Source organism: Periplaneta americana, chromosome 16 (assembly GCF_040183065.1).
Source record: "Periplaneta americana isolate PAMFEO1 chromosome 16, P.americana_PAMFEO1_priV1, whole genome shotgun sequence".
In the NCBI taxonomy this organism is placed as follows: Eukaryota; Metazoa; Arthropoda; class Insecta; order Blattodea; family Blattidae; genus Periplaneta; species Periplaneta americana.
Window position 1 is genome coordinate 154502837 of NC_091132.1, and position 117055 is coordinate 154619891.

Sequence of the window (117055 nt, forward strand, 5' to 3'; positions counted from 1 at the left end):
CCACTAGTAGCATTTGGTATAAAGTAAAATGTTGAGATTTACATATTATTACGGCGATCATCCTGGTGGTGACAGGCATCATGGCTCGGACTTCTTACGTCCTTTGCACCAACTGTCATGTCTGTTGACGTCCTCATTTTCTAATAAGAGTTGTAGCACCATAACGCTATCCACGTTAGGGGCGAACACATGAATATCAGTAAGATATATCACATATCAGTCTTGCTCTGGATATGCTTTATTTGCACTTTTTACCACACGGATAAATGATGGATTTTCGATTGTCAGCACGAAGTTTCTTGAAGCAAGAGAGGACTATGAGACGTTCCAATCACGCACGTGCTACTTTCTTCGTGAGAGATAAGTAGACAGAAAAATTCCTCGCAAGTCGCGACGCTGCATCAGGCGGGACTGTCGACAAAAATTCTGCTCCCGGTCGGACGTAACATCGTCTTGTTGGCGAATTACAATCTGTCGCGCATCTTTATTACTTGAATTTGAATGATGTTGCTACAGAGAGTTCGTGCTTTTCCACTCCGTCACTGGAATCTATAAGAGAAAATAGTGTACGGATCTCTGGGAATTATTTCTTCACCCATAATTAGCGAACTTTATATTGCACCAGCGGCCATCATTCATAGCTCGCGAAGTTTATGTTGCACCAGCGGCCTCATTCATAGCTGGCGAACTTTATGTTGCACCAGCGGCCATAATTCATAACTCGCGAAATTTTCTTTACGCCAGCGGCCATCATTCATAACTCGCGAAATTTACGTTACGCCAGCGGCTATCATTCATAGCTCGCCAACTTTACGTTGCGCTAGCGGTCATCATTCATTGCTCGCGAACTTCACGTTGCGCCAGCGGCCATAATTCATACCTCGCGAAATTTACGTTACGCCAGCGGCCATCATTCATAGCTCGCGAACTCTATGTTGCACCAGCGGCCATCATTCATAGCTCGCGATTTTTACGTTGCACCAGCGGCCATCATTCATAACTCGGGTAATTTACGTTACGCCAGCGGCCATAATTCATAACTCGCGAACTCTACGTTTCACCAGCGCCATCATTCATAACTCGGGAAATTTATGTTACGCCAGCGGCCATCATTCATAGCTCGCGAACTTCACCTTACACCAGCTGCTATCAGTCATTCAATATAGTTGTACGGTGTGGTTCCGCTGTTCGATCCCAGGTGGTGGAGTTCGCAAGTGATTTTCTTTTTGTATAATGAACTACAAAGACTGGATTGCTATCTAATTACAATGTTACATGAAGATTTGTAACATTCAGTAGTAGTTATTGTTTGTGTAGGGAGTTCGTAAATATACTTTAAATTTGTCTCTTGCACTTGGTACTAGGCCATTTGGATGTAGTTATCCTATTATTAGGCTGCTCGATATCAGAACTACAAAAAGAGGAGTCTACATCAAACTCTTCCATTGCTACGAATTAAGCAAAATTGTTTTCTTGGCCTTCTTGAGTGCTACAATACTGAGAAGTGGGTTGAGTGGGATGGTCGTCAGAGCTAGTCTTGCTGAGGCTCTCTATCAACGTAGTCGTCAAGATCAGGCTGCCGGCCATCCACAGGCTCTCGGCGTCGCACAGTATGTAAAAACACAAATCTAGATGAACAAAATTATAACTTCCCAGCTAAACAGAATTTTGTGGAACTTAGTAAAGGGGTTACTGGTAGCATATATTTTTACGTGCAATCTCTTATTACCTTTGTGTAAGAGGATGTGCATTTATAGAGGTGCATTTAGATATAATTAATAACCCTTCTCCACTCTCACAGATTTTTATGAAACAGAAGTCGACCTGGTTGGCGAGTTGGTATAGCGCTGGCCTTCTATGCCCAAGGTTGCGGGTTCTGTCCCGGGCCAGGTCGATGGCATTTGTGCTTAAATGCGACAGGCTCATGTCAGTAGATTTACTGGCATGTAAAAGAACTCCTGCAGGAAAAAATTCCGGTACATCCGGCTACGCTGCTATAACCTCTGCAGTTGCGAGCGTCGTTAAATAAAACTTAACATTTAACATGAAACAGAAGTTTTTATCTATAGGAGTTACGGGTAGGATATATTTTATGTCTACAAACTGATTGCTTTTGTGCAGGTGAAACGTTCCCTTTATGGAGTGGTGCATGTAAACAAAATAACTTGTCCTATATAACAGAGTTTTTACGTAACTTTGTATAGGATTTATTAAATATAAAGTAATTTTTTGTGAAGAAACTCTGACTACATTTGTATAACAGGATGGCGGTTAAAAAGATTAATAACGTTTCTCCCATATAACAAATGTGTGTTTATGAAACTTTAAACAGAAGTTACAGGTAGCATACATTTTTGTGTGGAATCTGTAATTTCGTTTGTGTACGAGGAACAACCCCTTTATAAGGAGTGTATTTAAACAAAATTGCTCATTTCTCTTCTTTATATGGAACTTTGTACAGGATTTCCAGGTATATAATTATGTTATTTCTGTACAAACTCCAATTACATTTGTTGACCAACTGTAACTTCTGTATAAAGCATTATAAAAGCTATTGGAACTTTTATCTGACAATGTGACTTTTATTTCTAACTTTAACCACACTGATAGAGATTGAATCATGACGCGTCTGTTTCCAATCTTTGATGATTGTGTTTATACAGAATGTTTAAAAAATACGGGGCATAATTTCAGGTATGTATTTCCCACATGTAGACAAAATAGTTCATTACATCATGTGTCCGGAAATGCTTTATTTCCGAGTTATGGCCTTCACAACATTGAAATTCACCAGAACGCTTTTCTTTCCGCAGGTCGTTGCCGTCAAAGGAGACATTAAGAGGGCACTCTGACAGTTCATTCCGAGGCGAAGGTTACATTCAGTGTTGTGTAGGCGTTAGACTGTGCGACATGTATTCAAATCAAGAGCTGGCAGAGATACACTTCATGTACGGTAAGGCGGACTGCAATGATGCGCTGGCTCGTCGTTTGTACCAGGAGAGGTACCCACAGCGACAATGTCCAGTTCGGAAGACATTTGTACGTCTCCATTACCGTCTGTGCGAATATGGAAAATTTAACTCTCCTGGTTTGGGAAGGGGACGACCAAGATCTACAACTCCAGAAGTACAGGAGGAGATTCTGGAGGCTGTGAACATGACTCCTTCTATCAGCACACGAAGGGTAGCGTTGCAAGTCAATGTACATCACACGACTGTCTGGAGACTGTTGAAAGAGTATCAATTGTGTCCTTATTATTTGCAACGTGTACAGGCCCTGTCACCAGCAGATTACCCTGCACGAGTTAGGTTCTGTCAGTAGTTCTTGCAGCAGTGTGGTGTAAATCCGAACTTTTCTGCCTTAGTATTATTTACAGATGAAGCACAGTTCACACGAGATGGCATAACAAATTTCCACAATCAGCATGTATGGGCGTATGAAAACCCACTTGCAACTGTTCCATCTCATCACCAGGTGCGGTTCTCCCTCAACATGTGGGCCGGTATCATTGGTGATCGATTAGTTGGACCCCATGTACTTGTAAACAGACTTACGGGGCAGGCGTACACAAACTTCCTGGAAAACACCATACCTCATGTTTTAGAAGACACTCCACTGATCAATCGTCAACACATTCACTTCTTGCATGATGGCACTCCTGCACACTTCAGTCGTACGGCTCGCCGGTACTTGGATCGAAGGTTTCCTGATCGATGGATAGGTAGAGGTGGCCCAATTGCTTGGCCTCCACGCTCACCTGATCTAAACTCTCTCGATTTCTACTTGTGGGGCCATTTAAAATCATTGGTTTATTCGTCTCCGGTGCCTGATTTGGAATCCCTTCGGAATCGAATTGTGGTATGTTCTGAGTACATACGCAATAGACCTGGAGTTTGGGATCGTGTTCGCAGGTCAATGAGACAATGATGAGAGGTCTGTATTCAAGCAGGAGGTGGACATTTTGAACATCTGTGATGACAACGACCTGCGGAAAGAGAAACGTTCCGGTGAATATCAATGTTGTGAAGGCCATAAGTCGGAAATGAAGCATTTCCGGACACATGTTGTAATGAACTATTTTGATTGTCTACATGTGGGAAATACATACCTGAAATTATGCCCCGTATTTTTTAAACACCCTGTATATATGATGGAAAGTAATGGAGATAGGCCGCAGCCTATTATTGCAGTCTAGTATATACAATCACGAAGCTCAATGCGTAGGGAATATGCATCCATAGATAGTTGCTGACCACTACTATCGCCTCATCACAGACAATGGGAAATAGTACCGGCTCATTCTATTATTCCTAGTAATGTAATGAATTTAACCTTATTACTGTTATTTTTTTTTAGATTACTATCACAGTCTAGTACTGTCACAAAGCTCAATACGTAGGAAATATGCATCCATAGATAGTTGCTAACCACTAGGATCGCTACTATCGCCTCGTCACAGACAATGCGACATAGTACCAGCACAGTCTATTGTTCCTAGTAACTTCAACAACTCATGCTTCGTAACTGTATATACTAGATTGTGCTATTATTATTATTATTATTATTATTATTATTATTATTATTATTATTATTTACCGAACTAGGTTACTAGGTTTTACCTTGCGTAGCGTCCTGACATAAGCATTTATGGTTAGAGTTTGAACTCTGAAAATCCAGGATACACTAACCTGTAACTTTCCTAACGTGGTTAGGAAGGAAAATGCGCTGCCTGGTGATTATGCAGTTCATTTAAATGGATATTTAGGTGGAGTCGGTCGTTTTACAAAGTCACAAATAATGGACTGGACACTGTATGCAATGCATGTTTCAATGGGATTCCTAGGGCACTTAATCTTCATCTCCATTGTTAGTTACTGCAACTACTGCTGTTGTTTACACTGGTAGTATGTATGTAAACAAACATCCCCTAAAATAGGGGTTGTCCCGAAGGATAAAGTATAAGAAATATACAAGTATTAGTAAATGCGTACAATTTTATGAAAATGTTTTCGTGAGAAATATAATTATTCTGTTATTAATGTACTTTATATATGTGATTTCTCAAAAGATAGATTGCATATTATTTTCATAGCATTGCTGCTACCGAACACCATGAAGTGTCATCCCATTACCAAGGTCTTATAGAGGATGAGCGCATAAGCAGAACACAGATACTGGTACCCAAAACTTCTCCGTCACACAAGGCTACTTCCGAGGAATCTACTGATTGTAGTACATTGTATACAATTGAAGAGAGCTCGAAAGCGCAGCTTTCTAGTTACAAGTGCTATATTTCTGGCGAGGAAATAGCGACGGCCCAGTTTCATAGTGATAATAAGCAATTCAAGTGCGACGTGTGTGGGAAAATATTGGCGCAATCGAGATATCTTGAAAGTCACAAACGTCTACATACTGGCGAGAAACCGTTCAGATGTAATGTTTGTGGGATTTGTTTTTTGTATTCGACCAATCTCCAGAGACATGCACGTAAACACACAGGCGAGAGGCCATGTATTTGCGGTGTTTGTGGAAAGAGCTTCTCACAATCGGGACATCTTAAAAGCCATGAGCGTCGTCATATTAATCAGAAAGCATTCACGTGTGATATGTGTGGAAGGTGTTATTCGCACCCCACCAGTCTTAAACGACATATACTGATGCACACAGGCGAGAGGCCATTTAAATGCGATGCGTGTGGAAAGGGCTTCTCTCATTCGGGACATCTGAAAACCCATATGCGTCAACATACTGGCGTGGCACCTTTCAAGTGCGATGTTTGTGGTGTGATGCTCGAACCCAGGTATACCTGCAATTACCCAGGTACACCTGTAATTAAGCTTACCTGTATTAGTATTGATCACCTGGCCTTAAGCGTGGGCCTCTGGCCTTGCAGTTCGTTTAAGGATTATCCTTGATGTTAACCCACCTTGAACCTGACACTTAAAATTTGTAACATTAGAAAGTAAGAGAAGATTGCAGTATTGTATAGTTAACTTGTATTCTTTTTATTTGCAATTTATTTAGTTTATTGGCATTACGTGACTTTTGTACTTTGATATTACAAAGGAAGAAGCGCACCTATATCCTGTTTGTCATAAGAAATTACTGTATTTTTGCTCTTTTATGTAAAGTCACTATACCACAACTCATCCTGTTTACAGGATATCTTGTCATGACCTTATAAGGGATCGATGATATTTCAATGGTGAACAACCAATTGTAAAGCTATCTTCTTTCTGAAGTTCCAACCCCAAGCTAGAATCTTAACCAATCAGACGTTGTTATTTCGGGCGTATCCCTTTTTATAATTACTATAAAACCCCATGAATCTGGCTCATCACTCTCAATCGGCGGTACTTGGAAGAGACTACATTACGCTACTCCAGAGCCAGGAGGAGGGTGCAGACTATAGCTCAGAAGGTTCTCCAACGCCACGAATATTCTAAGTCCGAATATTCCCTTCACCACTTAGACGAATTCAGAGCTTGGCTACAAGAACGGGAGATGGCAATTCTACAACTTATATGTAAGTGGAAATTGTCCGTACTTGCTTAGCCAGATTCAGACTTTCTTTAAGGAAGGAACTTACGAAAGAAGTTAGCAACTTTTTCACTATACTAATGTAGAATTCTTTCAAATTATGTTTTATTATATTATATTCAGCATTATGTTTATTTTATTGTGTTTACTTATTATTGCAAGCGTGAAGCTGCAATTTGTGTGTTGAATAACCAACTCCTTTAAAATCTGTTCTTTTCCCGCTCCTTGGGATCCTCAGCAGTGATTATAGGATTGATAATTCGTTCACCTGGACTACCTTATCATCCCCTACTTATCCGATTCCCGGGGGCACGACATTTGGTGGCAGCGGTGGGATATTTTAACAGGGGGTGGTTTATGTGTTTATTTTATTTATGTTTTATTTGTGTTTTTGAATTTTTATTAGTTGTTGTTTTGAATTTATTATCTAATGTGGTTGCATTGATTTAATTTTGTATGGCTTGTTTTCAATGTTGTTCGGGTGTATCCGAAGGTGATACAGAATTTACCGTCCTTTTTGTACATGTAATTGGGGTATCGCATCCTTTAGCTTTGGAAGGATCAAGCAATTACGCCCAAAGTTTAGTTGAGATATTTTTTAGAAAACATACTAATATTAATACGAATTTAATTCAAGAGCATCGTATGAAATTTGTTGCTTTGAAGGCAGGATCTCGCCTTGATATTGCCTTTGCAGGTAGACCGTTTAAAACTTTTAAGACACCAGCGTTAAAAACATACCGTTACGAACATTCGCAAGGGTTAGAGGTAATTTTCGAAGTAGACATACGACTAGTTATACGCTACGTACCACCAGAATTCGACTACCCTATTTTGGAAATCGAACGTACGGACTATCTTCCCCAGTATTGCCAGAGTGGTGAGTTTAGCGACGAATTGATAGCAGGATCGAGGGTGTCAATGCGCACATAAGCTGGTTGGGAGGAATTGAGTCAGCATAATAGCTCAAACCCCACCAACAAGCGTAGGTACACAGACCACGTAACTGTTGAACAGATGACCAGTAGACAGCAGCGTTGAATCCATACTTGACGAGTGGGAAGGTATCCATTAAATAACTAGTGTAATCAAATACCAACAAGATGCCGCAAGGAAACGATCCACCTGCATTAATTTCCAAAGACTTAAGCGTAACCAAATTAGTAGAGCCATGGAAAGGGGACTCGTATAGTATACCAGTTACCAGTTTCTTTGACCAAATTGAAAGAATTACCACCATGGGACGACTTACAGATAAAGATGCAGTTCAGATTGCCATATTGAAATTGCGAGGCACAGCGAGAACATATTATGACACCACACCTGAATTACAAGCAGTAGATATTTCTTTTAAAGACTTCAAGGAAAATTTTATTGCTAGATTTAAAGATAAGAGATCGATGCAATATCACTACTTAAAATTACAAAATGCCATGCAAGAAAAGCACGAATCACCAGAAGAATTTTGCGACAGAGTGCGAAGACTAAGCTTAAAGACAATAGTGCATGATCAGGATGCCAATACTAGAGAGATTTTGAAGCAGGAAGCAGATAGGCGATTAGTTGCCGCATTCATACATGGTTTACGTGGAACTGTTGGCCGAGAAGTTAGATTTCAGGCACCCACTACAATTGATAATGCGCTACGAATAGCGAATCAAGTGTATCAAACGGAAAAGGATGAAGGTGCATCCGTTTTGAAGGAGCAAAAAGATAAGAAATTGTTTATGGTTCAAGCCCAAGCAGGGAACAGACAACAAAATTCGGGTAATTATCAAGCATGGAGCAACAACCGCAGATATGAGCCGAATTTCAACAGGGGATTCGCTCGCGGTCGAGATGTACGACCCGGGGGAAATTATACTAGGGGACAGTATAACGGGTCAAGGGGGCGAGGGTTAGCTCCGGGACGTGGAAATTCAAATAGTAACCGATCGAGCATCCAATGTTACAACTGTGGGATTATGGGTCACTATCAACGGGACTGTAGGAAGGGATCAGAGGGGCATCCGCGACAGTACCCAAACGGGATAGGTCCTACGAAGAAAACCCCGTCGTAGGAGCCGAATTACAGTCACACTCAGTTCTGGTAGCGCCGTCTGCTTTAAACGAGGTAGTTAGCGAGCCTCGGGTAGACTTAGAAATAGAGGGGAAAATTTGGGAATTCGTTGTGGATACCGGCGCCACAGTATCATTAATTAAACCCACAGTAAGCTCAGCGCTAATTACAGAATCTGATGTAGTGATCAGGGGTGCAAACGGGCAAAAGGTAAAAACATTTGGAACCCAGACGGTCAAATTCCTTATGGGAAGTGAGCAATTTGAATTTAAATTTGTGATAAGCGACATACGAATCAGCGCCGCAGGCATCATAGGGATGGATTTTTTGCGCTATGTTGGTGCGCGTATAGACGTCCAGTCGAACTCCTTGGTAATAGGCAGGCAAACTGTGACATTGATCAACACTGATCTACAATCGTGCAATGTCGCATCAGTGTCTGGAAAATCGGGTTCTGTGTCTGCAATGGCCTCGCAGTCATCGACTCACGATCAGCTTGACTGGAGCGGACCTATCTTGCTAGCCGAGTCCGTTGTCTTACCACCACATACAGTAAAAATAGTCCGAGGTAAGGTTATGGGACGCCATAATCTTAGTTGTAACCCAAAGACCTCTCAAGTGCTATTGGTAGAACCAACCAGTGATCAGGATGGGCTACCTGGAATTCATGTAGCACGCAGCATTAGTCAACTTGGTAATTTTAGGACAATTGTCAATGATGCTCGGGGACATAGTTCCCTTGTGGATGATCACGGATCGGGATACGTTCGAAAAGTCTCCATGAATGGCCAGAAAAATTGTGATCGTAATAAAAGTAATAACTGTGTTCCTCATTGTAATGCAAGTGGCCAAGAAAATTTCCCTACCAACATAAAAGGTCTTTCCCAAAGCAAAAACCCCTCACCGGATAAATTAGTCGGTTCGGACGAACAATCCCTTATGATACTGTCTGTGAATGGTGCGGCAGAGTCGGCGTTTGCAACTGGAAAGTTGGACGACCGACCGGTGCTGAATAAGGAGACTATAATTCCCGTGAATAGTCAAGGTCAAGTTAGGCAGATAAATAATTGTGAACACCAGTTGTGTGAAAGTTCAACATTTGATGATAATGGTGAGGTTTTATTTTGCTCACGATCGTCAGAACAGGGGGTGAATGTAGGGTTGAATAGAGAACTAAAATTAGAGGAAAAATTAGTTATGGAGAACGCACCACATGAAGCTGTTAATGTATTAAAGTGTGAGAAAATTTTAGGTTACGTACCTATTCAAATTGTTAATTTTTCGCCCGAACCTGTGAGTTTAGTCAAACACCGTGTTATAGGAGAAGCTAGTGTAGCAAACCTAGGTGTTGATCAAGAATCAGAAATCGCTAATGAGATGAATAACAGTAATAGGACCGTGAATATGATTGACCGGGAAACAAAGCGAACATGGAACACAAATCGACGTAGGGCTAAAGACAATTATGTACCAGAATTATGGGAATTTGAGAAATTTTTAGATGAAAAATTAGGGCACTTACAGGGCAAAGATAGGAGACTTATGATAGCCGTCTTACGAAAGTATAAGCATTTGTTTTACGTCGAAGGAAGTCCAGAAATAGGCTGTGCTAGTGAAGTGAAGCATTCCATAAATACCGGAGATGCTTTACCAGTGAAGAAGAATCCTTATAGAATTCCCCACGCGTTAAAATCGGTGGTGGAAGAACAAATTAATGACATGTTAGATAAGAAAATTATTGAACCCAGTACTTCACCATGGGCAAGTCCTATTGTACTTGTACCCAAGAAATCTCAAGATGGAACTGTAAAGCACAGATTGTGTATTGATTATCGGGGATTAAATGCCGTTACAAAGTCAGATGCTTATCCCCTCCCTAACATTGTAGAGACGTTAGATTCTCTAGGGAAATGTAAAGTATTTTCTGTATTGGATCTGGCTTCTGGTTACTTGCAAATACCAATTGATGAAAAAGACAAAGAGAAAACTGCTTTTACGTGTCACATGGGACACTATCAGTATAATAGAATGCCTTTCGGCTTGCAGAATGCTCCCAGCACGTTTATGAGATGTATTGATTTCCTATTAATGGGCCTGAAAGGGACCATTTGTTTGGCTTATCTTGATGATATCTTGATAATGAGTGAAGATATCGCCACTCATGTGAAGAATTTAGAAAAGGTGTTTGTAAAATTGCAAGAAATTAATTTCAAAATTCAGCCATCTAAGTGTACTTTTGCAACGGATCAGGTTGAGTACCTAGGTCATATTGTATCGCGAGAAGGTGTGAAGCCCGATCCACAGAAAATCAAAGCCATTCGGGACTATCCGCAACCAAGATCAGTTAGAGATATTCGTTCTTTTGTAGGCTTAGCATCCTATTATCGACGACACATCCCTAATTTTGCCGCTATTGCTAAACCTTTAACAATGTTAACTAGGAAAGATGTTGAATTTAAATGGGGGACTAGTCAGGAAGAAGCCTTCCGAGAACTAAAGGCAAAATTAAGTACAGAACCATTGTTGAGTTATCCTGATTTTTCATTACCGTTCATTGTAACTACAGACGCATCACAGGAAGCCGTAGGCGCTGTCCTATCACAGAAAATAAATGGAGAAGAGAAACCAGTTGCTTATTGCAGCAGACAGTTGAATGCCGCTGAAAGAAATTATAGCTGCACTGAAAGGGAACTTCTTGCAGTCATTTTTGCTACGAAGCAATTTAGATGTTATCTGTACGGGAGAAAATTTACTCTCCACACAGATCACGCAGCCCTCAGATGGTTACTTAACTTAAAAGATCCGAGTTCGAGGCTCACTAGATGGAGTCTACGACTAGCGGAGTTTGATTATGAAGTGATTCACAAACCAGGCAAAAAGTTACCTCATGCAGACGCCTTAAGCCGACATGTTGGTATTGTGACCTCAGACTCAGAATTTAATTTAACCGAAGAATTGATTTTGTCAGAACAGTTAGCCGATGATCAGCTGATTAGGTTAATTGAATTTGATGACTTCCATAAAGATAATAATGGGTTATTGTGTAGGCATTCCCCTGCACACGGGATACAAGTTGTCATTCCGCGTTCGCTAATAGCAACAGTGATAAAGCATTATCACGATAATACTTTTATGGCTCATCAAGGTACCAAGAGGACTATTGCAGCCATAAAACTTAAGTATTGGTGGCCGACCATGAGTAGTGACATTCAAGAGTATATAGGCTCATGTGATAAGTGTGCTAAACGGAAAATTGGAAAATCTCAAAGAGCACCATTAGGAGATGCGGTAGCAGCCGACGATTTCATGGATACTGTATCGCTGGACATTGTCGGACCTTTACCTACTACAGAATCTGGGAATAAATACTTATTAACTTTTGTTGATCATTTCACCAGATTTTGTGAGGCTATCCCTATTCCGGACCAAAGTGCAGAGACAGTCGCAAAAGAATTTGTGACCAAAATTATAGCACAATGGGGGACACCCAATCGCTTGTTGACTGATCAGGGAACCCAATTCACTTCAAAATTATTTTCTGAAACGTGTAGATTATTGATGATTAAGAAAATTCAGACTACCTCGTACCATCCACAAAGTAATGGAGTATGCGAGAGGATGCATAAATTATTAGTTGATATGTTATCACATTATGTTCATAAAGATGGGAAGAATTGGGATAAATTTGTACCCTATGCTATTATGGCGTATAGAGCCACACCACATACAGTAACTACGTTTAGCCCATATTATTTAGTTTTTGGCCGACATATGAAGTTACCCATTGAAGATCGCTTCATTCAAGTAAAACGAAATTTGGGAAGAAAACAAAATTCTTATGATTCCTATGAGGCACATGTGAAACTATTAGCAGATAGAATTCGAGTTGCATCTCAAGTAGTGCGACAACAATCCAAAAGGGGTCATGAACAGTCCAAAGCTCACTATGACAAGCGAGCAAGGGAGCGCGAATTTAATGCAGGAGACATAGTATATCTCTATGACCCCGTAGCTTCCAGAAGTAAAGCTAAGAAATTCGCATATCATTGGACTGGACCATTTGAGATAATTGAGAAATTATCTAACCTGGTTTACACTGTCAAAATTAGTGAAGAGAAATGTATAAACGTTCACATAAATAGACTTAAGGAATGCAATAGCAGACATATGTCAAGTAATGATGCTACGGTAATAATAAGCCCGCCTAGCATAACGAGTGAAGAAAGAAATGAGGAAACCCCAGAACAAAATATGGAGCCCGCTAATGATGAATTATCAGAGACAGCCAAGAAGAAGCAAAAGGCAGTAAATAAACGTTGTGACGATAGTGATAAAGATTGGGAGCCGGGGACCTCTGTTAGACGTCAAAATAAGGATAAAGAAACTATTACTAGCCCATATAAATTACGCGATCGAGGAAATCAGCCTAGAAAGTATACTTTTGATTCAGATGAGGAAATTGATGATGTACAAGATGATAATGGTGAAACCAATGTAGCAAATAGTGAATTAAATAATGAACCGAGTCACGATCAGGTAGATATTACCGAGGAAGTTAATATAGTGCCGTTTAATAATGCAGCATTGCAATATCCCTTACGTAATAGGTTACGACGCATATGTGAGGATGTAACGGAGTAGAGCACATTTTGGAGTTGTGTATGACGTAACATTCCATGCATGATGTAGTTGGGACTATCGTGCTGGCCGGTAGAGTTCGCCTGAATAATACTCAGCCGCAGCATCGAGCCAAATTATTTTTGAAATTTAATTTTAAATTTTATATGTCCATTTCTACGATTGATATTAACCTATCGAAATTTGTTACTTTTGCTCTAACTCCATGTAATAAGAATGTTATAGGAAACGCGCTTAGGCCCCTATAACCGTAAAGAGTTCTGAATACTCGGTTAGGATTTAAATAAATATAGTATATCTATATTTTAGGTATAAGTAAGTACAGTAGCTTGTATTTTGTTTTTACAGTGCTTGCCGTTTGTTTTACAAGGACACTTACGAAGGACTCAAGACAACCAGACGCAGACTTGGCCTTAGACAAGGGGGCAGTGTTTTTGAAAGATCGAGACGTCCTTCTGACAGGCGACAAGTGGACCATAGTCGTAAACATTAACTTAGAGGTATACCGTAATCTAATTGTACGAATCCGGGAAATATTAGAAGAAGCTAGACAAGAGATTCCTAGAATAATGTTCGGACGATTGACTGTGCTATGGACCGAACTAGACAGAGTTGGGGACATAGTAGATAACCTAGCAGATGAACTACTAGATATAACAAAACTTTTACCAGAACCAGATACAAGTTTTCAATTACAGGTATCCTCAGTACAAGATCAAAATCGGACACGACGAGGACTTATAGATGTGGTAGGCTATACATTAAAGTATCTATTCGGAACTATGGATTCTCGGGACTTACATAATATTAACCATGTAATAGATCAGTTGCAGGGATTTCAACAAAAGATATTACACGTAGAAGAACACCAATTAACTTGGATTAAAACGTTAGACCAAGAAACCCATTTGAATGCTCAAAACACTATCAAATTAGCAGAAGTATTAAGAGACTCTATTTCAAACTTTTCAATAGGATTAAGTAGAGTACAGACAGATGTACGCGACGTCCAACAATTAATTAAGAAACAGACTACTTATAGTGCTATGATTCGAGAAGTAGAAATGGCAGTATTTGAAATAAAAACTTGCCTTGCACAGACATTAACCGCGTTGGATATGACATCTTTAGGCAAATTATCCACGTCATTAATCCGACCCCATAACTTATCAGATATTTTACAACAAGTTTCATTAAAATTGACCTCAGGGACATCTATGATAACTACGACTACCGTTGAGGATATGTATATTTACTACGATTTAGCCACAGTACATGCAGCAGCCACATCAGATAGTATTAGACTATTCATTGATATTCCATTAAAAGCAGCAGATCGTCATTTTGAATTATATCGATTACATCCCTTGCCTTTCTTCCATAAAACTCTCCAAAAACATATGGTTATTGACATACAAGAAACATATCTGGCTGTATCAGAGGACCGACAATTTTTCACAACCTTTTCTGATGTTATGCTAAGTAAGTGTGTAAAGAGTTATTTCACCATCTGCCCTTCCGATTATACATTGTATAGGCAAAACCAGCCCAGCTGTGCTATAGCCTTGTTTCTTGGTAAGGCAGAAGCCATAAGAGAACATTGTAGCAGGTTGATTTTGAATCACCCATTTCCAGCTGTGTGGATACGTTCACCAGATCACCGGTTCTGGGTCTATAGTCTGTATCAACCCACAGAGGTAACACTACGTTGTTATACCCCTGGCTTTGAGTATACAGCTTCCGAAAACAAAGTCATGAACTTAAAGTTGGAGAACACCGGTATAATTAGTAACAGCTCTACCTGCTACATCCATTCTGAATCATTTAAATTATTTCCACATTCTTCAGGAAGAAGCGAATTTAACCTACGCACTAATTTGCATATAGTATTGCCGGACATCAAAGACTTGCTAAATAGTGACGAAGAAAATGTACTAATTAATAAATTACCACAAGCTATGTCAGATGAGGCAATAATGACATTGAATACAGTGATAGCAAAAAGTGAAGCTGTTCAATCGAGACAAAATTTCGACGTATCAGGTCTTACTTCAGAATTAAAAAGTAAGCCTAATAGCTCCGAAAAAGCAACAGTAAATGTGTTTTTAATTACTATAGTGGCTTTAATGACATTGACGTTATTGGTTGTAGTATTTAAACGGAAGTTATTGAGTTGCTTCCAGCACGCACGCCAGCGTTACTCAGTTCTCACAGATCCAAGGCCGACACCACGTGCTCGACGTCAGGCGCAACGGAACGAGGTAGCAATGAACCTCGACGAGCTAAACGAAGAGGAAGTAACAACATCGGATCCGGACCCGAAGGAGCAACAGGCCGCTTCGAACCGGGGATCCGCCCAATTGTTTGTACGCCACTAACGTCCGTCAACAAGTACAAGATAAAGAAGTCAGATATGTAAAGCAAGTTGCCTGAAGACATTTTGTATAAGTATAATTAGTTTATTTCACAGAGGAAGTGGTGATATGACGACTACTAAAGACATTTTAATAATTAACAGTCTGACCACATCCTGTTGAAACTTGGGAACCTAATGATAATTCCCAGGCTTTTGATGTTTACTAAGATTATCATTTGAGTTTTGTATGTTTTATTGTAACCATTTTCTTAAAATGTTTGTTTGAGTATACCCAAACATTTTGAAAGGTGAGAGTAATGTGATGCTCGAACCCAGGTATACCTGCAATTACCCAGGTACACCTGTAATTAAGCTTACCTGTATTAGTATTGATCACCTGGCCTTAAGCGTGGGCCTCTGGCCTTGCAGTTCGTTTAAGGATTATCCTTGATGTTAACCCACCTTGAACCTGACACTTAAAATTTGTAACATTAGAAAGTAAGAGAAGATTGCAGTATTGTATAGTTAACTTGTATTCTTTTTATTTGCAATTTATTTAGTTTATTGGCATTACGTGACTTTTGTACTTTGATATTACAAAGGAAGAAGCGCACCTATATCCTGTTTGTCATAAGAAATTACTGTATTTTTGCTCTTTTATGTAAAGTCACTATACCACAACTCATCCTGTTTACAGGATATCTTGTCATGACCTTATAAGGGATCGATGATATTTCAATGGTGAACAACCAATTGTAAAGCTATCTTCTTTCTGAAGTTCCAACCCCAAGCTAGAATCTTAACCAATCAGACGTTGTTATTTCGGGCGTATCCCTTTTTATAATTACTATAAAACCCCATGAATCTGGCTCATCACTCTCAATCGGCGGTACTTGGAAGAGACTACATTACGCTACTCCAGAGCCAGGAGGAGGGTGCAGACTATAGCTCAGAAGGTTCTCCAACGCCACGAATATTCTAAGTCCGAATATTCCCTTCACCACTTAGACGAATTCAGAGCTTGGCTACAAGAACGGGAGATGGCAATTCTACAACTTATATGTAAGTGGAAATTGTCCGTACTTGCTTAGCCAGATTCAGACTTTCTTTAAGGAAGGAACTTACGAAAGAAGTTAGCAACTTTTTCACTATACTAATGTAGAATTCTTTCAAATTATGTTTTATTATATTATATTCAGCATTATGTTTATTTTATTGTGTTTACTTATTATTGCAAGCGTGAAGCTGCAATTTGTGTGTTGAATAACCAACTCCTTTAAAATCTGTTCTTTTCCCGCTCCTTGGGATCCTCAGCAGTGATTATAGGATTGATAATTCGTTCACCTGGACTACCTTATCATCCCCTACTTATCCGATTCCCGGGGGCACGACAGTGGAAAGAACTTCGCGGAAATGAGATCTCTTAAACGTCATAAAGCTTTGCATACTGGCGAGAAGCCGTTCAAATGTAACACTTGTGGGAAGTGTTTCTCTCATCCGACTAGTATGAAAAGACATTTATTTGTGCACACAGGTGAGGCACTGTGTAAATGCGATATTTGTGGAAAGGGATTCTCACAATCAGGACATCTCAAAACGCATAAGCGTAAACACACTGGCGAGAAACCGTTCAAATGCGAGGTGTGTGGTAAGGACTTCGCGCAATCAAGATACCTTAAAAGTCACAAACGGCAACATACTGGCGAGAAGCCGTACAAATGTGACGTGTGTGGAAAGTGTTATTTTCATCCGATCAATCTCAAAAGACACGCACTTAAACACAGGCCCAAGGCCATATAAATGCCATGCTTGTGGAAAGAGCTCGCATTCGGGACATCTGTAAAGCCATAAACTTCAACATACTTGTGACAAACCGTGTACTGTATGCCCTGGAAGTTAGGCGAAGTTGGGGTGGTAGTTTCGCACTAGTAGTGGATGGAGAGAAAGTTAGAAATACAATGAAGCATGCATTATAAAAACATTGATTTACCAATTCCGCGCCACGTTACTATAGAGTACACTACACATGAAAGTTATATTGCTACCTCTTAACTTGGAATATATATTTACACCAGCAATTCTATGAAGCAAACGTTCACCTTCGTCTTCCAAGTACAAATGAAGTGAGAGAAATGTTTCTTTGGAGAAAATAGAAAGGGGATTAAGCAGAGGGTATTCACACCAAAAGTACCGTTAGCCAGCCGCTTGCTTCAAAGTTAGCCTCACACCTCTAAACAACACCCCTAACTTCCCCAAGGTTCAGGGCAGACGAGCTGTGTCATCGACAGTAATTTCCATATATGTGAAATCAGTTTTTGTCCCCCTTCCGAACTTCTGAAACTGCACGCTATAAAGCACACAGTGTAGCAAATAATATTTAAAATGCAATATCTGGAAAGTTTTTGTTGCACCTGGACATTAGTATCCATACAGTGTTTTGCTTATTCTATAAATATAAAAAGAAATGTAAGCTGACTCACACGCGACAAAAAACAGAAAAGAAATTGTAAATTGTGTTTTATTTATCCTTTGTATTATGTTAGAAATTTGGTCAGACGTGTTGTGAATAGGTCAATTTGACCCAGGGTTTGAAAAATTGATATAACAGTAAAAAAATCTTCCTTCATTTAAGCCTTTTTACTGACGTGGACAAATTATTAGACATAAATTAATTATATGTAAAATGAAGCTGTATTTATCGGTAGAAATAATGAACAGAAATGTATTTTGCACAGATATAATGAACAAAAAATTGAGTCTTGAGGTTACTAATATTTTGTAAACATTCGCTATTCTTTATTAACTTGTCGACTTTGTCAGGGATATTGGAAACCAAAGTTTGACACTTTCCTTGAATATCAGCATCATCTAGACAGTGTTTAAATGAGTCCATGTTTTGTTGTAAGCCTCTTTTTGTTCACTTTCTTCTTCAGTATAGATCACAGATTTTCAATTTCGTTCATGTCCGGTCTTCTTGCAGGCCATGCGAGAAATCCTCTGCAGTATATAGTGTAATTAAAACATAGTAGTAAAAACATAGCCAGAAAAAATATACTTAACCATTGAAAAATTATACCAGAAGATGTAAACAATCATATTTACAACAATAGGGACTCTCTGTGAATTATACTGATAGTTGATATGACGAATTACACTATGTTTCCAAGAAAACGTTTTAGTCTAATAATTTGTCCACCTCTATAAAAAAAAGCAGATAATGTCTTATTTACCTATATATGGACACAAAACCATTACCAATTTTGTTTATGCATGTCTTGCAATAAATGAGCCGTTCTGAGCAAAAGTGGTGTAAGTAAAAATTGGGTAATAAGGTTTAAAGTAAAAATTCTGTGAAATAGAGCGCAAAGTATCAATATCTCATTCATGCTATCCACTGACTACTAATATTTTAAGTAATTTGGATAAAAATTACTACTTTGCGCTGTATTTTACAGAATGTTTACTTTAACCCTCATTATCAATTTTTGACGTACACCACTTCTGCTCTGTACGGCTCAAATGTTTGCATGATCTTGGCAGAGAAATGCTTTGCAACTCTTGTATTTTTTTGGCAGTCTTCATGTCTTTCTTTGGTCCGCATTCCTTACAGACCTCTTTTTCTTGCACATTCTCCTGAAATGACTCCTGAAACATTTTCCAAACTTAGTTTTATGTTCTGAGGCAGGCTTATTGTCATCCTTTCTTCTCGCATTGCGTGTGTTAATTGTAGCCCAATTCCTTCTCGTGACAATCCTTGTCTGTACAATTTATATGGATTCTACTCGCGATTCACATAAACATATAATACATAAGTATTTACTCCTGCAATGTCGAGTACATTATAAAACACAAACAGGCCATCTTTTAGTACTCCTTTTGCAAGAGTAGGTACTGGCAAGTTTATATGTGATACGATTTCAGAGCTTTCTATGCTCTTCTGAAGATAGACTACAGTCTTGATGCATTGTGGACAGCAGAACTATTGCTCAGGCACATATGACAACATAGTTACGTCGGGCTGAAATCCGAGGTAGTTGAATACACTGGTGTCGTATAATTTGGCTGCATTTCTTGTGGTTTGTTTTCTCTCAGAGTTCCGACTAACGTTCGATTTCTCTTGAGAAGTTCATTGGCCAAAATATGGTCGGTGAAAAAATTGTCTGTAGTGATATTTCGACCATTTTTTTTCAGTGCTACCAACAAGTCTCAGAATATTTCTACCTTTCTTTGTTTCTCGTGGTCCACTTTCTGGCTTTCCTGTGCACACTTTTACTGCACAAACATATGCCGTTTCTATATCTTACAGTAACCACAATTTTACACCATACTTCCTTCTGGGTTTTGAAGCTATGTACTGGCAAAAGGTACATTTCCAATGTCACCAACTGCCAATTTACTGTGACATCTTGGTACGGCAAGAACATTTTTGGCATTTGTTCCAAAAACATGTCGAAAAGAGATATAACAGCAGCCAGTTTATTATGACGTCGTCTAACTTGTCGGTCTCCTTTCTTTTTTTAGTAGGTTTTTACGACGCTGTATCATCATCTCAGGTTATTTAGCATCGGAATGAAATGAAGGTGATAATGCCGGTGAAATGAGTCCGGTGTCCAGCACCGATAGTTACCCAACATTTGCTCTTATTGGGTTGAGAGAAAACCCCGGCAAAACCTTAACCAGATAACTTGCCCCAACCGGGAATCGAACACGGACCACCTTAAGTTTAGAATACATTTAAAAAATCTAATCCACGCGTGAAGTGTAGATAGCACAAATTAGAGAATGTTGGAAGTTTTAATTTTTCTTTTCATCTATTCCTTCTATGTATTCATTTGTCGAGAGATTACTCTACAGCTGTAGTAGTCTGTGTTGAAAAGGTATCGCTTATAGCTCTGCAGACTTTGCCACAGATCATTGTCATAAAAAGAGTGTGTTTAATTCTTAGCTCTTGCCCTGTACTTGTGACTGAAGTGTAGTCATGTGGTTTTCTATGTAGGCCATTTCTTCAAATGATAAAGCAGTTGTTTTGTTTTTCCTCTGCATTCTGATTGGTCGGCAATAGGCTATCTGGAAGAAGGTGGGCGTGGATTTTATCATATAATTATTTTTCCTTGAGTTGCAGATGTATGTTCTTCCCCAATATGTAACTGAATCTGTACAAGACTAGTTAGAAGAACATGACTAACATTATACTGTATATCTATAAAATTTTGTTTTTATAGATACTTTCCGCTGCACACATCCCAATCCCATTTACTAATTAATGCATAGGGTGACCAGACGTCCTTTTTTGTCCGGACATACCCTACTTTTTAGGTTTTTGTCCAGGGTCCGGGCGGGTTTTAAAAAAATCAAGAAATGTCCTTTTCGTAACTTGTATACCTGATATTTTGAAATTATCTGATGTGACGCCTTTTTCCAAGTACCTTGCCTGTAGATGGCAGCAGCATCGATGGAATATACTCTTAGCCAACGATCATAACTCTCTTTGCTCCTCCTTGTTGCGATCGTTGCTCAGAGGAAACTAGTAGCCTAAATTGAGAAATCGAGTTTGATCAAAGACCTTGCATATAATACTATACAGGATGTTTGGGTTGATATGCACTGATAGAAATAAAGTTATATAAATTTGAACATCTGACTTATTATTAATTATATAATAAAGAGTTGTTTTATAATTTCAGTCAACAACAATACAGAAAAGAATGTTCTGTTTTTAAGTTTCACATCACAAGGTTATATATCGGCGCAAATAGCCATAGTAGCTGACGCGCCCTTTTTAAACTCCACTAACTAACTCACAAGGTTATATATCCACAAATATGTTCGATTTTTTAAAATTATCTTCAGGTGGAGATAGAAAATAGATCAATTGAACATAGATGAAATGCAAGAAAACATATATATATATATATATATATATATATATATATATATATATATATATATTTTATATATACACGATCACACACGCATTATTAATATAACTGTTTAAAACCAATATTACCCTCAATATGACTTTTAAATTTATTATTAATTGTTCAATTTCATTGACGTAATATAAATTTTATAGGCTGAAATTAGGTTAGGTTATCTGTGAAAGCAGGAAACATAGACGGTGGGGTCGACCTGGTTGGCGAGTTGGTATAGCGCTGGCCTTCTATGGCCAAGGTTGCGGGTTCGATTCCGGGCCATTTAAGTGTGCTTAAATGCGACAGGCTCATGTCAGTAGATTTACTGGCATGTAAAAGAACTCCTGCGGGACAAAATTCCGGCACATCCGGCGACGCTGATATAACCTCTGCAGTTGCGAGCGTCGTTAAATAAAACAATTTTAAATTAATTAGACGGTAGGGTAGCTATGTTTTGAAAAAACCGCTAGCCGACCAATGTCAGCTATGCCTTATTTCGAGCTTTACTCCGTGCTAAACGAAAGTATTTTCCATAGCGCGACAAACGCATTGCGTATTTCTCGCTGTAGTGTGTTAGGGCGTAAATCTGTACTGTAAATACTGTATTATGTAATAAAATAGTTATTGACGTAATTTAAGGTATAATATAGGCCTAACCCTAAATGTAAGTACATATTTTCTGTCCCCTTTTTCGAACAATGTCCTTTTTGAAACTTTGTGTCCTCGATGTGAATCTGGTCACCCTATTCATACACAGTTTTAAAATTTGTGTAAAGTTTAATGTTTTAATGATGGAGTTCTGCAGATTTACTATTAACTGGTAGCTGATCTAAAAAAGTTTGTAGTCTAATATATGCGCATAGTTAGTGAACGACAGGGACAAAACCTATTTTTAGTCTGTAATATTCGGAGATATGACGGATAAATATCAGCTTTTTTCCTTCTCTGGTAGAGCTCTCGCCTCTATTTACGAAACCGCAAAGTAAATGAAAACTATAAGACAAGTAACAGAGAACACAACCTACCGTCACACATATTTAACATTAATTGAGCATCCCACATTGATATTATCTTAAATACACCTCACAACTACCCATAGATAAGATGAGTGCTGCGTGAGTGACGTAAACCAGACGCGCGCACGTGCTTGAGCTGGCCGAGCTCTGGCCCTGGAATAAACAGGCATATACAAAAGTTCGTCTACACTCCACGTACTCGTATATGCAAATTTTTTGTGTGTGTTGGTTTAGAACATTTCAACGTACATCCTGTTGTAAAGAGCATAACCCTACTTTTTTTTTGATAGTTGTGCATATATACAGAGGATTACACTGAAAAACCAAAGCTAATTTATAGGAAGAAAAACATGTAAATACAGGTATATGTTGTACTTAATGAGAGAAAATAAGTTAATGACATACTCTTTGGTATAATTTTAAATTAGAAACTCTGAATCATATTTATAAACATTTGATTACGTCCGTAAAATCTCAGTAATTGCAATCTTCTGCTTTAGAATGTCATAACAGGCACCAAATTCAAACTTAGGACTGTGATATATTAAAATTTATTAGCCCCAACAATTAATAAGACATTGGTGAATAACATATTCCTCTCAGGGAAAGTCTAAGAATTGCATTTTGTCACGAAATTGTGTTTTTGATTCATCTGAGTTTTATGAGTAAGAAGTTTTTTACGTGAACGGGTAAACAGCCCGATGCACAACCCCCCTCTCTCTGAGGGGAGAGGTTCGTCCGGTAACCAGATGGAGAGATTCTCCGAGTCGGAACAGGCCATGAGACAGCCTAGCATGAAGATGATGATGATGATGATGATGAAGAATTGTGTTTTTGGATCGATCACTGTGTGTCAAATTCTACAGATAATTTTTTTTTTGTCCCACGAAAATTAACATTTATTTACTTGAGATAAGTTGGTGAGATATGTCAGTCACACCATTGTGCTAATATGCTTTACATATTCTTTGTTTCATACTATATCGAATTTTATTTCTTCCCATTCTCCATTGTGATAGTTACATTACGGTTTTAGTTTCAATTCCAGTAAATGTGAATCGTGTTTTGTTCCAGGTGCATTTATTTAATTATGTAAACATAATGTTGCGCGTTTAATGCGCTCTGAATGTTTCTTTTTGCTGCGCTCTACATTTCCACAGGCGATGTCCGTACCTCTCGCTCCCTCGGCATACATACACACGTCAAAACAGACAGTAACGCCACCACTGTTTTTCCGTAACCGCTCCTTGCGCGAGCTGTACTAATGCCGTTTTCCATGCCTTTTTAGAGTACTCGACTGCGTGAAACACCTTCCACAAACATCGCATTTGAATGGTTTCTCACCTGTATGAAGGCGCGAATGCCGTTTAAGGTCACTCGACTGCGTAAAGTACATTCCACAAATATCACATTTGAATGGTTTCTCACCACTATGCTGAAATTCGTGGATTTTTAAAGTTATTCTCTGTCGGAAGCACTTTCCACATTCATCGCATTTGAATGGTTTCTCATCTGTATGCTGACGTTCATGCTTTTTTAAGTCATTGGGCTGCGTAAAGCACTTTGCACAAACTTGACATTTGAATGGTTTCTCACCAGTATGAAGGAGTCGATGTCTTTTCAGGTTATTCGAACGTGTAAAACACTGTCCACATACACTGCATTTGTATGGCTTCCCACAAACATCGCAAGTAGATCGCTTCTCATCAGTATAAGCCCGTAAATTCTTTGCCGAGGAAACAGAATGCTTGGTAGCCTCAAAAACAGTTTTGTGTTCTTTGTGTGCAATATCTTCGTATTCAGATGATATGGTGATGTCACGACTGTCTGGAAAGCTAGGATATAAATATGCCATCAGACAATAAAAGTCAGTAAATAAGTATTTAACAGAAAAAAAAAGAGAAATCACATCCACAATAAACCACATTTAAATACTGAAACTCAATATCAGGATACTGAGTGACACACATAACATTTCTTTTGGAAGGTGTATACAGTATATTAAGGGCCGAATTCATAGTCAACACTTATCGTAAGGAAACCCTTAAGCAGTTGCTTTAATCTCCACTTCATAAATCCCACTGAAGTGAACACTTATTCAACTAAGGTAGCTTATCAGCTTACTCAAGTGTTTCCTTATATATGCATTGTAATCAGCTGATTCAGTACACAATGGATGCTGATTATGATTTTGATGAATTTATTGAGTCCTATAATGGAAATGAAAATGTGTTTCGGCAAAACAAAACATATATCAGAGATACGGAAAAACCTTTAGAGATGTATAATGGCCAACAATTTAAGAGGAGATATCGTTTCGACAAGAACACTGTTATGGATATTCTGGTGTCTCTCATTGAAATTCACAATATAATCATGAGGCTTACCGATTTCACCACTGCTGAAAATATTGGTAGCTTTGAGATTTTATGCTACAACATCATTTCAGATTGAGTGATATTTTTTTTTTTTTTTTTCGAAAAGTATTCACGTCCCAACAAAGTGTTATTTGCATTTTCGTTTGTATTCCACTCAAGGAATAAGCTGTTAAAATTTGCGTAATCTTATAACTTTCACTTTGTTTACCATAAAAATAACTGAAAAATAAATTTAAATGATTTGCTTACAGGAATATTTCCGGAGTTTGTATTAAACTCAACTGCAATTTTGTCCCATGTCAATTTCTTCTTTTGGAAAGAACAATTATCAGATTTTTTTTACTTTGGACGATATCTCTATATTTTCATAACTAGTTCTCTTAGCTCACTTCTTTCTTCTTCTGTAAAATGTCTGTCGATATTTTGTATAATTTTTAGCTCTGTAATATTTACTTCTGTATTTGTGTACGATAATAATGCCGATTTAACAATTTGTATGAGCTGGAAAACAATTGAATGTACGAAAGCGCTCACATTTAGCCATGTTATATTTAATTCGATGTTATGTTATGTTTTATTTAACGACGCTGGCAACTGCAGAGATTATATCATCGTCGTCGGATGTGCAGGAATTTTGTCCCGCAGGAGTTCTTTTACATGCCAGTAAATCTACTGACATGAGCCTGTCGCATTTAAGCACACTTAAATGCCATCGACCTGGCCCGGGATCGAACCCGCAACCTTCGGCACAGAAGGCCAGCGCTATACCAACTCTCTTCTTTCGATGTCAAGGGAATGTTCAGTGCATATGGAAGAGTAGCGTCTCTGCAATGCGATTAGGAATAAGTCCTAACTATTAACTTAAGTGTTTCCTCATTTTATAAGTGACGACTATGAATTCGATCCTAAATGTAATATCAATGACAAAGGTGTAATTATTATCAACCTATATGGGCAGCATAGATAGGAATATACATTATGCAGGCTGGGAATAAACATTGAAGTAATATATACTATTGACAATAAATGGAAACATTTAATCTTACATTAAACTAGTTATGGAATCTTATTCTCCACAATAAGTTTTTGAAGTTAATGATTTCGATTCGTGATGTTACAGCTGTTAAATCATACAATTTGGCAGAATAGAAATGGCTTCAGAATCATGCATGGACACCGCCAGGTTGACATGGTCATTTGGATCGTTTTCCACGTATAATGCAAAGTGAGATGTTTATGTACTAAATGAACGAACTCTCAAAACAGAGTCGGGTAAAAAAAAAGAAAATGGTATTCCTTGAATGTAATTTGTTTTGTTGTATGTTATACATATATATTTCTGGTGTGAATTAAATATTTTCTAGTAATAGAGGTTCCCTAGCTAGTAAAATGCATCTACAAATAAAGCCAGACAAAACGAAATATATGCCAGTTACATCAAGAGACTGTAAGCAATATCCATTCTATACAGAAATTACATCATATAAATTTAATACTGTACTGTTTTAGTTATCTGGGATCTGAAATAAATTACAAACATGACACCAGCACTGACGTAAACGAAGGGTCCTCTCTGCAAATAAATATTTCTATGGACTCGGGAAACAATTGAAATCACACTTTATTTGAAGAAATAATAAATTCTTAATTTACAAAACACTTGTAAGATCAGTGGTGGACTTTCACTAGTTCTGATGTAGGAGCACTGGGTATCTTTGAGAGAAGAATACTTAGATGTATTTTTGGGGCTGTGGTAGAAGGAGGTCAATGGATAATTTTTTTTTTGGTAGATTATTTTATGAAGCTTTTTCTACAGCTCAGGTTATTTAGCGTCTGAATGAGATGAAGGTGATAATGCTGGTGAAGTGAGCCCAGGGTCCAGCACCAAAAGTTGCCCAGCATTTGCTCATTTTGGGTTGAGGGAAAGCCCCTGAAAAAACCTTAACCAGGTAACTTGCCCCAATCGGGAAGCGAACCCGGGCAACCTGGTTTTGCGGCCAGACGCGCTAACCGTTACTCCACAGATGTGGACTGAATGGATAAGGTGATACAATTTTAAATTATATAATTTGTACAAGGACAGTATATAGTTCAGTTCATTAAACTTAATACAACTAAATGCCTAAATTGTATACAAAATTGAAAACCAGAAATATATTCCTGATATTATAATCATAATCATAAGTGTATTGCTATATCCGGATAATAATATAAATATCGTGGACTGAACGAAATATTTTGCGAGAAAATGTAATAGCAACACGTCAGCACGTCTGGCTATAAAATGAGTTGGCCCAGGTTCAAAACCTGGTTGGGACTAATTACCTAGTTGGCGTTTTCTTCCGCGGTTTTCCCTCAACCAATTGAAGCAGAATTGCTGGGTAATTTTCGGCGTTGGACCTCGGACTCATTTCGTCATCATTAATTCACATATCAGCATCCATGCAATAGCCCGGAGTTTAGTTCACGGTGCGGTGTGCTGTACTTGTACAAGAGCGCGGCCGTTCGGCTATCCAATCATTCAGAGACTAGGAGTGGTGAGCACAATAAGCCTCAGGCTGCAGTGTAAGCCTTCGGGTCCCTCCTCCGTACAAAAAAAAAAAAAATAACACAATTAGTAATGTGCAGACAGCACATTTTTGTTCCCAAATGTACAGCGGATCGAGTAGTTTCTTCTGGTACATACATTACGTCACGTCGATGCATAACGTGGCTCGTTACCCATGGCTGCATAAGCAGGGCAGAATTGCAAGCAGGTACGCATAGACTATGACTCGTAGTACAATACAGGCGCCCCATCGTCTTGTTTATGTAAAACACCAAGTTACTACTATATTGTGATCTGATTCTAATACGCAGTAAGTTGCGTTTTCATTCTGACTTTTGTGTTAATATTATTTTTATTTATTAATCTATGTTATATTGTATTTCATTTTGATGTGTATTTTGTATATTGTGTAAAATGTAAATATTGTTAATTTTTATATTGTATTTTGTTATTATAATTGTCACTGTAACGTTTTCTGACGCAAGAAGAACATTTTCTTAGCTTAAACAAATGTTTATTGACAGTTATGGTAAACGATATGAATTTCATAATCTCAGAATATATAATTTTGTTTGCCGTAACGGAGCTGATCTTGATAAATGAATTAATAATATATATTGTATTTAGGGTATTGTATTTATACAGTAAATGCCCTTAATGTGTATGTTGTTTACTATTATGTTCTATAATATATATTATATATACCAGTTCAATATTATCATCGATATACAGTAGTTATATTTCCTGTCATATGTGTTGTGCCCTAGGATTATGATAAGCAATATATTTTCACTTTATTTTAAAGTAATGAAATCGTATTATTAATACATGCATACATGCTTTACATGCGAAAGAGCTCGCTTCCTGTTTCGACAGATTACAGAGCACAGTTTAGTTAACGTCAGCAACTCAGCACAGTCCAGTCCTTGAACATGCAGAAATGCGTACGCTTCCATTTTGCATTTTTATCGCGAACTCAACTTAGCAACAGCTGACTTATAGCGAAGATATAGCGTCTCTCGCGAGACATTTTAATTGGCGATGATTCCGAAATTCTGAATTTCCATTGGTCAAGTCAAAAACAGATTCAGTCGTGAAAGGTCCTTGAATCCATATTGTTTTAAGTAACGACCGGAAACGCCGATTTGAAAGGATGGTTAAGAATCAGAAGCGTGGTGTTTAGTGAATGCAATACCGTCTTTTCAGAAGATTCGCGGGTAAAATAGCGTCACTCTGTTACGTCACAAAGGACGCGCTTCGAGAGTTTATAAAAGGACATGAAACGCCTAAAACGCGATCATTAGTTGTTGGTCAAGACAGCAGTCATGGAGTAGCACTCCCAACGTTCAGGAAGAAATCCAGAATATGGCATCAACTGGGACCAGCATTAGGGTTCGCCGTACTATTTATTGTAAGTAAAATCATCAGATCATTCTTTAAACTTTTCATTTAACTAGTTATCTTGGTACCTCAGAATAAACAGAAATTTTTATACTTTTCAAATCGTTCAATAGTCTATATTTTATTTTTAGTAAATTGATATTGTTATTAATAAACTTAGTAATAGTGAATTTCTACACTTGTGATTATTCCGAAAACCTGAGATCACATTCTAAGTAGGAATCCCTCCTATCCATAAGAAAGAACAAATTATAAAGTATAACGCAGTGTCTGATTCGTCTGTGTTATTTTGATAGAGATTATAACTCGCGATTATATCGAGATAAGCCATCCGCCCTTGTCGCGGCAAGTGCCACGACAAATTACTGGTGTCAGATATGATAGAGCTTAACAATATATTATGGTGTCAGAAATGGTATAATAAATATTGGTGTCAGAATTAATATAGTATAACAAAAAGTTGATGTCAGAAATGGGCACAACATATGTAACACTAATATATTGTAGAGTGCTAGTTTCGCTATGTGAGTGCGTTTATGTGGTTAGAAAATAGCCGGACAGGTAGTATTATTATTATTATTATTATTATTATTATTATTGTTATTGTTGTATGGACTGTTTTATTTGTATGCACTGTTTTTGTTATCTATTCATTTTGTCATTATTGTTTATTTGTATTTGTCTCTAATTGTAATAATTTTGTATGCACTGTTTTTGTTATTCCTTGTACACTGTAAATCTTGTGCTAACTTTTATCTTGTGCTGAACTGTTAGTGGCCTCAGGCTGTTGTACAGCACAATAAATATTAGTAAATAAATAAATAAAATTATTGTTATTATTATTATTATTATTATTATTATTATTATTATTATTATTATGGGTAGCTCAGTTGGTAGAGCAGCTGGCTACGGACTGGAAGGTCCGGGGTACAATCCCAGGTGGTGACAGGATTTTTTCTCATTGCCAAACTTTCAGAACGGCCCCAAGGTTCACTCAGCCTCCTATAAAATTGAGTACCAGGTCTTTCCCAGGGGTAAAAGGCGGTCAGAGCATGGTGCCGACCACACCACCTCATTCTAGTGCCGAGGTCATGGAAAGCATGGGGCTCTACCTCCATGACCAAGTGCCTTCATGGCATGTTACGGGGATACCGTACCTTTTTATTATTATTATTATTATTATTATTATTATTATTATTATTATTATTATTATTATTATTATTATTGGCCCCAGGCTGTTGTACAGCACAATAAATATTATCAAATAAACAAATTAATTAAATTTTATTATTATTATTATTATTATTATTATTATTATTATTATTATTATTATAATTATTGCCCCAGGCTGTTGTACAGCACAATAAATATTAGTAAATAAATTAATTAATTAAATTTTATTATTATTATTATTATTATTATTATTATTATTATTATTATTATTATTATTATTATTTATCGAACTAGATTTTATCTTTCATAGTGTCCTGACAAGGATTTAAGGTCAGAATTTGAACCCTGAAACTCCAGGATATATTAGTCGATAACTTTCCTAACTTGTTTGGGAACGAAAATGCGTTGCCTGGTAATGTGTTAGGCTTAGAAAAGATTCGATTTGCGAAAGAGAATGCAAAAAAACAGGAGGAAAGGAATAGAAGAAGACGTTGGAATACAAAGACCACGATGAAGGCTAAAGATGCAGCAACAACACTGCCAGAAGTATTCAGGGTGTTGATGGTACTGTAGTGATTTAGTAATAATGGTGGTAGTAATTTTAATATAGGCTAAAATACGTTGAGTCTTTCATATCAATAACAATCTGATCCCGGCATATCGATCTATTTTTACAGGAGATTGCCACTCCACCACTCCCAATCTCCTCGGTTGTCTAACTTGTCTCTCTTCTATACCTACATAACTCTCTATCCTCCTTCCATGATTTCCGTTATCTACTATTTCTATGACGCTCTTGTGCTTTCCATTCATATATGTTTTTGGCCTTCTTTCCCTACTCATTCTTTTCTTTTACTTGATTATTTAAATACGCTGTATCAATTACGAGGTTATTTAGCGTCGATGGAATTGGGGATAGCGAGTTGGTATTTTGCGAGATGAGACAGAGGATTCGCCATAGATTACCTGACATTCGCATTACGGTTCGGGAAAACCTCGGAAAAAACACAACCAGGTAATCAGCCCAAGCTGGAATCGAACCCACGCCCGAGCGCAACTCCGGATTGGCAGGCAAGCACCTCATCCGGCTGAGCTACGCCAGTGGCTTATTCATTCTTATAATATGACAAAACCATTCCATGTGGTAACACATTCAAAATTAATTTAATATTATTTAACGACACGTTAAAAGTGGTATTGAACTGTAATTGTGTATTAAGTATATGTTGTGGGTGTGTTATTGTATGTTTGTATATTTCGTATTCTAAGATGTTTAACTGTGGACTTTTTGGTGTGATGTGTAGAATTTCCATATCTGTTTCTATATTATTGTAGTCATGATTATTATTGATAATATGTTCTGGGTAATTAGATGTGATGTATGGTTTGGGTATAGCTTTAATGTGTTCTTTATATCTTGTTTGAAAGGTTCTTCCTGTCTGTCCTATGTAATAATGTGGGCAACTATTGCATTTTAGTTTGTAAACTAGAGTCTAATTATATTTATTTGAATGTTTGATGTGATTATTTAGATATTTCTGTGTTGTGTTATTTGTTTTGTATGCTATCTTGCATTTTAGTTTTCTGAATGAAGTTGCAATTTTGTGAGTATTGGTATTGTGATATGTTAATGTTATGTATTTATTCTCATGCGGTGTTTGTGTTGGTTTGTTCTGTTTTTGTTTTGCCTTTTTTATTAGTGTGTCTATCATGTTAGCGTTATATCCATTGTCTTGTGCTATATATTTTATTGTGTTGCAATAGTTGCCCACATATTTACATAGGACAGATAGGAAGAACCTTTCAAACAAGATATAAAGAACACATTAAAGCTATAACCAAATCATACATCACATCTAATTACGCAGAACATATTATCAACAATAATCATGACTACAATAATATAGAAACAGATATGGAAATTATACACATCACACCAAAAAGTCCACAGTTAAACATCTTAGAACAATACGAAATATACAAACATACAATAACACACCCACAACATATACTTAATACACAATTACAGTTCAATACCCACACATTATTCGACATCATGATACATAGCACACAAACAACCACCCCCACCACAAGAGCAACACACCCCCACTCCTACAACTGACGAATGCAAACAGCAGAATGCAAGATCAACAGGAACATCAGTTGTTCGTAAGACACTGAAGATGACGCAGAACCGGCGTCGAAACGGGCTGTCTGTCTAAGGTACATAACCTTTTTTAAAAATTGTAACACTTTTACTGTGTCGTTAAGCAATTTTAAGTTTTTTAAACAAAGTGTTAACGTGAACAAGAATCAATCAAAATTAATGTTATATGTGATTATTTTAATGAAGTAATAAAAGAAAAGTCAATGTAAAGACTCTCACAGCACACTCACCTATCCGTAAGAATCTCATTTTCCTCAGTCGTAACCTCTAGTTTCAGCTCGTCCTTGACTGTGTCCAAGTCACACAACTCTTCCTAAAATAAAGAGGGAACAGAACAGAAAGCTGGAGCTAATTTACACAAAGACTGCATCGATTTTCACGGCACAGGCTTACATTTAAATCCTACAAAGTCCAAGTAGAAATTTCAATAACAGAAGACAATTCTTTGAGATAAAACTTCATGGTGTTCTTCCGTTTCTAACGCCGTAACATTTGAAACTGTTATTGTAAGAATAATATGCCAGAAAATACTACTTCATTACCCAATAACGATCTAACTCAGCTTGACAGTGTCTAAGGATTTTTTTTAATTTCGCCAGGATATTTAACATGACATAATGCTTTCCATGATGCATTCTTTGCTTTTTAGATGGATAGTATATCTGTTCCAGTATTTCATGTTCTGGTAGGTAAAGGGGCTCTTAGGTACATAATTTAATTCTTTCCATGTACGGTAAAATATACTTAATAATAAGTAATGTACCCCAATTTATTCCTATGATTTCTGCCAGGTTACCATATGAAGAGAAAAATATTTGATATGATCCTTCATATGTTCTCTATCGTAACAGGTTATGTAAATATAGTGAGCAGGTTTCTAGTACAATTTCTCTCTAAAGAAGAGCGTATGTTGCTATAAATTCCAATTTTCTTCGTAATATAAGTTACATCTTCTTTCTCCATTGTAGGCTATGCATGATGTGCAGTCATTTATAGATACATAATATTACAAATGCAGTATTAACTCAAATTACAGGTCTAATTGGGTTCAAAATCTTGTTTTACTTATATATGTTATGGTACATATAATTTTCCATAATATCACTCGTAGCAAACATGTATAAACCACTCCTTTATATACCATCCCACAGTCTAAGTGTTGAAATTCAATTGTTTCAAATTTAAAAACTAAATTACTCGTAAAATATCGGTAGCTCTTCAATATGGAAAATATTTCTAAAGGAAATGAGTCATTAAAAATATTCTAAAAATACTCATACATCTCTTGTAATACAAAGGATACTGTGGTTGTTAAAGTTACATAGTGATCACAAAACATAGAACATTTGAAGAACTAGAATAACTTCATTGTATAGAGCACATCTAGGTCAAAAAGCATGCGTAGATATAACGGCTCGGTTAGAGAAGCCAACGTACTATGGTAGGAACGATCATAATTTTAAAATCAAATGTGGGAAACAGAAAACGGATGTAGGTAAATACTTATTTTTAAATCGAACTATAAATGATTGGAATGATCTACCTGCTGCAGTGTTTGTGGCTGTCCTTCCTTAAGGAGATTCAAGAATAACTTAAAAAGTTGTATATAAAGTGTAAATTAAAATTAAGATGATATTTATTTTTTAAGCTGACATGTATTTACATATCTTGACGAGTTACTCCCTTGGTTTGAATTGTAAATTATTTAAAAATAGCTTGTTAGAGGGTCTTAGAGTAGAGATGTTGAGTTTAAATGTATTTCTGTTTATAAGTGTCAATAAGGGTGTAATTTATTGTCTTATTTGTACTGTTGTATCAGTGAAGCGTGGTGAGTCAGTGAAGTTATGGTTTTAAAGTGCAGTGAATAGTTTAGATCAGTGATAATTTATAGTGTCAATGAAATGTGTCCAATAGTGTCAGAGAAATGTGTCATGGTGCCAGTGAGTGAGATGAGAGTAAAGTGAAATATTATTATCAATACCAATGTGAAACTTATGTAGGGCCTATACATATGTAAGTTGTTATGTAAAATTAGGTTCACTTATTAATTAGGTGATTTTATGTATTATTATTAATTGTAAGTACTGTGTATTAATTGTATTGTATATTGTAATTTTATTGTGTATTGTTTTTATTGTGTATACCACTGCCACTGGGTGCTTACCCACTCGCAGAGTAAATAAATATATACATACACTTAAATTTTTCGTAAAAGAAATGACGTCAAAATTAAAACGAAATATGAAATATGTTCCTATTACGTTAACTCCATCCACACTTACAAAGTATTGAAATGCGATTTATTTCGAAATAAAATAATAAAATTACAGCTCAAATCTAGGATATACTGGAAAAAGAAATAGGCTATATAATTGTCACGATACTGAAAATATTACTTGTCCTCTCAACTGGCGAACAGCATTGTAGGAAGGTTATATAGAGATGGTGTTTGTGAATGAAGGTAAGGTATTGGGAGAAGAAGAGCCAGCACATGGCATGAGCCGAACCCACCTAGCTTTTCTTTCTTTTTCTCTAACAATGCCATTAAATGTTTTAGATTGCTTCTTCTTAGGGTGTGGATAGGCTGACCAGACGTCCCCGTTTTTGTCCCCAGAAGCTTAAATTTTTTTCAATAACATTTTACTGGAACTGCTGCGATTCATGCACATTTCTGAATGGTTCTCAGTATCAGACAGAAAAACCTGTGAGCACAGTATGATATTCTGCACTCTTCGAGAAAAACATAGCATCTTTGTCTTTGGCTATTTTAGCATTCACATTGCGTGGAAGTATTAGGGCTGCCGCAACATTAATTTTTAAGTAGTTCAAAAAATAAATTTCGTGACAAACCAACAGGTGAAAAGTGGTATGAAGTTTTTCAACATTAAAAAAATTCCATTCCATTTCAAAATCTTCTCAAAATAGTGTTATTAATCATGTTTCTTCCAGTCAGTAATTCATCAGTTGAAAGACTTTTCTCCACAATGAACTCAATCTGGACTGATGAAAAGTAAAAAATGAAAGTTGAAACATGTATGATTTGAGGCTTTCTCGGCGTTGGTTCGCTAATATGTTTTCGCGGGATATCAGCCGAGTTAAGATTTTGGAATGCTCCAAGCTTTCGACTGCTATCTCTGCAGCCATCTTCAGGGAAGTGATGTCCGAACAGAAAGTCGAAAGGTTATATAGATGTGGCTGTCTCAGGTGAAACGGGATTGGTTGGCGGATCGGCCAATCCGGGGCCTTAGACCAACTCAGGCCCTCTTACAATCAAGGTCATGAAGATCACGGACCGAGGACGGCAACCGATTCCAACCGGCGGAACAGGGCTCGCCGCCCGCCAAACTTCACGCAGTAATCCCGGGAGGGGCGGAGCTTACGAGCGATGACAATTCCCGGCCCCGGATTGGCCGATCCGCCAACCAAACCCGTTTCACCTGAGACAGCCACATCTATATAACCTTTCGACTTTCTGTTCGGACATCACTTCCCTGAAGATGGCTGCAGAGATAGCAGTCGAAAGCTTGGAGCATTCCAAAATCTTAACTCGACTGATATCCCGCGAAAACATATTAGCGAAAGTTGAAACAGTTAAAGCTTTTTTTACAAGTGAAAACAAACTTTCATTTCTCATGTGAAGAATTTAGTGTGAAGCTGTATGGGAAGGAACAGATCCTTAAAAAGATGCATTCTTCAGATAAATATTGTAAAATGTGTGTGTTAGAGTTCAATGTGTATAATATTATGTCAAAAACTTCGATGCATGCATGAGTACTGAAGTTGAATTCTTAGTGACTATAATTATTTTTAAGAGTTATGTATGAATAACTTCGAGGGAAAAATTGTCCCGAGGCCGGGTATCGAACCCGGGACCTTTGGTTAAACGTACCAACATTCTACCAACTGAGCTACCCAGGAACTCTACCCGACACCGATCCAAAAGTTATGTATGTTTATGTATTTAATTTTAAAAAGTTAAGATACTCTACAAATTTAATGTGCAAAGGTCTATCATTGTATCTACTGTTACATGTAGTTTCTCCAACATTTTAACAGAGAGTGACTAGATACGCGTTTGTGGTTTTTCTTGAAATTGCCGATGTCCCCTGCTGGACCACAAAAAATCTGCTCAGCTTAGCTGTGGAGAATCATTGTTCATTGCCCTCCTGAAAATGAACGAGAACAAGATCTAGTTCCAGATCCCCTCGACAGAGGTTTAGAACATTGCGGCTTTATTTGAGACCCCGAGTCACTTGTCTATGACATCACAGCACAAGCCCACTTAGGTATGTAAGGTCTGATATCAAGTTGTCACCCAATTCCGCAATCTGGAGTCTGTGTTGCAACATCGACGAAAACTTGTGTTGCTATTTCAGATTCTCATCCTCATATAGTTTTGAGAAGTAGCATCTGTGTGAAACAATCATTGCCTTGTATCGCATTCTGTAACACTGGTGCAAATGACGCTTTAGATTCTTTCTTTTTCTGTGCCTTGTGACAGGAGAAGAGAGGGATTTGACTGCGAGAACATAAGAAAATTGGCCATCCCTGTGGAACCATTAGCATCAGCCTGCCACTGGGAGACTGGCAGAAAAAGAAATCTATGAGATTCTTCTGTGCTACCATGGAACTCTCCACAATGATCCAATCCCAAGCAACCCATTGCACCAAAATTACTCTTCAAGCTGATCATTATAACTTAATAGTAAGTCTTACATGAGAGGCAAGCCACTACTTCATGCCCATACCACAGGAAAAAGTGCCATTGCTCCCCACTTCCGAAAAACTGTGGTTCATTACATTGCAGCTACTATTTGTCAGTAGTAACATGTCGATGCAATATATTAGTCCCTGCAGGCAGAACTGACCACGTGGGAACCAACATCACCTCAGACCCCCATATTGCGGGATAAGTTGTTGTGGTTGATCACTGGTCCGGGCTTCGTATGTGGACTTACATATAGGGACAGTAAGAATAATCCAATATTTCTTCATTGTTGGGAACCCTATTTAGGGGGATGGATGAGAAATAACATTATATTACCAAATTACCTATAACTTTAAGATTTTTGGACCTAGGACCTTGAGATTTGAAATAGTAGTTTAAAACAGGGGTTTCTTTACCTTCAATTTCTTTTTCAGAATTTTATGAATAACAGCTTCTATTTTTCAAATTTTTCATTAAAAAAATTTAAAAATGATGTAACTTTTTCTAAAAATTTGTTAAACCAATAAACGTGAAACTTTGCATATGTGTTACCAATACCTAAAGTAACATTTTCCTGCAGCCAGATATTTTATTTAGGCTTTATATTATTTTATGCTCGACCATGCCGAAATGTAGCAATTATACACCTGGTAGCAGTCCTTTAATGCTTGTCATTAAAGTACACCTATTCATTACAGTTCAGGTTTTCGATTATTCTCGGATATGCAATCAAAAGACAACGAGGGATACGTCATGGAGGCTGGAAATCCAATACTGTCGCAGAAGGTTATGTTCTGTTACTATAATAATTAGCGTTAATTGTAGATAATATTCAAATAAATTCAATTTATCATCTCGTTTTTCAATCCTAAATCAATTTCCAGGTTATATCAAAATTAGTTCATGTTATTCTCTAAATTATATCAAGGTCAATGACATTATTGTTCCTCGGAAAAAATCAATACTTTTGCGGCTACGCACAGCTCACAATAAATAATCTATGCACAAGGTCACTTCCGATTTCAGTCAGATGCGAATAAAATGAATATTTCTGAATAATTTCAAGTTAGAAATATGGTCGAGCATAAAAAGTCGTACGAAACTTGCCTATAATGGTGATTAAGGCGCTCGTATGAAAATTATGAAACTCGCTTGCGCTCGTTTCATAAACAAACCTACTCGCGTCTTAATTACAATCATTATAGGCTCGTTGCATAAAAATATATTGGGTATGAAAATCATAATAAGCAGAACGTAGAAGCTCTGCTCACCATCCCTTCCACTTTTCTCCTACTAGCTCACCAGACAGTCTTCATGATAGGTGAGTGTTGTGTCGAAAGCACATTTCATGTGGGTGGGAATAACTTCTACTGGCGTTTTCTTTATTGCGATTTATGCCTTTTTATTTCTTTCTGAGTTTTGTAGTGTATAATAAAACTCGCAAATATTAACAAATCAAAATTTTGTTGCAGGGAATTATAGATAATACTGTTTTAAGCTTGTGTGCAAAATGTCATATTTTTACTCCTAATGGTTGCAGAAAAAAGGTACATACGCATTTAAAAATGTAAGTAGGCCTACTATTTATCTGCTATCTCACCTCAAACAGTGCACTCAATATTCTCCATATCCATAAGGAAGTAGTAAACCACAGCCTTCCTACCACTGGTCAGATAGTTTGCCTATCTAAATTCCAAGATAATTTCTATAACACAGAAACTCCAAAATGGCTGCGGGAGTAAGGGGGGAGTGGCACATTGCAACGCACTGTGGTATTTAAATTTTAAAGACCACTTAGATCCTTCAGACAAGCAACATATTGGAGTATTTAATACAGAAAAATATGTAAAGTATTTATTAAAGCAATAAAAAATTTAATTTTTGTCACAATTTCGCGTCTGTTTACCCTCATGCCACATAAGTCGGAAATCACAGTCGAAAATGTGGACAAGGACAATGGAGATAGGAAAAATCCACGTTCATCAGACGTCAGTAATAATCCTAATAACAAATATGTTACACCCATATTGACGAAATAAAATGGCACTTTCAACAACTGTATCGTAATAATTACTGTGATGAAAACACACTTTTGTATAAGTCTCACAAATGTCTTGTGTGAGCCTAAATGTAGCCTTTAATTTGTGGAAACGGCATATAGATAACATCAGTCTTTAAGAGTTATTAGGGGCCTCACTCTATATAGCAAGATGTCATACCTTGCCAAACATAACTCCAATATGATTGAAAGATTTTCCTTCAAAGCTTAAACAAAAGAGTCATATCACACTTTAAATTCAAGCTATTCTGAAACAAAGAAATAAACAATACATAGCATACAGATAGCTTTACTTTGCCCACCGTAAACTAAAATTTTCTATCACCGTAGCTGTACAGTGATAGACAGGATACAAGTTAAACACTGGAAAGAAGAGCCAGCACACCCAATGAGCTCCACTCACCTCAGCTTCGGACTTCACTATGGGAAAATTATTGGACAATATGATTTCTTCAAATTTTATCTCTGAAGTGTGATTGTAGCTATCGTCCACGCACTCCTCCTTTATCTTAGTCACGTGCAGATCCAATAAATTTCCTTCCTGCAGAACAAGAAGTCACAGTGAATGAGTTATATATTACAATGTGAAAGAAGCTGATCACAAGTATTACAGGTTGCACTCTGGGTCTGCATTCTAGTGTGCTTCAATACTACTTGCAGCATAGGAGAAAAATTATGGAAATAATTGAAGTAAAAATGGAGAACAAATTTTAGAAAAAGCATGCTCGAACGACAGAGAAAAGGTAATATTTTGCAAATCTAGTCTTTCAAGTAAAGCTCCCTGTAAAGCAGATTTGAATAATTTCAAGGGAAAAATTGTTCCGGGGCCGGGTATCGATCCCGGGACCTCTGGTTGAATGTACCAGCGCTCTTACCAACTGAGCTACCCCGGAACTCCAACCGACACCGTCTCAACTTTTCCCTTTATATCCACACGACTTGCGTGGGCTGACAAAATGCCAGAGACCCACATCTAGTGCACACAATCTCTGTGTGACTTGGAATTGTGGTTTTCTGTCAACGTACACAGTGACGTATATATTATGCAAATCTAGAATTGAGACGGTGTCGAGTGGAGATCCCAAGTAGCTCAGTTGGTAAGAGCGCTGGTATGTTCAACCGAGGTCCCGGGAACGATACCCGGCCCCAGAACAATTTTTCCCTTGAAATTATTCAAATCTGCTTTACAGGGAGCTTTACCTAAAAGACTAGATTTGCATAATATATATGTCACTGTGTACGTTAACAGAAAACCACAATTCCAAGTCACACAGAGTGTGTGTGCACTCGATGTGGGTCTCTGGCATTTCGTCAGCCCACGCAAGTCATGTGGATATAAAGGGAAAAGTTGAGACGGTGTCGGGTGGAGTTCCCAGGTAGCTCAGTTGGTAAGAGCGCTGGTACGTTCAACCAGAGGTCCCGGGATCGATACCTGGCCCCGGAACAATTTTTCCCTTGAAATTATTCAGGTAATATTTTACTTAAAAATAGAGACAAATCTGTATTGAAATCCAATTCACATTGCGGATTCCCAGCCAGACAAGTCACTCAGCTGAGTGCGCTCCTAGTATAATGGCAGTTGACATTGGATACACGTCAACATATATATGCCTAACTTGGAGTCAGGCCACAAAGGGAAACATCAAAGAAGGAAAGTTCGATGCGGTGCTATGGATTGAATTCGACGTAGCTCAGTGGTCAGAGTGCTTGGTACGTAGAACTAAGGACCCGGGTTCGATCCTCTGCGCCGGAGCGAATTTTTCTCCTAAAAATATTAACTGTCAATATTACAGATAAATTCTGGAGGACAAATTAATATATCTACAATATTATATAAGAAAATATTTTCTACATCTTGATTACACAACTTTTAACACTATATCACTTCGAAAAACGTATTATATGTCTTTCTCGTGTTAAATTTCACATTACTTCATTAACATGTTTCAGCCTGTTATCAGCCATCTTCAGGACTGGTTGTTGCTGGTCTTGGCGCCTTTTGTTTGTTTTTCCTGTGGGGGTGTGTTTGTGTAGTGTAATGTGGAGTCAAAGAGTGTGTGTTCTGAAATTGAGTTGTGTGTTGAGAATTTCATTTGGATGTGTTTTTGTGTGTCTATAATATTTCGTATTGTTCTAGTGTGTTAGTTTCTGGCTTTTTAGTTGAATGTGTAGAATTTCCATGTCTGTGTTGACATATCTCTGTACACATTACAAATGCTACCCACAACAACAGGACATCATCACAGACATGGAAATTCTACATATTCAATCAAAGAGCCAGAAACTAAACACACTAGAACAATACGAAATATATAGACACGCAAAAACACATCCAAATGAAACTTTCAACACACAACTCAATTTCAGAACACACACACACTCTTTGACTCCACATTACACTACACAAACACATCCCCACAAGAAACACAAACAAAAGGTGCCAAGACCAGCAATAACCAGTTCTGAAGATGGCCGATAACAGGCTGGAACATGTTAACGAGATAATGTAAAATTTAACACGAGAAAGATACATAATACATTTTCCGAAATATTTTCTATAGAGTGAATTAGTGTCTTCTTATTCAATTTGGATATTTTATTTTGGTATTCAGCACTGCCCCAAAAATAAATTTATGTAGTACATTTCGATTTTAAAAAATCCCAACATGTCTTGTTGGTGCTCAAGTACAATGGGAGAAACATGACACATCATCGCAATATTTAATCAAGGTGCAATGCATTTCATGATAAATTCTGGTACAGACGTCTCTGATCTGTCTTCAAATCTTCACTGTCATTCCCAATAAGGGACGTACATAATGTCTTTTTAAAATCCAATGACAAGATATTCACTAGTGACATACCAAACAGTCTTAGAGAACAATTCAGAGTGCATCTGTGTTTGTAATCTTCCACCTGTTACAACTAAATAATTTTCAGAATTCAATAAGACTGAAACCAATGAATATACAGAATAGTTTTTAGAACATCAAATAGAAAAATCTTTAAATCAGTATTTGTGTAGAAATGACTTGGAGAAAAGTTGTTCGACATTGAGTCTTTGACTTTGGATGCTATTGAAAATCTTGTGTCAATTCTTAAAGCTAAAGCTGAAGAATGGCGTTCCACGATTAATTATTATAATGACGTGAGAATCTTACTTTCTAGAATGCTTATATTAGCATTGGATCAAGCAAAACAGTGCTGAGAAATGACCTACAAAGTCTTTTGATCTCACGCAACTATAATTCATTCCACTGGATTTAAGAAGAAGAAATATGTTTAACTCTGCACTAGCAATACACGGCGTATTTCTTGGTCGTTAAGATCAAAGGCGTTAATAGTTATACTGTGACGTGGTTCTTCTCTACATATAACATACCGTACTTTATTGCTTCATGCTGCTTCTGGTTTAAATAAAGGCTTTTAAATTCGGGAAGGAATTGTTCATGATGGCAGTAACGTGTTAAGTAGGTAGTTATTCCGCATGTTGAAGTTGACGAGTTTTGTATAGTGTTGTCTTTGTGAATACTATGTGAAAAATGCCATATTACAAAATTAAAGAACGTAAATATGTTGTAAGTGATAAGATAGTGTAAAGAATTTAAATGATTGGTTGATTGGTGTTAAATTACATAAGCACGTGTGGCTTACAGCTGTTTCGGTGCTTCTTCACACCATCCTCAGAGCCTACTAGATCTCGGCGTCATCTCGAATTTCGCTGCCTGTTGTGGGGGTGCGTTTGCATGTTGAAAAGTGTTGAAAAGTGGAGTCAAATAGTGTGTGTGTTCTGAAATTGATCTGTGTGTTGAGAATTTGATCAGGGTGTGTTTTAGAGTGTGTGTATATTTCATATTGTTTTAGTATGTTGAGTTTTTGGTTTTTGGGTTGTATGTGTAGGATTTCCATGTCTGTATTTATGTTATTGTGTATGTATGGTTAGCTTTAGTTATGTGTTCGGCATATGTAGATGTACAGTATTGTGTCCTCTGGTTATTGCTTAAATGTGTTCATTGTAGCGTGTTTGGAATGATCTGCCTGTCTGTCCAATGTAGAAGAACTTGTCGCAACTATTACATGTGAGTTTGTATACACCTGTGTGGCTGTAAGCCACACGTGCTTATGTCATTTAACATGAGTAAGTTTGCCAATCAACCAATCATTTATATTTAAGTGTTAAAAGTAGTGTATGCAAGATTCAAGATGGATGTAAAGAATTTTTTTTAATTCCACCACCTGCTAATTGTGTCAAAATTCTTTTACCATTATCAGTGGCAAAAGAACTTTTGTTACTGAACAAGTCGCAACAAGCAGACAGAAAATACTGTGGTTGCTCTAAATTGCTGACTCATTTAAAAAATGTCCCATATTGTCCCATACAAGCATGACATATCAACTGCACTACAAGAAGATGCTTTAGCATTCCATGCCATAATACCATCAGAGTTTCAAGTCCATGCACTGTACATCTGGTCTAGTGAAGAAGTTATGTGAACCAAAGTTCACGTGTTCCAGAACAGAAGTGGAAGCAATAATTCATTTTATCAGCTATGAACCAGATGTAGACTTCTCAACCTTCAAGATTACGTGTAAAAACGTCCAATCCATTTTCATTGCATTAGAAGTTTTCCCATGACATGATCTAGACAAGGTATATATTACAAAAGATTTATTCAGGGGCGCCAACTTATATGGGCCTGTGGGGCCTGAGCGCACCCAATAATTTGTCGTCTTATTAATTTATATTTATTATTATTATTATTATTATTATTATTATTATTATTATTATTATTATTATTATTAGTAAATTACAATAAGTAAAATTTCAATAAGTAAGGATGCATTGTTGGTGTGCACTTTATTCATCCCTCGTACCAATAGTCAGGTGTCACATAAAGATAGTGCGAAAAGTTAGATCTAGAAGATGTTTGTGACGAATTTACAGGGAGAAACACATTTGCATCACTCCGTGCTACGTAATACTGAGTCCACTTTCGTATTATCAATTTGTAGTTAGAAATAATTCAATTCCCCAAGTTAAAATGTTTATAATTGTAACTTATATATAATTACTAAAAATCAGTGGCTGCTCCTGCATATTTCTTAAGAGGAGGAAAGAGGTTAACAGCATGAAATGACACCTTCTTGAATGAAACATGCTACAAATTAGCCTAAATGCATACCTGTAAGACCAGGTAGTGTTGGGGTTGGCCTTCCCTTCTGTATAGCAATAATCTGTTCTTGTAAACTGAGTTTCCTAAATTGTCCAAAATATATTATGTTTTCACTTCCTTTCATTGTTGATTAATTGCGAAAATTAACAATTACAAGGAAATTCACAACCTCGTAGCATTTTTCGAGCACACTACAACATCACACGTGTTGGAAGAGACTAGCTACTAACTCGTAACCGGAACTGTTTTACGGAAATGGAAATGGGAATGGGAAATAATCTGAGGAAAGCGAGAACACTGCACCCACCCACGTAGTCTCTGTTGCCACATGTACATTTTACAAGTTCAGTATCACATGCTTTTGGAAGAATGTCAGTTCTTGTAAAGTCATACTATCGTTATTGTTCAAAGCTGCCGGTGGCCGATTAATTTTTTATGTTAAAAATGATGTAGTTTGGAGTACCTACTTTCAGTTTCAAATATATTTGTACAAAACTGACAACTTGGCTGTTGCCCTGTCTAGTAAACAATGAATAGAAGTGAATTTCAGGGGCCAACTACGTAGAACTACTTCCTCTTCTTTGTTTTACATAAACCCGACTTTAACTTTCAAATATCCACGAAAGTTTCAAACCATGAATAGTAGCCTATATAAAGTGCAATGAATAATATTTTTTATTTATAATTTAAGAAAAAAGTTCATATGGTGTCTTTCATAGCGTTGCGTTAAAACTGTTTTTGTTGTGCCTCCTCCTAGATGTGTTCTAGTCTGGTTGAATGCAAGATCGTTAGATGGCAGCAGTAACGAGCTTGCTGCACGACCAGTCGGTTTCTATTTTCCGCCCATGCGCTGATTCAGAGGAGGATCTCCTCCCTCTCCGTTCATTTACTCGCTTTAAAACTCTGGTTCTTTCTCTGGCCGCTAGTGCGCTGTTGTCTATGTGTGTTAACTGCAGTAGAGGAGGAATGGAGTGCCTTTCCTCTACACAGACAATCTCGCATCTTTCTTACAGTTTTCTACAGCACATGAGCGCGCGTCGTTTAAAACTCGATCAACCGAGTTCTTCTTATAGCTGTGAACTTAAAAATTATCGAATCTTCCTCGAATTTCAAGGCACATATTTTATTTGGTATTTACTTTCAGAAGAAGAAAAATGTGAGGAGGACGTTCCTCCCTTCCCTCCCCCGAGGAACTGCCACTGCTAAAAATGGATAATTGTGCAGAAAAACTACGCACAAGATAATGCGGAGATTTATTCTTGTATAGCAATAGTTACTAGTATGAAGGAACAAATTGGTATTCAAATAAAATCCAAAAGAATGTTACCTACACGTAAATGGAACATAGTCCCTGGACCTTATACTAACTACGTACATTGCAAAATCGTTCTTAGATCTCCTTTTTGTTATTTTTAGCATTCTACAGTATATTGTATAGGCGTATACTATCCGTAGTCACATCAATATTACGAAAAATAATATCACTAAGGCGTTAGGTACAGCTTACAGCAGTAAAATGTTTGGAAATATTCAACATTTTTTTTCCTCCATTACTGTATCTTGTACAATAATGAAAATTGGTAGGTATAAAGCACTGTCCTTCTGCTATATGAAACAAATACTTTTACGATTAAAAGAATTTTTTTTTTTCTAAATGGTGGCAGTTCACTGTTCAGTGATGAAGCGATTCCCTCATAACTCATAAATTTGTTAACTTTTTTCATCTTCTCTGTCTTTTATTTTATTGTTGAAACTCATGTTCAACTACATTTCTTAATAAATAATATATATTTTTTTTCATTTTGTGTTAGAAGAAAATACTTCTATCTGACCATTTTTTAAAATTAATTTATTTTTTGTCAGATAATCTATCAAAGTAGAGAAGTGATTTTGCATCATATTGTAGATATGATATGCATAAATACACATAAAAATTATCACAGAATGTTAGATAGTTTCTAAGTTATGAGGGAAATGCTTCATCACTGCACAGTGAACTGCCACCATTTTGAATTAAAAAAAAAATAATAATAATAACTTTTTTAAGTTGTAAATATATATATACATATATATATATATATATTTATTTATTTATTTATTTATTCATATAGCAGAGGGACAGTGTTTCACACATACTAATTTCCATTAATGTACAAGATACAGTAATGGAGGAAAAAATGTTGAATATTTCCAAAATTTTACTGCTGTAATCTGTACCTAACCCATCAAAGGGAGAATTTATGAGATTCTTTTGGGAAATTATGATCAAGTGTTTGAGCCCATCAAGTGTTTATAAAAAGTTGGCGCCACTGGATACATTCATCAGAAAAATATGTCTGACTTTATATCTGAATAGTTAGAAATTTCACTTTCAATCTTGTAGTAATTTAATTTAATCAAGTAATAATATATAATGATAGGGCCTAATAATAACAGCAAAATAAGACAAGAGTGGCACAGAGAACAACGGTCACAGTAATATCACAGTCTAGTATATACAGTCACGAAGCTTGAGTTGTTGAGGGTACTAGGAACAATAGACTGTGTTGGTACTATTTCACATTGTCTGTAATGAGGCAATAATAGCGATCCTAGTGGTTAGCAACTATCTATGAATGCATATTTACTACGTATTGTGCTTTTTGACTGTTTATACTAGACTGTGGTAATATAGTGATAATACTGTCCAACTACAGGTGTCTTTAGATTTCGGGTAAAATATCTGAAAACCTTAAATTATAGTGGCAGTAACTTTATACATTCGCACAGTAATTAGTAACACAGGAGTAAGAGAAAGGACTTGGGGATAAAAACGGTCTTACATCTGGTGACGAATTTGTCTCTTCTTTAACTGCATCATCGCATGACTGTACTGTCAAAGGGTCGACCTCGGGTTCTGTCTTGATAGCATCCATTACAACTGAAAGCACAATGTGAAAAAATTACATGTTTGCTGTTTATGAGCTGTTAACATAGCTACAGATGTTGCCTATATAGTAATTGACCATAATCCGCCATTGAATCACATATGTCACTTTTGTACTCACAAATGGAATTGCATGGAAATGGGGTATTTTAGTGTTAACACTCGTATTGATGTCATGTATTGTGTCTGTTTGGCATAATATACAAGGGTTATGGTAAAAGTATAATGGGTTTACAGAAGCTTACAAATATATAAATCATCATCATCATCATCCGTCACGAATTAGGCTTGTGTAGACCTGTTTCGGCCCCATCCAGCAGTCTTCTAAAGGGTCTTCCTAGCCGTCGATGTCCTCTGGGTTGATATTGCATCATCATTTTGGGGATTCTTGAATTGTCCATTCGTTTTACATGGTGTAAACAGTTTAGTTTGTATCTGTTGATTTTTTCTTCTACTGACTACTTTTAATTGTTCCAATATATAAATAATAATATACCATTTTAATACTCCCCTTATATCTTATTCAATATTTTCACTCGTACTGTCGTTGATTAGAAGACAGTTTCTTTTCTCTCTTGTACGGAGGAGGGACCCGAAGGCTTACACTGCAGCCTGCGGCTTATTGTGCTTACCACTCCTATTCTTGTGAATGACTGGGAAGCCGAACGGCCGCGCTCTTGTACAACAAGTACAACACGCTGCACCATGAACTTAACCCGGGCTATTGTATAGATGATGATGATATGTGAATTAATGATGGCGAAATCAGTCCGAGGTCCAATGCTTACTAATAAATAAATAAGGTTTTAAAATGGTTTTGCCATAATAGGATAGTCTGTGAATGTCTTGTAGCAACAGTTTAGGGCCTATTCATGTAACTGTACTTGCGTCTAATCAATGAAATGTCAAGGCGAAGTTTCGAAATATAACAACATATACAGATATCATTCGTAAAATTTAATTTAAAATAATTTGAGTATTACCTGAAAAAATAAATTTGAAATGATAGTTCAAAGACATTATCGAAATTATGTCTTCTAAATTATTTTAGCAAAGAATTTTCAACGATATTGTTTAATCAATTGTCCTTAGACAGGTCTGGTCCCCTTAAGTGAGACCAACAAGGCAACTAGGCAGGAGATAATGGGGTAGGGTGATCAGTTCCTTTTCCCCTCCATTGTATTAATCGCTGATTAGTTACATATTATACTAATCAGACTACATATATATAGAAACACTTTGGACGCATTTAGACCTATGCAAAACTTTTATTTTTAGTTAATACAATTTTTGGTTGTGTAAGACATTAATTTATGTTCTGCAAAAAAGTTCTAAGTCTATTGATCGATAGTAATAATTATATGAAATGTTGAAGTAATTAAGTTACATTTGTTTTTGTCTGTTTACAATACCTATACAAGAAAGAACTAAAGAACTTAGTTCCTTTTTTGCAGATTCATTAACTGATAGAAACCACAATATTTCAAGCCACACAGAGTTTGTGTGCACTGGATGTGAGTTTCTGGCGTCTTCTCAGTCCACTCGAGTTATGTGGAAATAAAGGGAAAAATTGAGACGGTGTCGGGTGAAGTTCCTTGGTAGCTCAGTTGCTATGAGCATTTGTGCGTTCAGCCAAAGGACTTGGTATCGATACCCAGCCCCGGAACAATTTTTCCCTTGAAATTATTAAAGTCTACTTCACAGGGAGCTTTACCTGAAAGCTAGATTTGCTTAAACTGCCCTTATAAATTTGAATGCTTTTACATCGAAGTCTTTTACGGAACTAAAATCTCGGCCTCCTTGATCACTTAATTTTGAACCTGAACAACAATGTATTGGTATTTGGCGTGGCTAATTTAGGCAGACTAACAGCTAAAACAGGTATATAAATCTGTTACCGTTTATTCTTCCATAAAGGTAAGTTTATTGTGAAATTGTATTCTATATAAGCATAAGTTACATGACCTATTCTTCACAAACGAAGTTTGGTCCAAACAAGATAGATCTTTTCAAGTAGCCTAAACAGCAACAGAGATCTGCACAGCGGCCCAGTCCATGGGCTGCTTCCCCATTCTACAACACTGGGCTCCACAGTGTCGCACGGAACAAACTCGTGACGACACCGCACTGGCCGGGCGGGCTGCTTTGCGAATCGGTTCTGTACGGTGGGCTGATATGAAGCAGAGTCCTGTACATTAGTCTAGCCCATGGGCTGGTTTTGCACTATAGCGCACTGGACTCCACAGTGTCGCACGGAACAAACTCGTGACGTCACTGCACTGGCCTTGCGGGCTGCTTTCGAATCGGTTCTGTGCGGTGGGCTGATATGAAAGCATCGAATCCGAGTCCCCTCTATTATCAGCTTATTAATTGAGCTTTCGCGGGCTTCTGCTTGCCTATGCATATTTATGCCTACGACATACAAGTCCACACCTGTGGAGTAACGGTCAGCGCGTCTGGCTGCGAAACCAGGTGGCCCGGGTTCAAATCCCGGTCGGGGCAAGTTACCTGGTTGAGGTTTTTTCCGGGGTTTTCCCTCAACCCAATACGAGCAAATGCTGGGTAACTTTCGGTGCTGGACCCCGGACTCATTTCACCGGCATTATCATATCATTCAGACGCTAAATAACGTAGATGTTGATACAACGTCGTAAAATAACCCAATAGAAGAACGACATACAAATCTATCTGCATACTCGACCTAACTACATAAATGACGCTATAACTAAAGTTAATGATGACTTGAATTCAATATCCATATGGTCGAAAACGCATAGACTTAATTTAAATGCAAGCAAATCGCAGGCTATCTTAATAGAACATCAAAGATCGAAGCGTGTGAAACAAAATTTGCCACCGATAATTGTAAATAATACTACTATTCCATACAGCTCGACTGTGAAGAACCTTGGCATTTATATGGATTGTCACCTGGAATGGAATATACAAGTGAATCACACTTCTAAAAATTATTTTCTATTATTCACTCATTAAAGCGACTGAAGCATTTTCTTCCTGATAAATTAAAATTAGGCCTAATCCTTGCACAAACACTCGTGATGCCACACTTCGACTACTGCGATATTATATTAAGTAACCTACATGCAAATTTGAGCAGCAGGCTACAACGTGTGCATAATGCGTGCGTCCGTTATATTTGCAATATTAGTAAGTATGATCATGTTTCTCCGTCTTTCCTAACTTTGTCTTGGCTAAGGCTAAGCGATCGACGAGCCCTGCATTCTCTTATTTCAAATTCTGCGCACAGCTACCCCAATCTATTTGACTTCTTGTTTTAAAAATTTATCGTCGACCTGGTTGACGAGTTGGTATAGCGCTGACCTTCTATGACCAAGGTTGCGGGTTCGATCTCGGGCCAGGTCGATGGCATTTAAGTGTGCTTAAATGTGAAGGCTCATGTCAGTAGATTTACTGGCATGTAAAAGAACTCCTGCGGGAAAAAATTCCGGCACATCCGGCAACGCTGATGTAACCTCTGCAGTTGCGAACGTCGTTAAATAAACATAACATTAACATCAAAATTTAGCCGCATATCATCAGCTAAGTACCAGGTCTCATCATAACAATTTATTCATTATACCCTACCACAAGACATGTTTATATTCTTCATCCTATACAGTTACAGTTGCTAGAAATTGGATCTCGCTTCCAAGTGATGTAAGGGGTTGTTGGACAATAACTTCATTTAGGTCAAAATTACATAACTTCTTGACAGATTAATTTAATATTTGTTACTTATAATGAAACTAACATCTGTCCAATCTCATTATTATCATTAATTTCTCTCAATAGAATACAAAACCTCTAATGGTAAAATTTCATTACATTAATATTCTCATTATATAAATATATTTTAGATTTATACTTTTTCTCCCTGTAACATAGTTCTAGTAAACTTATATTAAATTAACTCTCATCATTTTACTAGCTATCTCAACTTAATTATAATTGATTGAATTAAATTAGCTCATAAATTAAGTTATTACTTTATCTTATCCCCTTCAGGCCTGGTGTACATTATAGTGTACATTGTTTTTTTTTTTCTTTTTTGGAATGTCTTCCACACTTTTAAATATTTTGAAAAATTCAATGTGATAGAAATGAAGAATATTATTTTTGAAACATTTCTATACCTGAATTAAAAATAAAATTTAAAATTTTGGGGCCCCTAGGGTCAAAATTGTCCCCAAATTTTGATTTTCTATGAAGATTTGATTCGGGGATTTTGGATCCCCGAATGATTGTGACCTGTTTTTTTTTTTTTTTTTTTTTTTTTTTTAATTTTTTAAAATATAAATTCAGGTCTGAAGGGGTTATAGGTTTACCTAAATTTATATAAAAATTACTAGTCGTTAAAATTTAACTGAAGAATATTGCTGGAGAATCTTTTAAGTGTAGTGTAAATATTCGTAATTTAAATATGTATTGTACTGTATTGATTAAGGCTGGTTGAGTGGAAGAGAAGGCTAAAGGCCTTAACTCTGCCAGCGAAAATAAGACATTCTATTCTATTCTATTCTATGCGGTTTGATCAACGATCATCTACTGTTTCAAACGATTTTGTTTTAGATTGTGATTTTTATTTTTCAAGATGAGCCCAAATAATAGTGCATCGCAGAGAAAATACAGTCTCTCTAGAGAAAAGTAGTAAAGGAGAAAATCGTACTAGAAAGTTTAAAACAACTGAGCAGGACGGAAATTAAAAAAGTACCACTGGGTCAGTTTTTAAATCTGTGTTTGACAGCAGTGGAAAATAATTTAATTTTTGTGTGTTGTCCGGTATGCTGCTTATGCCAGACTCCAGCCCGCGGGCTGCCTCATTACTTGATGCATTGGCTTCACAGCCTCGAACGAAACAAGCCCGTCACTGCACCGCGCGTAACGTATATGTGCCATAGACTGGTATCAAAGCATCGAACCCAAGTCTCGTCTGTAATCAGTCACTTATTTGCGTTCGAGCGGGCTTGTTTTTATGTACGCTGTTCAATCAACACCAAATTACTATTTAAAACAGTCTTGTTTAGCTTTTTATTTGTTGTTTTTATAATGAGTTCAAGTAGTGGTGTATCGAAAAGAAAAGACAGACTCTCTAGAAAAAAAGAAGTGAAAGAGAAACTCGTTGCCGGAGAGTTCAAAACAGCAGAGCCAGATGTAAATTTAAAAAGTGCCATTTGGACTGTTTTTAAACCTGTGATCGACAGTACTGGAAATACAGTCGATTTTGTTTGTTGCTCAATATGCGGGGAACTATAAGGTATTCGGCATAAGTAAAATGTCGCAAAATGTCGAGTTTTTTACATTATTTACTTTTTCTGAGAATAGAAGTTATTTTTCACATCATTATTGAAGGGCATAAAGAGTGTTAAAAATTTTATACAACTCCCATTACCACATTTTCAGTGAATATTACAATAGTCGTGAATCGGTAAAGACGATAGGAAATACAACACAAAGGTATTTAGTGGGCCTCTGATCCACTGGCCACGCACCAAACGTCACCCAGTGGACTGCTTGAGGAGCGGTTTTGTGCGGTGGGCTTGTATGATGGCTCGAGCTCAAGTTTCCGCTTCTATCAGTTACTTATGAATTTAGTTTGCGCGGGCTTGTGCGGTTCGATCAATGGTCAACTACTGTTTGAAATGTTTTCGTTTGGATTTCTGTTTTTCAAGATGAGTCAAATTATGGTAGGCCTACATGCAAAGAAAATATTATCTCTGTGAGGCTACTATTACACTATCAAAGTTCTTTGACAAAGAATATGATACAATATTTTATCTACGATCTTTGATAAAAGATAGGATTTGTTGTATAATACACTACATAAAATCTATTATAAAAAATTTTAGGAACAGAAGCTCTCCCAACACTTGTGCCACAACAGGATTTGTTGATACTAATATTTACGCGTTAAGTTTAAAATTTTAAATTATGGTTTATTTTACGACATTCGCAAGTGTATATCAACGTCGCCGGTATGCCGGAGTTTTGTCCCGCAGGAGTTCTTTTACATGCCAGTAAATCTACTGACATGAGCCTGTCGCATTTAAACACACTTAAATGCCATCGACCTAGGCTGGGATCGAGTAACCTCGAGCACTGAAGGCCAGTGCTATACCGACTACACTACCAAGGCCGACCGTTAAGTTTATAACACCATGAATGAAGAACAGTATTATGCTTGTTTAGCTACAATTAGTTCAGTTATTACAATATGCATGTTATTGAAAAAGAAACGCCTGTGAGTTAAACCCCTGATCACAATACAAATATGTGATCAGGGCTGAAACCATGGATTGCAAAACGTGATAAGAGATATATACATCAGAACTTATTGGAACAGCTACTATGCGAGGACTTGAAAAGTTATACAAATTATTACAAAATATTATTATAGAATATTAATATTATGCTATACAAATTATTTATTTACAACATTTTACTTCCTTCATACTCCGATATCAGAATTTTTGTGGTAGCAACAGTCCAGTTATATTTGCGTTCCGCCATATTTATTTCAAGGTATAGAAATCTTTTATCAAAGATAACAAGCTGCACTAACACTTTATAAAAGATCTTTTATCAAAGAAACTTTTATAAAAGAAAACCCATTACACTGTTATATATATATATATATATATATATATATATATATATATATATATATAATAAAATATCTTTATCAAAGAACTTTGATAGTGTAATAGCAGCCCGGAAAACCTTCATCACAGACACCGGCTGTGAAAGCATACATTTAAAAAACAGTCTCTCTAGAGAAATAGTAGTAAAGGAGAAAATCGCTGCTAGAGAGTTAAAACAACAGAGTCGGTTGGAAATTTTAAAAAGTACCATAGAGACAGTTTTTAAATCTCTGTTCGACAGCAGTGGATAATAATTTAATTTTATAATGTGTCCGGTATGCTGGTAACTGTATGCTCATGCAACATGCCAAGCCAAAACACAACCAATGCGCACAAGCAGGAAAGCAGTAGAATGCAATCAACTGGTGCAGGCTGAGCAGTGCGGCGGGCTACACCGCAGAGTGATGGGCTATAGTAAGCGAAGCAGTGTTGGTCTTGGATGGGCTGGGCTGCTGATGCATTAGGACTAGCAGCTGAGCTGTGGGCTAGTCTGCAGGACTGTGCTTGGAAGCCCAGTGCACTGGGCTAGGAAGCGGCCACGTCAAGCAGTGTTGGTCTTGGGTGGGCTGGGCTGCTAGTGCATTAGGACTCGCAGTGCTGAGCTGTGGGTCATTCTGCACGACTCTGAACAGCAGCCACGAATTTTCCACCTCCATTTCAATTCATCTCTCCTTTGTTGTGTATGTCTGCTCTTAGGCCTAATGGAGAAATTTATTTAATTCTTTGCACTCTCATATATAAAAATTCGAAATAGGACGACGTATTTACATTTGAAACTTTTATGCTATGCACACTTTTGTTTTGCATTGTTGTTGAATTGCTGTTATTATTTGTTATCCAATTTAATAAACCCTATTTCACCTTGAGGTATATTAGGGTTATAGTTGGCATCAAAATACATATTTTATAACCAATAAACAACAGTAAATTTATAATTTAAAATAGTGCTCACAGTTACAATTCACATGAATTACGTAGAAGAATCACCTTAATGAAAGACTGGATCCTGTTAAGGAATAATGAGATGTTTGAGGAATAATCAATGCAAAAAATATACAAGAATGTCTAACCGTTTCAGAGTAAATACACGACCTTAAAAATATAATCAATAGTAGATTAATATAACGAAGTTTGACTTTCACTTTCAAATTAATACTTAATTCATGAACAATGGAACAGTTAAGAGTAATATAGGGATATTACAAGCAATGATTTATGGTTACAAGTTACATACGTGATTCAGGAACAAGTGCAATAATTAAAATAGTAAGACAAGTAATGACTTACGACTAACGAATAACGAAATTCTTGAAGGGCAATATATAATAGTAGGGGCAATACAAAAGATTTAAAAGCAAATGTAAACAGTAAAGGAATAGTAGAAAAAATTGACTTAAAATTACAAGTTAAACACATTATTTTTAAAGCAACAGGTAACAACAAAGAGATGCTAATAACAATATACTGACTGCAGTTACAGATTAAACACATTATTTTAAAAACAAACACGCAAAGGATCATTAGCTATTTTCAGGCATTATATACATGGACCATGACTTTAATTCACTTCTTCTTGACGTTACTTCGTATATTATTTTGTATTTCAATCTATTTAAATTTGTTATTTTTCACTAAGACCAACAAAAATATGTTTCATAGAGCCTCAAGGCATTTCTTTATATTTATTGTATCATGGTACTCTTTGTCAATGGCAACCTGTAATGGTTATAGGAAGAAAAAAAAAAAATATATATATATATATATATATATATATATATATATATATATATATAATAGCTATTAAACACATTATTTTAGAAGCAATAAATAGCTATACTAAGAGCTGACTTAAAATTTACGAATTAAATACATTATTTAGTAACAACAAATGAGTTGACAATAAGGATGTATTACAAGAAATGGCTCAAAATTAGAAATCAAATACCTAATTTTTTAAAAATTAGAACTAATAGTACAATTTATAATATGCGAAATCGAAGAAGTTTCATAATAGTTGATTAGAACTAATACAATTTTTTTCCGGAATAATTTAACATTTTACAGTTTCACGAATATTCTATTGTTGAATTGCTACTATCGGCAGTTAATGTCTCTCTGACAACGTCAGTCTTCAATTCTCTGGCTTTATATGGTAAATACTTTAACAGACCTAGGATCAACATATTGATCTGTGCTCGTTTTTGTACGTGTGTGTGTGTGCGTGCGTGCGTGCGCGCACGCGAGGGAGATGTGGAATTATTATTTCACTTGCTAGTAAGTATATCAAAATCACTGACGTATTTATTGTCAATTTAAGTGTCTTCTTTTTTTTTCAGTCGTGATGGACGTGGTCAAGATGGAAGGTGAAATCGACCCTCTGGCAATAGAAGGAAGTAATGACCCAGATACAGAACAACAGAAACCATTATCAGAGGTATCCTGTATAGAGAGTAATTGCTGTAATTACTATTTATTTTATAAATGCGCCGTTTATAGTAATATAGCCTATCGTGTGACGGAAAAAAATCCTAGAATAACTCTAGGCATGACAGCCCACTCAGCTGGTCTCACGATCGCATATCTCTATGATGGTGCACAATCTTCCAAGCTGTGTGAGGGTATCTTGTGGTTATCATAATGTTCTCTCCTGCCATTATAGCTGGTCCGCTGAAACATATTTCGCCACCTGTAGTAGTTACTCAAACTCATCAGAAAGCTGGGTGGTTAAAGTTTCATGACAAAATTTCTACCCTGATGAAGACTCATCGGCTATTGCTTCTAACAAATTCAGTTCTTAAATTGGAAGAATAGATTATTTGAAATGGCTTGCTACTGTTTTAAACATGGAACTTATTTATTTCTTACCATGATCAAAGCTTTGAATTACAGATTAAATAGCCTCCATTTGAACTTGTGTAATATAATGAGAGATGTCAGAGGTCGTAGATAATTGCTGCTCTGATCAACACTTAAGAGAACAACTTTGTAATTTTGTGCCACTAATTAACCTCAGAAGGAACATCTAATGCAATAACCAATTTTAAAATATATTTCACAATTCCCGGCATACATTTTCTGTATAACTTAAATCAGCATCTACTCGGTTCAATTTTCCATGTGTGTGCACATGCAATCTGGGGAGAATATTGAAAGAATCAAGTTTGAAAGGCAAGTTGAATTAAAATGCGTCAAAGTTTTGTGTCTACATGGTGCGCCATTTTGAAAGTCATCTTCACTACGTAGGTATATATATTAATTACTATTAAATATCAATCTTGCATGCATTACTTGAATGCATAAAGTTGAAAGAAAAGTTGAATCGTGTAGATGTACCTTAGCAGTCATTCAGAAATGAAAATATTTGTATGTGGAAATATAAATGAAAGTAAGCATTTACTTGAACAAAACAATACATTATAGAGCTATTTTTTTTATATGCTATGTTACCAGGCTTTTCATATAAATTATATCACTACTAACTCTGGAGTGTGTACATGTGCTTTCGTTGCCATTAGGATTTAACACTAGAACATCCAATGAGACAATTTTGTTCCATTTCATAATTTAAACACGTCTTCCTCTTTAAATTATTTTCAAGGGAATTTGGGGTTTCTGACTTTTAATATTTCTTGGTATAGTCCATTTGGGGGGGGGGGGAAAGGTGGCCCTCTCGAACACATAGTTTCTGAAAAAATGTTAGTAATACCTAAAACCACTGATGGGACACTTTTGTGCCACATAGAAATTTAACGCTATTGATTGTTATACATTATTAGTGGTCGCCAGTTTTATCGATTACTCGTAGAAAGAACATGATTCGTAAATCGTATGTAAAGAATATGACCGTAGCATAGCAAAGCATGTCGTGTCATGGCTCTGTGTTGAGAGACAGTGGTGGGTGAAGGGGTCATTTTGGCACGTCGCGAATGTCTTACAACAATCGGTTTAGAGTAATAACCAAGCATTTACAATGAACTTCAGCAGAAGACGTCACGGTCTTCTAACAAAGAAGCAAATTCACTGTCAGCACAGAGGTTCAGGTTCCTGACGAGACAAAGTGGGAAGTAGCTTTCACTAATGTTGTAATAGAGGAACTAGCTTCTACTAATGTCGTAACAGCTTGAAGGTACAGACAGCAAAATATTTTTTTCAGGACAGTACTGGTCCTTCTCCATAAGCAAAAAGGCGTTTATCATTGTACTTGTCTCAAGTGCTTAGAAGACCTCGATGCATTTCTGGATATTCTATAATAAGCAGTGCCACTGAATTCAAAGAAATTGAAGTGAATCTACTTTGGTAATTTGAAGTCAACTCACTCGGAATAAATGAAAGAAGATATATAGGTACCTGAAAGGACTGTACTTCCATATATAAATAATAATCCGTGCCGCTACAGCCCATGGAGGGCCCAGACCGACCATCCGGATGCTGGCCTCACGCCCACATGGCGAAACAGAGGTGGACGATCATCCAACTAGAATGGAGGTATCGTGTGGTTAGGACGATGATCCCCCCAGCCGTTATAGCTGGCTTTCGCAACCGGATATCGCTACCTATCGTAGCTCCCCAAGTGCATCACCTTGCTGGGTTGGCACCAGTCCCATACAGTGGCCGAAATATTTTAGAAAATATCTTCCCCCCTGAGCCGAGCTCAACGTATCAGCGGATCAATTCACCTGCTACATCACTAACAGGGTTCGCTTTGCTGGCACACCATTGACAGCGCCATCTTTTCCTTTAAATTTTAAAATCTAAATTCCTATTGGCCGGCTAGGGTTTGAAACAATTGAGGGAGAGAGAACAGAGTTTTCCTGTTTACGTTCATTAGGCAAGGACTTTACTCAGGAACTCTGGGCCAAAATGGAAGGTTGTTTTGGTGAAGTAGTTGAACAGCAGAACTAGTTGTACTGTAAAGACTATTCGGGAACTTGTTGGCGACGTGCAAGATTGTATTGAATTTATCACTGAGTAGTTAAGTCAAAATTACGAACTTATTTTTGTATTGTTAAGATCACTCGGGTCCACACCTGTGGAGTAACGGTCAGCGCGTCTGGCCTCGAAACCAGGTGGCCCGGGTTCAATTCCCGGTCGGGGCAAGTTACCTGGTTGAGGTTTTTTCCGGGGTTTTCCCTCAACCCAATATGAGCAAATGCTGGATAACTTTCGGTGCTGGACCCCGGACTCATTTCACCGGCATTATCACCTTGATCTCATTCAGACGCTAAATAACCTGAGATGTTGATAAAGCGTCGTAAAACAACCTACTAAAAAAAAAAAAAAAGATCACTCGGGCTGTCGTCTTATGAAGAGTTAGTCTTGGAGATTCATCATTGCGTCGAGAGTTCAATATAGCAATTCATTCTTATGCAGTCAGGATGATTCAGTGAATTATTATTATCGTGTTGTGGTATTGACTTAGGAGTTTGTGTGGTTTGTCAGAAATATCCTTAAGTTTCACTCACGAATTTACCCAGTTGAAAGTAATTTTGCATAGTCGGACGATTGTTCAGCAAATAATTTATGGCCAAGATCGTGGTTTTATGTTATTTGTATTGAATAGGAATACGGGACTTAATATTTATTTGATCGCTGTAATATTTGTTACATTTCTTACGATAGCTTTGTGAAGTTCATGCTAAGGGGATTTTTATTAGATTGCGTAGTAGCTCGTGTGTGAGTAGATTGCGTGAGGCTTGAGATCACCATTTATGGCATATTGGTATATTGTACTTTTGTGAGATTAGGTAAAGTGGTTTCGGGGTTTATTGATATGGTAGTTTGTGAGATTACCCGAAGTGCCTTCGCGGTTTATTGATTTTGCGTGTGTATAGGACGCGCAGAGGTTGTATATCTACATCGTATTGGGATTTCATGATAGCTTCGAGAATAGTCGTGATCAGTGTGAGCTATTTTTATATCGTAATAAAGTATGTAACGCTACAGGAGTCAAATTGGTCTGGTTATTGTAGCATTAATACTGTATTCCAAATTGCATATTTCTTTATATACGATTCGGTTTATAACTGGGGGTAATATTGAACTCTAGCTTGTTATTTAATTCATACATGATTTCTGAGCTATCGTCGTCTCCTTCTTACATCTCCCTCTCTCTCTCTCTCTGGTACAATATTCATTGAGTCATAGTACAGAGATTTTCAGTGCATGCAGATTGTAACTAAATGTTAAGCTTAGGTTATTATGTGCACATTGAGAGAGAGAGAGAGAGAGAGGGAGAGAGAGAGAGGGAGGGAGGGAGGGAGGGAGGGAGAGGGAGAGAGAGAGAGAGAGGGGGGGTGTGTGCGTGCGTGGGTGGGTGGGTGGGTGGGTGCGTGCGTGCGTGCGTGGGTGGGTGTGTGTGCGTGCGTGCGTGCGAGTGTGTGTTTTTTTTTCTGTACGTTATCGAGTTAATATGTTTGAGCCTACTAGTCAGATTCTAGTCATAACTTTTAAAATCTAATTGGGCGTTCAGTACGAGGCCATAGAAATTGCTGTATATTGATGCCAAATTGGTATATGTTGATTTGAGATTGTGTGTGAGCATTCCAGCGTGGGAAATCTTCTCATAGATTATGAATTTAACTATCTCGGAATTTGCTAGTTAGATTGAATCGTAACTTTGAAAGTATATTGGCCGTTAACGATCGAAGTATGTATCATTGTGCTTGAGATTACTTCATTATATTATTTCTCTGTATTTAATTTCACATATTCATGTTTTCTATTCCATCAACTCATTCATGTACTTGTTATCCATTATTTGTTAATTATATTAGTTATTATAAATTCACACTGTTTTATTTTGTAAAGTCTTCCACTGCGCACATCCCAATAACCCGATGCACCAACGACATCTGGCGAGTAGCACCCCATATTAAGAGGAGGTTTTGTTAGACGCCTCAAATGAGGACTCGAACCAGCACGCATTCCGTAACTCGAGTCCTAGGCAGGATGCCTTAGACCAATGGTTGCCAAACACCACGAAATTGTGACGTAATAGAAATACAACCCCACACACCACTATCGCAGGGAGAGGGGTGGAGTGAGTATCTCCTCAGATAATGCAGTGAATGACAGTGCAGAGACGGACTGTGACCAAAAAACAAAAGCAATATAATATTCTTCTATTTATTAACTATATACACATTTTTCCGTGTTAATTTTTATCCTCCTAGTCATTATTTTTATATTATTAATAAAATAAAATAAATTAATTTTCTTATTTACCATAAAAATGAACGTGTATTTTACATCAGCAGATATTTGAAATTAGAAAAATGTACCAGGCTGGTCACGAAGTTGTAAATTACACTACATATTTAAAAAAAAACGTCGAAGCATTTTAGTCCAATTAAGACATAGAAGGCGATACTTTTTATTGTTTATTTGTTAATGAAATATTCAAATTACACTAAATACGTCTAAAAAAACGTGGAAGTATTTTACACCGATTAAGACATTGAAGCCAATACTTTTTATTGTTCGTTTATTAATGAAATATTCAAGTTACAGGTAATGGCGTGGTAATCTTCATAACAAGAAAAATAATGACAACGTACATTGTTCTTTTACACTTCATTTAAAATTTTACAACAAATTAAGTATCTCATATTTTTGCCATCTGCACAAAATAAACACTTTTCCTCCCATGCTCCTTAAAATTAAGTTTTTACTTCTCTGTTTTCGAAAAGACATCGAAACATATTATCCTAAACACTTGTAACTTTACATGCGTATGTCCTCTGCTGATAAATGTCTTTACTTATATCGAAATGATGGCTGTAAACAGAGGGTAGAGGTATGATGCCATGGTTACACTTGAGTGGAGGTAGGGGCATGTGTCGTGACACAGCTTTTGGCGATCACTGCCTTAGACCACGGCGTGGGACACTTACATATATAACTGTGTGAAAAATAATGTCATTTAGACTAAGCTATGTCATTTGTATCATCAATTTACTTTTTAGTATATGTTTATTGTCTTCGCGCTACAAGTTGGCGCGGGGAGTAGATAGGCGGGACGGGGGAACTTCACGCTACACTCTGACCTGAAAACTTCGTCCACTTACTTGGCTACACGGGAACGGAGTCAGACATGAAAGATTCCGCATCTTCGATGCTGTCACTATGACTATCATTATCACATTTTTCAAAATTTCTGGAGTATGATCTGTCCATGATAATCGTCTGTTTATGTTCCAGCCGTGTATATTAATTCGAATCTCTCAACAAAGCCATTAGCCCCACCGTCCCCATCCTGATGAACAACAATGAGTGTTCTGGACACATTTACGGTAGTCAAAACTCCAGTAACATTTTTATCGTGCCAGAACTTGGGAAACGTTAAATTGGTAGGCCTATCTATCCGCATTTCGCCCAGATACAAAATCGGTTTTTCCACTTTCCTAAGCTTTCTTATTTGCTGTAGATATCTTCACGTATTCCAATTTACAGTGTTTTCCTCAATTTTTTTTGCTGCACACTTCTTCCACCTGAAATCCTTTTTCTTCAGTATTCGTCTTAATGTTGTCTTTCATTTCAAATCAATTCTCTCTTGTAGCAGGGGTAAAAGCTTGTTACTACTTTTTTTTTAGTTGGTTATTTAACGACACTGTAATAACTATGTACTAGCTTCTTCAGTGTCGATTGAATTGATGATGGCGAGATGGTATTTGGCAAAATGAAACCAAGGATTCGCCATAGATTACCTGACATTCGCCTTCCGCTTGGGAAAACCTCGGAAAAAACTCAACCAAGTAGTCAGCGCAAACGGGAATCAAACTCACTCCCGAGCACAACTGCAGATCAGCAGGCAAACGCGCTACCTCCTGAGCTACGCCGGTGGCCCTCTTTCTTTTTCAAATAAAAATTCTCAATTATATCTTATTTGTCAATCTCCCGTCGAAGTCATCTACATTTGCGTTTCGGTAGTCTGGACGTTTACATTTTTTTTCTCCCTCAGGTGTCGACAACGCACTTTCCTCTGTGCAGTCTTTCATTTCATTCCTTATACGCTGTATTGTTCTTGTGGATAGATTAGAGTACTTTTCTACCTTTGCTATAGGTTTCGTAAGAGGAATGCAAAGGTACTGTTGTTCTTTTTCTTCATCACAGAATTATTTTGCACTTCTAATAATATTCCTTTCTTCGCTATAGATAACATAAATTCTATTAACCGTATTATTATCAACACTATTAACACGAAAAGCAAAGGATAACTAAAGCAATACATGATTTGTGGTATACTGAAAACAATTGTCTTGTTGAAACTAATAAAACACTACAGTAAAAACCCCACTATTATTTTCACAAAGTCGCAAAGACTCATAGACACGTGCAGTAGATGTTTGTGAAACAGGAATATTGCAGTGAACAGCGCGGTGCGCATGCGCGACTGTTTCCCCTCCGCCCCGTCTAAGTACTTCAGCCGCCTTCTCCTGGCGTGACAACAGTACTTGTCTTAGTAAATTTCAACATGTTATGTAAACCTTTGACTTGACTGATTGATGTAATCAAGAATCATATTTCTTGAAGACGTATACCAAGATATGCGCAAATTACCTACATAAGATACAGTGCCTACAACTTAAGATGTAACCCTGGCCACGGCAGGTGGGCGGGCGATAGACTGTTCTCTATAGCGGGAAAACAAAGCTGTATTGTGCGGTGGCAGCAGACAGGCGAATAGGCCGGTATTTCAAGCTGGAAAACCCAGCAGTGTTGTGGAACCCAGCATGCAATTGGTGTTAGTTTGTCTTCTGTAAGGTGTGAATGTGTTTGGTCAGTTTTATTTTCATTTAACGTGTTTCGTGAACTGTACTCTGTTTATATTTAAATTTATCATGGTGTTTACCACCATGTGACTTTTATCTTTGGAGTATGTTAAAACATACAGTGTATGTGAACAATCCTCATACATTAGAGGAACTTCAAGAAAATATTTGGGCCATGATCTCCAGCATTTCAAGGCAGGAATTGGATCGCATATTTCGACATCTTCTTCACCGGTGTGAGCATTGTATTGAAGCTGGTGGAGGTCATTTTGAACATCTTATGTCTTAAGGCAAGGAAATAAACACCATTAAATTAATTTTACAGAAGATAAACTAACACTAAGTACGGGTAGAAAGAATGCATGCTGGGCCACTTAGCAGTTCAATTACCGCACAGCGCCACTGGGTGTTACCACTGGCCAGTGTCTCGGTTGCATCGTAATTTGAAGGCGCTGTATTGTATACGAGATTTACGTGAAAAGATTCCTTTTACATTATATAATTTTACATGAAAATATATCGAAACAGTGACTTTCTGAGATGACTGTACTTGATGTATAAAATTTAAAATGTTATTTGATGATCATAGAGTCTCTTCCATGGAGAATACCCATTTCTTACATGAAAAATACCAGTTACCAGCCCAAGATACATTTGATTACAGATGGGACATTTTTGTCCCGGCAGTTGTATTCAGGTGTTCACGAAGACTGGCCTTCCTAGTGTTAATAATAGAGTGGTGAGACATTAAAACTAAACATTGGTTTTCCGTGAATAACTAAACAATTACATATGATATACAGTATTTCATAATTATTGTGTTCTGTGTGTTGCAGGAAGGAAATGTATTAGATCTGCAAGTGACTGGAATCAAGACAGAATGTGTGGATCACAGCTACGATGTAAAAACCGAGATGGCATTTGTTGAAACTCCTATGTCAATGGACTTTCTCGTCATGAAGAATGAAGTTGAGGTGAGTGCACTTTATGAAGTGTGTTGGTCACTACTTCATCTCTCTCTATTAATTATTGGCTGATGTGGCTGCTATATTCAGATGACCAGGGCATACGATTTTTCTCTCATGGTGTCCATTTCTTCATACTACATCATTCGTGAATCTTTTCCACTCCAATTTCATCATAGAAACTGCAATGCTGAATGTTCACCGCGTGTACATTTGATGAATTCATCTTCACTTATAATGTTTGCTGTGTCTGCTTTTAATTTAATTGACAGTCCAAGGGCCTGTTTCACAATGTTTACAATCTTTGTAAATTGTAAACTTTGTTTGTAAATTCTAAACTTCTGTTTCACAATCTTTGTTTGTAATGTTGAACTTTACAAAGGAAATCAAATCTTTACAAATTAAATTTTGCGCACTTTACAAGTATTCTCTTTCCCAATAAAGGGTAATTTTACAAACGTGTAAACTTTACTTGTAAAGTTAGCACATTTTCTACAATAGCTCTGAGATGTGTAAAGTTTGTTATTGCAACAAATTGTGAATAAATACGATAAAGGTATATTTATTAAATTAAATAACTGGACAATATTAACAATTAAACTAAAGCAGTTTTGATGTAATTAAGTAGTTCTAATGACTCAGACGAAGATATTGAATTTTAGCCTAATCAAACAAAGACGTATATGTAAAATTTTCCGGCCAAGAATTAATAACACGTTCGTATCATTGTATGAATTTAATGAAAGGTTTCAAATGAATCCCGTGCTATACTTCAGAATACCGTGTATGTATTTATATATGAAGACTCTATTTAATAAATACTTGCACTTAAAAAAGAAATTTCCTGCACCAAAAATAAATAATTAAATTATGCAATAACAACACTTCTTACACGGTATCCTGAAATCGTTTCGAGTTCTGTTTCGCTTGAATCTCTCCTACAAGATATGGGACATCACATCCAACATCCAAAAGAGAAAAATTGGTGCCCTAACCTCAAAGGGAGAACTGTATTGTTTTGCATTGGTTGTATACTAGCTGTCAGTTCCGTGCGTTGGCAGATAAGCACGGAATTTCTAAGATATCAATGTGCAAAAGTGCCCACAGGGTAGTTGATGTTGTTAAAAGAGTTAAATACGAGGCCGGTTTTTGATCACCAAAATATTATTTACTGTAGCACAGAATTTTTATGCTGCTGCTGGAATCACTAATGTTTGTGAGGTTATGGATGCAACATTAATAAATAGGCCTACTGATGGATCAACACAAAAAATGAACCTGATTTTGTGGTTAGACATTGTAATTATTTTATCAACTGCATGTTTGTACGTGGACCAAATCTATTATTTACTTATTTGACTAAATTTGGCGCTAACTTTGGTCATTTAAGTTATTCTAAATACTTTTAATTTTTTTAACAATACTTTATAATTTCTGTTGGTGAAATATGAATCAGCAAGCTTAGATTAATCTATTTTAGTACAAAATATAAATACATGTATCAATAGTGGTAAAAATACAGCAATTAACTCTGCTCCTTAGCAATTTTTGTAAACTGTCATTGGCGATATTGTATAATCAATAATGCTTATTTGTAAATTTCTTTAGCTGGTTTTGTAAAGTTCGTCAAACTGCACAAATTAGGCTAATAAGATAGCAGTGTGAAACACAGTTTACAAGCATTTGTGGTAATTTTAAAATGTATGACATCATACCTTTCCATCATATTTTTAAAATTACCGAATTTGTAATCTTTTACTTGTTACTTGTAAATTGTTAATTTGTAATTTTTTAGGATTGTGAAACGTGCCCCAGTATGGAATGGGGGTCGCTCTCAGTTAATCCAATAGTAGTTGCTTAAACTTGTGGTTTCCACCTGGTTTAGGAAATACACTTAATTGTTTCATTTTTTTTTTAACTGCTTTATTAGTCAGACCCCACATATTTGATGTTTATTTCTTGGGACCAGTTGTTGTAACTATGTTTTAAAATCACAAAACACAAACACTACTTCATAGTTCCTTTTCTATCCTCCTGAGTTCTGCAGCTAGCATCCTCACACTGTTACTTGGGCACAGTGTATTAATCATGTCTTCGCGTCCAACACCTTCAATAAACCAACGCAGAGTATTTTAACCAATAAATTCGTTCTAGACAAGGCTTTTCATACACATTATTTCACTACTGATTCTGAGTCTGTATATGTGCATTCGTTGATATGAGGATTTGATAATAGTGTGCAAAAAATATTAAAAATAGCACTGGGTAACAACGAAAATGTTTCTCTCGATATTTTAATTGTTTCTGGTTCAGTTTTTTGCGCTGATTTCAAATCTGTAATTACTTTTTCTGAAATAATAACGGTTCCAGAAATATAACGATATTCTTAATTATGTGTGTTCTATGTGAAAGCATGACTTCTAAAGGTGATTGCAGGAATTCACCGGACTCTTTCTGTTACGTTTATGGATTTTACATCAGTACAAATCAGAAGAAGCATAAAATAAGACCTGGCACCAAATATTATACAGCTCACAATGTTTACTTTGAAGTACCAATATGAGACCAAGACAATTCATGGGCACCACATGTGTGCTGTGGTTCCTGTAATACAACTTTGGAAGGATGGCTACGAGGATTTCTGAAATGTATGCCTTTCGTTGTCTCCAGAGTTTGGAGGGAACCAACCAACCACCATGACAATTGCTACTTTTGCATGGTCGATATGTCATCTTTGAAAAATTTAAAACAACGAGGGAGATTGCAGTATCTTGATATCACATCTTCTATTGCTCCTATCCCGCATGGTCAAGGTTTACCAGTTCTTGAACCATCAGCTGTTGACTCAAACGAATTTGTATCGCCATATACCCATCCCTGAAAGTGACTCAGACTACAGTGACAGTGATCGTTCCAGCCAAATATGCAGAATACGATTCCATTGTCATTATTATTTACTCCTACAATGAACCTAATGTGTATGCAATTCTTATTTAAAACAGGACGTTTGTCACAAAATGCCATATTATTTTGTCTTCCTATTTTTAAAATTTGTTTCATTTTTCACCCACTGGATTAAGTAGGCTTTAAAGTCAATCTATAAACTGTCGTGCATTTTACTAATATTGCCTTATAGCTTCATTTTACATAATCTTTTGCAGGAGGAGGCGGTCAAACTGGAACTAATAGCAGAAGAGGATGAAGCCTTTACTGAGGGGTGAGTGAAGTGTGTGAGCCTTTATTTTGTTGTTTGCTTCACTACCTTACTAAAATAATAATGACGATAAAATAAACATTTGCAATTAGTTTCAACATGATTGTTGTTCAAATGAAAGACTCATTATTCTGAATTGCTATGTCTACCTCTAAAAATGTCTCTTTATGTGTTTGTCTATCTGTATGTCTGTCTGTGTCTCTGCATCTCTCTTCATCTGTTCCTTTGTCTTTTTCTTTCTATCCATATATTCGTTTATCTGTCTTTGTGTGTGTTTTCTGTCTATATCGCGTATCCATCCATACATACGTTTCATTGATCCACACATCCGTCGATCTGAATATGCAAGTCCATGTATGAAAGTAATTTTGGAGGACATTAACTTCCTTGTAAGTGATGTGTTCTCATTTTCCCATTTGTAGTTTCCAAACCTTAGAAGTGAAAGACAATAATGTAATCCCTACATATCTTTACTTGAAGGTTTCATTATTTGTACATCGTTATATAATGATTCAATGGCTTGAACAGGTGGAACTTGTTAATTGTTTCTCATGTATTGTCATACCGGACAATGAAGAAGAAACCTCCACACCTGTGGAGTAACGGTCAGCGCGTCTGGCCGCAAAACCAGGTGGCCCGGGTTCGAATCCCGGTCGGGGCAAGTTACCTGGTTGAGGTTTTTCCCGGGGTTTTCCCTCAACCCAATACGAGCAAATGTTGGGTAACTTTCGGTGCTGGACCCCAGATACATTTCACCGGCATTATCACCTTCATTTCATTCAGACGCTAAATAACCTAACATGTTGATACAGCGTCGTAAAATAACCCAATTAAAAAAAAAAGAAGAAACTATCATGGAGAAATCCACACAATAAAGACAGATGCGAAGATTATTAATTCGAAAGATATGTTCACTAAAATAACAATTCTGTCAGATTGCAAAGCTGGTATTCAAGATGTGTCCTGATCCATACCTTAAGCAAAAGTAATGCCATAAAATGACTCATATCTGTAGTACGGGTCAGCTTACTTAATACCATAAGGGTGAAACTCGCAACACTGAATTTGTACTGAAGTATTAACTGTGGGTACTTTTTGAAAAGCTCTTAATGAGCACTATTCAAAAATAAAAATATATATTGGGTGTTCCATTTAAAATAACAGAGTTGGAGTTACTTCCGGTTAAACCGGAAGTAGAAATACTCGGTAATACCATTATTGAGTTCTTAGTATATGGTTATCCTCACATACCTAGTTTCATATCACTGAAAAGTATGCTTCAAAAGTTATTTAGGTGGTGCATTAATTATTTTAATATTCGATACACTTTTCTGTTTCCTTGATTTAGCAACACTCAATTTGTACAGAAGTATCAAGTGTGGGTAATTTTTGAAACGATCTTAATGAGTACCATTCAAAAATAAAATAATATATTGGGTGTTCCATTTAAAATAAGAGAGTTGGAGTTACTTCCGGTTAAACCGGAAGTAGAAAATCCCGGTAATACCATTATTGAGTTCTTAGTATATGGTTATCCTCACATACCAAGTTTCATGTCACTGAACCGTATGCTTCAAAAGTTATTCAGGTGGTGCGGAACTTTTAGCTAACCCTGTATAATTATTATGTTTGTTTGATTATTCTATTTTAAAATGTATCATGTATTTTGTTAGAGTCATGGACTTAATTAATAAACTCTTTTTTTTTATTTATTCGTTTATTTATGGGTAGCTGATCCAGTTTTGTTCATTATGAGATTAAATTACGTTAGAGGTATCGGTCCAATTATGAAGATTATTAATTGGCATTCAAATCTGACAGCTAGTTCTAGAGTCAGCAGTAGCTGTTATACAGTCTTAGCATGAAAATTGGTTATACAAGCTTCCAAGGAGCAATGACGATGGAAAGGCATATATGTAATTCCCATTTATTTATTAATACATCCCTCTGATGACCATATAGGTGTGGATAACAATTTAAAAAATATGCATATAGGAAATAGAGAGAAAAATCAATACAATATGTAGCAGTCATAGTACAATATGCAATTTAGGAAGTTTAAAAATTAAACATTATATAAATGGTTACGTAAAATGCCTATGGATTTCTTTAAGATATTTAAACAAATATTTTTAATATCTTGGGATGTCATATCATATTGTTTTAAGAAAATCGCGGAAAATGATAGGATGTAGATGATTAATGATTACAAAAAAGCATTTTCAAGTATAAGTAGTCCTGAATTTTACTAAAATATTAAAATCTAACTAGAAATTATAATGCTGTGTTTTTTTTTTTTTTTTTTTTTTTTTTTTTTACCATTTTAAAAGTTTTACTGTGGTTATTATTTGTTTCAATTTCATCTCCCTCGCCAATATTTGGGAGCATTTACAGGAGTGAACAGCTTTTACACAAATGAATCCCAAGAAAACTAGGTGAAGGCCACGTGTAACGCATTCTCATGTAGAGTCCATTATGAGGATAGTTTTCAGCAAGACTGGCATTAGAAGAATTATTTCTAGGAAACATCACAAATATTTAGGAAATTGAAAAATTCGTTAATATATGAAAAAAAAAATGTGGGAGGATATAGCTTTTTGCGCATTTATTCATGAATGAGTAGTGTCATTCACAATATAGTAATATTTCAAATTGTTTGTGTTATAATGTGAAATAATTGTTATAAAGAATTATTGTCAAGTATATCTCCAAAGAAATATTATTTAACATGATTGCCGAAACGTAAATTTACAAAATGAATGATCCTAGTAGGGCTATGTATAACCTAGTATTAACTTCTGGTAAATTTATATTATTGTAGTAACTTATTCTCTGTAGAACATACACTCCTTACTAATGATTTTTCCTACATGCCGCGATGCTCACTCAAACCACAGTGCTTGCAAAGTGCAATATGATAGTCAGCATTTCGTGACCTTGCACGTGTCCTTGACATGCCTGGTTTACATTAACAAGACTGTGAACCAGTAATGTGTCCTAATGTTATCTGTACTTCAGCCATGAAACAATACAACTTGCCTGCCGAGTTGTGACACCTGCTCTTGTTACAGGCATGAGGGATCCAAAAATTGCATATACAAATGTGTATGTCATGTGGCCTCTCAGAACTGTCTCGTCACAACTACAGACCTGTGCAGTTTCGTTTGATTTCTAAACGCAATTTCGGAATTACATGTTATTTCTGTTAGAAACGAATGCTAAACTTTGAGTAAACCACATTGAACAATTTTGATATGAGCTGGGATTAATATTGGAATTTCGCTTAAAGAGAAAATATATATCATGTGCTTCGTTAATTACTTTTCATATCACAGAACCATATTCTAAACAAAAATAAAAAATAGAAACAAACTGAGATATAGTAGCTATTCCTTATAACTCAAATGCGTTGGAAGTAGACTACTGTTATGATATCGATGTAAAAATTGATAGAATTTTAACACTATTTATGTCCACTGCTGTGGAGCAACGATTAGCACGTCTGACCATGAAACTAGAGGGCCCAGGTTCAAGTTCTGGTTCGAATAATTATCCTGTGGTCTCTTCATGGGTTTTCCCTCAACCCATTAAGAGGAAATGCTGGATAATTTTCGTAGCGGAACAGTGAACTTATCTCGCTAACATGATAACCTTCATGTCATTCAAACGCTCGATAACAATAACTGTTGTTAAAACGTCATTAAATAACCAACTAAAAATACTATTTATGACAATTAACGTCAGAACATTGTATACATTCAAATATTTTTCGGCATTAATTACTAATTACTTTATATATATATATATATATATATATATATATATATATATATGTTGGATTTAGTTTTATTTTTGGTGATTTATTCTCCTTTAGTTTTTATTGTCCACACCTGTGGAATAACGGTCAGCCCGTCTGGCTGCGAAAGCAGGTGACCCGGGTTCGAATCCCAGTTGGGGCAAGTTACCTGGTTGAGGTTTTTTTCCGGGGTTTTCCCTCAATCCAATACGAGCAAATGCTGGGTAACTTTCGATGCTGGACCCCGGACTCATTTCACTGGCATTATCACTTCATATCATTCAGACGCTAGATAACCTAGATGTTGATACAGCGTCGTAAAATAACCCAATAAAAAGATAGTCTTTATTGCACAAACTGAACTCATTTTCTTCACAGGATTGGAGTACCAGCTTCCTGCGACAGTATTACAGAGGATGAGTGCGTGGAGACAGGTGAGAAGACATTCAAAAGTGATGTTTGTGGAAAGTGGTTTTTCGACTCGACAAAGCTCAAAAACCATGCTTTTTTACACAAACACAAGAGATCGTTCTCTTGTGATGTTTGTGGAAAGAATTGTTTACAGTTGGATCATCTCAAAAGACACGCACGGTTGCACACAGTGCAGAAGAAATTCAGTTGTGATTTATGTGGAAAGAAATTTTCCAAATCGTATGAGCTGAAAAATCATGTACGTGTTCATACCGGCGAGAAGCCATTCGTTTGTGATATATGTGGAAAAAAATTTTCGGAATTGAGCAATCTAAAAAAGCATGAACTCGTACACACAGGCCAGAAGGCATTCAGTTGTGATATATGTGGAAAGAAATTTTCGTTATCTGGAAATTTAAGAAGACATGCACTCGTACACATAAGGAGGAAGACATTCAGTTGTGATATATGTGGAAAGAAATTTTCGGATTTTCATATTTTAAAAAAGCATGCACTCGTACACTCGGGGGATAAGGTATTCAGTTGTAATATATGTGGAAAGGAATTTCCCGTATCTGGTAGTCTTAAAAAACATGAATTGGTACACACAAAGGAGAAGGCTTTCAATTGTGATGTATGTGGAAAGAAATTTTCGGATCCTGGTAATCTAAAAAAGCATGCACTTACACATACAAGGCAGAAGGCATTCAGTTGTGATATATGTGGAAGGAAATTTTCCGAATCTCGTATTCTAAAAAAGCATGCAATTGTACACACTGGTGAGAAGACATTCAGGTGTGATATATGTGGAAAGAAATTCTCGCAATCTGGTAGTCTAAAAAGGCATGCACTCGTACACACAGGGGAGAAGGCATTCAGTTGTGATATATGTGGAAAGAAATTTTCGGAATCTAGTACTCTAAAAAAGCATGCTCTTGTACACACAGGAGAAAAAGCTTTCAGTTGTGACATATGTGGAAAGAAATTTTCAGTCTCTGGTAATCTAAAAAGGCATGCACTCGTACACACAGGGGAGAAGGCATTCAGTTGTAATATATGTGGAAAGAAATTTTCAGATTCTGGTAATCTAAAAAAGCATTCACTCGTACACACAGGGGAGAAGGCATTCAGTTGTGATATTTGTGGAAAGAAATTTTCGGAATCTAGTAATCTAAAAAAGCACATACTTCTACATACAAAGGAGAAGACATCTTTGTGATGTATGTGGAAATAAATTTTCTAAATCTGGTAGTCTAGAAGAACATGCATTTTTACATATAGTATGTGAGAAGTTCAGTGGCGATGATATTGGGATGTGTTTCCCGTTTTCGCTAGATCTGAAAAAGTGTGTAAAAACATATGCGGATGAGAATCAGTAAGACTGTTATGATTGTGGTAAATGTTTCTACTTTCTGCGAGATCTGAAAGACATGTAGAGACACTCACACATGCCACAACCCATTCAAGTGCGATTTTTGTGCGAACCTATGTGTATTCCAGTCCCCTCAGAAGCGATGCACTCTTAAGCCTGGCACAGTCATGCTTTTCAATCAATTTGCTTGTACAATCTTAAGTTGTAATGCAAGATGGAACCCGATTGAGATCTCAGACATTCAGGTCATGGGATCGTCTTACTGTGATTTATAAAAAATAAACATTGCTAATGTACAGAAATTATTGCTGCTGCATTGCTTTGTCTTATGATAAAAGGAAGCAAAAATTAAACAACATTTTTAAACAGTCGTTGTTGAAAGAAACGATGTTAGGTACATTGAAATGGTGACTCCATATATTGAAAGGTAAAACATTGGAATGAGTACGGTAATAACACCTTATACGTACCGTATCTTTGTGCTATAGTACGTTTTTTAAAAATGAAATAAGTTACAAGACTTAAAATCTTGTGTTATATCCGCTTAAACTTTGGGCAGACACTTGTGCTGCTATTTACGAAGGATTAAGAAGAGAAATATCTCTGATTGAGGTTCTGACTGATATTATCGTGCAGTATATTTCATTTGCCGATATGTGTCAGAGGAAGAACAATTGTTTGTATACTTCTGAAGTCTGATTAGTGAAATATGTTACTAGTCAGTTATGTACGCAATGGAGGGGGGGAAAGTACTGGGCATTGTGCTTATGGAAAAAAAAATATAAAAATAAAAGAGAACCATTTTTCGCGTGCGTGTATGATAAGAAGTGTTTAAAAGTAATGAAGTAAGGATGTGTTAACAACAGTAGTGAAAATAGTGGAGAATTTGTACTAGAAACTGCAAAGTTTATCCAAATACCAAGTATCTCATGTGCTGTATAAATGGTGTTTGAGAAGTCTGGTACAACAAGAGTGTAAAAGTTTAAGACATACATACTATGATACTGAAGTTTTTAATATTAGACAATTTTATGAGAAATCCTAACTGCTCTGAAGATATTTCGAAGTGAAAATACAGTCCAAACAAACATTTTAAACACATTAATTTAACTTCTAAAGTCATTCCTCAAAATAAATAAATATATAAATAAACTATTTCAACAGTCAAATATCATTATATCAGTGCGTCTTTTGAGCAGTACAGTCATTTGGGGTAACTTTGTACTAGTCAGGGTAACTCTGTACAAGTTTCCAGCATTACCACAGTCTAGTATATACAGTCACGATGCTTGAGTTGTGAGGGTGCTAGAAACAATAGACTGTGCCGGTACTATTTCGCATTGCCTGTAATGAGGCGATATTAGCGATCCTAGTGGTTACCAACTATGTATGGATGCATATTTACTACATACTGACCTTCGTGACTGTATATACTAGACTGTGGTATTACTAGAATATTTAATTTCACGTATCCATAATGTATGATCTCTATGCTTTCCTTTCTGTCTATTATGTCCGATCCCTGAAGAATATTAATTAAGAATCTACGTGATTAAATATTGTATTCTGTTTATAGTAGCTAGTTTATGAACGGTGTTCAACTTTGAATTGTAAATAGCTATATAAATTTATTTTAGCGTTACTTATTACTGTAAATGTTAATGCTTATTCTCTTTTCTTTAAAATAGAGTAATAACCTCGTGACATAGTTACATAAACCTATGTCTTATGAATTATAAAATTGTTGTTTTGGTTCGACTTACGTAGGGTTACTTTGTGCTGCTACAAAGTTTGCATGATAACATTGATTATATTATACTAAGCATTTAAATTTTATTATAAATTAATATAATGGATTTATTTTTTTAATAACATGAGACAATATTACATAAAGTAAATTATAAAATGCAACTACGGTACTAGATCTACTACAGATACACTTTAATTTTATATTAGTGGCATAGCATAGGCCTACACTTTCGCAATGGGTAACGCCAAGATATTCTGATGCTGGGGAAGAAAGCTCAGTTGTAAATTTACTGATCACGAAGTGGAAATTCATTTATATTTAAAATGAAGATGCATTTTGTATATAATTCACTCTGAACAAGATTTTTTTCAAAACAGAAATTAATTATATATAAAGTAATATTTTTTGGATAATATGCATAATGCACATACCTTAAGCGATCTTGTATGGGTGAATATCCTGAAAAGGGTAAATGTATGTCCCGGCTGATTTAAGGAGTTTCTTGAAAATGTTAACTGATTACTTTTACATTTAATTAACTAACTCTCACGTGTTTTATTTATAAACAAAGGATTGAAGGATTAATTTTAAAATTTATACTAACAAAATTAATCCAAATCCTGAAATGTAACTATGGTCCCTATGTCCCCAACTACATTTTACTCTATATGACTAAGTTTTGCTCGGAATATTTCGATTTGATTTTATTTTCCCGGCCAAGATTATAAAAGTATATACTTAAAATACTTATGAAAAACAGGAATTGTAGGTTGTTTAATTCTAAAAGGACACAACTTTAACGTAAAGTTTGTCCCCAAAAATTTCGTAACGCTGGTCCCTCGAAATAAAAGAGCTACACAAAAGACAATTTTGCTTCGTGTGGTAAATTTTAACCGTTGGTAGTGGTGAAAGGTCAACATGGTGCCAATTGGTAAGTTTTTTGTTCATTGTCGTAACTTAAATGATTGAAAAATACAAAAATCATCACTAATGACTGAATGTTACGTTTTCTATTGGAAGCACCGCTTGGCATTAAATATAATTTGTATATACAAAACTTTCGTAGTATATCCACACATTGCAATATTTGTCAACTAGAAAATCTAACCTCCATTATATTTTTAACGATTTATTTTGCCAGTACTAGCGCGGAAATTTTAATAATTTGTAACAACGGTCCCTGTAACGTCAGTCCCTTCATTTCGGGACTGTTGTTTCTTCTTTTGGGACCGGCGTTTCATTTACCGTACAATTGTTGAATACTGGTATATAAATTATATTAGAATGTTATTTCATGTGATTGTTTATAGGAAAGAAAAAAAAGTCTGATGATGGAAGGAGAAAATATGAAAGGGAGAAGAAACGTAGGCAGAGGGTAAATATGACTGAAGAGCAATTGCACAAAAAGAGGAAGTGTGACAAAGAATATAATAAAAAAGGAAGAAAATAGCAGATATGACTGATCGTGAAAAAAGAAATGCTCGAAGACATGTGAAATCTAGAGTACAGAAGTTCAGAAGAAATCTTAAACAACAGGCTGTAATGGAAAGATATTTAAAAAGTAATACCCTTGATAGTGTAGATTCCGACAGTTCACATATTCAGAATATACAACCTGAATTATCAAGGCAAAGAAATATGGGCAGAAAGATAAAGGCACTAGCCAGAACCAAAGCAGATAGAAAGGTAAAAGATTTGGAAACCAAACTAAAAGAGGCCCACAAAAAAATTGAAAAGCTGAAAAAGCGATTATCTCTTCGGAAAAAGCAGTAGTTGACAACACCAGAAAAAATTTGGAAGATGAAAAATATAACAATAGTAGGAAAGAGTTGCCAAAATCAGTTAAAAGAAAACTAATTTACAATGAAATCCTGGTTCGCCATCTGAAGACTGCAAAAGTTGATACCAAAGAGCGAAGAAAGTTTACTAGTATTGTAACTCCTCCCAAACTAAAGAAATAAGGTTTCATCATGATGCACTCACGCATTGCATCATACAAAATTTACAGAAAAATTGTAAATAATGCTATACACAAGAAAAAACGTTACCAACTACCAATAAATATCAGAGAGCTCGTGCAAAAGTTCCTCAAAGAAGACAGTAATAGTCGTCTCTGTGCGGGAAAGAAACAAAAACAGAAAATAAAATAAAAAGGCAGAAACGATACCTCCTGGACACTATGAAGAACTTGCACAAAAAATTTGTGATAGAGTATCACTGCAATTTGTCATATGGGTCATTTTCTAAACTCTGACCTTTTTATATTGTAGACCCCAAGAGAGTAGATCGCAACACTTGTGCATGCATTTTGCATTCGAATTTAAAACTTGTTGTAGAAAGGCTATATTTTCTGAAGATTCTACAATGTGTAAATCTAGTTGATGTCAAGTTAGACACATGTGACCCTGAAAATATGGATTGTATATACAACACTTGCAAACAGTGCCTCAATAAATTAGTAATCGAGTTACAAGAAGAAAAACATGAGGATGTAGTAACATATCAAAAGTGGCTGAAAAAGAAAGAGACAAAGGAGATTAAAAAAGAAACTAAAGAATTGAGAACAGTCAGCAAGGAAACCTTATCAGTTTCATTAAAAGTGTTGTGTGAAGAGTTTCTTCTACTACTACCTCAATACAAGCGTCGTATTTTTATGATTTACATGCAACACAAAACTAACAGGTATCTGAAAGAGAACATAGAAGAATATGAGATACTCTTTCACATAGATTTTTTCCGAAAATTACGGAACAAAATGCAATGAAGAAGTTCAGTCTCTTCATTTTAGTGCTTCTCGAAAGCAAATTTCAGTTCACACTGGAATTTTGTATTTTCGGGAAAATAAAAAATTAAACAAACATGCTTTTGCCACTATCTCCGCCAACCTTGACCATGGGGCACATGCCATTATGGCTCATAAGGAGCCTATATTTATTTGGGCTCGCAGCAAAGTTTCTGGAAACATAGAATCTGTACATTCTCGGTCAGATGGACCAACATCATAATATCGAAACAAATTCAATTTGCAATACATGGCAGAAAAATTACCACAACGATTTCCTAAAATTCATCGCTGGTTTTGGAAATTTTCAATTGCAGTTCATGGGAAAGGACCAGCTGACTGTGTAGAGGCAGTTTTGAAGAGATCTGCAGATACTTTCATTGCACATGGTAATGATATTTCACCAGAAAAGCTTCTTTCTGTGGTACAGGCAGCAGCCAAAGGCATTTATGTGTCTGTTGTCCCAGCATCGTCTATAGAGAATTATAAAGAGGAACTAAATAGAATTTGTGGAAGAAACATATTGCAAAATACATTTGTTGGCACTACGCATAAACATCAAGTACTATGGTACAGAGGGAAGTTCGAGACAAGAGCCTTGTCTTCATACTCACGTATCCTTTTAATCATAAAACATTTTAACATTATTCTTTCTTTGCAGTGAACTATTTCTATAACTGCATGTAATTTGTTGTTGTTGTTAGCATAACTATTCATCTTATTGTCTTGTATTTTCCTTAACCTAATTTAAAGATCCATGGTGGTGGCGGTGGTGTTGCTGAAACAAAAGATGAGCTTTTCATTAACCTTCAAATTGGAGATTATGTAGTTGTGACGTATGATAACATACTCTATCCTGGTCAAGTTTAGAAGAAAGAAGGTGATTGCATCATAGTGAAGTGCATGGAAAAGTGTATGAAGACTGAACAATGGAAGTGGCCCAAGAAACCAAGAAACAAGATGAACTGCCATATGAAAATGAATGTGTTCTAATGAAAATTGTAGAACCAATAGCAAGTAAACATAGCTATTAGAGGGTTCCAGAGCTAGATAGTTACTATTAAAATTTTTGGTTCAGGCATTCTTTCTTTGCCATAGTTCTAGTTTTTAGAGTACTTTTTCATTAGTGAGTTTTAGTATAAAATAGTTATCGGAGGTTTATCTCATTTAGAGAGTAATAATTAGGTATGTTTATTTAATTTTTGTGTACAAATTTTCACGTCTTTATATATTATGTAACTACTGTCCCCATTTTGGCTTTTTTTTTTAATTAGAAAATCTCACACAATTTTATTAAGGTCAACTGACTGATACCAGAGCCTTCAATAATAGAAGCAAATGTAACCAGTGTGAGAAAAAATACACAATTTAAATCAAATATATTTTTTCCAATTTTGTTATTCATATTTGCCCACTTCAGAATACTCACCGCTATATCAATTCCAATCGCCTATTTTTCTGTCTGCAAAAACATCTATAACCTTCTTAAGAAACAATCCACACATGCAAGCTTACCAAAATGTCTCTTTTCAGAGAATTTAAACATGATAGGCGATCGTTCAAGAAGTTTCTCACGAATCATTTCATTACTTGCTCGCAGATGTGGAATAGACCAATCTGATGTAAAATATTTTAGCAGTTACTTGAAGCTTATATGCTTTGACTCGTCTACATAAACATTATGTAATTCATTTTGTAGCTGGTGACAGTTAAATAACTGATACTGCTTTACTAAATTATCCACTTTATCCTGGGTAGGGTGACCAGACATCCTCTTTTCTCCGGACATGTCCTCCTTTTGAGATCTTTGTCCTGGGTCCAGGAGGATTTTAAAAAAATCAACAAATGTCCTCCTTTTCGTAATTTGTATGTCTGATACTTTGAAATTATCTAATTTGACGCCTTTTTCAAGTAATTTTCCTGCAGGTGGCACCAGCATCGACAGAAAATACTGTCTGCCAACGATCATAACACTCTTTACACACAAAGTAATATTAAATTCACATTTTGTGCGATCTTTTTATGTTTTCTGATAATAATTATAGTTCCCTTGGCTTTCATTTGTAGTTAACTGTAAAATCATTTTATATTCTTGAGTTTTATCATAAGTGTACTGTAATAAAATAGATATTGACATAATTTTAAGTATAATATACGCCTAGGCCTAAATCTAAGTAGGGTAGATATTTTACGTCCATTTTAATAATTAAAGTTCCCTGGACTTTTATATGTAGCCAATTGTAAAAGCATTATTATTAAGTATCATCATAATTATTTTTGTAATATTAACATACTTTTAAATATGTTATGTCTAAATTTGTACTGTAAATATTTTCTAATTAAATAGATATTGACATGATTTATAGTATAATATAGGCTTTAGCCTAAGTCTAAGTACATATATTTTTTCCTCTTTTTTCGAACAATGTCCTCCATTTTTAAACTTTGTGTCCTCTTTTGTATCGATGTGAATCTGGTCACCCTCCTGGGTTAATGCTTTGCTATAGTCCTTAAATTTTGTTTTTTTACTTACTAACTCCGCAAAATTTAAATGAGGAATGTCTTCAGATTGAGTTTTCATTTGAACAGCCTGAGTATCTATCACTTCTAATGTCAGCCGTATCAGGTTATCCCTTATTGTAATGCTATACATCAAGATGCCATTGAATTTCATGCTATACTCGCCACACCTAGGTGTAAAGGTTTCTCTTCTCAAGTCTTCTGGTGGCAACATGTGACAGGTTGCGATATTTACTGCAGATGACTGCAGGACATTGAAGAGGGGGTAAATACAAATAGAACAAGCTTCGAGAAGAAAGAGCAAGAATACAAATATTTGGCTATCCTCCTTTGGTCCTATTGCGCTTTTTATCGAGACACTATCCCATAGTGAATTCTCATCAACAATTATTTCATAAAAATAACGTATAATTTTGATTAATATTTTATAATAATTATCATAACAGCCCTTGAATGAAAATTCTATCTCGTATTATTATTTTGTGGCAGCTTGAAATCTTTTTCAGTCTGCAAAGCTTACTTTCGAAGACTTGCTGAAAAAACTGTGAAAAGCAGTCAAGGCTCTAACAAATTAATGAATTGTTTAATAGATTTTGAACAATGCAAAAGTACAATGTTTAATTAGTGTGCATAGCAGTCTTACCAACTTTTGAACTCCCCTGTAATGACAGAGGTGCATCATACAGTATATTTGACATACCATTACCACTTTAATTTCTTCCATACCCCAATCACGAAGAAGTCCACTGCTATAGAGTAACAGTTAACATGTCTGACGTGAAACTAGCGGGTCCGGATTTAAATCCTGGTTTGGACAAGTTACCTGGTTGAGTTTTTGTCCCCGGGATTTTCACTCAACACATTACGAGGAAATGCTGGGGTAACTTTCGAAGCTCGACTCTGGATTCATTTCGATGGCATTATCACCTTCATCTCATTCAGATGCTACATAACCTTAGCACATGATGAAGCGTCGTAAAATACATATAATAATAATAATAATAATAATAATAATAATAATAATAATAATAATAATAATAATAAATGCCTTTTAAGAAATCTGGAGGTTCAGTGCCGCCATCACATAAACACGTCTTTGGTGCAAGATTAATCTAGTATCTATCATCATATCCCACCTCCCTCAAATGCATTTTAATATTATCCTCCCACCTACGTCTCGGCCTCCCCAAAGGTATTTTTTTCGTCCGGCCCAACTAATACTCTATATTCATTTCTGGATTCGCCCATATGTGCTACATGCCCTGCCCATCTCAAACGTCTGGATTTAATGTACCTAATTATGCCAAGTGAAGAATACAATGCGTGCAGTTCTGCGTTGTGTAACTTCCTCCATTCTCCTCTAACTTCATCCCTCTTAGCCCCCAATATTTTCCTAAGAACCTTATTTTCAAACACCCTTAATCTCTGTTCCTCTCTCAAAGTGAGGGTCTAAGGTTCATAACCATATGGAACAACCAGTAATATAACTTTTATAAATTCTAAAATTCAGATATTTTGACAGCAGAGTAGATGACAAAAGCTTCTCAACCGAATAATAACAGGCATTTTCCATATTTATTCTGCGTTTCATTTCCTCCCGAGAGTCATTTATATTTGTTACTGTTCCTCAAAGATATTTTAATTTTTCCACTTCTTCGAAGGATAAATTTAGAATTTTTATATTTCCATTTCGTACAATATTCTGGTCACGAGACATAATCATATACTTGGTCAATATTTGTATACAACTAACAAGGAACTAATCAGTCCAAACAATATGCCGATGTTCAGGTACTTCTTATCAAATTCTGAAGACGGACTGCAAATCGCAGCATATCAATTATATAACATAGCAAGCGAATATGACATGAAAATTTTCACCTCAAAGACAAAGGCAATGGCAATGTGTGTGGGGAAAACATCCAACATGTGTAAATTGAAATAAATGGGAAAATAAAAGAACAAGTTTCTGAATTTACATACTTAGGAGATTTATTTGCAGAACATAAAACGGATCTAGACATCAAATTACAAAAAATATAATAAAATGGAGTTATTAGAAGACGTTTTGACAAACAGATGGCAGTAGATACAAAGTTAAGACTACACAACATAACGTCAAAAGCTGCACTCAGTTATGGTAGTGAAATTTAGATATTAAATAAACGAATTCACTGAAACAACGAGATTGGTCCATAAAAGAAACATAGATATCTGAAAAACATTACAAGTTTCTTGTATAAGTGAAGAAATTCAGCAACAGTGCAAGAACCATGTATAAAGACTGAAAAGGGTATGATTTCCAAGATTAGCCTCAGATTGACCAAAGAGATCAAAGAAAGACCAAGATGTCGATGGAAGGATCAAGGCCATCATAGATTATCGCTACAGATCACATTATATAAATTGGAGAAGTTCATGATGATGATGATGATAATGATAGTAATAATAATATTAATAATAACAATAATAATAATAATGAGGGGTTCAGAGTAAAAGTGGACCAAGTCCATATTTTACTCTTTCGAGGAAAACTGATATATAGTTAATGTAATATATTTAATTGCAGATGACGAATTAAACTTTAATATTTTTACAGTGATAAAGAACAAATATACGCTAATCTAGGGTACACTGAACACTGACATTTTCATTAATATAACATTTTTTCTTTTCAATTTACTGGACATGGTTCACTAGTGCACTGAAAAATTTTCACTTCTGATTTCGAACATAATTAAACCTGCTGCTCTATTTCTTTCCAAAGTGTTCTCTTAAATTATTTTTTTATTTCTCTTTTGTTTATCATCACTACAAGCCTACATATTTTCTCACTAGCAAGTTCACTTAACATTGTTTGTTCTTCTTCTTTCTCCTCTTCTTCACATAAACACCATTTCATCCCCTCTTAATGAATCATCGTGTTTATGCAAATCTTCCTAGTTGTTTTGTGATCATCATCTTGTAGCATCTCTGCAGTTTGAAGATTCTTGTAGTATGTATGACGTAATGGTGGAATTAACTTCAGTAAATCAAGCATGTCCTTCTTCTTTTTGTTTGTAACTAACCTCTGATTCTTGTAAAGTAGTTCCTGATGGACATTGACTAGTGATTGTGGTTTATATCATTTTCTCTTCATAAAGTTTACCTCACTGAATTCCACTACTTTACTTAGAGTATCTTTAAACCTCATTGTCAACGGCATCCCCTCTTTCGTATCTCATCCATCGAATTTTTAACCAATTTACCTCATAGCCATCAATAGTTTTCTGTTTGTAATTGCCTGTTCTAATGAGTTAGTAATTATAAAATTTTCTCTTTTCATTACGATGTCTTCAAATTTTGGTTCTTTGCGTTTTGCAGATTGTACAATATTGAACAAATCCTCTGGGCCATAGATATACTGCGTCTTACTTGCAGCTTTTTCTATTAGACCTAAGTCAGCATCATTTGGCAAAAATGAATGGCCCGAGACCATAAATTTGTGGTCAATTATTTCCACTTGGATTTCTGTATCATTGACTAATTTTAACAGGGTGAGAGCCATCTTAATGTTTCAGGTACTGGTATGTCCAGAACACGCATCAGAATAAAGAGTGATGTGTTTGTGGCTTGATGCGTTCATTTTTAAATGCGATCTGATACAGCTGGCTATATCTTGACATCCTCTACATCCTTCTGTTTCATCCCACATATACATAAAGGCCGTGGATTGATGAAGGAATGAATGCCAAAATTATATACATACATATTTCTTTTGTAGTATGCTGTAGATGTAGTCAGTTTAGGGAAAGGCAAAGCCTTCTGCAAATCAAATGTGGCCACATACATTTCATTGCATGCATTTCCTTCATCTGATCGCATTGAGCCTCTGGCTTACTCCACGCTTGCTAAATGCAGGTCTTTTTCAACTTTAAGAGCCTTACCTGCATTACATTCATTAGAAATTTTCATTTCTAACTCATCACACAGTCGGCAAGTATCTGTATATGGAGGTTTGAAATGGAGATTAAATTTTGTACTGAAAATACTGTAATAGAACTTTTGTTTCACGGGGATCTTATTTTCCTGTTGACATTCTAGGTATGTTAAGGTCAGGATTCAGGTATTTTCTTCCAGGGTTGTCTTTTCGTGTGTAATGGCTCTGATAAGCACGGAAAGATAGTATGTGGTTAATAACATCACTGTCATCAATTTTGTTCACAGAGGTTTTTCTCCCACGACTATTTGTTACAGCAAATACTTATGTTTTTGTCAGATCTCTGTATAATCTTCCCTAATTTATTTGAAATGGATCCAGAAAAAAACTTTTTGCACACCCCTATACTTTCATTAGAAACTCTAATAAAATAGGCCCTACTTGAAAATGTTTGATTTAGGTGTTCTTGCATTTTCACGTCGGCGTGATCTCTGGCATTTAGCAACTTGCACAAGATCATGAAGGTAGGCCTACACATTTTGTTTAGAAAAATCCCCAAGATTCCAAAATGATTTCCTATGATCATTCATGCTAATTTTTTGTTTGCACTTTCGTGGGCAGTTGCAGTTAAACTCGGTATCAATTTTTGCAGGAATATGGATGCTTTTATTCACATACTGTTGACCATTATTCCGAAGTTTTTTCCTCAAATTTCTTTTCAAAATCTCTTCATTCTTGGTCCTCTTTCTTCCTCTACTTTCATTGTTATCGGCATGATGTTGTCCCTCTGCAGTGAGTCTGGCTGGGGAAGCTGAATTAACATGAACTGCAGTATCTCCTCCTGCTCCTGCATCTGTAATTAAATAGTTAAATATAATACTAAGTTACTTTATATTTATGTTGTTAAAATATAAAAGTGAGAGACAACTGAATAGCTAAAAACTTAACCTAAAATTAATGTTAGTGTCAATAATTTTTTATTAAAATGAAACTTACCTTTATTTTCTTCTGAAGACCTTGATTAATTGGTATCTGGAATGTAATCAGACTCCTCTTCCATTACTGTACACTAAATTTATAAAAGTAGTACAAATTAATAGGTACCGGTACTTATTATCCCAGTATTCTAAAACACAACACTTATGTTTTCCTACTGTTTTCTATAAGGTTTTCTGCAACTGGACTTGGTTCACAATTGCTCTGAAAGAACGCGCTATTGTCTCAGAGCATCACGTAACTACTGCACTCTGGAGAATATTGAACTATGGACTTGGTTCACCATTGCTCTGAAGAATTATTGATATTTTGAACCCAACAGAACATAATAACTAGGATTTTCAATATTTGTACTTGGTCCATTTTTGCTGTGAACCCCTCACATTTAGTTATTCAAGGATAGTGATGAGGTAAAACGTGATTTTTCACTCACCGGTGAAGCAGTGATAGTTCTTTTCAATCACGGTGATTTAAAGTAGTGATCCAGTGATTTGAAGCGATTTTCAACTGCCTGTGATTACGACAAGCTGTCTTGCAACAGCTGATCACTGGAGCAGTGATCTAGTGAGTGGTGGCGATTCGCCGATTGGAAATTGGAGTGATTTCTCACTACGAAATGCCTGTACTTCAACTGTTTTTAATGAAATTGTTGGTGAATGTGATTATGATCGTGAAATGCGTTGGTGTCAAATTCAAAATAATGAAGGGATAAGAAATGGATACATTCAGTGGAGAGAAAAGACTTTTCGCGCAGGGTTGGCCCAGAATGTATAAATTAAGTTGTGTTAGCTGAGATGAAACTAGCGCTGAGGTGATTTTGGAAGCGAAAATCATTGAATTTATGAGGGAGTTTGTTTGTAGAGATGCAGTTAATCGTATATGCAAGGAATAATAAAAGCTTAAACTAACCTAACCCGTCATAGATTCGTAAAGGGCTATGCAAGGTGTACAAGCGGAGTACAAAGGGGAACTACCTCAGCACTAGTTTAGCGTAAGTGGTCTAGAAAAAAAAAATGTTACAGTGAAATCAGACATATTAGTTGAAAATATTTGCGGAATTTAAAAAATATTTAACTTAAATTAAATATGTAATTTTCATTTGGTAGGATTAAAATAAACTGGTAAGAGTGATTGAACAAAGTAGGCTTACTTTCTTATATTAACCTTAACGAACCTCGCCCCAGTCCTTTTTATTTTTTCCACATTCCACAGTATCATTAAACTACTACAGTAAACTGCAAATAATATTAGTAATTCTCCAGAAAAGCTACACTCAATTAGGCTCAATTTTATTTGACTTCACTGGCTTCTGTGAGATGTATATTGTGATGTACACGTGGTTTAGTTAGCTCCCATAAATACAACAGCTATCGTGTAGACCTATATAGCAATACATTCAACATAAAAATCGTTTGATACTTACCTGTATATTCTAATGCACTGTTGTAGCTCTCCCTCCCACTGCTTAGGCCTACCAATATAACACTCGACAGGTCCAAGACGCAATACTAGGAAACTATTTCTCTAGTAATTATCCTGGACCGCTCGCAGGTTATGTTGCAAATAGTAAAGAGAGTGTAGTTCTTCTGGAGAACATACCATAAATTAACATGAAATCAATAATAATTACTACGGTTAAATCACTATAACAACATTTATTTAAAAAATTTACTTATATAAATAATTACCAGAGATAGGAATTCATGCAATTACATATCTGTATGTAAATGTCGTAAGTGAAATTTATTGAGTAGACATTTCAAGAAATTTTGTTTTGGACGAGTGAATTTTATTTCATTATATTGACATATTCGAACAATGTTTTGCATACTATAATATCATAAAATAAGCATATTTTAATTTGTTTTCCATGTTATTTGTATATAAACGTTAAAAAATCTATCTACCTGTGGTACAGTTAATCTGGAGAATTATGGAGAAATTACTACAGTAACATTTATTTACAAAATTAACTTAGTGAAATTACTACAATTATATTTCTTTTCACAAAATTAACTTTGTAAGTCAACAATTACCAAAGATTGGAAGTTAATGCAATTGCATAGGCTATATTTGTCATAAATATGTGAGTGAAATTTGAGTGGACATTTCAGAAATTTGTTTTGGATGAGGGAGTTTTATGTCAGAATATTGGCATATTTTAACATTAGTTTGCTTATATTAACGCAATGACAGCATACAATTAGCATATATTAATATGTTTTGCATAGTATTAATACATATTAACTAATGAAAATCCAATAGAATTACGATCATGTGATATACAAATTAGCGTCCTTTATTTCACCAAATCAAAACTGTCGCCAGTAGCTAAATATAGGTTCTTTTGAATTCGCGGCCTTCGCGGGTATTGAAATTTCCCGCTAATGACGTCATTCAAGGTGAAGGGAAGTCTATTTACTTGGCCACTAGGTGCCAGCCTAGATCATAGGGTGCCAGTAAAGGATTTTGCCAAGTAGTTCAAAACTTGTGCAACAGATGGAAGACGACTGCAATGGAAGAGATTCAGCTATATCACAGTCTGTTGCTATCAACAAGTTGTCTTCTCTTTCTAACTCGTTGGTTGCTATATTTTGAGAACAAGGAGAGAGTTTAATCACTGCATGTACAGTATACGTGCAGTAGTTTCATGTTGCAGTTAAATCACAGTTCGATCACTGTTTCACTGGTTAATGAACAGCTCACTCACTGGAGTGAAAGTGATTTATTAATCACCGGTGAGAAATCGCTGCTAGTGATTTTTTTTCCATCTCTATTCAAGGACGCCGTGAAATGCGTGGCTGTCACAGAGAACGTGGTGGGACACTTTGGATCTGGGTAACTAATGAATTAAGATTTCAGTTGAATTGTTAAGCGCAGGTGCGACTGTTACGATATTGCAAATAGTTTGTTTAATATTCGTAAGATCACATTACTGATTTTAAGTTCCATTGCATATTGTGAAATGAGAAAAAGATTGGAAAATCGGTATGCAATCAATAGGCCGTGTAATAGCACAGGTGAAATACAAAAGTAACTACACTGATTGTAGATTAACTGTATTTATTAAAAACGCAAAAGAAAACGTGCTTATTAATGTGGTAAATTTCTCTTCATACTATACATTATATCCATTAAATATACCATCACTTAACATAAAATTTGGCACCAAATAGTGAATCATGATACATTAACGCGATTTTCAGGTTAATATAAGATGCAGAGGATGTAGCACCGTGACTTATATACAGATAAGAGAAGTACCGGTACAAAAAAAAAAACAAAACACAAAAAAAAAACTGACAAGTAAAAGAAAAGGTATTGCCCAGTAATTGAAGAGTTCAGAGCCATATTGGGTCAAGCGCCATATATAAAAAAACGGAGACAACAAGGGTTAAAATTAAATGGTTACCATAACTTAACGACAAATTTAGCAACTAATATAAACTACGCACATTAAAACTAAATTAGCCTATATGTAAATCTTTCTTAAACTGTGGTATTCACTTAACTTTGACTCTTGCTTTCTCCTTTTTTAATAAATGCCGCTTGGTTCACTATGGCTCTGAACCCTTCAATTATATATTTTTTTTAATTTTTTTTTATTTTATTGGGTTATTTTACGACGCTGTATCAACATCTAGGTTATCTAGCGTCTGAATGATATGAAGGTGATAATGCCGGTGAAATGAGTCCGGGGGCTAGCACCGAAAGTTACCCAGCATTTGCTCGTATTGGGTTGAGGGAAATCCCCGGAAAAAACCTCAACCAGGTAACTTGCCCCGACCGGGATTCGAACCCGGGCCACCTGGTTTCGCGGCCAGACGCGCTGACCGTTACTCCACAGGTGTGGACTCTTCAATTATAAATATGATTCTATTACTATAATATTTTTTATGCTCGACCATGCCGAAATGTAGTAATTATACACCTGGTAGTAGCCCTTTATTGCATCTCATTAAAGTACACCTATTCATTATAGTTCAGTTCAGCCAATGAGAACTCACCATTGTAGCATTATAAAACTGCAAGTATCGATTATTCTCGAATATGCAATCGAACGACAACTAGCGAAACGTCAGGGAGGCTGGAAATCCAATACTGTCGCAGAAGGTTATGTTCTGTTACTATAATAATTAGCGTTAATTGTAAATAATATTAAAATAAATTCGTCGAAACGGGCCGTCTGTCGAAAGTAAATACCTTTTTTAACACTTTTAACATAGCATCGAAACGGGCCGTCTGTCGAAGGTAAATAACTTTTTTAACAATTTTTACACTTTTAACGTATGACAAAGTAGCCTAAATTTTATGTTTTTAAAAAAGTGTTAACGAGAACTTTAATCAATGAATAACGACGATATAAGTCATTTAGTCCACCAATATCGAACCATGCGAGTGAAAGTGATCAAGACATCCCACAACATTAAATTTAATCAAGAATGCCTCAAACGAGACGTAATACCCAAATACATACACATAAACATAAAAAACAATTCATACCCAGCACAGAAAACAAAAGCTACAGCAGAGAAAATCTACATACAAAACAATATAAAACATTTACATCACATGAAAAACAAACACAATACAAATGCATATAAAACATATTTGCAGTTAACAAAAATAGTACATCAAATACAATTAGAGGAAATTATTTTACATACGAACAAAGTAATAGCACAAATAAGTTATAAGATAAAGAAAGGGCTTAGAAACAAACTAGCAACATTAACACATAAACAAAAAACCAAATACAACACCACACACAAATTCCATCCTAAGATATTCAACAATACCAATGTAACATTTAGCCAAAATGAAACGAAATTACTTGAAAAAGGACTAAAACATAACCTACAATATAACAAGACACCAAGAACACAACAAATGCAAATGATCATCAATGCAGAAACAGCAATTCAAAACACACAACCACAACACCAAGAATACATTCGACAAGATTTATTAAGAAACATAGATAAAATAAACAAACCTTTAACTGATAAGCATGAAATTAAAACAATAAAGACATTAAGAGAGAAACAACAAGCACACAATTTGACATTTATAAAAGCTGATAAGGATAATTGCACTGTAATAATGAATGCTCAAGACATGAATGACAAAATTAACACATTTTTTCACGAAAATAACATCACAGAAATAAAAACAGATCCAACAACAAAATATCAAACAATAGTCAAAAATACAATAAATCAAAACACTCACATCATACCTAACAACAAAAAACAACAATTGAAACAAATTAAACCTCATGCACCTAAACTAAATGCATTACCAAAAATTCACAAACCAAATATACCAATCAGGCCTCTTATTAACTACAAGAATGCACCAGCATACAAATTAGCGAAATATATAGACAACATTATAAGAAATAGTATAAAATTTGAAAACCCAACAACAATGATCAACACCATAGACCTAGTTAACAAAATAAAACACAAACACATTCCACACAATACAACATTAGCATCATTTGACATCGTAAATCTATATACAAACATACCAGTAACAGAAACACTAGAAATACTTCGGAAAATGCCTATCAAAAATAACATACCACAGACTCACATTAACGAAATTATACACATCATAGAAATTATTACTAAACAAAATTATTTCACACATAACAATAAATACTATACACAAACTGAAGGATTACCAATGGGTTCACCTATATCAAGTATATTAGCTGAAATCTTTATTCACAACATAGAACAAACACACATACTAAACACTGACAACAACAATCACGCAGAGAAAATAATGTACTGGCATCGATATGTAGATGACATAATTGTCTTATATAATGGAAACAAAAGACAAATAGAAAACCTACATCAACAACTCAACAAAATACACCCCAAATTAAAGTATAACAGTAGAAATGGAACATAAGCAAGCTATAAACTTCTTAGACATCACCATAACCAAAACAAATAACAGACACGAATTCAAAATATACAGGAAACCCACTACAACCACAACACATATACACAATTCATCAAATCATCCCATACAACATAAACATGCAGCTTTCCGTACAATGACACACAGATTAATTAATATACCAATGGACAATGACAACTACACTGAAGAATTAAACACAATAAAATATATAGCACAAGACAATGGATACAACCCTAACATAATACACACACTAATAAAAAAGGCAAAACAAAAACAGAACAAACCAACACAAAGAACACGCGAGAATAAATACATAACATTAACATATCACAATACCAATACCCACAAAACTGCAACTTCATTCAGAAAACTAAAGTACAAAATTGCATACAAAACAAATAATACAACACAGAAATACTTAAATAACCACACTAAACATTCAAATAAATATAGTTCAACTGGAGTTTACAAATTAAAATGCAATAGTTGCCCACATTTTTACATAGGACAGACAGGAAGATCGTTTCATACAAGATATAATGAACATATTAAAGCTATAACCAAACCTTACATCACATCAAATTATGCAGATCACATTATCAACAATAATCATGACTACAATAATATAGAAACAGATATGGAAATTTTACACATTACACCAAAAAGTTCACAGTTAAACATCCTAGAACAGTACGAAATATATAAGAATACAATAGCACACCCACAATATATACTTAACACACAACTACAGTTCGATATGCACACATTATTTGACGTCATAATACATCATAACATACAAACAGCCAACCCCCACCATAGGAGCAACACACCCCCACCCTACCATCGACAACTGCACATCGCAGAGTCAAGATCACCAGTGGTTCAAGAGACACTGAAGACGACGACACATAGCGTCAAAACGGGCCGTCTGTCGAACAATTTTAACACTTTTAACGTATGACAAAGTAAATTTTATGTTTTTAACAAAGTGTTAACGAGAACTTTAATCAATGAAATTCGATTTGTCATCTCGTTTTTCAATTCTAAATCAATTTCCAAGTTATATCAAGATTAATGTTCATATTATTCTCTAGATTATATCAAGGTCAATGACATTCGTTCCTCGGAAAAAATCAATACTTTTGCGTCTGCGCACAGCTCACAATTTAGAAGGTCACTTCCGCTCTTCACTTACATAGCCATAACATGAATACTTATGAATAATTTCAAGTTAGAAATATGGTCGAGCATAAAAAGTCGTATGAAACTTGCCTATAATGGTAATTAAGACGCTCGTATGAAAATCATGAAACTCGCTTGCGCTCGTTTCATAAACAAGCATACTCGCGTCTTAATTACTATCATTATAGGCTCGTTGCATAATGTACTGATGCCGCAGTTGGTTAGTAGCAGTTTATGTTCTGTTAACAGATGCCAATTTCGTTCTCAACCCTATTAAGTAATGGACAAGATTAAAGAAGAACGTGAGGACGACCCATTAGCAGTCGAAAGAATGGAGGATGCAGATACAAGCAGATACCACTATCTCTATCAACGTGATCTTCAGATGGATGAGAAAAAAAGAAAACCTGTGGGTGATCCATTAGCAGTCGAAAGCTATGAGGATTCACATGCAAGCAGATTTCACTTTCTGTCTCCACAATATCATGAAACAGATGAGAATTCAAAACCGGATGTCGACCCATTATTAGTGGAAAAAAATTATTCAGATGTAGAAGAGAGAAAACCTGTATCAGAGGTAAGCTGGAAGCATTATTTAAGATGTACAATGCTTGTGTGGTAATATGCATCAAAATCTTACGTTTCTTTTATCTTTCTTCAGTAGGTAATTGTGCATGAATGTTAACAATTACTTCTAATGACCCTTTAATTTGTCACGACACCACATGTTGCAAGTTTAACATGTAGAATTGTTCTAGGATCTCATGAACGATATGGTTTATGTTATAGGCTGTCATTTTGTGAAATTTTTGCTAGACGTTATGGTAAGACTTCTTAAATCCTCCGTGTGGAATTTCGTTTTGTATTTTTTTGTTGGTAATTCTTTTTTACAGTCTAATTTGATTGCAGTTTTAATTTTAATTACTAAGCGCAGATCCTCATTCTTAATTAAGATGTTTCATAATTTACGCCAGTTCTTAGTAGTACGTACTTACCTGAGGATCAGCTTCTAGTTTCAAAATACAGGACTTAGGTACCATATGAACAACTCACAGCTATAGTCGCGACTCTGTTATTCCCGGCGTGACTCCTACTCTTTGCTTACGTCTTAGGAAGTCAAGCTCTATAAAGTCTAGGTAGTTAATATCATTCGTCATTTTTGTTCTTTCGTTGCTGAGCTACCAGACGAGGGATCTATTTCCCACACCGTTAAACATCATGTTGTAGCTCCTATGATAATAAAGCAAACGCACTCTAATTCAGCAAATAATTGAGCGGCAAATAACGTCCTCGTGTGCTTTCTGCGAACGCCAACGAAAGAGCCAAAATGGCGGGCGATTATATATTAAGTATTTATCCAGCCTTAGGAAATGCTTTACATCTTCGTCAGCGAATCACAAGACGCACACGTTTAAATGTAGCCGACCTGCAACGTGATTGGCTGCCGGAAATTAGAGCAACGGGACTATAACTAGAATTATATATTAAACTAATGATGGTGTGTTTCCAAGAGGGAAAGAGCTTATTGTACCTTAATTTGTTTCAGTTAAAAATGGAACATGTGGACTCCAGCTACAGTCTCACCACAGAGTTGAAATATGAGGAAAATCCAGTGTCATTTAAAGGTCCTGTAATGAAATGTGAATCTGAGGTAAGTGGAAGTTGTTGCAGAATTTTTTTGAGAGAAATTTTCGACAGTTCTCGTTTATAGCTTATTCATTATCCATATCCTTGTATTTTACATACTTTTTATTGAGATAAAAATTGCTTTAAGAGATATTATCAAGAGTAATCTCACTAGAGATTTTGATTTATCTAGAAAAAATCAAAATTCGCATGGGATTTAATGACTATTACACGATAGAAGAAAGCATATAAAAATTAGATGAAATGAAGTACTCTGATACAATAAAACATTAATAATTGACTTACTGAAATTCTATTTCACCTGTTAGCTTCACTAAAACGTTTGAATGGAGTCGCCATTTTCAGTTGACTATCTATGCGGTAAACAAATGACGATCGCAAAGCATGTTTTATAGTACCATAAAGAATTCAGTTAGAAATGTTGACAATCAAAGAAACAAATGGTAGGGAGGTGTTAAAAAAGGAAGAAACTATATAAAGATTAGAAGAAATAAAGTACTCTAATACAATAAAAGAAGTTATTAATCATTGACTTACTAAAATTCTGTTTCACTAATGTTAGCTTCACCGAAACGTTTGAATGGAGCCTCCATTTTAAGTTGAATATCTGTGCGGGAAACAAATGACGATCGCAAAGCATGTTTTATAGTACTGTAAATAATTTGCATTTTTTAATATTGGCAAAAATAGAAACAAATGCTAGGGAAGTGATGAAAACAAACATATGTTAGGAAAGTGATAAAAAGCAAATGCCAGGAAGTGATAAAAATATACAAATGCTAGGGAAGTGATAAAATTGTAGCGATAAACAGCCATGATTGGTTGAAACACGTCCTTTCTTCTCCGTTTTATTCATCAAAAGTAGGTTGAGGTAGTAAAAGTGTAATAGTTATATTAAATTTAAAATGGGGTAACTATTGGACACATATCTCAATATAAAATATGGCATTGTGGTTGTTATGGTGTTTTAAACTGTTTCGATTCAGTTTTTGCAATGCTTCATAAAAAAAGCCCTCCAAGATGTCCCGCTCTTCAAAACTACGGAACAGAAACCAGACATGGAGAATCTATTGTCTTCAAAAACCTGGTCCCACACTTCTCATTATACAGTATAATTAAGCATACACTGTTCTACCAAAATTTGCATATTCAACAATTGTGATTTGAAATAGTAAATGCATGATAATAATAGCTGTGCCATGCGAAATATTTACTGGAAATTCGTGTATATATAAATTTCCAGGAATTATAACATATGGCCCAACTGAAAGGCAAATGAACCCTAGGCAGCATCTCGTTATCACAAATGCCATCGACGTTAAACTATCTAGTTTTTGATAAGACGTCATTAAATAAACAACTTAAAGGAAAAGACGATTATTGTTTGCTAGTTCTTTATATCTCTTTATTGTCATCAAGTGATCTCAAAGATTGAATAAGTATTGTAGGGCCGCGTTTAGTAGCGAGCTAGACTCCATATTCCTGATTATGACATAATCGCGATAAGCGAGATGTATTCACAACATTCTACTGTACAATAGTTGGTACTAGCGTACAAAAAAAATTTGCTCTATATCTGCAGCACAAGTATATTAGAATTCCGATAAGAAGAACAAGACTATGCTCTTTGGATGTAGTGGCAAGTCTTTATTTATAATTATAAGTTCAGTCCCAAGTGTTGTGTACTGCACACTTCTTTACGACGTTATTGGACTTTAAGCAATGTAAAACCCAAATGTGGACATAGACTATCCAAGTTGAATATTGTGTGAATTAGCAGTTAAATGCCATTTTTAAATTTATATTTATAGTTTTCTGTCCGAGGCCAGGGCTTTCAATGCAAACCCAGCAATCTCAAATCTTCATTACTATCTGCCTTCCTCTTAGCCTCCGCATATGATCCATGTATCTTAATGTTGTCTATCATCTGATATTTTCTTCTGCCTCGAACTTTTCTTGCGTTCACTATTCCTTCCAGTGCATCCTTTAGTAGACAGTTTCTTCTTAGTCAGTGACCCAGCTAGTTCCTTTTTCTCTCCCTGATCAGGTTTAGCATTATTCTTTCTTCACCCAGTCTTTCCAGCACTGTTTCATTTATTATTCTACATGTCCATTTCACACACTCCATTGTTCTCCATATCCGTATTTCAAATGCTTCTAATCTCTTCTCTTCACTTCGTCGTAATGTCCATGTTACTGCTTCATACATGCCACACAATACACTTCACTAGGCTGTTCACTAGTTCTTTTTCCAGAGGTCCACAGAAGATACTCATTTTTCTATTAAAACCTTTTTTTGCCATTGCTCTTCTCCTCTTGACTTCCTGACAACACCTCATATACTGCTTATATTACACCCAAGTATATTGTGACTTTTAATTCAAAAGAATAATGTAACTTTTATTGTCACAACAATAATCACTTTCTATAATTGAATTTAAACACTCCCGTCAACAATTGGATTTCCACTCCACACAGCAACAATAGCAATTCACTTGGACTATTGAAAACAACAATGTACTCCTAATCTGAACTAATGTTCACAAAACACTATTCACAAACAAAACTGTCAGTTCTCAGTTCACAGTTCGTTTGCCTTGGCTAGTTCTTCTAGCTCATTCACTCAAGTTCACATTATATCGAACCCACGACTTCCAGAGACAGTCCACTGAACTTCGAACTCAGGTCCCCAACTGCGGTCCAGTGCACGTCGAACCAAAGACTCCGGATACGCCGCACTTGCCAGGACGCTCCCACAGTTGCAGACGCACTGAAGTTGAACTCCGGTTTCGAAGCTGGCTTCACTGCTGCTACACAAGACTGACTGGCTTGCTGTCCAAAAACTGAACTGGCTGGTTCCTTCTTCGCATCTCCTTTTTATCACTAAACCATAGTTTCCAGAAAGTACTGTTTCCAGTGTCTTCCAACTGTTACTCGTGGCTTCTGTTTCCGCATGATTCTGTTCAGGAGCTTTCGTTTCCCCCTTCACCACGCACAGCGAAGCACTTGCTGCTTTGTGTGCCCTTTGCTTCGTACCACATCCCACATGCCCATGCACTAGATGCGTGCACAACTTCCTTTGCCGCTCCCAGTGACCGCCGATCTCGCCCCTCCTTTTGCTGGACGCGTGTTCGACGACAGGAAACAGCGAGAACATTCCAGCATGGTTGCCACAATATTTATATTCAACAGTCTAACTTGTATATAAATGTTATTACGCTCACATAAAACATAAAACAATGTACTTTTCTCTCCAAAGGCATAGCTAAGACAGAGTTACCATTAGCACTAGCACTTTCATTCCACTACCACCACCGCCATTATCACTACCACTTCCATAATCTCCACTTACTCGAATTATTTCGTCCATAGTAAACCCGTACTGTTACAGAGGCAGGTGGCAAGTTAGCAGTTACTCGCTCCCTCAATCATTTCTCGAAGTTGGTGGAGTTTATTTCTTGGTGGTAGAGGATTCAAATACAATGTCATGTCTTCACGATAGCAACAATGAGCTTTATAATTTTAAATATTAAGCCCATTCTCATAGAAGTTGTCACGTAGCATTATCAATTGATTGCTTGCATATTTTCAAATCTTAGTGTGGTATAAGACTGGTTAGCTAGAATGCCTTAATTCAGTAAAGCATTGAAAAGTAAATTTCATGCTTGGTGCCCATGTGTTTTCAGGTGATGGAACAGTTTTGTTATGTAAGGTTTGTGAAAAGACAGTTAATCACGGAAAAAGTATTTTATAAGTCAACATGTGTCAACAACGAAGTGAAAATGTGACCTATGTTGATATAATTTAAATTTATTGCTAAAATAATTATTATGCCTTTTTTAAATTTACAATGCTTCTTTCAAAATTGATTGTGCCTTTTTTTTTACATTTTATTGCCTTTTTTGCCTGCCTATATTAACTTTTATAAATACCTAAACATCTGGGCTCAGTCATGATCCTTATTTCTAGGATGACAACTTTCACTGTACAAAAGGATAGCGAATGGATATTGAGGGCAAGAGTGTCATATATCAACCTTTGAAAAGGCTGTTCATCAATCAGGACAGGCCTCGGTTATTTCTAAACATATTTTGTAAATTAATAGTACCTTATTATTCCGTTTCAGGAAGAGTTTTGTAACGAGAACACAGTGAAGATGGAGGTGAACGTGAATGAAGTGACTGAGAAGAATGGAGTCTTGAATAGGAGGTAAGTGTAGTGTGTAAGTCTTTACTTTCTTCCTGAACACACTGGTTCATCTTCATCATGATGAAAACTTCTTCAAAGGAAGAATTTTTTGTTGTTTAGTTAATAAGTATTATTTTGAAATTCAAATTCCATGTAAGCATACACATTCATATTATTTTATTTTATGCATTCAACCTTCCAATAGCACATTTTTTAATTAACCAGCATTATTGAAGGACACAAAGAATAACCCGCCTATAATAGTATAGATCCTTAGTTAACTCAAACATGTAATCAGCAATTCCAGATGTCATGATGTTACATTGTTACTATTTTCAAACTCTATATATTGAAAATGAAGTAGCTTTTGTCAAATTTTATTGTTAGAATTAATTTAAAAGATCACTATCATTTAATAAAAAACATTATTTGAATAAAATTTATTATTACAGCAGAAAATAAAGAAAAGGTTCCGTCACATATGTTACAAGACTTGTGAACTCACTTCACATCTTATTAACAAAAAGTGGAAAAAACCTCTGCCTCAAGCAAAAAAGATTCATTCTTATAGTGCCCATGTGATAGCTATGCAAATCTCATGGCATACAGTTAGTTTTGTCTATTGGACATTTCTACTTTTGGACTTTTATTTACGGACTAAATGTCATGGACGAATACGTATCTGGATTTTCCTGTATGGACCTTTTATACTTTTTGTTTGGATCTTGTCTCTGGGAATGGTTACCAAGGGGGGGACACATTGAACATCTTTAAGGTAAGGAACTATAATTTGTGAGTTTCTCTTTCCATTGGTACTATTTTCATGCACCTCAGATTCCTAGAAAGTAAATTACATGTGTTCGAAACCGGAAAGATATTTTGTATTATGATGAAAAAACTTATTAAAACGTAATCATTACGACACTTTTATTGCAGCAAAACGGTTGCTCACGACACAGAGGAAAACGAATTTCAATGCGATGTCTGCAATAAGAGCTTTACAGATTTGGCATGTCTAAAGATTCATACCAAGAAACACATGCGCGAGACACCATTCAATTGCAACATATGTGGAAAATCTTACTCACGCAAGGACGGTCTGAAGAAACATGCTGTGCTACACTCAGAACAGTCTCCTTTCAATTGTGACTTATGTGGGATGGGATTCACTCAGTTGGGAAGTCTGAAACGTCATGTGGGTCTCCACAGCGGTGAGAAACCCTTCAAATGCAATGACTGTGGAAAGTGTTTTAGACTTCCAGAGAGTCTTAAAATTCATGCTCGTCACCATACTGGTGAAAAGCCTTTCAAATGTGACGTATGTGGAAGATGTTTTACGCAGCAGCGATATCTCAAAAGGCATCCTTGTCTTGAACCAAGCGAGAAGCGTTTCAAGTGCGATATCTGTGGAAATTGTTTCTCAAAATATGAAAGCCTAAAAATACACACACGCCTGCACACGGGCGAAAAACCATTTAAATGTAATGAATGTGATAAAGAATTCACTAATGCGAGAATTTTGAAATTTCACAAACTAGATCATACTGGGGAAAAACCTTTCAAATGCAATGTATGTGGCATGGCTTTCAGACGATCGGGAAATCTCAAATCGCATATGCGGCAACACACTGGTGAGAAGCGTTTCAAGTGCGATGTTTGTGGGAAGCTTTTCTCTCGTTCGGAAAGTCTTAGAATTCACTCCTGCGTACATACTGGTGTGAAGCCTTTCAAATGTGATATATGTGGGAAGTGTTTTTCTGGATCCAAAAGTGGTAATGTTCACTTACGTATACACACCGGCGACAAGCCTTTCAAATGTGATGTTTGTGGGAAATGTTTTCTGTCGTCAAGTGGTTTGAAAGTTCACAAACGCAAACATACAGGCGATAAGCCTTACAAGTGCGATGTTTGTGGAAAGTGTTTGATGCATGCGCATAGTCTTAAAGGGCATCTTCGCTTACATACCGGTGAGAAACCTTTTAAATGCGATCTTTGTGGAAAATGTTTCACGTATGCGACTAGTTTCAAATTGCATGCAAAAGTACATGGCTGAGTCGAATTTCAAACGAGATGTTTACGGTAAATGTTGTTTTCTAATGCCAGGCGTTTGACAAAGTCATTTGACCTCTTGCACTCCTATATTTTTCAAAGATATTATCATGACCAGCCACTGAAGCACAGATTTTGAGGTGTTCCGAATCCATTGCTTGGTTTGAGTTGAATGGGCAGTTAGGGGACTGATATATTCCAATTCTATGCAGGTGTTTGGCCAAAAAATCATGGCCTATTGCCACTCTAAATGCAGCTACAGACGATTTTCGTGGTAAATCGGTAATTAACTGTGGATAATAATGCAGAAAGTTCCATTTTTTCCCTTGAGATTGTGTTGTCAGATTTTGTTTGTTGAAGTCTAAGTATGTAGATTTAATAAATCTTTTCACAGAGTAATACGTAAATTTAGTAACAGGTCTGTAAGTAGCAGTGCTGCCCTTCTTTGCTAAAGCAATCTGGATTCTCGCTTCACAGGATTCCACAATTAGATGGTATCCATTGGAATAAAATTCTTTTATTGAGTGATTTTAATTGAGAGAGCATTTTAGTTATTTCTGCTGTTTGAGATGAAGGTGTATGTTTAGAGGCTATTGATAGAACAGCTGCTTTGGAGTCTTGATGTTTACGGTAAATATATATCCTACAAGCGAACAGCCAGAAAAATCTGCCAGCGTACACATGGAATGAAAATTATGGAATGTAATATGTGTAAATAATAAATCTTTTGAACGCAGGACATCAGCAGTTACATACAAGGGAAGATCCAAGTTGTACTAAGCATTGGGTACAATTAAGGCTTCCCCAAACAGACGCGATACGGAATGCGTTACAATTTCCCGATAACTCCATATCGCAAAGAGGTACCCAAAATGGCGCGTCCGTGATATACGATATTTTAACGTCCCCAGCCAATCAGATTGGCATAGTAGGTGACATATACGCGGATTGTTGTTTTCCAACCACAGCCGCAGAGAACAGTTATCTTTAGCAGGCGTACATCACTTGTGCTTACAGATTGATTTCGTTTTGCTTGAAAATGAATGTGGAACCGCTGATTGATTTCATGAAGGAAGCTCCGTGATTTTATGATTATCGGAACACATCGTACAGAGACAGCAGGGAAAAGGAGAAGAAATGGAAGAAGATAGCTACAAAGTTAGACGTAAACAGTACGTAAATATATCTGTCTGTGTGTCTGCCATTTGATGTCATACAAGCTTTTAGATTTACGCCTATAGCAACTTCATTTTTAAGCCACTCGACTGAAGTAGGCTGTAAATGTTTGACGAATTTGATAACAAACGTTATCTGCTCTCGGATTTCGTATAGCATTAAGTCCAACCATTTCTCCCTCTGTAGGCTCTTCTTGCACCAGTGCTTGAAGATATTGATCATCACATTCCTTTAACCTTAAAAAGTTGTGAAGAAGACAAGCTGTAGAAGTCAACAATGAAATAGGAGAAAAGTTTTCCGGGCTATGAGGCCGTGGTCCGTCCGTTGTGTGACCAAACGTTTCGTTCACTGCTGCGGTGAACATCTTTAGTGGTGTAGATTGCTGGTGTGGCTGGTTCTACTGCGCGTGCCGATGACAGTCTGTGCTGGCTGCATCATTGTATATATAGTGTGTGAGGGGCCATGGCCTCATAGCCCGGAAAACTTTTCTCCTATTGACACCGGCCGTGAAAACCTACACTCCAATATCAACAATGAAATGTTTTCTACTTCCATTTCAATTGGTCTCAAAAATATTCTAAACTTAATTGTCAATATACCACAGGCGTTTTCCACCACTTTACGAGCTTTACACAGCCTGGTATTGAATGTCTCTTTCCCTAAATCATTTTTAGATTCTTCAAATGGATAAGGTCGTTTAAGACCAAGTGCTTGATCCCCTACAAGTACATGAGGCGTTGATTTATTATCTCCGGGAAGGGCTTTGTCATCAGGGAGGTCGAACTCTTCTCCATCAAACCTTTGACCCATTAATGACTCTTCAAATATTCCTCCATCACTGTTCCTGCCGTAGCCCTCTACATCGATGCACAGTAACTGGTACTTTTGTCCCACTAAGGACAATGGTGTGTGTTTTCAAATATGAGAATAAGATGATCCAGCGTTATCAGGACACTTGAGTCCACACCTGTGGAGTAACGGTTAGTGCGTCTAGCCGCGAAACCAGGTGGTCCGCGTTCGATTCCCGGTCGGGGTAAGTTACCTGGTTGAGGTTTTTTCTGGGGTTTTCCCTCAACCCAATATGAGCAAATGCTGGGTAACTTTCGGTGCTGGACCCCGGACTCATTTCACTGGCATTATCACCTTCATCTCATTCAGACGCTAAATAACCTACTACTACTACTACTACTACTACTACTACTACTCAGGACACTTGATGGTGACGTGTTTCCCATCTGTGCGCCAACACAGCTAGGAGATCCCCATTTTTCTTCAAATCGTTGAGCACAATTTTCCCATAGTCGTCGTGAAGGCTTTGAATTCAGAGCTCATATTTTTCCATATAGCTGCAGAAACTTCCATCACAATTGCACGAACTGTTGAAAAACCAACCCTAAAACTATGGTCTATTGTGTAAAAATTATCTCCAGTCGCCAAAAATCTTAACAGAGAAAAATATTATGTTAACACTGTGATAGAACAAAATCAAACCTAAATTAGTACTACCTTTTGTTACTTTCATCTGACGCTGTGGAAAATAGATGGAAAAACCTGAGAGACAGTTATTCAAAACATTTGAAAAACACGAAAATTAAGACTGGACAGCAGCTGGGAAGTATAAATTCTGACAGTGGTCCAAGCAAATGTAGTTTATGAAAGAACATTTAGCTTTTGCACGGACAACAACCATTCTACAGGCAGACATTTCTACTGCCCAAGAAGAAGTGCAGGAGTCTCCTCATTACCCTTCAATTGTAAAAGATGGAGTTGCTGAAGGAGAGGAATGTGAAGATGAACCGACAAGGGATGTCATTGAAATGTCTCCTCTCATCGTGGACACCACCTCCACAGATGCAAAAACCCATGCGAAGTCGGCAACTGAAAAGATGGGCGCCGAGCAGCCAGAAGACGAACCGACTAGTAGTGCAGACAAAGTTCTTCATTATTTACAAAATAAGACACGCCATGACTCTGATGCCATGTAACATATTTTTCTCGGATACGTGAAAACTATTAAAACGTTTTCGCCGAGAAGACAGATTGTAGCAAAAATGAAAATAGCTACAATTATGATGGATCAAGAGCTGCAACACTTGGAGCAGTCAACAGGACATAATTCAATAATCACCTATACACTCTCATCGCAACTGTTGCTGTCGCCAAGATATCCGAACTATGTCCAATCATCGCGTCACAACAAGGAACAACCACATTCCTCTAGTCTGTTGGAAAATCCACATACTTCAGACTGCTCGTTAAATAGTGGGACACCTCCTCCCGTGGCTCAAAAAGAATGCCTCCCTATAGTGAGCAAGAAATCCCTGACAATGAAGGCCAAGATGAAACACAATATTATTGTTCTCTACAGAAGTTCTTTGTTAATTTAAATTAGGAGAGCTTATATTTTTCATATTTATATTACTTGTACCTCGTGTTTTTTATACATCTTGATTACACAACTTTTAACACTGCATCACTTCGGAATATGTATGATAAGAACTTTCTTGTGTTAAATTTTACCGTACTTTGTTAACATGTTTCGACCTATTTTGGGTCATCTTCAGAACTGGTCGTTGTTGGTCTTGGTGCCTCTTGTTTCCTGTGAGGGTGCGTTCGTAGTGTAGAGTCTCAACACAGAACTCAATTTCACAACACATACACTCTTCGACTCTACACTACGAACGCACCCTCACAGGAAACAAGAGGCGCCAAGACCAACAACGATCAGTTCTGAAGATGACCCAAAATAGGTCGAAACATGTTAACAAGGTACGTTAAAATTTAACACAAGAAAGTTCTTATCATACATATTTTGAGTTTTTTACTTTCTATTTTTTATTTACTGTAAAATGTAAGCACTGAGACTATTCTCATTCCATAAATTTATTTTCCAGAGTTTCAGATGTATTTATAGTTCATTTTATGTTTCTTTTTTGTCAATTCCGGAACTACACTTCACATTCTTTTTATAGAAAGCCAATATCACATTTGAATATTTTTATGATTGATAACTGATTTGGGGCGTTAAGCTAAATTAAATATATTTCTTCCATATGTTACAATGTTTTGCTTACCTTATTGTGATTGCAAGTCGTACCTCGGGTGGGATTGGTCTACGCCAGTTAGTATGCTGCTTCGTTATGTCTCCTCTTGCTGTACTCAGAATCTCATCAAAGCACTGAATTGTCATCCTGAAGTATATATAAAAACATTTTTCATCTCTAATGAGATGTGAAACTAAGGTATAAAATTCGCCTTGTGGAATTTTTGTTGTGAATCCACAACCACCTGCTATGAAATGAGCAAATTTAAAAAAAAAAAGTTTATAATAGACCAATTTTTTTTTCAAGTTCTTGGTAAAGAAAAGCTCAAATCATCACTTTATACTTTTTATATCGTTCATCTTAACCACACATGACTACTATGGACTTACCTGCGTCTGCGACGATTTTCTTCCTCATCCTCAGCTAGCGCGACTAGAAGATGAATCCATAACTGACACACTTCAACCCAGCATCAAAATAAACGCATGGCGTTCACGCGATCTACATCCCTGGGAGAATAGAATGCAATATCGTCTCATTCTACTTGGTGCGATAATAACGCATATTGCGAAAACTGCGTGTGTGTGAACCTGAGTGAACACAAACATTGAACGCAATGGAAACATTTATCGGAAACTCGTAACGCTATTTTAACGCAATGCATATCGCGTGTGTTTGGGGAAACCTTTATTGTGTTCGAAATGCATCAACATTGCTGGAGACAAGAAATTCCTTTGAAATACGAGGATGTATATTCATCACTGCTGTTTGTAAAAAATAATATTTGTAGGTAGTCACGGCAATGGAAGCTTTTCATCCATGTGAAATGTGAAACATTGGATTTTGTCTGAAGAAGCTGCTGATTTTAAATCCTGTTCCACTTTTCTTCTAGCATTTTCACATTTCATCTGATGTTCATTGTGCTGAGACTGTAAATCACACATTTCTTCCTCACAAAAAACAGACTTCTGTTTTATCAAAAAAGTATCAGATATATTACATTTATCTTTCCTAAGAGTTATAAATTTCTGGTTAAATTTATTATAGAATATTATTTTGTAAGAAGAGAAGCTTAAGCACTCACTTTGATTTATCATTTGCATATAATGCATACATTTTGTTTAATTTTAGGTCTGGAGTAAGTAATTTTGAATCTGTTTCAGACCTTATGTAATGTAACTTGCGGCTAGGGAAACTATTATTAACCCATTTATATCCAGAACTATTTTTTTTTTTTTATTTCCTGAAATATGTAACGTTAGTCTAAAATTGTCTGAAAATAATTTGTAACGATTTAGAGTTTATTTATGCTGACAAACCGAAAAAGAATATGTTGCGAAAACGCACCACTGGGATTGAAAGGTTGCATAAAATTGATTTTTTAATAATGCATTTAAATCAATAATATTTATATATCATATATAATTTTACCCATTGTTACTGTGTTTATAAATGTAATATATTTAAAAAGGTTCAGGGTTCATTTATACAGTATATAGTATGTTATATAAAAAGGTAAAACAACATTACATTGTATTTGTTTCCGTTTCATACTATATTTAATTTTAACTATTATAATTTTTTTATTATGTTGGTATATTTAACATCACATTTCAAATGGTCCAGGGTTCTTTTACAGAGTAAATAAAAATGGTACATTAGAAAAAATATAGGATTACAGTTCAATTATTTCCGTTTTCACATTATATTTAATTTTACCTACTGTTTTAATTTGTGATAGTGTTTATACATTTAAAATCACATTTCAAATTGCCCAGAGCTCATTTATATAGTAAGTAAGAAAGAAAACAAGATTAAAACGTATTTGATTCTGTTTTCACAAAGTTAACTCTCAAAATGAAAATAATGGTAACACTTAACATGAAGTGCAATACTACATTTGGCACACTGTCTCTTTGTGTGCAATTTACATAGGACACATATGGTTCTTTTTTATTATTATTGTTTCAAATTGTGTCCCTTATCATAAAACCGAACATCTCACGAGAGACTGCTGAAAACTGGAGTGAGAGTCGGATATCTTCCAAACTTGGATGTTCCATATTTTCACATAAATTTGAGAATTACGTTTATGTGAGAACTCAAGAGATCCATATTATCTGGATTCGCAATAGGCATATATTTTCTGTATAAAATCCATGCAGTCCGTAATGCTACGTCTAAGGCCCAAAGTAACTTGTGCTGGAAAAGTAAGGTTATACATCTCTTACTATCGCATTTGTCTGGTGGTGCGAAAACGCAATAGTCATAAAATAATACAAATCAGGAACATAAAAATAAACCTTTCATGGATTATTCTGCATAGACAAATAAATTCAACTTTAAACATGCTAATATAGGGGAAGCTGTTGTACCCAGGGACACTTTTTGAAATTTTCATTTTTTTTTTTTTGAGTAAGTTTTTATGACTTTTTATTATTAACAACTGTATCTTTGAAGTGTAAAGTGTCTTAGAAAAAAAGTTTCAATTAAATAATTTTTATATAGATTTTTAAAATTTTCCTAAAGTGCTACACACTGTCCATAGGTACATAAGGTGATGTACCTTGGGACACAGGGTGATGTATCTTGGGACATAGAATGCCATACCTTGGAACATGGTTCAACATAATATTAATGTAAGTAATATTTTATTAAGTTTATATTTCTATAAAATACAGACAATTTACTGTTTTCTAATTATTATTAATCATAAATTTTGCCTTTCAATTTAATGTAATAACAATACCGGTAGTGATAATGTTGCTAAGTTTTAAAATAATTCTCAGTTTTCTTGACAGGAAACAATATTAGGCTTTCCAATTAAATGAATTTCGTATTATCCAAGGGCGTATCCTTCAAATGACATTTTGAAAACATATTTCTCAGTGCCCCTTGAACACAATATCCTCTGAAGAAAGATCAACAATTTCTGATTGATCATGTAAAAATAAAAATAAATTGTCACATTTAGTAAACTTATTTAGATATTGAACTTCAAATTCTGCTTCACAAATCTTTTTACGAATTCTACCGACAAAAAATGTATAATTATTCTCTCTTTCCTGCCACACGAAAGAGATCAAAATTTTTTTTCTCTGATTTCTTCTAAATTCGCTCAAGCAGTGTAATTTACAGTTTAAATGGCATCTTCATCATCATTTTCATTACAACTAACACATTCCTCGGCTCATCTGCAGTCTCTTCTGAATCATCCTATCTGGATACAAAACTTGTGGCTTCAACGTCTTCTGTTTCTGAACTTATCATATTTCTCTTCTCACTCAACTTTTTTTTCTTTCTTCTGTTTCGGTTTTCTGTGTCGTATCTGTTAAAGCGCTTGTCTTAACTTTTTTAGGATTATGAGTTATTCTTTTCCTGGGAGGAGAATAATTTAGCCTTGTTGGGGTTTGTCTCTTGATTTTTAATTTGGTGCGTGGCATTTCCACTTAAGCTGCAACCCCATAAAAGCCATTACTAAATACTGTTTTTTGATTACTCATAAGAGTAACTTATTTATAAAAATATTTAAAATCCAATGAGGTTCACCTGAAGACACCTGTCCCCGGTACACCGTTCCTGGGTACATCAGTATTCAGTAAGTTTTCAGGACTGAGGTACCGAAAACAAGCCAAGAACCACAGGGACTAGTAGCTAGAATAACAGGTTTTAAAAATATAGATTTAAGTTTTTAATCGTGTATCTAAAGAATCAATTAAAAATAATTCATTAATTTGAAAATGACTTACTTTTTAGGTTCAAAAACAGATTTTTTTAAGTCAAGTCTCTCCAGATTGCTTCAATAAAAAGTAAATCATTCACAGAACAGCTAAAAATTAAAGTGGGCAACTGTGAATACCAAAATTCCATTACATAACCTTGAAAATAAACGAAGTGTCCCTAGGTACAACTTGTCCCTAGGTACAACAGCTTCCCCTACAACAATATAGCTGTAATAATATATATTATTTACCTTTCTTGTTGTTTAGGCATCTCCATTTTCACAATTTATTCGTAATTCAAATCAGTTATCATCTGCTGCATCTACCAAAAATCGCGGGAAACGCTTTAAATGTCTTGCCACTGTCAAAATGTAACAATGTGTATAATAGCTATTTAATGCAGGTGAGAAAAAGTTTTATTTAACAAAAATTTAAATAACGTGAAATGCTGCGAAAACACCCACCGGGTACAAATGAGTTTGTGGTGTATCGCCTCCTTTTCTTTTTTCAGCACTGGCTTTATTCCACACGGCCTCCTTTCTTCTTCTCTCAATAATCTCACCAACTGTTACGAACTTTAAAAATAGAACTGGAAATCTTCTTATCAGAGATCCCAAGAGTGTCTACGAACATTTTTGGCAGACATTTTTACCACATAGAGAATATATTCGTGAATATTTCCTTCGAGACTCCTTAGACCAGCTAGCAGACGTCTGTATAATTTCTCTTTTCAGGCATCTAATGAACCCAAATCATGAAAGCTGTTGAACTCTTTTTGTCTCTCATATTTTGCCAGGTGCTGAAAACAACCTTGCGGGTACTTACAGCCATAATATTTAAATACCTTTGGCAGTACCTGCTTATTAACAAAGTAGATATATTCATTATTTTTTATATTTTCCTGATTCCTATTCGTCCCTTGTCATACTTCCATACTCTTTTGCATCCCCGTTTTGGTTGTCCTGATGTAACTGTACTCTTCTCTGTTGGATTTTCAGTAGAAACTTAGATTTTAAGTTTGTGCTTTTATAGCGTATCTGCCTTCAGACTATTCGGTCCGGGTTCGATTTCCGGCGGGTTAGAAATTGTCGTCTAAAATTTCTACCTCGGAATTAGGAGAGGTGGCGCTGCACAACTTCTTATCACTAGATTGTGCACCGATGTGCTTGGTTTAAATCCCAAATTTCACCATAGTGCATATGAAGAGAAGGCCTCCATTCGACGAGGATGATAAGACTGGCGGCCCCTTTGGTGTTTTTAACAATAGCCTATGTGCCGGTACCGGGTTTCCCTTTCTCTGTACCTCATCTTAATCATCATCCTCACCAATTCCCTACACTAGACTTGCACATAAACTCACCCTAGTACATGACATAACTCTCCACAGATACACATCGTACATAGTGTGGTCTACCGAAGTAGTGTGCAACAGTCCTGCCATTTATATCCAATATGCGGAACCCGAATCACGCTAGTGAAGTGGGTAGGCATTGAATACATACTCACTCATTGGTGCGATCATTGCCTGTTACACTGTTCTTATCCGAACAAAGTATATTTTCTTCACCTCTAAACATGCTTTCTTGATGTCATCTGTTCTATTTATAAGGAGTATTTCACATTGATTACTTAATTGTTGCCATACCCAATATACACGATTATGTTCACAATATTCTGCTATTGATTTTGCAGAAAAGAACGAAAGCTCTTGAATCCAGTTTTCAATTATTTGTGAATTTGCAAACTTAGTTCATTTTTGTATAATGTAACACAGACAAAAAAAAGTGGCTTAGTTCAACATTTCATATAATTTTTACTATTGGCGAATTGGCTTAGAACCTTTTTGCAAAACATAAATTGATGTCCTACACATCCAAAAATGGTATTAAGTAAAAATAAATAAAGCAAGCTTTGTATAACTGCGTCCAATTATTTGTTACTAAATCTAAATTGCTAAGATGATTAAAAGATTGTTGCCAATATTTGTCCAAAAGAAAGAAATTAATGTTGTTTTTTATAATATTTGAGGCACTCAGAAGCAAAGTGATACAAGTGACATTTTTTTTAAAGTGAGAAGTGTATATTCTAAATCTTTAACTTCACTTCTGTTCAGAGAAAAAGTAATATAAGTGCAGTTCCGCTCAGTGCTGCTCCATGTTGGCCTTACTCTTGTATTACAATGCATACAGAGTTTTGACTGAGAGGCAAACTAATACAAGTGCGTTGTTTACATAGTGGTATTGCGTTTCTTCTGTTTATGACTAATTATTTTGCCATAATGGAGAGAGGTAATATGTTACATATCCGAAACATCTTCGTGGAAGGCATTGAGCTGGACCAACTATACAATAAGGATAAATTTTGCTAAGTGGAGCAACTTGCAATAGCTAAAGAAATTCATCCCACCCATAAACCAGTCTTTATTTGATGACCTGAAGCATGAGGATGGGCCTATAATAAGGACTGCAGGACGTGGAAGAGTGCGTGGAAGAGAAAGTTCAAGGAATACTCGCGGTAGGAGTCCTACAGATGCACTTCATGACAGATGTTGCAGCAGAGAGAGATGTGAGTTCTTCAGATGAGGCTAGTGACGTAATGAACAGCGACTAAGGCTGAATTTCATTTAAAATTAATCATTTGCTTAACCCTCTTCTTTCGGAGTACTAAAAAGCACATCAACTGTTGCCCTAGAAATTGAATGTAATATTCAACCTATTAGACACTATGAATTAAAAAAGCATCTAAAAAATACATGTAAAATTTCAGGCCTCATCCAGATCTCAGATGTTCTTCAAACTGTCAGATAATATCCTATGTAATTTCTACAAAATAAACAAAGAAGAAATACCAGTCTATATCACAGACACACTCATTGTTAAATCTTCATTTGTAAAATTCCTTAATGGAAATGGGTAATTCCAGAACATAACTTACAAATTCCAGGAAATCATTTCAAAAATGATCCTCCATACATTCTTAAGTCAGATGCCATGGATCTAATCTGCAACACATATAAAGATCACCTTCAAATTTGTACAGATCGATCTCTAAACCCTAATAATGGGACATCAGGAGCAGGGTATTATATTCCAAAATATCAAGAAAGTTACTTCATACCATGTTCATCCTCCTCCGTCTTGACACTGAATTGCTAGCTACTGATGCTGCTCTTCAGTGTGTTACTCAAATTTCTGAAAAATCTATTTGCATACTCACCGAATATAAGGAAGCTATATTTAATATAGTTAAACATATACCAAACCTATACGCACATAGAATTTTTCCAATTCAGAAACAACTAAGTAAACTAAAAAACTCCAAAAGGAAATAGCATTTCAGTGGCTACCTAGCCATTGTAATATATCTGGAAACGAGAAATTCAATAACGTTGCGAAAAAGGCAACATATTTGCAACCAACCTCTTCAAGTGATATCTCTATCCAATGCTTTTTCTTCAGTAAAGTCTCATTTTATAAACTTATGGATCAACAATTAGCTCTCTTCTGAAAAAGGAAAAATTGTACAGTCCGTTCAAAAGAAACCAAATGACCTAGAAATGTACAAAAAAAATGCCCAGACTTGTTCAAACATTTTTAATAAGAGTCAGAACAGGTCACATTGTCACACAATTGTACCTACACCAATTTCACGTTTGTGATACTTCTACTTGTCTGTGGTGTAATAATCGTGATGAAGATCTGGAACACATTCTTCTATACTGTCCATCCATAAACCACAAAAGAAGTAAATTAAAATCATCAATACCAATTGCAGAAGACACAGCTCTGCAGTATATATTGACTACACCCCAACTTCGGCTACAAGCAACAGGCATCTATAATGAACACCGATCAAAATACCCCTCTTTTCTCATGAAAAACTGAATAGACTATAGTGGACTTCATGTTGTCAGCAAACAGCTGGATACGTTAAGAAGATTGACTGAGTGATTCTTTCGGTTATACAGACACATTTTGTGTTATAATATGATAATCAGAAAGCTGAAATGCTGTTAAGACAGGAATGTTTCAATGTTGTAAGCAATGTTCTTGTTCTTGTTTTATGAGTAAATAATATACAAATACTGACAACCGTTGCACTTATATTACTTCTCCACAAGTGACTTTAGGACCCTATTTTACCTAAACTGTTTTAGAATAGAACATTTATATTTAGAAGTTAAAAAACTGTAAATTTACAGCAACATAGTCCTGTAACAGATTTTTTAATTTACTTTTCAACTTCAAAGTCATTTATCTCAAAACCTACTAAATGTCACTTGTATCACTTTGCTTCTGAGTGCCTCATTTAACGTAAGAAAATTAAGATGAAGTCAGTCATCTACTGTATTTTACTTAATTAGTATTCTTATAAATAAATATTACCGCAGGAATATCCATCAAATGTCACTACTGTATCATCTGCATATGCATATATGGAGCAATTAGTATAATTCAAATCTATATTTCATACATCATTCAGGTATAATGAAAATTAAATAAACCCTAAAATCGTCCCTTGCGAAGCCTTCATTATTAATTTCATTACTATAATCATTAATCTACGTCATCACAAAGTGGCTCCGGAAAGTGAAAAAGTGGGGGGGGGGGGAAACAAAAAAAAAACTTTTTTTTCACATTAATTCTATGGGATTTTCCCTTTCCAATGATATATGATTTATGCAGTTTCCTAACTTGTAAGTTTGTTAAAATGAAGGAAACTAAATGATCTGCATGGGCGTGGCTCGATTTTGAGCTGTCAAACTACTGACAAGTTTGTCCTTTTCAGATTTTGTTTATTTTCGGGAAAACAAATATTGTGGCCAGCCTGTAAAAGAACTAGTATATGTATAAGAGTGTAGATGTCTCTAGCTTCTTATTATGTTCAGAGTCCATGGATATCCGCAATCGTTTGAGCCGGCAAATGCCGACAAATCCGCCATTGTTAGTCCAGCGCTGGCTATGCAGTATACAGTTGTATAGGGAAAGAATGTAATTTAAGTGCGAAGAAATGCAGTGCTGCTGTGTTCAGAACTGTTCACAGAGAACTGAAAAAAGCTCACATTTGTTTTCTCTGTGACAAGGTGAAAGAAATAAGGAAAAAGGAAAGAAATTACTATAAATATAAAAAGGAACGACCCGCTACCTAAGCGAGCATACATTGTGAGATTAATGAATGACTGTATTTTGATATTTATTTTTTCAAAATTTGGGCCCCAAAATATTTTTATAAAACTAATCTAGAATTTAAGTTGTTTTAGCAATGATATTTCTACATAAAGAAATGAAAATCACGTACCAATTAGGATCATTGTCAAATTTTTACCATCTTCTCCCTTTCAAATCAAGCATTTCTGAATTTAATCCTATTTGCTGTTTGCAAGAATGACATAATATATCTGTGAAGTTCAGAATTCATTCTTGAGACAAGATTGTATTGTTTGGCTCGATTAGAAAATACAAAGACCGTAGAAACTAGAAACCCTATTAAGGTTAGACCGATGTGAAATTTCAACTTTCTAAACTATTCTAAATAGATCTATGAAATTTTGTACTTTTAAATTGTAATTTTAAATTGTGCAAATTTAGGTTTTCGAAAATTACTGCTATTTTGGCCAGAATTTTTGTCTACATACGTGTCACACCTTCAGAAACGAATCTTAGTATATAATTTTCCTCTTTATTTTACTACAAAATAATTTAAAATATTTAATGCACTAAAAGTGTAAAAACAGAAAAAATTCAACTCGAGCGTAAAGAAATTAATATTAAAAAATACTTCTTCTGGCTGATATGCATATATATAATCAGGCAGTACATCTCACTTGACGATATGTGTCAGAGGAAGGACAATTGTTTGTAAGCATCTGAAGTCTGATTAATGGAATATGTAGCTAATCGGCGAATTATGCATTGAAGGGGGAAATAAACTTGCCACCCTACCCCATTATCTCCTGGCGTAGTTGTCTCATAAGTGATGCCTTATTGGTGGTACTTATGATGTTCAAACCTGTCTTCGGACAATTGGCTAAACAACAACAACAAAAAATGAGTGTTAGGTATAATACTGATAGTAAGTTTTGTTAAGAACATATTCAAAACCCTCTACAAAAAAACATGCATGTAGTACAGAATCTGTACAAAGAGTAGCATTTTTAGCAATGCAAAATTTACAGAGAATTAAAGTGGAGAAAATTGACTTCAAAAGTTTGGGATAATAATAATGAACCAGGTCTCTGTCTTTTTTTATTTTCTAGGCATTTTGAAACATATAGAACTAGCATATTATATACAGAACTTATCCTTATATACACTACCACGCTGTGCACACCTAACCTACACTAGTAAATAAAGATAACTAAAAATTATGTAATCTTATGAAAACACTATAATAGATAAATATTATTTACAAATCACTATGGACTGTAGACACTATTATAACACTAACAATAAAACTGTTAGAAACTTTCAAATATTTCTTGTATCACAAACAAAAACCAAGCATGGAAAACATGTTGTTATGGCTACTAGCAACAAGTGTAATTTTCCTTTAGATAAGAGTTGTGCTCTCCTTTGTAACTGAATATCTTTTAAAGGAAAGCAGCCTCTGAAGTAGGTCTAACACCTGTTGGATTCTATGAAGAAATATTTCGAGAAGTCGAGAAGCTACACTGGCTCAATCGGAAATCTAATATAATAAATAATGTATGAAATATAGCGTAATTTCCAAATGGTCGCAGAATTCAGAGTGGAGGTCGTTGACGGAGAATTTAAATTAACAGTCAGAGCCCGCAGCCTTTTAAAAATGTGACCCTAAACAGCTGATAGATCGGCCATATGGTCATGAAAATTGGCAAAGGGCATCTTTATATCTTAAATGAATTTTTAAAAATAAAAACAAAGAAACGATTTTTTTTTTTTTTACCAAAAATGACAAAATCTTACATCAGTGTATCCTTGGGGACATTATAAAATTACTAACTTCCATATTTTTAAAGCTAAACTCACAAAATGTTTATCACTAGTATATCTGGTTGATAATAACACATGTACAAAATTTCGTCTCTCTCTATGATAAGTGGTTTGCACTTTATTAATAACTTAATTATATAGTGTATTACTTAATGCAAAAAGTCCCTTGCATCACAATTTACATTATTTTTCATTGATATTCACTTATATGATTCTTTATATACATTGGAACAAACATTAAGATTGGAATTTTCTGTACAGCGAATGGGTAAATTACAAGGAATTTTTATGTCTATTATTTTTTTTATTTTTATAATAAAAAATTCTAGTAATTTACTTCAATATTTTAATAAAATGATTAATAAAATGCAAACCACGTATCATAGGCGGATGCAATGTTGTACACTTGTCACTATTAAGCAGATATACAAGTGATCAAAATTTGGTGAATCTAGCTTCGTAAGTATGGTAGTTATTGATTTCACTGTTGTGAATTCTTAAAACTAATAAACTTCGAGAAATTTCAGTATAGTGTCCCCTTATATGCGGAAGCCGGAGATTTGCACGAGGAATGTAGTTAGAAATGTTTAGATTTATTGTTATTTTATTTGCAACATTGTTGTTTTCATTTGTTACTTGTAATTTATTAAGTTCTTGTTGCTGTAATACCTATAACTGTGATGTTTATGAAGGAGTATATTGAACACTTAAATGCGTATTTATGCTATAATAATTATTAAATGAAGTTTTTATACATTAGTATGTTGACTGATAATAATGTTCTATAATGTAAGAAGATCCTTTAGACGTTTTTGCCCTTCAAATTAAAAATATCTGTGTTTTACTTTAAATATTCCTATCCTTAGCGTGTTGAAAAGGACTAACAATGGCGGCCGACTCGGTGATTGCGCTACTCTGGTATATCCACGGACTCTGATTATGTTCTGGTATTTGTAACTAATTCAGTTACTCATTTGTTTGTTTACTCATTGAAAAGGCGCGTGGATTAACTTATTTCGTCTTAGTTATTAGTTTGGTTGAAGAATTAGTAATCATGGGTAAAAGCAAGATGGCTAGGAATCCTTCGAAGGTTTTTAAAAAGAGAAGAAACGTTGGACATTAATGAAGGAAATTGTGTTGAAAAGAAAGTGAACGCAAAAACACTTCACACAAGAAACTTAGTGACAGTAGTGATAAATACAAGTGTTTTATCTATGAAACAGATGTGAATGAAGTTTTTGAAATTGTAATCCTCAGTGATGTATTTTCAAAATGTGTAAGATGTGCCTTGTGTAGTGAAGTAGGTCTAGAGTAGGCTGTAAAAATGCATGTAGGACTTGCTACTCAATTGAAACTGAAGTGTAGCAAGTGTTTTTTCGAAACATCTTTTTGGAACAGTTCTACACTAACTGAAGCAGCCAGTAATAAAATTTATGCACATAATGTCAGACTTGCTTATGCTTTGCGTGCAATTGGTAAGGGTGCTGCTGCAGGTTCTGTCTTCTGTGGGATGATGAATTTGCCAAATCCCCCATCAAAGTTTAATACTTATAATAGACTTATAGGGTTCAAAAGTAGAAGTCGTCACTATACAGTCCATGAAACAGGCTGTGCAGAAGGCTGTGGAAGAAAATAGTGGCAACAGAGACTTGACTGCACCATTTGATGCTACATGGCATAAACGGTGGCATACACCTCTTCACGGTGTAGTTACTGCTACCAGCGTGTACACAGGGAAGGTTTTGGATATGGCCATCTTGTCTAAGCATTGCAGATGTGTAAGGGAAAGTAAGGGAGAACATGAAGGTAACTGTACTGCAAATTATAGTGGCACTAGTGGAGGTATGGAGGTAGCTCATGTCACTAAAATATTTGAACGTTCAGTTTCATGTGAAACTGTAAAGTATGTCAATTACCTTGGTGATGGGGA

General features: G+C 35.9%; 3 protein-coding genes and 1 non-coding gene across 7 annotated transcripts; 2 read left to right on the top strand and 2 right to left on the bottom strand.

The window, feature by feature from the left end:
- Positions 1-18114: 18114 nt before the first annotated feature.
- LOC138691475 (zinc finger protein 664-like) lies at positions 18115-85604 on the bottom strand. Of its 3 annotated transcripts, none has more exons than XM_069813439.1 (6): positions 85210-85604; positions 84888-85066; positions 46952-47049; positions 39359-39496; positions 32419-32501; positions 18115-18602 (listed from the first exon to the last, which is right to left on the bottom strand). In XM_069813439.1, the coding sequence occupies exons 3-6, from the start codon at positions 47042-47044 to the stop codon at positions 18533-18535; spliced, it is 384 nt and encodes a 127-aa protein (XP_069669540.1). In that variant the 5' UTR covers positions 47045-47049; positions 84888-85066; positions 85210-85604; the 3' UTR covers positions 18115-18532. The 3 variants fall into 3 exon arrangements, with proteins under 3 accessions (XP_069669540.1, XP_069669538.1, XP_069669539.1); XM_069813437.1 differs by lacking the exon at positions 18115-18602 and adding an exon at positions 21559-24356; XM_069813438.1 differs by lacking the exons at positions 18115-18602; positions 84888-85066; positions 85210-85604 and adding exons at positions 21559-24356; positions 48770-48855.
- On the bottom strand, positions 39775-39848 carry TRNAN-AUU (transfer RNA asparagine (anticodon AUU)). Its single transcript has one exon. It is a non-coding gene; the product is annotated as a tRNA-Asn (tRNA).
- On the top strand, positions 48850-80135 carry LOC138691471 (zinc finger protein 235-like). 2 transcript variants are annotated; one of them, XM_069813425.1, is made up of 6 exons: positions 48850-48972; positions 56051-56148; positions 64321-64458; positions 67611-67666; positions 71838-71893; positions 78528-80135. In XM_069813425.1, the coding sequence occupies exons 2-6, from the start codon at positions 56056-56058 to the stop codon at positions 78554-78556; spliced, it is 372 nt and encodes a 123-aa protein (XP_069669526.1). In that variant the 5' UTR covers positions 48850-48972; positions 56051-56055; the 3' UTR covers positions 78557-80135. The 2 variants fall into 2 exon arrangements, with proteins under 2 accessions (XP_069669526.1, XP_069669524.1); XM_069813423.1 differs by lacking the exon at positions 78528-80135 and having other exon boundaries at positions 71838-75189.
- A 2393-nt stretch (positions 85605-87997) lies between the features above and the next one.
- Positions 87998-106587, top strand: LOC138691470 (zinc finger protein ZFP2-like). Its single transcript, XM_069813422.1, has 5 exons — positions 87998-88047; positions 92578-92905; positions 93875-93979; positions 98102-98184; positions 99100-106587. The coding sequence occupies exons 2-5, from the start codon at positions 92609-92611 to the stop codon at positions 100214-100216; spliced, it is 1602 nt and encodes a 533-aa protein (XP_069669523.1). The 5' UTR covers positions 87998-88047; positions 92578-92608; the 3' UTR covers positions 100217-106587.
- Positions 106588-117055: the final 10468 nt, after the last annotated feature.

Excerpts from the sequence above, each read along its gene's own strand:
- LOC138691475 (XM_069813437.1), bottom strand. The coding sequence starts at position 47,044 with ATGGATGCTATCAAGACAGAACCCGAGGTCGACCCTTTGACAGTACAG. Across the intron at positions 39,497-46,951 it reads AGACAAATTCGTCACCAGAT|GAAGGAAATTTATTGGATCT; the intron begins GTAAGACCGTTT and ends CTTGTTCTGCAG. Across the intron at positions 24,357-32,418 it reads AATGAGATTCTTACGGATAG|CTTTCCAGACAGTCGTGACA; the intron begins GTGAGTGTGCTG and ends TTTATATCCTAG.
- LOC138691471 (XM_069813423.1), top strand. The coding sequence starts at position 56,056 with ATGGACGTGGTCAAGATGGAAGGTGAAATCGACCCTCTGGCAATAGAA. Across the intron at positions 64,459-67,610 it reads TCATGAAGAATGAAGTTGAG|GAGGAGGCGGTCAAACTGGA; the intron begins GTGAGTGCACTT and ends AATCTTTTGCAG. Across the intron at positions 67,667-71,837 it reads GATGAAGCCTTTACTGAGGG|GATTGGAGTACCAGCTTCCT; the intron begins GTGAGTGAAGTG and ends TTTTCTTCACAG.
- LOC138691470 (XM_069813422.1), top strand. The coding sequence starts at position 92,609 with ATGGACAAGATTAAAGAAGAACGTGAGGACGACCCATTAGCAGTCGAA. Across the intron at positions 92,906-93,874 it reads AGAGAAAACCTGTATCAGAG|TTAAAAATGGAACATGTGGA; the intron begins GTAAGCTGGAAG and ends AATTTGTTTCAG. Across the intron at positions 98,185-99,099 it reads AATGGAGTCTTGAATAGGAG|CAAAACGGTTGCTCACGACA; the intron begins GTAAGTGTAGTG and ends CTTTTATTGCAG.